We start from the raw sequence: 144,179 nt of genomic DNA, 5'->3' as shown, positions 1-144,179 counted from the left end.
CACTTGGGATCTGCCTGCGTGTAATGCAACATGGTGGTTTTAAACAGTACGACCAGGACTTTAGTAACCCCAACTATTTGGGAAGTAAGGAAAATGGGGAGCTGGAGACGCATGTGTGAGTCATTTGGGTTTAAAATAAGCATGTTCTGCTGGGCACAGAGGATGGGAGGAAGGGCTGGGCAGTTGGTTCCCATTAAGCTTGGTAGCCTGAGAATTCCCTGCGTGGGGATACGTGCTGGCCCCAGCCCCATTCTGGAAGCCTGGGAAGGTCCCTCCTCCTCCAGCCACTGACACAGGGACCCCAGCAACTCCACTGGGCCTCAGCAGATAGAACTAACAGAAGAAGAGCTCAGGATGCCAGGCCTCCGATCCACCCCATTCTCCAAGGCCTCTAATTAGGTATTTACATGACAGACCAATTATGTCCCCCAAAGAGTGGTTACAGGGTATTGGGTAATTAGTGACATTTTTAAAATACATTTTTGACCACACAAAACCATGTTTACACAGTATGAAGAAACTGGCTTCCAACCACAGTAGTGAAAAGAACTCAGCAAAGGCACAAAAAAAAAAAGAAAGAAAAAGAAGAAGAAGTCTGACCCTGGAGGGACAAGGGCAGTCATCTCCTCTTTGATGCTCAGGCTATGGGTCTGGTGATGTGTTCAAGGACATACAGTAGGTTTTCCTGCAGTCTGAGGTGCTACTATGTTCCTGCACTGCCTTGGGTGTTGAGGACACCGGCTGCATCATGAATATATCCCTTGACTTGAGGAGTCTACATTGGTCAGTCACACCATGGCAGTTTGGGCACTGCTTTCTTTATTCACGCATATACATATGAACTCATCCAGCAAACACTGAGGACCTACATGTGCCCAAGAAGGGAATAGAAGGAGAAGGAAAATCCTAGTCTGACAGGAGACCCACTTGCCTTTGGGAGTCTATTTGTACTAAGCATCTTTCCATAGCCACGTCTACATTCCACGGCATATGCCAAGCACCACTCTAAGCTCAGCAGACTCAAAGCCAGATACAGTCTAGATGGTTCCCAAATTCACTTCCTTGGGGGCATTTCTTAAATAGTATTCTCTTCAACTCATTTGTGCACGCTTTCATTCACTGATCCATAATTATGTAGAATTCCTATTCTGTAACAGAGACAAGGCTAACTACTGAGGATTATAACAAATGAAGTCAGGTCTCTGACCAAGTGACAAGTCCCACGCTGGGGCACCTCCAGAGGAAGGAATCACTGTGTGGGAGGCATCCATGACTGTAACTGAGTTCTAAAGGATGTCTCCTAGGTGGCCAGGTGAGGAAAGGAGCTATCCAAGCCCTTGGGAACAAATGAAAAAAGGTATAGAGGCAAAAAAAAGGGGGGGGGGCAGTACAATAGCTTACTAGTTAAAGTTCTCACCATGAATGTGCCAGGATCCTAAATGGGCTCCAGTTCTAATCCCAGCAGCTCCACTTCCCATCCAGCTCCCTGCTTGTGGCCTGGGAAAGCAGTCGAGGACGGCCCAAAGCCTTGAGACCCTGCACCCACATGGTGGGTGGAAGAGCTGGAAGAGCACCTGGCACCTGGCTCCTGGCTTTGAATCGGCTCAGCATCAGCTGTTGTGGCCACTTGGGGAGTGAATCATTGGACAGAAGATCTTCCTCTCTGTCTCTCCTCCTCTCTGTGTATCTGCCTTTCTAATAAAAATAAATATTATTTTTTTAAAAAATGGGGGAGATAACGGGATGGTAAGTGGCAGACAAGCTAAAAAGGCAAGCAGGGTCCAGGTGGGAATGGGGGAGGAGGTGGCAATGTCTTCACAGCTCCTGTGACCCACTGTCAGGTATTGGGTCAGAAAAAAAATGGCACAAAAAGAAACCAAAGTCAACCTTGAACTCTTCAAAAAGGAATGGGGGAAAGGGTGGGCCATGGTCAAGAGAGAAGACAAAGTCATTGTACAGCTTCCAAAGTGAGGAGGGCCGTGGTGAGATGGAATGGTCAACTGCTGACCGGAGGGAGAGTCATGAACTTTAACAAAATTGCATAAAGGGAGAAGATAGGCAGTCATGAAAAGGACAAGTCAGGATGGAGACAGGGAGAGGAGGAACTATAGGGACATCTGGTTCAAATTCTGCCTTGTCACAAAACCACCTGGACCCTTGATCAAACTCTTCCTTGCCTTAAGTCCTACTTTTCCACCTGTAAAATGGAGAGTTGACCATCTACTATACAGAACTGCAATGATGACATCAATATTTACAACATCCTATTAATTTACCTAGTGCTATTCATTACAATCACCAACACTTTGAAGCCACCAATTATCCAAGGCACCATCATTCTAAATTCTTCATAGGCATTGTTCCTTTAACCCTTCTGCAGCTCAAGTGCTGGTGCTACTACTTAGCCCAATTTTACAGATGAAGAAAGCAAGACCCAGAGAGATAAGCAGCTTGCCCAAAGACACAGAACCAATGAGCAGCTTCAAGATGCACATATTTGGTCTCTACGAAAGAAGATCACATCCAGGAAGTAGAAATCCTTGCTGATATGTGCAATGACTTATCAAAGATTAACAAACTCAACACTGGGAGGGAAGGTATAGAAATTACTTATACATGCAATGAGCACAGGATGACCACGGCTCCATCTGAATGAATACAAACCGAGCAGCTTGAGATGACCCTCACTAAAAAATCACATCATTTCCCAGGTCGGACAAGCGTCACTTAGTCCCAGGCTGCAGTAGGATTTCCATTTGGACTGTATTCCATTCTGGAGGTTCCAGATCCTCTTCCTAGTTCTCCTTGTTGGTAGATGTGGGTTTTAAGATTAGTGGACTAGGCAAAGAATGTGCCTGTTAACCCAAAGAGAATAACTTCCTAGGGTACCTAAGGATCTATCTCCTTTGGGGGTTTTCCTGGCCTCCCCAAGAATATTTCATTTTCTTTTTGCTATCCCAATGGGTCATTGTACTTGTGATAGCCTCAACACTAAGGTTATCTCATCCACAAAGTAAGGACCCTTGTAGAGAAAATGCAATGATATATGACGTGCATCTGGTTTATTGAGCATTGACTGAGGGCCAGGCTTAGTCCAAGGGCCAAATTTAGGCTATCCAGAAGCTGCTTTCAGACACATGAAGCTCCAGTTTTATCCAACTGAATTTATTGGCACAGGAGCTAAATAAACGGTTCCTGTTACAAGCACTAAGCTTTCACAGTGCTTCATGGTACTTCAGTAGCCAACTGGTATGGGATATGCAGCTACTCAATTATGCATTTACTCTCCAAGTTCCACCTAACTCCAGAGCTCTCTCGTTCTTCAAATATGCCTCTAACAAATCCTTACATAAGATTCAGCTCCCAAAGACTTGCCCAGCATGCACATGCTGCACTGTGCATTGTCAAGACTCAGCTTTCTTGACCAACATGATCACGGGCCAATCTTCAAAGCAAACTTCAGTCTTTCACCATACTTTTCATCAAACCCTAGGGCTGAAGCACTTTCCCTCTGAGCCATTCAAACCCTTTGTGCTCTTGAAGGTCCAGTTCAAACACTGTCGTCTACAGGACAACATCTCAGAGTCCACCAGCCCTCCCATCAGAACTGCTGTGGCATCTGTCTGTGGCGCCAGCATTGAATGCCATCTACATCTGCTTTCTTGGGACTGTTGTGTATATTTTATTTCCTGTTTTGATTACAGTCAGCCTTCCATATCCACGGGTTCTACATCTACTGACTCAACCAAGCATGGATGGAAAATATTTAGGGAAAATATTTCAACAAAGTTCCCAAAGGCTAACCTTGAACTTGCCACACACTAAGCACTACAATGAATCCATGCAAATGAAGTGACAAGTGGATGCACCCAACTGTAGCGCCTCCCACCTTGCACAGAGCCTCCATCTCCTTCCAACACCCATTGGAACATCCACCTTGGCTCTCGTGCATGTTCATGGGTGTAGTTGGGCCCACAATGGTGGGTGTCTGCCACACTTGCACAGACTTTTCTTTCTTGCTGTTATTTCATGAACCATGTAGTCAAACAAGTATTGATTGGACACTGACATTGAGTAATCTAGAGATGCCTATGCGTAGGACCATATGCAAATTCAAGAATGAACTAAGCACCCACAGATTTGGGGATCCACAGGGGTTGGGGGAATATCCAAGAACCAATCTTCCTCAGTACATACTGAATGACAACTATACATCCCTCGAGATCACTCATAGAGCAGTCCATCAACTAGTTCATTCCGTTAGCAAGTCGTTTTACACCCAGCACTGTTCTAGCCAGTGGAAATAAACATCTGAGCAAGATACGCAAGGTTTCCATCCCTAGTGCGCAGACCATTTGAGGAACTCATGAACACAGAAGAAAACCTCACAGAGAGTGAGTGGAAAATTCCACCTCCAGAGAAGTTAGAACAACAGAGAGGAACTAGGGTGAGTTGTTGTCAAGTTGTTGACAATAGTGGTTGTCAAGGAGGCCTCTCTCGGGCAGGCACATGTGAGTGGAGACCCTTGGCAAGCCAAGAGATGTTTCCACAGGACTCTTTCTATCTAGCAGGGTCCCAGGCAGTGGGAACAAGTGCAAGGGCCTGAGGTGGGAACACATCCTGCTCATGGAGGAACAAAAAGAAGGAATCCGTGAGTGAACACAGGGAGTATGAGGAGGAGAGGGGGAGAGAGAAAGGAGTCAAAGACACAGATGTGAGCCAGGCTGTCACGGCCCCAGTCGTTCTGAGGTTGATTTGGGTCAGCAAGTCATCTGCCTTTGAGGGGTTTGTGAACTGGACCACATACGGCTGCAGCGGCGTGCTGGTCCTCTCTTTTGAGCATCACCAGCCCCTTTCCATCCTGTATCAATTAGGCCACTGATTCCATCACTCCTGACTTCAAAAGGGGAAAAAATGATGGAGCCTTTACAAAGGACAATAAACTTCGTCCAGTGCAGGCTGCAAACCCATAAACTTTTACCAGCTTTTCGACTGCCCGGCACACTTCCTGACTTGCCACCAAAGCACTGCCTTTATCCACAGCCAGCACAATAAAAATGACTCTACAGAATCCCACACCACCTGGGAGGAAAATCTTGAACTTCACAGTGGTCTCCATGAATCAGTCTCATCGGGGATGATCAAGGCTTTTCCTGGGGAGGCCAGAACTGCATTTGCAAGTGGCTGCTGACCCACACTCGGCAGCTCAACGTGAACTTCTACTTACCATGAGACCTGGGGCAAATGCCTGGCCCGTACTGCCTCAGTTTTCCCAATAAGTCTGGATAATCAGTAAAGCCCTAGAAAGACCCAAGTACTTCTGAAGGAGTCCTTAGGAACTAATGCTAGTCAACAAATGGAAAGCTTTAGGACACAACATTTGTGGAAGACAACTTGGCTAGGGGTGTCGAGATTCTTTAAAAAGCACAGGACAAACTCATACATAGATACTGAAAGTGATGATACTAGATGACATTCACAAAAGGCTGATATTCCACAAGTTTCAAAAAGAGTTATGCATACAAGTTCACTGTGTGATCTTTTGGATGGAGTGGTCAACTTGTACCCAGCTTTAGTCTGCAAAGTTTGTCACCCTGGGAAATCCCTTAGTCCTAGACAAATTGGGATAGTGGATCACATTCTTCAGAAGGCAAAGGTAGAAATGAATGGTTCTCATCAGGGAGTAGTTTTGTCCCCTACCCTAAGCGGCACTGAGCAACGTCTACTGACACCCAAGGGGTACTACTGGTACCCTCTGTAAGTAGAGGCCAGGGATCCTGCTTGGCATCTTACGATGCACAGGACAGTCCCCACCACAAATGTTCATTTAGCCCCAAAAGCCAAGGGTGCTAAAGCTGAGAAACCCTAGTACAGATGAGAAGATATTCACTTTACTCTTATATCTAGAGACATAGAGAGAGGGAAAAAAAAAGTTCAATGGCACCAAATGAATATTACCTTAATGCAAATAAGAGTATGAGTTAAATAATGTGTGTCAAATAAAAGGATTCAATGTAGGCATAAAACTGGGACAGTTTTCAGACTCACAGCTGGGCCTGAGAGAGACTGCTACCTGGGTTCAACCACTTACAACATGAATGACTGAGTGACTTTGAGAAATTCTCTTTACCTTCCTGAGTCTCCATTTATGTATCTGTAAAATGGATATGGAAACCAACTGCTCCCTCCCAGAGTTGTTCAGATAGTCTAAACATCACAGAAAATGAGGGAGGAGGGATTTTGGCTCATGGCAGGTTAAGTACCTTCCATGCATCTGGGTGTGCCACCCTTGAGAAGAACAGAAACGTGACCGTTCTTGAGAAATGAGCTGGCAGCCAGATGGGCAGGCTGACTTAACATTCTGCCATCAACATCTAATAACAATTTATGTGTCTAGAGCTCTACCCAGGCGCTAAATTCCACATCTCCTTGTGCTCAATATCTCACACACATTATATCATTCCATTCTCATAACCACCATACTGAGACAGTCCGAAGCATCATCCCTGTGTTGTAGATGAGGGGACTGAGGCTCAGAGAGGTAGGTCACTTGCCAAGGAGGAAGTAGTACAGGTAGAACTGTACACCAAGAATAGTAGATGCTAAAGGCAGGGCCCCAAAGCCAACACGGGTTGACATTTGTAAAAGGTTCTTATTATACAGGTTTAAATAAAAGCTATTTCCTACAAGTTTACCAGTTCACCTTAAGAATGAGTAGCCAAGTCATCCCAGTTTCAGCCTTAAAAGTCAGTCATCCTGGGAAACCCCATAGTCCCAGGCAAACTGGGATGGTGGCTCCCACTCTCCATGGGGTCAGGAATGTCAACATTTCCTCTGGTTTCTGCAAGGCATCTGAGTCTGGTGGAGGAGACAGGAGAATTTAAGAATCTGATGTGCATCTCAGGGCTTTCGGTGCAGCCAAGCTCTTTTTAGGATTCAGAAGTTCCCAACCAAGAGAAAACAGAAATACTGAGAAACGGGCAAGAGCTCTGCCAGAAAAGCTGGCACCTCCATAATCTTTCTTCATAAACTTGGGGTCCTTCCAGATGTTCCTCTGAGCCACTACAAATAGATGTGATTAGGTTTCAATCCGCTGCATTCAGTTATCTATGACCCCAACATCAGGTCCTCCACCTACCCACCCACCCATCCATCCATCATACAGGATTGTGCTTGGCTGCCCAGGTGTGAATATCTGCTCTAACGTTCAGGCTGTGTGACCCTAGGAGACTCAATCATGTCTCTGGGCCTTAGTATCCTCTGTAAGCAGGGGCTTATCATGAGAATCCACTGATCAGTAGAGGGAAAACTACTTAAATGGGGCTTTGGCATACTGAAAGTGTTCTGTCAATATTGGTTAATATCCTATTAATGTTCATTTGTGAGTGCATTTATTTCATTTGGTAAATATTAACTGAACACCATATACTTGACACGAGAGACATAATGGCAAACAAATCCTCCCCAGTTCCTGCCTCTCGTACATGAAAAAGCCCAGATTCAAAACCCAAATGAATTAACGGCCAACTCCTTCCCTTCTGAAGTTGAGATTAAAGAGAGAGCTAGGCAAAGAAAAAGGGAGAGGCTGTTCTCTCTCAAATGCACAAGCCAAAACATACATCCCACTCCACACGGCCAACCATAAATCCATCGCTGGGCAAGGACTCTTCCCAGCTGGCGTGGCGACCATTTGCAAGATGCACTATTGCTCCACAACTGACTGTAATTACCAGCCAGATAATTATCCAGCCAACCCACTTCCCTCAAATACCTCTCTAGCTCAGCAAGCAAGAACAGCTTAAGCAAAATGTAAAATTTAAAAAAAAAAAAAAAACCCTTCCTTTCTCCATTCCCATGAGCCACCCCAGTCTCTGAGCGAGGCCAACCTCCAGCGGTTCCTGCCAACAGCACTCTTCCAGGACTAAGCTGGGTTAGCAGAGGCCATGGTGCCAATGTCTTAAACTGTTTCATGTTTTGTCTCTGTGAATCAGAAGCTGTTCAGAGAAGGCCACCCAAAGAAGCCCTGGACAAAATCTACGTGGTCACAGATCCATGGGGAGGTGTTGTTGCTGCTCTTGCGTTGCTCTTTTTTCCTACAATAGTGAGTATGAACTTTTATGATGATGATGATGATGATGATGTTGCTGTTCTCCTTTCAGTAGCTAATGTGTTTGGAGCCGGCTTCTTGGAACGCAAAGGGTGTAGGGCGCACATCCGCCTGGGTGTGGAGGAGGCGTCCCCTTTGTAAACATCCTTGCCAGGCAGCTGCACTTGGCTCTGGATCCCCTTCCCATGCACCAGGTCAAATGCAACTTTTGGAAACATGGATGCATTGGCCAAAAATCCTTGTGCCAGGGTTGGGGGGGCACACGACGCCAATGTGAGGGCTGTATTTCTGGGAAGCTGCCAGATACACAACCAGCATAATACCATCTCCACATGGCCAAGCCCTTGGTAGCACTCTAACTACGCTAAATGCTGGTTTAGCCAGGGGACTTCTGGAGCAATCATCCAAGTACAAATGCTGCATATTTTTCTCAGCCCTTGAATAAGTTATTTAACTTCTCTATGCCTCAACTTTCTCATCTGTGCAAAGGGGAAAATAAACACTATTTCCTGCGGTTGTGAAGATTAATTAAATAAGGTTACACTTTTCCCCGATACTTAGTACCTACAAATGTCCAATAAATGCCATCTGCTATTAAGAACCACTTCTCTGTGCCTGAGTTTGCACCGTTTTCAAATGGGAACCGTGGGGACAGTGGTAAGTATTAATTTAATTGCATTTTCCTGTATCAGATACCAATCACTGCATCCACATTTTTTTGTGCCCAGAACTGTGCTGAACAGTCTCGGGACATCATGTTATTACAAACCTATGTGAACTGCTGAGAAAAGGAGCAGAATACAGTCCAAGTATTTGAGCTCCTTCCATCCATATGGGAGACAGAACCAAGTTCATGACTCCTGGCTCCAACACAGGATGTTGTAGCCTTCTGGGGAGTGAACCAGCAGATGAAAGGGAAAATTAATTCTCTCTCTCTCTCTCTCTCTCTCTCTCTCTCTCTCTCTCTCTCTCTCTTTCTCTCCCTTCCACACACACCACAGATCTTTCAAATAAATAAATAAACCCCAAAAAAAGGAAGCTGTCTTGTAGCTTAGCTTCTATTTAACTTCTTTTTGTATTCCTTTGGGCATTTTTCTCTGTGTCGCAAAAAAGCTTGTGACTTGATCATGAGAGTAAACTGTTCATGTTCCTAAAAGGCTCCCGTGGAACAAGGAGTTTATTTGTCTATAATCAAGGCACTTGGATTGTTTACACATAATGGTCAGTGGTAGGAGCATTGCTCAAAAATGGAAAGAGAGAGCACAAAGTAGGATCCACTTTCTCTTTACCTCCAAGGGTTGCTCTACCACAACTTCAGTATATCTAGAAAAATAGGGGGAGAGAAATTCTGCCTGCAGGTTTATTCCCCAAATGCCTGCAAGGGCCAGCAGCCAGGAACTCGGCCCGTATCTCCCATGTGGGTGGCAGAGGCCCAAGTGCTTGAGTCACCACCTGCTACGTCACAGGCTCTGCATTTACCAGGAAGGTGGAATCGGGGGTGGAACCAGAACTAGCATTGGCATCTTAACTGCCAGGCCAAATCCCCATCCCTGTCCTTCCCACATTGTTTGTTAACAAAAAGTTTCTCTCTTGTGCAATGGAACTGAGCAATCTGAGCCCACCAGCCTTTGTTCCCCCTCCCCCTCCAGCTAAAAAAATCTGGGCTATTGCTGCAGTCATTTCTTTCGCTTTTCTGGGACAGCTCCATTTTCACATTGTGGATGGGGGCAGATGCCGGCTTTTCTGATGCTCAACCAGAGGAAGGAAGGAAAAGCCCACCAGCAACACCAGGAAAAAAGAACATCAAATGAAAAGAACTGAGTAAAAACAGAACAGGTGAGAGGCCAAATCAACTGGCAGGGCAAGTCACTGGAGCAGGGTGGGGGGAAAAAGAGAGAACAGAGATGGGGTGGTGGCGAAAACTCTGCAGATAGGGATTGGAGAAGCCTAGGAGAGCTGGCGTGTCAGAGATCTGGAAAGGTGAAAAGGAGAAGATGGGTTCCAGGCCTCAGGGTTTGGGTCTTCTGTCATTTGAGAAGATGAACAGAGTAGGGACTGGGCAGTGGGTATAGCTGCTAAGAAGCTACTTGGAGCACCCGTATCCAATTTCAGAGTGATGGGATTTAGGTCTCAGCTCTACTTCCAAGTCCAGCTTGTTGCTGACACACTCTGGGAAGCATCAGGTTCTCAAGGAAGCTCAAGTTCTTGGGTCTATGTCACCCACACGGGAGATTCAGACTAAGTTCCTGCTGGTCAGCCAGGGAGTGAACCAGTGAACGCAGGCTGACTCTCTGCCACTCAACCAACGCAATTTAATGTAAAAAAAGAAGAATGGGATGATGCAGGCAGCTAGGTTTCTTTCCAGGCTGTGTCATTTCAGCACTGGAACTTTTTTTTTTTTAAAGATTTATTTTTATTATTTTTTATTGGAAAGGCGGATATACAGAGAGGAGAGACAGAGAGGAAGATCTTCTGTCCGATGATTCACTCCCCAAGTGAGCCGCAACGGGCCGATACTATGCCGATCCGAAGCCAGGAGCCTCTTCCGGGTCTCCCACGCGGGTGCAGGTTCCCAAAGCTTTGGGCCGTCCTCGACTGCTTTCCCAGACCACAGGCAGGGAGCTGGAAGGGAAGCGGGGCTGCCGGGATTAGAACCGGCGCCCATATGGGATCCCGGGCGTGCAAGGCGAGGACTTAACCACTTGCGCCACCGCGCCGGGCCCTCAGCACTGGAACTTTTAAGCCACCATTTAAAATGAGCTTCACATTCATAAATATACAGCAATTACAGACAGCGATTTTCTTTTAAATTTTGCTTAACTTGACCAAAGAAGGCCTTGGCAGCTCTCTGTCAGTCTCCCCATGAGTTTTAGAATAGTTTCAACTGCGACATTCCGAAGTTTATAAAGCATTGCTTTGGCACATGAACTTGATTTTTCTCTGGGGGTGATTTCTTTTATTCTGGATATAATGGAGTTTCTTCCTGGAGGAAAAGGGGAGGATCAACTGCCTTCTGAGTTTAATTAAAATAAACAATCGCTAATAATTTTTTAAAAGCTGATTATTGGCTTATGAAAGGCTATGTGATCCCAGGATTGGGGGTAATGAAAATGGAAATTGACATTTAATGTTTGGGAGTAACTTGTGCAGGGCAGGTATTGGCTAAGGAACTCTGTAGGCAGGGAAGGAGGTTACAAGTCTTTCACAAAGGAGAAGCTATAGATAAGAAATACAGGGCAAAAGAGGAAGAGGAATTATTCAGGGATGGTTCCCAAATCTTTGGAATTGCTCAATTGATGGTGGGCATAGCTCAAGCCTCGAAAAGCTATAGAAAGAAGAAGACTGGGAGCAAGGGGCAAATAGTCTGCATTTTTAGACCTATAGATTTCCAAGTGTCTGAGAAAAAAAAAAACACAAGTGGCAATGTCCAAGAAACGTCAGGTTGGGAGGATTTGAAGTTCAGAAGAAATACATAAGAGGTGATTTACAATTACATGTCAATCCTGTAGGCAACCACATGCAAGTGTTGATCCATACCTGCCATCCTATCCTCTTTACATCTCATCCAAATGTGGAGGTTTACTCAACTTCAAGCATTACCTTTGCATGTCTTGACACCCAGCCATTATCGAACAATATTTAGAATAAAAACAGCTAAACTTGATATATGCCAAGGACACAACTTTACATTCTAGAGTCCAGTTCTCCAACAGGGTTCTTTAGGTTGCAGATGACAGTGAGTCCATCTGAATTCATTTAAGCAGAAATAGAATATATCAGCTGGTATGTCTGTTCAGTTAGGCCAAAACAAAATTAGTCTATGAAGAGCTTTCTAGCGAGAATGCCAGTGAAAGGTATAAAAAATATATGAATAAAAGCAGCAGCAGAGGATGGCAGAGAGAATCTTCAGACTCCGATATGGATGTAGTTCCTGGGAAAGGAGACGGGGAAGAAGACTGTGTACGGGGAGACTCTAAGGAAGTGACAGTGAAGCAAGGGGACAGGTGGTGGGGGACAGGAAAATAGGGTCCATTGAGGGAGAATCACTTTGGACATAAAGGACCTTGCTACAGAAGCACTGTGCGTGCTCAGCCATTGCCTGGCCTGCAAGCACCCTGGACAGAGTGTGGGGCTGCAGAGTGAACTAATCCAGAGTATACCCACAGTTCCAACGATACCACCACTCACAGCGGAAATCTGAGCAGATAACTGAGAGAAAAACTTTAGGTACTACTGCATGCAAAGTTCAGCTTTGAATATGCCTTTCATCTCTCTCTCTTGCTCACTCTCTCACATACACACACACACAAACGCACACACACACCTATCCACATGTATCTTCCTTCTTCTACACTGATTTCCTTCCTATTTCTTCGGGGATACATTGACATGAAACAAACAAACAAACAAACAAAAAACCTGACACCAGCACGTTTACAGTATCGCTAGTGAAGCTCATAATTTCTAAAGGAGGATTATAACTGTCTCCAGGATCCACTCTGATCTTAGCAAAAATTCACATGCCAACCACAAATCACTCCACTGCATTTAGGTAAGACAGGGTGCTCTAGGTAACTAGGCTGAGGAGAGAAGTCTGTGGTTTTTAAGGTCACACTGGAATGATCTGGGGTAGAAAAGAGAAATGCAAAAAACAAGGATAGTCTCCTAAAATTCACAAGTTCAGTAAAAATCACACTTGAAAATTATAAGATGCTAAATATAAAAATGAAAATAGTCACGAGACAGCTGAATAGTACCCTACAACCATTTAAGCTTTATAGCAGCAAGTTGTGTATATACTAAAATTGAGATGTCGATGAAGAAATTACAGGATGTGGTTAAGAACTTGCATTTTCTAACATATTGGTCACTCAATACCATGTTGATTAACTCCATTAATTTCCATGTTCCTTCCTGTTGAAGTTGTGTAGTGGCATCTCATTGCAAGGGATGATATTCTGCCAGCTCTGCTTTCAGAACAAGGATGGTCTCCCATTGAAACTGTTGAATTTGTCTGGACAATGAGATCCTGGACTCTCTGCATGGTTCAAGCTCGTGGTGAGGGAATCATGACTGGTTGTGGACCATACTGCTGTGACAATGTGGAGGAATTCAATATGAGGGGAGGGCTTGGGGATGGGTTGGGGGAATCCCAGTGCCTATGAAAGTGTGTGATAAAATGAAATTTTTAAAAAAAAGGATAGTAAAAAATCACACATACAAGCATCTTCAAAATTTCGTTACACACATATTATAAGGGAAAAAAGCCCTATGCATGAGTGTCAACAATTTTATGCACTAAAAAAAATATTTTTCCGTGCATTCCATTTGGTGTTTCATGCATTTGAGTCTGATATTATTAAACCTGAAAGATTTCACACACTTCAGCGACCGCTGGCTTCCTGCCCTCAAACACTGGCCAACCATGCCGGTGAGCCTGAGAATGCCTTTCCTTCATAATCCAATAACCCCACAGAGCCCAAAGAGGGGAAGGAAAGCGTTCCAAAAACAACAGGCTATTTTTGAAGATGAGACATCATGCTACTATTTGCGGAAGAAAAAGAGCATGGGCACAGTGGTTCTTGGTGTTACCCTATGCCTACAGCTGATTGTACCTGGGGGGAAGCTTCCATTGGACAGAGAGAGATGTTTCAACATTCTGGAACACAGAGTACCTTTACAGCTGTCCTTGATTTATTGCATCTGTAGCCTGTCTTCTAGCTCCAATCATAATCGTGTGGGTCTGCCCAAGCTTCTCTTTGGGTAGATTAAGGGCACGGCCATAGGCCTGCCGGGAAGGGGGACAGGAAGATGGTTCTGCAATTCTCCAATGACCTTTCCTTAACCTAGTCCTCTCTTCGGGCCATGGGGACATTGCAGATCTCTTCAAAGTGTTTCATACCAGGCTTTGTCCTCCAAATCTTTTACAAGTGCACTTGATTCATTTAAATAATATTTGGGGGGCAGAGAACTCAAATGAAAAGGCAGGTATTTGGTAGATCTTTTCTTTGGAAGATCTTTGCATTCTTCTTCAAACATAATGATTTTCAGGAATGCTCATGACCAGAGGGGTGGACATGGACTTCCTCTTGGCTCAGAAGCAACAAAACCAACCGCAAAGCATGAAATGCTCCCTGAGCAGACCCTGTTGGAAGGAACCTGAATTTGACTTTGGCCACTGGGTAGTGAGAGCTGTGCCTAAGCTTCCCAGGCAGAATCTGCACAGAGAAACAGCTAGCAGCTCAGTTCAATTTTGTCTTAGCCACACTGGATAAGATGAAAAGCTGACACAGTCTTTGAAATAAAGTTGGGCCAAGATACCATTTTTAAGCTCATGGGTTAAAGCACACAATTTAGAATAACTCGTACAACTATTTGAGACATTACTGTTTGTTAGCTAGTATACCTCATTTAACTCAAGTATCAGTGCCAACAGGGGAGGTAGTGTCATAACTTGAATTTCTAAAAGGAAATCGAGACTCTGAAAATGAAAGCAAGATGATCCATCCTCTCCACTCTTGACTGTATACCCAAGAGAAGCTACTGCACGAGTTGTACAAAGACAAATCCAAGAACATTCGCTGTATGCTTTTTCCATAATAGCTAAACACTGGGAATTGTACCAACACATACTAAAAGAAGAGTGCATTAATATGCTGTGCTATATGTCAGGCTGTAGGAACCACTGTGTCAAAAGACAAATGAAAACATTTTGCATGTTACAACATGAATGAATCTCACAGATCCTATGTGGAGTGAAAGAAAACAGACACCCAAGAAAAGTACCCTGTATAGTTCTATTTATGTGATTTTTCAAGGACATGGGAAATTGGCCAACAGATGACAGATGTCAAGATAGTGGTTAGCTCTCGGTGAAATAGATTGCAAAGTGACATGAGCCAACATTATTACAGGGTGATTGTTTGGATCTGTGTGGTGATCACACACAATCACTTAATGTTGCACTTTAACGCTTGACTTCTTGTGTGTTATACCTCCATGAATTTGCAAGAAACAAGAGAATAAAGGAATAAAAGCAGAGAAGGAGTAAGGGAAAGGGGAGGTTAAAAAGGAGTGGAGAGTCAGGACAAGGGCAGAGACGTGCACAAGCTAGTACATGGCAGAAAAGGGACGAAGCTCCAGATCTGCACAGATTGAAAGTAAACCGAGCCACACTGCCCCATCCCTTGGTATATGTTGACACTGCACAAACATTTGTTGATGGATGGGTGTCCGTTTATGGCAACATGGCCACATGAGCTCACCAGCATTCAAGATGTAGATCCCGGTCAATTCTCCATGACCTTTCCTGCCACCCCTTTCAATACCGCTCGTGGTTCTTGGGGAAGAAGATTCAGTGACAGTACGAATATAATGAGCTTCTGTTGCAAGCTGAAGTTTCGTGGTGAATCTGGCCTCTTGTTCTTAGGCCATCAAGGGAATGTGGACAAGAACAACAGAGACAGGTATTGATCCTTGTTCATTATTTAAGTGCATATGGCGGCAGGCAGCTCTGCTCAATAAAACCCTGACAGAGACGCCGGAGGCCTGAGTGATGACCTGAGCAACACCCAAGAGCTCATCGGGGGCCCGTGACTCGGTTTCCCCTACTGAATAAAGTGAGAGCAACAATAGGTTTTATCCTTCTGACGTCCAAAGGGGCTGTTTTGATGGTACCCATGAAGCATTCTCTTCTGATTTCGACAGTGATTATGGGAATAGTGACGACATAATGAGGATACCCAGTATTATATATTTGGGTGCTATTGTGTAGTTCTTCAGCTAGCCCAATCAACGAAAGAAGAATCTTTCATATTCATGCAACATTTAAATAAAAATCAGTCTAAGACTTTTTGACAAACCACTGAATTTTTCTGGTTCTCCATTTTCTCACCTAGTCTAAAGGAATGGATGATCTATAATGGCCCTTTTATCTCTAGCAGTTAGATTAGATATGAATGTCAGCAAGTCATTGTGTCTACTGTGACCTTAGTACTGGCTTATGCCTTCTAATGTAGACATTGGTGTGTGTGTGTATAAAAATGTTCATAACCTCACCTAACCCCGTAAGTTCTCTGCTTAGTCTTGTATCCCAGGATCTTTCAACCAACTTCCTTCCAAGGTCCCAGATCAGACAGGCAGGCCATTAGCCATTCTTCAGGAATAAATATATTTAGTACCACCTCTGGTCTTCCATACAAAGTAAATGAGGGCACCTCTCACAAGTTTTCCAACGCAGAATATTTTGTCTCTTCGCCTCTTTTTCAAAGACATCAGGTGAATGTGTCTACAGAGTGATGCCACGTAGTTTCTTTTTTTAAGATTTATGTTTTACTTTTATGAGAATGTTGGCTATACAGAGAGAAGGATAGACAGAGGGGAAGATCTTCGTCCAATGATTCACTCCCCCAAGTGGCTGCAGCTGCCAGAGCTGTGCCAATCTGAAGCCAGGGGCCTCTTCCAGCTCTCCCACGTGGGTGCAGGGTCCCAAGTCTTTGGGCCATCCTTGACTGCTCTTCCAGAGAGTCGAGCTGGATGAGAAGTAGGGCTGCCAGGATTAGAACCAGCATCCATATGGGATCCCAGTGCGTGCAAAATGAGGACTTTAGCCGCTACGCTACCATGCCAGGGCAGTACCATGTATTTCCAGGTCACACTCACACACTAAATTGATTCATCCATAGCTGAACTTGAGTTTTTCTTTCATTATCAGACTTAGCATGTTTGCAGCCAAGTAATACTAAGCTTTAAACCTAGTTGTTTTATATATATAATATGTATATAATTATTATTATTATTATATTTGGCAAACATGAGACAGGATGCGTGAAGCTTTGCCTGGAGTTCAGCTTGTGTCTGACAAGAGTATGTCACTGCCATTCATAGATCCTCCACAACATGACAAGCAGGTCTGGGTTTGACACTTCCCCATAGCTGGTGGACAAGATGAAATGAAGATTCTTGCTCTTCACAGTTTCCATCTTCATTTTTATTTTTGAAGGTGTTTTTGGGAGAATATGGTAGTTGCTAGGAGTGAGAGTGAGCTCTCTGCACATACTCCAGTATGGGAGAATCTGGGGCCACTTGTTAGAAGAAAATGGCCCTCTTCTTCCAGATCAAAGAGTGTCTAGAAGGAAGCAAAACCTTTAGAGGCATGCAGCTAACTGTCCCTATGCCGCATATCAGATTTCAAGACAGGGCCCATGACCAGGGCTCTGGTCCTATCCTAAGAGAAGCTGTGGCTGTGAATCTATGCTTTCTTAGAGCTCTGCGACCTAACCAGGTCCAAACTCTGCTTTTCCTCTAAGTTCACCTTCCCATATAGGAAACACGTTCCTCTTTGTAAGGTGCCAGAAAGAGAGCTTTGACCCTCACAACTTGGTCTTTAACTATTTATTAGCAGTGCTAAGATTTTTCTTATTCTTCTGTAAAGTATCAATAAAACTGAGCAATAACCAGGCGATCGATGGTCCTTAAAAGCATTGCTCACCATCCCATGTATTTTAAACTCTATCTGCAGGTCCACACTCCGCTCCATCAGGATGCTTGCCTGAACTTCCACTTTTCAGACTATGTACCACCTTGTGTCACAGATGATCAGTGACCTGCATCCTATTTGGGTTAGGGTCTTTTGGGCCTGTTGGGCTGGGAACAAGCCAGTTTTAAATCCACAAATTCTTCCCATCTGCTTTTTTGAATCGCTGTGGTACCATCTGCATTAGTTTGGGTGCTCCAAAAAAGCAACCATTAAGGCAGTTTTAGACCTTCAAGAGATTTACTGGGGGGAAATGCCTGTAAAAGATGAAGGGGAGGAAGCAGGGAATAAGCTGGGAGAGCCTTCAGACCATGGCAGAGTTTTATTAGCCTTGGAAGGAGACAGAAAAGGAAGATAGGGTAGGAAGAGTCTCAGACGAACACTGAGTACTAAAATGTTCAGCCAGGCCAATGAGAAGTCTTTGAACCAAAGTTCAGTGTTACAGGAGCCCCCACATCCTTCAGGAATAGACTTGAACCAGTATTCCTGAGGCTCTCAGTTACTGACCAGGGAAGTACTGGCACAGTGCTCACCTGATGGAGGATGTAATAGGAAAACATTAGGGGCTATGAGTCTACAACGTGTCCCTAGCATGCGCAACACATTCTCATGGCCGCCATCGGACATATCCCAACTGATCTCTGTTGCTGCCAAACTTACTAGATGTGAAGGATATGACCATCTTTAAAAGAGACATGATTTTTTATTCTCAAAGCCTAATGAGAAAAAAAAAAGGATCGTGAATGAAAATATATTAAAATGTATGCTATACATAAAAACTAATATCACATGAATTCATTAAGTATAGATGAGTTTATTATGCCAAACATGTTCAAATACAATTGTGATCCAAGATAAATGTCAAACGGGAAAGCAGCACAATTTTATTTGGATATAATCAGCAAAGTCACTTGACCTGTGTCATGGAGTCAAGAGTTACTTCCCTAAAGTGACCTAAAGCTAAGATTAGTCATGAATAGCTGTTACCTAGGCAACTGGGAGTGGAAGAGGAGAGATTCGGGACAGGTGGAACAATATATGCAAAGTCTTTATTGTGGGAGGAAAATGGTGTTTTCAAGGGAAGGAAATTGGAATGACTATAGTCCAGGATTCAAGGTAAGAGCTTTATGTAGGCTAAGAGGTAAGCAAGACTAGCCCTCTCCAAGGTACACACTACAAAGTATTTACATTTTTTATCCTAAGGGTAATAGAGTACCAATACAGCCAAGACTAGTATTTGTAAAGGCAGATATGACGACAATGCACAGAGAGAAGTGAGAATTGAACAGCATGGAGGTAAGAGTCCACTGAGGAGGCTGTTAAAGTGACCCAACAATATATGACGGTGGGCCTGGCACGGTGGCCTAGCGGCTAAAGTCCTTGCCTTGAACGCAAGGGGATCCCATATAGGAGCCAGTTCTAATCCTGGCAGTCCTGCTTCCCATCCAGCTCCCTGTTTGTGGCCTGGGACATCAGCAGAACACAGCCCAAAGCTTTGGAACCCTGTACCTGCATGGGAGACCCGGCTAAAGCTACTGGCTTCGGATCAGCGCAGCACCGGCTGATGTGGTAACTTGGGGAGTGACTCATCGGAGTGAAGATCTTCCTCCTTCCTCTCTCTCCTCTCTGTATATCTGACTTTGCAATAAAATAAATAATTCTTTTTTTAAAAAAAAATGTGATGGTAACCTGCACTTAAATGACAGAGTTCTTACATAGTATTCTTTCACTATGGTAGGAGTACCAAGCAGTAAATACACTGAGAGATGGAGATTAGAGTTGAGGACATAGGTTTCTAGTGCCCTCATTCGAAATGAGTAGAAAATAACGGGATAATATTCCCTGAAGCCCAAAGAAGTGGCCTGGGAGGTGCATATAAGCTGAGAACCATCTGTAGAAAGTAGATATTGAAACCATGGAGATGGATGAAGCCTCCTAGGAGAATGCGGAGAGCTAGTTCTCTAATATTCAATGGCTGAGTAGGTGAGTTGGATTAGGCAAGGCGGTGGAAAATCAGCAGTCACAAAGGTGAGATGATGTGACTATTAATGGAAGACTTTGACATTAATTAAGCCAGCTGGAGTTGTATCGAGAGGGGAACGCATCTGATTGTGTCAAATGTCACTGAAAAATCCTATCCATAGGATTATACAATACAAGCAGCCACTGAACAATCACGAATGATGAATACTGCAGCACATCCTTTGGATTTAGCAACTGAGGTTCTCGGAAACGGTCTGGAGATAGTGACAAGGTGGTGATACAAGCCAGATGGGAGAGAGTTAAGAGTGGAAGATAAGAAAATAATCCAAAAGTGTTATCTTTCAAAAAGTTCCCGTACCTTTGCTTGTATGGATATGAGCAACTACGCATTATGATTTTGTTACTCTGTGATTCTTTTTTTCCTTGTATCTAAACTTTGAGGCTTAAATCTCACTTTCTGGTGAATGCAAATTCAGAGGAATGTGGAGCTTTGAAGGGGTAAGGCCCAAGTGCTTGCATTCATATACACATTCACTCACAAGCACACACCCATTTTAACAGGCATCTATACAAGCTCATAATTCTTCCTGGACATCAAATGGCTCTTTGTAGGTTCAATTTTGATGACCGAAGTACACTGCAAATTAAACGGAAACATAAGGATTAAATTTCCCTCGAAGTACCAGGGCTTTGAGGAAAAAACAAGGGAAAGAAGGAAATGCTTGGATGGTCACGTTGTGGTTTCTCTCTCCTTTGGGATTCCAAAACTTTGCAGACACAGCCTTAGAGAGCCTGCCAAACCTCTGTGACATCAGCCGGCACATCCCACCAAAGCCCTGCCCCATGCCTGCCATTCTCCATGGGCGAGAAGGCAGTGGTATGATGGCTTTGTGTTTTCCAGTGTTAAGGGGTAGAAGAGCCTTACATGCTAGGTGGATTCTCAGTGGGAGGAAGGAACTCAGACACAGCATCCTTTGTTTTGGGTCAGAGAGCCACACAGTCATGACAACTGGGGAGTGACCAAACCTGGATAAGCACACGGTGCCATCTTGTGCTTCTCTGGCACTTCTGTGCTTTCTGAGAGCCTGGCTAAGAAAGAATTTTTCCTTCACTGGAGATGTGTTTGGGACTCATGGTTCCCACACTATAAACGCAAAAGCAGACCTCACCAATCAGCACGCAATTAGTAACTGACTCGGGGAGGGGCATAGGACAACTCTCAGCCAATCAGAGAAGTGAGACTTAATTCTAATCCTTTTATTGGCACTCTGGGGTGGGACAGAAACTCCTCTATTGCTATACTTCAAGGTAAGAGGGCAACATACAAATCTGTCACTGTTTACTATCATCATGCTACCATGAAGGACACATCCAGAGGGAAGCAGAACCCAAGGGTGAACTGAATGAAACTGAGTGTTGCACCCAAGTCCTTGGATCAATCCAATTCTAAAACACCACCGATGTGGTTCGCAATAACTTGAGCATAAAAATGCCCTTGCTCAGTCTTATTTGCTTGGAATCCTAAGACTTTCAACTAAGAGTCCTGATTGAACCAGCATCCCAGTATTGTGATCTAACTGCTGCTTGAGGAAATGATTTGCATCTTCATTTTACCCATGAGTGCACAGCCATAGAGTTCTTTGCTCCCAGGGAAGATTTCACTAGGGTGTATATTTACAGAGTTATCAACACTGCTGTAGTCAAAATCTGCCCAGTATCTGTGGTCCAAGGAGCTCATCCTAGTTTTACAGAGATTTGATATGCTGAATATCACTCAGCTTTTACCTACCTGATCACCTTTACATCACAAAGTCAGAGCTGCATTTACAGATGAGCAACATAAAATTCACAAGTGATGTTTCCAAGCCAACAGACAGTCAAAACCTGCTTCAGTGCTGAGATTTTGGTCCCAAGGCTCTTTTTCATTTCACAGTGCTTTACGCAGCACATAAAGCTATGCAAATTTTATATTGCTCTTGCTATATAACATAGACTGTGCTAACCTGTTGACATGCATTATTTCAGCACTTTCAACAAACTTCCAAAAGTAGGTTTTATTGACCTCTTCATTGTATATAAGGAACCTGACACTTGGAAAGGTTGAATCCACCTTTAAGAGACAAAAACAGGATTTGAACTCAGGTCAGCTTAATCTAAAAACCTACATAACTTATCTTCAAGAACCTAGTTAGAGAGATAGTATGTGCAAAAAACCTCTGTTGATCAGGGGATAAAAAAATATTGGCCATCATTATACGCAGATTAATATAAACATAAGATCGGCATGAGAGAAGGTTGACTGAGGGTTCATCTGATGATGGAAAAACTGTCTTCGCATTCAAGTTAGCTCAAGGAACACTGCTTGTAATTTTATGACACTGTGGCTAGTCACAGAAGCCTGATGAGATCCACTGAATCTCGAAGAATGAATGAGGTTTAGTTATATAGAGACAAGAGAACTCTAAGTAAAATGATCAGCGCTCAAAAGCATGCAAACAAGAGGACATTCTTAGAAGGTTCAGCAAAGAAAGCCAGTTCATTTAGCTCAGAAATGGGAAGTCAGCTTTCTTTTGCATACCAAGCCTCATCAATTGGGGGTGGCTGGTTTGAGTACTGTGTTGAAGACCACAACAAGATGGTGAACGGTCAGATGGAAGAGTGCTCCAATCTGTCATTCAGTGCCTGCCATGGCCATGGTACTGCCCAAGTGCCACAGAAGTGCCACCCTGAGAGGGCAAAACACAGGCACATGAAAGGAGGGGTCAGCAAGAAGGCTGACTGACACATCACCAGGTCGCATCCTGGGACTTAGAGATAAGGGGTGTTTAAGCGTTCTGAATGGAGGAGACTCCACATACAATTAGGACTAGAGTCAAAGGCATAAGTAGAAGCCAGCCATGTGAAATGTATCGACTGATCACTGACAGTGGCTTCTGAACTGACTGCATGGAGTTAGTCATCAGGAATCTAAGGGATATCTTCAAGAGAAGAAATGAATTCTTAACATGCTCATGACTGTCTCACAAGTCAAGTGGAGAACAAGCAAGCACTTGTTTCCAGCACAGCACCTAGATGGGTTGATAAAACCCTACATACCACCTGCACAACCTTCATGCAATCACCACGTGAAGTATACTGTGAAAAACACCCTCAATCCAATTTCATAGGGAAGAAAACTGAGATTCAGAAGATATCCCTTATATGACCACGGCCACAGTGGGCACAAAGCAGATCCCATATAGGTACCAGTTGCTGCATATCTGATTCATCTCTCTGCTAACAGCCCTGGGAAAGCAGCAAGGCACGGCCCAAGTGCTTGAGCTCCTTGTACTCATACGGGAAATCCTGGAAGAAGCTCTGGGCTCTTGACTTTGGACCAGCCCAACTTCAGCCACTGCAGCCAGTGGGGAGTGAACCAGCAGATGGAAGACCTTCATGTCCCCATGTCCATTTGGGTCATCTCAAATGGTACTCTTGGATATGGTGGGTCACAAAGAAATTGTGCCATCAAAAACTGAGAGGTCTGACCCCATTTCATCACAGAGGATCATCCTGTGACTTCATCGTCCCCTTCAACCTCATAATCACTCAGCTTTACTCACCACATATGATGTGTTAGATGAGACGTACTTTTCATTTTTTGGCTATTTGTCTTTACAAATGTCCCGAGAAGTGTCAATTTTACAGATGAACAAACTGAGTCTTGGAATGGTAATAGAAACTGCCTCAGGTAGAGCTGGAAGCATTCATGGACATCTGCCCATTACCAAGGCTGTGCTCATTCCCACCATTGTCATCTGGAGTATGGCTCTCTGCATGACGACTGCAGCAGGACACATTCCAGATGACAGCCACCCCCAGCCCAGCTTATGTGAGTACCTGGTGGTGGTCATTCGTCTCCCAAACACCTGGCAGTTACATCTGACATTGACCTAAAACACTCATAACCGAGGAAGAGGTTTGGGAGTACCTAACTCCCATAGCAATATGTCCCCACTTGAAGAGTAATTCTAAAATTGGGATGGGGGAACCTCATAGGCAGACAGCACGGGGGATGACTGTCCACAAGCCTCACTACCCTTGTGGGAATCCCGAGTATGGTCTCCATTTTCTGAGACATCTGAATCCCAATTTTTAGCTCTTCTGCCCTTACACTTAATGATTAGAGGATGACAAAACTAAAACAAAGTCCACATGCATCAAACACTATTTCTAAATACATCTCTGAACTTGGAAGAAGAGCAGAAATCCTCTTGTTCTGAAGAAACCCTTCTTTATTTAACTGATACAGAGTAAGTCAATTTTCTTGTACCTTTAACCTCCTAAAATGCTCTGTGGTTTTGATAGATTTCCTTTTCACATGTGCAACTACACCAGCTTCCATTTTTATTACATATAGAGGCTGTACTCATTCTATTAAGTCCATTTTCTTTTCCTAGTAAGAATCCCATTTGAATATAAAAGGAGAAAAAAATAAAATCTTTCGTTAACAGCAAAAGATGTTTTCTTTTTCCTTTGCCTTTATTCAAATCTGCACAATGGAACATTGTAAAATGTAATAGAAATGTGATTGCCTCAAATATCTGGTATTTAAAAACTAAACAGCCCAATGGCTCTGATTCTAATGCCTATTACTTTGTCAGCCACAATAGGTCAGGTTTCACTACATTAATCAAACTTCAGGTCTTAAAACAACAACAAAGCCCTATTTCTTATTTGTACCCCATTGCTATTACAGGGCAACTGAAGGGCCTCCCTTCTAATGGGCCTTTCTCTGGTACCACCAACATCCAGAACCTTCTTGGTCACCAAGGCAGAGAGAAAGACAAACATGGCTCGTTGCCTGCTGGCTTCTGAAATCCTGCATCCAGAAGTGACATGCCAGTTCTATTCAGTGTCAAAGGAAGCCATATGGCCATGACCACTCCTAACTCCAAGCTGCGGGAAAATGCCCTCCTTTGCACAAGATCAAAATAATGAACCATGTTGATGTTTTCATGAAGGCCATGTAACACGAGCCAAGAGGAAGGTGTGCAAACCTGAGAAGGATGAAAGCTCGCCTCTGCTGAGTGCCTGCTACGTCCCAGATGCGAGTTCTGTAAATGTTGTCCCTTTCTTGGTTATGACTGACACAGAGACACTCCATCCCGCTTTAAATGTGAGGAACAAGGGGAGGTGAAGTTACTTGTCCAAGATCACCCAGCTAGTAAAGGACTAGGCTGATCCTTGAATCCATGAAGCCTGGCTCTAGATCCGATACTCATTTAACATTTCCACAACAGTGCCTCCCACTATCACTACCAATGCTAGCATCCATCTCATGAGCTTCCTTCATCTATATGTTGAATATAATAAACTCTACATCTTATGACTCTTGCTCAAGCCGAAGGGAAAAAATGAAGCAAACAAATATAGGTTTTTTTTCTTGTATTATCCAGCTTGATTCATGCAATCACCACGTGAAGTATACTGTGAAAAACACCCTCAATCCAATTTCATAGGGAAGAAAACTGAGATTCAGAAGATATCCCTTATATGACCACGGCCACAGTGGGCACAAAGCAGATCCCATATAGGTACCAGTTGCTGCATATCTGATTCATCTCTCTGCTAACAGCCCTGGGAAAGCAGCAAGGCATGGCCCAAGTGCTTGAGCTCCTTGTACTCATACGGGAAATCCTGGAAGAAGCTCTGGGCTCTTGACTTTGGACCAGCCCAACTTCAGCCACTGCAGCCAGTGGGGAGTGAACCAGCAGATGGAAGACTGCTTCTCTCTCTCTCTCTCTCTCTCTCTCTCTCTCTCTGTCTCTTTCTCTCTCTCTCTCTTTCAAGTAAATAAATAAATCTTTCTGAAGAAAAAAATTGGCCTTGATGACCTTTAGATTACAAAACCAATGCTGTCCAGATTACAACCTATCATGTTGCCAGAACAACTCAACAGCAAATATTCTAGCACCCAGAACAGGTCAGTTTGGTCAATGATCCTCACAACCCATAGTGCTAAGGAAGTGCATAGATAAGCACAGCCCAAACCAATTTCTTGTATCTCTTCACCAAAAATCAGGAAGAGAAGACTACCACAATTTTTTTTTGGTGGGAAAAACATCAGAGAACCAACAACTATTAGAATAACTTTAGGCCTGGGTTCCACCACAGATTTCAAGGCATGACTACGTCATGCAATCCTGGACTCTGCTTCCAGACCATCCCCTGTTTAAATCATCGTTAACTAACACCTTTATCCCGTGTTCCCCACACGTGGTTTACATCCCTCTCCCCAAATTGCCTTTCAATAAACATTCTATCATTATTTAATTTAACTCTTGTAAGTCTGGAGCAGTTAAAATATTTAAGTGAAGGCTCAGCATGATAGCCTAGCGGCTAAAGCCCTCGTCTTGCACATACTAGGATCCTATACAGGCACCGGTTGTAATCCCAGCAGCCCCATTTCCCATCCAAATCCTTGCCTGTGGCCTGGGAACGCAGTCAAGGACAGCCCTAAGCTTTGGGACCCTGCATCCACGTGGGAGACCTAGAAGAGGCTCCTGGCTCCTGGCTTCAGATCGGCTCAGCTCTGGCCTTTCAGGCAGCTTAGGAAGTGAATCAACAGATGAAAGATCTTCCTCTTTGTCTCTCCTCCTCTCTGTGTATCTGACTTTCCAATAAAAAATTAAGTAAATTTTTTAAAAAATAGCAAGGGTATGGTAAATGATACACACCATCGGGGTGAGATTTAAATCTTTTTTTTTTCTTGCTTTTTTAAAAACTTTTTTTGATATTACATTTTTCATTCACACTACAGTCAAAGGCTGAATGAATGGCTCCACTAAATTAAGAAGTCAGCAAACAGAAAGTTAAAAAAAGGTTACTGTCCACCAGAAAATCAAGCAAGGGGTTGCAAATAATAATGAAATGAAAACACGTCCAACTTCACTCATACAAAGTACATTTCACAAGTCACAAAATCATTTGCACTACAGTAGCACAGCATGTCTATTCATTTTATACCCACAGAAGGACCATGACACACATTATATGTGGGAGTCAAAATTAAGAAAAATAATTGCCTGTGTAGAATAGTTTTGCTGCGTACTGTTTTGTCAAACTCTAAACATTTGCCAAATGTTGCTCTTTTTAATTCTTTCTAAAATGGGCAGCTATTCATTTCAAAGGCAGATTTTTAAAAGAGAAAGGAAGAGACAAAGAGAGTATAGTTTGCTCCCCCCATGTCTAAACAGCCAGGGCTGATTTAGGCTGATGAAGGAGCTATATCCGTCTCGCCCATGTGGGTGCAGAGGCCTAAGGACTTGGGTCATTTTCTGCTGCTTTCTCATGTGCATTATCTGGGAGACAGATCAGGATATGAATGGGCACCAATATATGATGCTGGTGTTGCAATCAGAGGCTTCACCTACTGTACCACAAAGCCATCCCCTCCTTTCATCTAAATTAAAAATGTGTGCTGCCGCAGGGTAAAAATAAAAATATGATGTCAGAATTCTATCTTGTAGAGCTAATGTCATGGGAATTTGATGGTTCTGAGGCATTTCCAACCATCCCCTCCAAAAATTAAAAAATTACGTGTGCTGGGAAGTGGTTGGGTAGGACTCTCCCCTACAGCAGGTGTTCTTAGCCCGAGTCCTTAACCCAAGAAGTTCAGAAATGAACCTCAGTGGCTCTGTGGACTCAAATGGAAAAAAAAAAAATACATATATGTATATATAGTTACATCTTTATTTCCATTCGTCTTTGAGCCCAAATTAGCATTTCCTTCAATAATGAAAGTCAGCAATCCACCACAATGGTCTTAGTGGTCCCTGAGAATGTGCTACCACTGGAACTCCTAAGTTGTTTTTACATGGCAAGTCAACGGTCGGGGAGTTCTCAACACAACATGCGTGCTCATCACTATTTTACAGCTATGGTAGTCATTTGATGAAGTCAAGCAGACCTAGTTATTTGATGAATGAATTAGAAAGCACACATTTTTCTATAACAGTTGTGGTTTCTTTTTTTTCAATCTTAATACAGAGTTTAAACATAATTGAGGCCCTTTGTAATTCGACGTGTTTTATATTATGTACTTAGGGATTTTTTTTTCCAGACTACAGAAGGGGTTCATCACACATCAAAGGTTAGGAGTCTTGCCTTATAGTCAAGATTTTCCTATGGCTCAGCCTCCCCGGTTACAAAAGACCCGTTGGCCTCACAGCTTGCTTGCTCTTTCTCGATTCTTTTCCAGGAAGGGAGTGGCCTAAAAAGCCCCTGATTTCTCCAGCCATGGGGACTGGTCAGCTCCATTTAGCTCTTCCTACTCAGCTATTAATTATGTTCCTGCTTTGTCCCAGGTGCTACATAAAAGTATGGGTACTCAGCACACTTGGGAAAAAAAAGGATTAAAAAAAAAGGCTTATTTGGGATCAAAAACAATTCTAAAATCCATATGGAACTTTTTTGCATAGATTTCCCTTGGGCATTTTGAAAACTTAAATTTTAAATAGTCTTACACCAAGATAAACTGATAGTTCAATTTTTTTTTCCCATGGACTTTCTGCATGTGTGTGTGTATGTGTGTGTGTGTCTGAAGTCTAAAATAATGTTAACAGAATGATAACTGTGACGCCCTTTTACAGAATCAGGAGTCACAAGTCCAGAGAGATTAAGACATGTATCTAAATATAGACAGCGAATACGTACGCAGCTGCCGCTCCTTAAATTTGTTCTTTCATAAGTGTTTGAAGTGATGTGTAAGCTAATGACCCAGATTAGATTATTATATAACTTATGCATGTACCAAAACATCACAAGCATATGCAATTATTAAGTCGCAATTATATAAGCAATGTCTTGTTGTTTTTCATTTTTGTAGAACTGACTGATACCTTAGCAGGAATTGGAAAGGCCAATGGCCACATTTTCCCATCTCCTGTTACCGGAACCTGTTTAAATACAAGCCAAAATTCTCACTTAGGAGGCTCACTTTGGCAGCCACAAAGGACAATGATTGCTTTAAACCATCTCAGTCAACCAGTCAGAGGTGAAAATCAGAAATTTGGAAATAACTTGTCATGATACCTCCCCCTCTTCCTCGCCCTGACATCCCGGTCTCTGTCGTCCACCTCATCTCTGTCTCTGACACCTGCTCAGTTCTCAGGGCTCTCACCTGCTCAGCTGAAGCCACTTGACTCAGCTGAACTCTCTCCACGGTCTTCCCCCTGAAACTGGCCTTCTGCTCTTGCCCAATCTGTTCTCCACCCCACAGTCCAACCGATCCACTCAATTGTAATTATATATATTTCAGAGCTCCTGGATCCAGCCATGCCTAAAGCCAGACATTTTTGTGCACTGAAAATTCTTGCTTGACTTAAACAAATGATCACTTCTGACCCTGGTAACCAGTACTCCCTAGCTAATGCTGCTTCCTTGGACACACCTTAATTATCTTTGCACCCAACAGGGCTTACTCAAACCCTGGTACATCAAGGACTCCCTGGAAAGGGTGATTTAAAGAGAGAACACACGTTCCAAGAACTCTGTGAAGATCCCTTGCATTAGGGACATGACAATTGTTCCCTAAAGTAAACCAATCCAGGTAGTGCGCCGAGAGACTCGGGGTCTTAGGAAGGCCTTGGCCATGTCCCTGAAAAACAAAGAAGCAAATACCCAAACTCGCTGCACAATGCTGTACCAGACAAACCCAACGGTCGACAGCACCGCTCTGCCACCCCAGCCGCTTCCCCTCCGCCACACGAATTTCAAGAGATGTGTGGGGAATTTTTGTCACTCCCTTAAATGTGGTTTTGCTTACTTCCCAACCGCTAGAAAAGTCTCTCATCTCCTGGGTCTCTTTTTCAAGTCCTGCCTGGAAAAAAAAAAAAAAAGAAGTGCATGTAGAAAAATCCTATAATTACCGGATCTGATTTTCATTTGAACTTTTCCTCTCTGACATCACTGCAAAGTTCTTTTGCAAACAGGCCCCAGTGTGTGCCTGCGGAGACTCTGCCAGCATGCAAGTGTGCAGGCAGGCAGGAGCCTGAGCAAGGGCGTGTGCGTGGGTGGGGGTGGGCACTGTGTGTGTGTGTGTGTGTGTGTGTACAACAATTATATGTCTGAGTGTGCAGATATTCATGAGCTCACGTGAGTGGGTAGGCATAGGGGCTACGCATGTGTGTGTATCAATGAAGGCAGAAAGATATGCATGAGCCCGTGTGAGGAGGTGTGTATGGGGGTATTTGTGTATGTGTGCACACATCAATATGTGTTCGAGAGTGTAAATGATTAGACATGTGTACGAACATGGCACATACATGAATGAATGGCGGAAGGATGCAATGTGTTGTGTGTACACATGTGTGTAAGTAGGAGGCTATAAATGAGTGGGGAGGTGTGTGTGTGTCTATAAGTTAGTAACAGCTTCACAAGCTGGAGTGGTATTTGAAGAGACATCATGGTGCCAGATTAGGAGGAAAAGAAGGCAGGACAGTAAGAGGGTGCTGTGTGGCTGGGACCATGAGCAAAAAGTCAAATGTAGAGACACAGAGAACAACAAGTTGTGGAGTTGCAGTGTGCAGTATACCTGGAGTCTTCCAAGAGAACAGCTCTTCTGGAACCATGGGAATTAAGTGGAGTGAGGGATCCACTAATTAGCTTGACAGTGGTGATCACTTAACAATGTGTATATCTATCGATACATCATTATAATGTTTTTAATCAACAATAAATGAAATTTTTCTTATAAAAATATAATTATTTGGGAGGGAGTGGCTGGCCTAGTGGTTAGAGGTCTCTCTGGCCCACCCCAGAGTCCCTGAATTTGATGAAAGACAACAGCTGAGCATCTGATCTCAGCCTCCCTCCAATGCAGACCCCAGGAGACAGTGTGATGGCTCAAGAAACTAGGTCCCTCACACCCAGCTAAGCGACCTCCATTAAGTTCCTTGCTCCTGGTTTCAATTCTGACCCAGATCTAGCCACTGTGGCAATTTGGGGACTGAACCAGTGGATGCAGGAGCACTCTCCCACTGTGCATAAAATTTAAATACATATCAATCAATACACATGATTGTTTTCTGTCGTACAAACATGACTGAACTTTTCACAGAAGGCAAAATTCACATACATTTTTTTTTTCTTAAGATACAGCCTGGGACTTGGAAGACAATACACAAAACTATTTCCCTGGCTCTTCTTTCAGTGGTTTTTGCTACCAAGTGTGTATGGAAGGTTAGAGTGCCACCATTTGTGCCTCAGTCTCCCCATCTCCATTCTGGTATAAACACAGGAGGAAGACAGGAACTGTACCAAGTAATGACTTATGGGGTCAGGGACACAATTCAAAGCTGTGCCCTGTCTCTAGCTACAAGGCCTTGGATGAGTCCTTCCAAGGCTGTGAGCCTCAACTTCTCTATGTGTAAAATAGGAGTCCTATTCGGGCTGATATCCATGAATTCCACAGGGAAATGGACACAACTGAGTGTGCCAGTCAGGAGATAGCAGCTACAATCCAGACCAGAAGAATTCTCTTTCAAGAAGCAGTTCAGTATCTGTGTACGGGTCCAGTCAGGTTCTCTTCTACAGTCTAAAATCAAGTGGAGCTGGGACCAAAAGACACTGTTTCAAGGAACAGCAAATAGGCCTGGTGCAATGGCTCAGTGGCTAAATCCTTACTTGGCAAGTGCCAGGGATCCCGTATGGGTGCCAGTTTATGTCCTGGCTGCTCCACTTCCCGTCTCCCTGCTTATGGCCTGGGAAAGCAGTAAAGAATAGCCCAAAGCCTTAGGATCCTGGACCTGTATGGGAGAGCAGGAAAAAGCTCCTGGTTTCAAATCAGCTCAGCCCTTGCCATTGCAGCCATTTGGCAATGAACTGGCAGGTGGAAGATATTTCTCTCTGTCTCTCCTTCTTTTTATAAATGTGATCTGCCTTTTCAGTAAAAATTAATAAATCTTTTTTAAAAATAGGAAGGAAGCAAGCAAGCAAACAAACAAGCAATGCCAATAAAACTCGCTCACTCTCTGGCTTATTTTGTCCGGGTTCAACCTCATGACCCACCTGAAAGGTCATGTCCTATTACATGTTCTTTCCATGGGAGAATACTCAGGTCCAGAAAAGAGAAGAATACGATACAGACTGTATTAGGTTTTCTGTTTTGGAGAAGTCGATAAACATACGCTCGGTGACTTCAAGCAAGCTGCGTCTGTGATCCGGCAGCGTCTGTTCAGAGCTGTCACCCGGGCCCCCGCCAGGCTGTGTTCTCATCTAGAGTGTTCACTTGGGAAGAAACTACTTCCCGTGCCACTTGGGTTTCTAGAAAGCTCCCTTTGCTTGCAGCTAGAGAATGGTGTTCCCAGCTGGAGATTTCCCTCAGCTGGCAGAGACTTCCAGAAGCTTCCTAAAGTTCCTTGCCATCAGGGTTTTCCCACCACAGCTACTTATTTCATTGAGCCAGCAGCAAAGCCAGGAGTAAAGCTAGTGTGTGTGTGTGTGTGTGTGTGTGTTTAAAGAAATCTTGTGAAATGCAATGCAGTCATGAAAGAGCATGCTATCAACTCTCTGTTCCCATAGTTACAGGGTTACAGGTTCCCCTCACACTGGCAGGATACCTGCAAGCCCTAAGCTCTTTGTGACAACCTAAGATGCCATCTCTAAATAGCCAAGCCCAGGCCTATGTCTCAAACCGTGTGCATGGTTTAGATACACTTGACTCCACCTCTCTTCCCTAGCCCCAGCAATGGACATATGACAAATGCCAGGCCAACGAGAGCGTGGCATCCCTGAAACTGTCCAGGTCGGGTACGTGATGCAAACCAACCAATCGGACTCTATTCTAAGCCTTGTCTAGAACAGTAAGAGCCCTCTTTCCTGTGCACAAAGGTGAGAATGGATGTGCCTATGACCAACTAATCCTAGACTGCCTGAGGAGAACCATGTGTGGGAGGAACAGGGATCAGAAGGGAAGCAGACACTGTGGTCTCGCCTGAAGCCTTAGACACAGCTCTGCGTGAAGACAGCTCTACCCTGCTAGGTCAACAGACGCCTCTTCCACACTAAAGCCCCATGGAGCCGGCAGTCACTTGCAACCTTTGTTGACACAGCGGTGGGTGGGGAGGGCAGGAGGATTTCCACCGCTGGTTTCGGAGGCTTCTGTTCTGGTTGAAATTTTCTTCCTTTTGTACAGTGAGCACAAATTGACTTTTTGGGGAAAAAAAATGCTCCGATATCCTTGGACTTGTTAGTAAGCATAATTCACATGTGTTTAAGCTCTGGTTGAGGATCAAATGCTGGTCTACACATGCACCATGCATTATCTCATTAAATACTCTTATCCTGCAAGACAGATACTGTAATCATGTCCGTTTTATAGATACGGACACTGGGGCTGGAAAGGCTAGGCCATTGTCTAAAGTCACGCAGCATAGAGGAGACTGCCGTGGAACTCAACCATGTGATTCTTGAAACGCCCAGTTTTGTTTTCTTTATCCATGTTTGCTACCTAAGAAGAATGCTTGAGGGTAGGCCTTTGGCCTCGCAGCTAAGCCAGGGTGCCCGGCTCCTCTATCAGAATGCCTGGATTTTAGTTCAGGCTGCAGCTCCCCACTCGAGCTTCCTGCTGACACAGCCCCTGGCGTGCAGAGGCGGTGGCTGAGGTCACTGGGCTCCTGGAACATGGGAGACCTGCACTGAGTGGACAATGTCTAGAAGGCTGTGGCCCAAACCAGCCACGGCCATTTTGTGCATTGTGGGGATGCACCACATATGGGATTATTCTCTCTCTCTCTTTCTTCCTCTCCCTCTCAAATGAAACTAAATGCATGCGTGCCTGAGAAGAACACTCAACGCTAAAAGTCCCGTCTTGTTCATAAGAACTCAGAGGCTCCTAAGAGCAGGTCGCTCTGCTGCCTTGCTCACTGCTAAATACCCAGAGTCTGTCATGGCGTCTGGTCCAGAAGGGCTCCACCAGCCTTTGGTGGAGCAAGAAATGCGTGAGAAGCGATCTCTGCGCCTTGAAGAGCTCAAGATCCACGGAGAGCTCATGGCAACACCCGTTGGAGACCCACATCTGAAGCATTCTTTCCAGCTTCACCAGGGATGTATCTTAACAGCTCAGACATGCTTTCCAGTTGAAAACATTCATTTAATTAGCAGGCATTTTCCAAAACGGATGTGCCCTTCTCAATCACTGTGTCTGCCTTGGACATTTGCTGAGAAAGCATCCCCTCCCCCCAAACATCAAAGCAAAGACTCCCAGACCTTTCTCCCCCAATTACTTCCACTGGGGACGGACAGCCAGGCAGACAAGAACTTGGTCACAACATGCAAGATGTTTTCCCTCTGTGAAAGAGTTCCTTGTGGCATAAGGTCCCCCTTTGGTGGTGAGTGGAGTGGTAGGGATGAAATCTGTGTCTTTAAATTTTTTGCTGTTGTTCCGTTTTTTATTTTTGCCAATATAGGCCACTCAGTATGAACTGCCAATCCTTCCCGCCGCCCCCCCCCCAAACAGATCTGGCCTCCCTTCCCCAAAATGGAACCAAGAGCAAACTCTAGGATCCAGTTTCATTGGGTCTGCTTGATTTCTTCCTGATTTCTGCGGCCTCCGGGTGGCATGCGGGCTCTGGGTTCTGCTGTGGTTTGAGTATCAACTCACCATTTTCTCTTGTGTGTCTGCATCTCAGAACCTGGGACAGCAGAAGCTATGGGTGCGGACGGCAGGAGGGTTTTTGTGTTTTTTGTTTTGTTGTTTTGTTTTCAGGGAGATGAGGCTCCTTAAGGAATCAGCATCCTTCAACCCCTCCAACCTTTTCCGCTAACCCCTTCAACGGCTGCCCCTTGCCATCTACAGAATGAAACAATGCCATCACAAGGCTGCCAGACCCTTGTCTGTTCCTTAGATCCCAAGCCTGGTCCTTCACTGTTGCCAGCATCCTGATCACCCCCTGTCCTTTTGTCTCCGCTCCCACTACCTTCACAGGCTTAATTTCCATGCAATGTCACCTCCTCCAGGAAGCCTTTCTTGCTCCTTCCCCCTGCCACCCATGGGGGAAAAAATTAATTCAAGGTCTTTGCCTGTGCCATCACAGTCTGCCCACCCCACACCCCAGCCCTAAGGCCCACTTACTGGCTCATCACTCCCAGCAGCCATGAGTTCCCTAAGTACTGAGTCTTAGAGTCTGTTCTCTAATGGGCCCATTGAATCATGGTTGAATGAACAGACTAAACAAACACATGGGAGCAGGGTGGGGGATGACCGAGTGTCCGAACACCAGGAAGTTAAATCTTCCTTGTTGGAACAGTTGGGTTGTGGGAGCAATTCCGGCCCAGTGATGGACACACATCCCATAGCGGTGTCTGTGTCTGATACTAGCTCCCAGCTCCCGAAACTAGCTTCCTGCCGGAGCACAGCCCCGGAGTCAGCAGGTAATGGCTTCAGTGGGCTGGGGCTCCCGTCATTCACACAGGAGACCTAGATTGGCTTTCTGGCTGCAGCCTGGCGCAGCCCTGACTGTTGCAGACATCCGGGGGAGGGAACTAGCAAACCAATGCTCTTTCTCCCTCTGTCTGTGCCTCTCGAATAAACAGGAAACAAGGATTGTTAAACGGCTGTCTTTAAAGTGTTGAACGTAACAGTGGAGGCACTCATTCCCCAAATCCAGGGTGCATGGAAGACTGAATCTTCCCTACTGCTGTTCCAACAAGGAAGTCAGCTTGTACCTGCAAAGTAATCCCAGCCAGGCTGGTCTGTTGGTGGCTCAGGCAGGCTAATTTTGCCCCAGAGCCTTAACCAGCAAACTTGGCTTCCAAGGCAAGCCAGCTGGAATGAAAGTCACGGAAAAGGTTGCGGTGAGGCTAGAAGACAAAGATCGCAGGAAGACAGAAGTTCATGGACAAAGGGGTTCTCTGACCTTGGCCTCCAGTTGTATTCCTGTGCAGCCAACGAGACAGGGCTGAGTAATAAGACACAGGCTGGAAGAAGTGGCAGACAGCCTTAGAAGCAGAGACAGTCTTTCTCCTCAAAGGTCAGGTCTCAGGGGGAAAAAATTCCATTTTGTCTCAGGCTTCCTTGGTCCTACACAGCACCTTATCGGGTGACCAGAAACGAAGGTTCCCCGTGGGCCAAGCTCACGGGAAGTTCTGGCTTCCCTCCGTTCTCCGCTTAAGCCGCCTGACCCCACAATGCCAAGTCACACCTCCGTCTCTCACGGTCTGCTCGCTTGTCCCTGGCACACTACTCGAAGGGAAGTTAACAGGGGATGTTTCTCGGCTGCAGTGAGTTTGTCCCTGGGAACAAGAACCCTCTCTGGCCTAGAGCACAGGTCTGAAAGCTGTGCTTCAGTAGGCCTGATGTTTGAACTGTGGCGTTGCATGGTTCAGGCTGTGTGATCAGCACAAGAGACGGGGGACCTCTCTCTCTGAGCCTTACTCTTGACTCATCTGTAAAATGGGACAAAAATGGACCTTACCCTCATGAGCGTTCAGCAAGATTAAATTAGGCAATTGATGTATGTAAAACCTGGAACAAAACTTCTGGTTCCAACAAAGGGCCTATCGGCAGTAGCATTACAATTCCTGAGAAAGAGGAAATTCATTTATTGAATAGGCCACTGGGAACATCATGTTGAATAAACAAAAATAGATCTTTTTTGCCTTGTATAAATTGAGAGTAACAGCAACAACAACAACAACAAAGGGCCTAAGAGACAAGGAACCAGTTTCTGCTGACGCCAGGATGGATCATGAAGAAGTTTTGCTACTTCTGCTGTTGATACATTCTTTTTTTTTTTAAAGATTTATTTTTATTATTTTTTTTATTGGAAAGGCAGATATACAGAGAGGAGAGACAGAGAAGATCTTCCGTCCGATGATTCACTCCCCAAGTGAGCACAACGGCCGATGCTATGCTGATCCGAAGCCAGGAGCCTCTTCCGGGGTCTCCCACGCAGGCACAGGTTCCCAAAGCTTTGGGCCGTCCTTGACTGCTTTCCCGGGGCAACAGGCAGGGAGCTGGAAGGGAAGCGGGGCTGCCGGGATTAGAACCGGCGCCCATTTGGAATCCCGGGCGTGCAAGGCGAGGACCTTAACCACTGCGCTACCGCGCCGGGCCCTGTTGATACATTCTTGATCGCTTCTGATTTCCTGGTTATTTGCCTCTTTGGCTCTGATTGGCCGGGTTCCAGGTCATTGAGGTTTTTACTGCACTTGGATGCGATGTTATGAAGGCCTTGAAGTCTCCACAAAAGTGAAAACTTCCTTTTGTTGCCCCTACTCCCCAGACTGTGGTGGTCAAATACCCTCATTCTCAGATTGGAGGATGGTGTCCACTTGAGAAGGCTGCAGCTACGATCCCTGTTGTCGTAGAAAGTGGACCATCTTGGCAACCAAAGGAGGATCCTCTCCCTTGCTTCTCACATGTAGAAGCAAGAAAAAAAAAAAAATCCTTTGTGGGCTCCTATAATCGCAGTCTCGATTAAAGTTACTTGACTCTGTATTCCTGATTGCTTTCACATTTGCCTCCTTCGAGTCCTGCTCCCTTATCATTGCCTCCCCAACTTCACTTCTAGCCACGTCCCGCGCACGCACGCACACGCGCACACGCACGCACGCACGCACACACGCACGCACACGCACGCATGCGCAGTCCTGGTCATCTCCCTTTTCTCCCTCCAACAAGGGCACTCCTGCATTTATGATTTATACTCCAATGAAATTTTGTTTAAAAGCCTTGAGAAAAATACAAGAAGCCAAGTGTCATCACCACAGGGCATAAGAAGGTGTGGTCATGACACCACTAACCAGAGAACTCGCTATCTTCCTGAACGCCTGAAAGGATTTGGGGTAATCCTCGGGGGTCACAACCATGTTCTTTGCTCCATGGTGCAAGACCAAGATACACCCACACCAAGATCAATGGCTCCTTTCTGGTTTTAGCAAAGTTCTCCACTGTGCACCGGGGCCACAGCCACAGAGTAGGGCAGCTCCTTGGCTGGATGACGCGCGCTCCCCTGAATCTGTGGATGATATTGTTGAACATCCAAAATTGGTCCCCAAAGGTCCCACTTGTACTCCACTCTGAATGAAAGGCCAAGGAACACCACCAAAAATCAGGGCCCAGAGGAGGAATCAGGGGCTGGAGTGCCATCTGCTGGCCATTTTCATAGCACAGCTTCCTGCCTCTGTCGACATGGCTGATTGTTTCCCGTTTCAAAGCTGCGGAGAGAATTTGATAGTATAGCTTCAGGCGTGAGAACCTGTGATTTTTATTGTATTTATATACTATTATTCTATTATTTAGAGTGGATATTTAGGAACAAAACCACTCTCTCACCTTTTTGGGGGGTGTATTTAAAGCTAAGATCAGACATCAGGGAGAGACTGACTGCTTATAGTTGCTTTTTATTACTGTTATTATTTCTATTATTATTATTATTACAGTGTTCTATTAATCAATAATAATAATAATAATAAAATCTTTGGAACTTGAGTTTTACACACCCTTAAGCACGACCACTAAATCCACATATCACGGTTTACAAAACTATTTATGACCCTCGGCCAGTTTACGAGAACCGTGACACAGCAGAGGCAAAAAAATATAAATGATAGAAGAAAATTCAGCCCTGAACGAGTCTGTTTCCAAAGGAACAAGACCTTAGCTCTTGCGAATCTATTTCAGGATTAGATGGGCTGGCATTTCATGGGAAAAAGAAGCATTTTTTTTACTTAAGGTCAAATGGACTCATTTCTTTTCTTTTTTTTTTTTTTTCTCCCCAGGCTGGAACACTTCGCAGTTCCTTAGAAACCTGCGGAAATATTGGAGGGTCTCCCTTTTATGATTTTGCCCTTTCTAAGAGGGAAAAAGAAATTAAAATAACAGAAATAGTGTTCCTAGGATCATTCCGGTTTCAGATCAGGCAGTAAATTGACCAAACTGTCAGAAGGGAGCCAGCCACCTCCCTTCAAGAGAAGACACATCTTTCTTCATAACGTTCCCCTCCTGCAAATGCTTCGGGACACACAGCGGTCTCCTGCGGGCCTCCCAAGTTCACGTGAAGTTAGAGCAACGCACGCACACTCCCGCGTGGCCCCTGGGGAGGGCTTGTCCACTGCCCGGGCAGGGGTGGGTGAGGCTTCTCCCCGGCCAAGTCCTGAGTCTAATGGCTACTTCTGCTCATGTTTTGCTCAGGCGCTCAGAGCCACCACACGCTCCCAGTTTCTCTGTGAGGGCAGGACTTGGTTAATATTTCCTAGTATTTTCAGCCCCTTCACTGAGTTCCTTCCTTTTAGTATTTTTAGTTCTTGAGATAAAACCTCATTTATAACAAGGTCAAATTCCCTGGAAAACATTTCGTCAATGAAACATCCAGCTTTGCTGTTCCTTATTTATTGAATGAATGTTGTTTTTTTTTTTTTCCTTGAAATCTGGCAGCCCAGATCTGACTATTTAAAGCCAGACATATTTTTTTAAATATAGATATTTAATATGTAAAATCTTTCATTAAAAAGGGTTTGATGCTTTTAACTAAGACAGCCTTTCTGAGGACAGAAATTTGTGTCGGCACCGACCCGGCTGTGAGAGATCCCCATTTGCTCGCTGCTGGCTTGCACGGTCTCACCCTGTCACTACTCACCGACTCGGGGGTAAAATGCTAAAATCTTGAGGCATGACAATGATATTTCCCATGGAAAGTAGTTCACATCAGAAGTTCTACTACTTTCAGCAGGGTCATTCTTTTTTCTTTTTCCTCCCAGAAATGGAGGGAGGCTCTTAGGAGAACTGTCCCTTCAAAACACCAGCTGTTCATTTCTGTGCAGTTTTCTGCTCCGTTTGAAAATGATTTGGGGGTGTGGGGGGTGGATTTAGCAGGGTTAAAAGTGTGTGTGTGTGAGAGAGAGAGAGAGAGAGAGAGAAGACAACTAGTTTTGCTTTGAAGTTCCTGCGTGATTACCGTTCCGACCTATCCAAACGCACTGTGAGACAGCCCTGCTTACTCCAACCTGATGAATGAAAACGGCAAGATCCAGGAAGATTTTTTTGTAAAAGAATGGATCGAATTAAGAGAACAAGAACAAATGCAACCCAAGGTAGACCGAACCATGTTGTGGTTTCCTGTTGTTGTTGATTTGTAGGGAGGCACTGCAAGGAGGAATGAGGAAGAAGGGAAAGGAAGGAGAGAAGCTGGTGGAAAAGAAAGAAGACAAGATTCACGGGGAAGTGGGGGCGGGTGTGCTGAAAAAGAGGGAAGGAAGGGAGAGAGAGAGAGAGGGGCCCGGCAGCAGAGCCCCTTGGTGCAGTTTCCTATTCAAAGCTGGACGTCCTTGGTGTAGGAATCCAACGTTCCATGTGGAACTGTACAGCAAGGCGAGGAGGAGGGGAAAGAGTTGGTTTCCCTTTTTCATTTCCTTTGTTGGAATACTGGTTTGGAACATCTGAAGAGAAAATGGTCGCGAAGTTGGGAGGAACGCTTCTTGCCGTGGGGATGCGGGCGGCCGCCCCCAGCCCGGGTTCCTGGTGTCGCAGCGCCCTCTGCAGTCGGCCGGCCCCAGGCGAGCCGCGGCTTCGCTGCGCCCGCGGCGCTCAGCAAACCGTGCAAACCACCTTGGAACCTTCTCCAGCGCTGCCGCTGGCCAGGGCAAAGCAGGATTTTCAGAAGTAACTTCCGATTTATTTCAGATAATCAGCAGTAACGGGGGGAGAGGGGGGGTAGGAATGAAAACCTTTCTAAGGTTTTTGGGTTTTTTTCTTCTTTTCTTTTTTTTTTTTTTTCTTCTCCTTCTCCCATTATACCCCCCTTAATCCTATTTCAGTTGAGGTCTGACCTTGGAAATTTCCAAAAGACTTTAATCTCCTGTACTCCAAATTGCTAAAAGGAGCTGAAGAGAAAAGAGTGTGCACATGCGGTGAAGGTGGTTTATTTAGGAATGGGTTGGAGTTTCCCGATAAGAAGAATGTCCACTAGCGCACTAGGCACCCCTTGTCAAAATTAAAGTGTTGTTGTTGTTTTAATTTATTTCCTTGTACTTTTTCTCTGTGGACAAAATGCATCCAAACATTGAAACCCAGCTGGAGGCTCCGGGCAGGTCCGAGGGCGCTCGCCCGTGCTCAGATTCACAGAGAGCCTGGGATGCCATTTGGTGTTTTTCTATGGCCACCTTGGGACCCTCCACCACCAGCCCCCCTCCACAGCAAACACGGGGACGCCCCTGTGGAGACAAAGAGGGGCACATTCAAGGCAAAGGACGGTTTCCGTAAATATTGCCGAGCTGGGAAAGAACCCCGGGCATGGAGCTTGGCCAGGGAGAGCCCCAGTTCGGTGAGGCACAAGCTCCATGGTTCATGTGTTCAACCACAGTCTCCCGCTCCGCAGGACCGTGTGGACCTGATGTAATTTGAAGTGTCATTTCGGAGGGTTTTGGTGATTAAGTCGGTTTTTTTTTTGGTTCTCTCATTAAAGGGCCGATTCTCCTGGTGTGGGTTATGACTTCGCTGCAATCTGAAATTTCACTCGCCCCCCTTCTCCCCCACCCCCTGCAAGAAGGTCTATATTTATGATTGATTTTGAAAGAATAACAAATCCAGTTGTATACTTGTTTTTTTAACTGCTTTTGATTTCACTGAACTATGAAAGGCAGAAACCACATTACTGTCATCCTCAGAGGTCTATTTTAAATCACAAGATACGTCAAGGTATAATTACTCATATTTAAAACATTCTGTAATTATAGGAATAAAGAATAGAAAAATGGCTTTTTTTTAAAAAAAAGGGGGGGGGGACTATTGGAAGCAATTGACTCTCGAGAAATGTCTGTCTTCTATAAAGTTCATAATTTCCCAGTAAATTCTTTTAAGTTAATAAACATCTTAAACATAAAAAGCTTTAAAAGCCCTTCCCTCATCTGCCGCCATTCATAAACACACAGCAAAAAAAAAAAATCTTAGAGTCTTTTCGAAAATGCATTTTTTAAAAGACCTCAGAGACGGAAATATTTCTCAGGAAATGTCAAACACAAATGTCTACATAATATCTACGTGAAATAATAAATCAAATTCAGTTTTTTTTCCCCCATCTGACAAAACACAATATATGGGTTTAGGACATTGTTTGGGGCATTTTTTTTAAGCTCTCAAGAAAAACCAATAATAAATGATGCCCTATTGGGAAAGATAATGCGTGTTTTCTTGTAACTTGGTGGGAAAACTATTTTTTGTTCTGGGTGAAGGAAATCAGATATATATTTTGGGAACAGGAATATAATGTTTTGCTGTGCTAAGACCGAACAAACCACCGCCACCCCCAAATGCCCCACTCCCCTACCAGTTCCGTTGGTGCTGGCTAAAAATTCACACCATTGTGCCCTGGTTTCAACAACGGATTGAGGTGTGGGTGGGAGTCTGAAATCTAACTTGGACCCTGTGTGTCCGAGCGCCAAGTTGTTCTTCCAGCAGAGGCCAGCCGGCCGCAGGCTGGCGTCCTCCTCATCTTTTGTCTCCCACTTTGTACCTTGTGTCCCTGATGGCCCTTGTTTGTTCATCGCCTGAAGGTACACACTGCCCTGCGATCTTCCCGACCCAGGGACCCTCTGCAGAAACCCAACTCGGTTTTCGGTGAGAAGGAACATTGAAGGAGAGAGGAAGAACTTGATAGAATTGTGGGGTTCCAGAGCCGGTAGAGGCAGGGGAGGGCACACAAGGACACCGCAAGCTGAAGCAGGGTGGGAAGAGACGGGGTGAAAAGATGCAAGAGTTGGGGTTGCAGGGGGGGGTATCAGAAGTTGGGGGTGTTATTTGGGACCGTGCGTAAAGATACAGGAACTGTCAGGGAGTCACGCCTTTGAGAATGTTTCGGTTACAAAATCAAATTACAGGACCCAACGCACAACGGGTAGGAACCCTTTCTAAACACGTAAGCCTGCTAGTCTCACAGCACTGGTGAATCTGAGCGCATTAATTTACCACCGGACTGTTAATTACAGCAAAGGAATGGAAAATTGGGCCGGTTGAGTTTTATGGATGCCACTTCCATGCAAGTAATGGTAAGGACTTCTGGGGAATCAGATGCCCACGCCTGACCTGTATTTTTAAGCATTTGGGGCTGTGGGGAAGGCAGAAGCCATGAGTAAATGTCATGTGCCAGCTCAGTAATTACTTGCTGAAATGGCCTCTGAAGCGCTCACACCATGTATTTCTGTATATTTTAAGGACCCATGGTGTGGGAAGGAGAATTTTTTTTTAAATGCACCTAATTTGGATTTCATTACATTTTTCTGCATGTACTGATGTTCAGATATTTGAGAGAATTTAAATCTCCAATCCCTCCATCGGAAAGAAAAGCAACTCTTGCTTGCAGAGATTTAGAAAGAACAAGAAGAAAAATCCTTTTAAAAAGGCTTAGGGGCAACGGGGAGTGGGCGGAGTGAGTGGTAAAGGAGGCTTGAGTTTCTAAAGCTCAGATTCCAAGGAAGAACGGTCTGGGAAGGACTGAAACTAATTTACCTGAGTTCCTTTGTTAGTGCCTGCTCCTGACTGGTAAATGATTCTTAGCAGCAGCCAATAAAACCAAATCAAAAAAGCACATTTGGGGGTCGGGAGGGGGGGAGTGCCAGGCAGCTTTCCCCAAACCCCCTCGAAAAGCCAACTATCTATGTGGTGTTTGCTTTGTTCTCTGGGAGGATTTGCAGAGAGGCAACCAAGGTCTGGGCCAGTCCCCCAGTCCTCTCTGCTTTGGTCGCAGCCAAAGAGCTAGGCTGTCCCTCCAGCCCGACTCAAAAGGGAAAGAGAAAGTGCCTGCCCGCAGCCAGGTTGACGCACCCACAGAGGTTTTCTCTTCTTCTCTCCAAAGCCCTTCTGAAGATCCCTGCTGGTAAAAAAAAAAAAAAAAAAAAAAAAAAAGGGCAGTGGAACTGCTTGCCATCTTCGAAGACGAAAATAATAACTTTCAAGAAAATAAGCTCGGATCTTCCGCATCCTGATAGCAGCTACACTAGGCGCTGCCTCCCGTGCCTGGAAGCCGTCAGGCAAGTTTGCCAAAGCCGTGGGGATGGCTCGGAGCGCAGCAACATAAAAATAAAGAGGTGTAAGGAAAAAAGGATGAGGGTACACCTCAGCCCACTCCTGAGGGCCTGCTGCCTTGAATCTGTGAGAACTGCATTCAGTTTTGAATATCCCAGCCTGTCAACTTCTTTATACTCATCGTTGAACTGGGGAAGAAGGGCTTTTACATTTATTATTATTATTATTATGACAGGAGGACATAAAGCTGAGACCACTACTATCGCTGCACTTTCCAGGCTTGAGCAAGGTTCCCTGGCCTTTTTTTTTTTTTTCAAGAACAATGAAATGCACTCAATTGAGAAATGGACAAACTAAAGCTTTTTGCTGTTCATCCATCCAAATTGGATTGGTTACTCAATTTGATGGAGTGCTTAGAAATTAGTCAATAAGAGAACTAATTAATAATTTGACTCAGGGAAAAAAGTCGATTTCTCAGCTGCACAGAGACACAAGTGCGCAGACTTTTGCAGGCACTTCCATGGGATTCGAGCAAGACCCTGCTGCCTTGAAAAACTGCAGGCCGCGTGAATAAGAGTGCCGGCATCAGTTCACTAGGCATCAGGCCTTTTACTACTATACTGACTCAGGCCTTGAGTCAGTATAGTAGAGGGATGAGATGGACAGAGAACAAAGCAGTGAGAAGTGGTAAGTCTAAGATACAGCAATCATTTCTAAGAGTGTTTAAGACATATGGCATAATAATATGAGGATCTTCAAAAAGTTCTTGGGAAATGATTATGACAAAAAAAATCATGCACAGACTTCAACAAATGCTATCGCAAGATCTACTTATGTTTTAATTCCATTTTTCAGAGTGCCTTTCTGTGGTCTTGACAATCACAACGCAGCAATATTTACTGTCTGTAGATACTACAGCAAGGATGTGTTTTGAATACATCGTCTTATTTAACCAATTGTCACACGGTGAGGTGGGAAGGTACTACAATACCCACATACACAGACAGGGAAACAGATTCTCCAAGTTGAGCCACTTAGCAACCAAAATGATAGAGAGAATAGAGTTTAGAATCTAGACCCATGGATGCCCATCTGTCCACTCCTCTGGAATCCGGGGGGAAACTAGCCAGAGGCAGATTGCCAATTCTCTGCTGGCGTAGAGAAAATTGGGTGTCCCCAACTGACAGTCCCTTGTTGGGAGGCCATGGGCTAACCACTCCTCTCTGACAACACTCCACCCATAGCCTACTCACACATCCACCAAAACCAGGTCGGTTAGAAAGCACCTGAAAGCACATTGCCTACCGAGGACAAAACGTAGCGTGGTACCAGGATTGTTTAAAGATTGGGAAGAGACCTCATGAGAGCTAGAAAGCCATGTGGTTGAGCTGTTAAAGACCAAAACCAAGCTCTCCTCTCTCCCTGAGCTTCAAGCTCTTTGAACTTGAGTTTCCTCACCTGTAACGTTGGCAGAACATTACTGAAGACACCTGCATCATCAACAAGAAAATGCTTATCCCGTGAACAGCAGAGGCCACAGAGCAATTGCTCAGCAAGTGGTACCCAGAATCAGGATGCTGGTGATGATGATCAGAGGGTTGATGCTGAGAATGACAGCAATGATGACGGTGGTGGTCATGTAAAAACGGTGGCCGTGATGTTGATGGCCACAGGGATGCTGCTACAGTGCGGATGATGACAGTGACTATTAAGAATAGTGAAGAGAGAGTGATGGTGTTGATGTTAACTTGCTGGGTTTACCAAAAGAGAAAAACTGGAGGCCCCAAAGTCACTTGCTAATCAGCAGCCTAGTGAGACAGAAACCTGTCTCCTAGAGTTGGCCCTGTTGTGTTTTCCACTGGCCTAGGCTAAAAATAAGTGGAGCAGGATTTGGCCGCTGAAGACTCAGAACTGCAGCTCAATGCTAAGAAGCGGGAGTCGAGCCTTCCCTCCACCCGCGGCTCATTTTACAAGGCCGCAGCACTCACACTGTCCTCACCAGACCCCATCTCCTGCCTAATACGGGGAAGGCCACCTTCAGATGCTTCACTGAGAGGTAAAGGAAGGAGGTGAGGTGAGGAAAGCTGCTTTTAACCAGCAAGGAGCTCTGACTTGAGTCTCATCCTAGTCTGCACTTAAGAGAAATTCTCCCTATAGGAGGACTGAGTTACTTTCTGGCTTTGACCCAACATGTAGGATAATATAATGAATCTGTCAATTTCATTGTCCAGATGAGGCTCAGTGGTCCCTCAAGGGGCTTGTGATCCAACTTGGAGGAAACCAGAGCTGGAAGAAGAGAATGAGAGGAAGAAAAATGGGACAGGCGCTTTGTGCCAAGGGGTGGCAACATACAAGACATCTTAGGTCAGCACCGAGTCACAAAGGGTATTGCATTTTCCTAACAATGAGATGGGAGTTGGTCTTAGCATTCAAAAGGTAACTCACTATGAGCTACCCAAGAGCTCAAGAGTAACGACTAGGAAGAACAGGCAGCACCACTTCTCTTCAAATATCCATGGCAGACACTGCTAACAGACAGCAGCATTCTCCACCTAGTCCAAAGTAACCTCCCAGCAAGTCTCAACCATAGACACACAAGCAGCCATAAGCAATCAATCAGCATGGATACAGGGTTAACGTGACTTTCACTGGGAAACAAGATGAGTACGTGACTCACGAGGTCCTGTAGTCTGTTGGACAAGCCATGAAATGACTGTCAGAGGAGGGTTTACCATGTCATGTAAAATCCAGGTAGCGGTGGCAGGGGGCTGTTTATTTAGGCGTCCAGATCCTGTGGGTGACACTGCATGCGTGCATTCATTCATTGATCTATCTGTTCCATCACTCACTCCCTCTCTCATCCTCCCTTTCAAGCATTCGCCCGTTCACACCCTCCATCACTCACGTTTTAATTCAGCAAATGTTTATGCCCTGCACATTCTAGGTGGCTCTCGGCCTGAGATGCCAGAGATGTACAAATGAGCAAGAGAGATCCAAAGAGCTGATAGTCTCAAAGAGAAAAAAAAAAAGAAGAGGAAGAAATCCAGGAATTATACAATACATTGCTTCTTTGGTGATCACTGCAGAAGTGGAAAGCGGGCACTGTCTCCGCCCCAGAAGAACACAGATGAGGGTTTAAGCTTCCTCTGTTGTGGAAAAATCTCTTAACCCTGGGTTAAGAATAGAGGAAATGACCTGAAAGACAGTTGAGCTGGATGCTGAAGGAGCAGGAGTCCGGGGTGGGAGGAAGTAGGTGGAAGGTACGGCTCTGCATAGGCCTGGAGGTGGCAGAACAAAGCAGATTACCAAGCAAAAAGGAAGCCCCCAGAGTCCCACAGCGCACTGCTGGTTACAAGGGCAGGCACAAGATGCTGGAGGATGGCACAGTGATGGGCGTAACCCCTGCCTGCTGAAACCCCTTCAGTGGCCATTCCCCTACTCTCAAAATAAGCTCAAGTCTGCTCACCCCTCCAGCCTTAACCAAAGTCGGCCCTTCTGCCTGAAGACACTGCTCCCCGACGTCAAAGTCCAGCTTCTCCAAGGGCCAACACACAGGCCACGAAAGGACAGAAATGAGGCCTGCTGTGGTAGCCCTGCTGTGTCTCTGCTGCCCAGGATCCTCGGCACAATGCCAGGCCTAGCGGACGGACGAACTTGAGCAATCTTGTAACTGTACAAGATTGACCCCACCCTTGGCACAGAACCAAACACCAGGCGCTATAGGTTTAAATGTTGAGGCAGGCAAGGGGAGGGGATGAATGAAAGACGGGGAAGAGGGAGAGGAAAGAGATGAAGGGATGAGGGAGAGAGGAAGTGTTAGGAGAGACAGTAAGGGGGGGAAGGAATAAGAACACCCCGGGTAACTATTGGGGAAAGGTCACACCATAAACCAAGGTTTGCAAAGCACCATTCTTTTACCAAAAAAGAAAACCCAGCCCATCCTAAATTATTTCCAGAGCAGAGTATTCTTTTGAAAAAATTGGGTTCAGACTCAGCAGCCTGGCAAGGCAGGGTCCAGTAGGCAGAAGAAGGAAGTCTGACTCGATGCAAGGCGGGCGGGGCCCATTGGAATGCGTCAAGCCAGAAAGCATTTTTGTGGCCTCGTAATTTCTGAAAGCTTTTGGCAAGGCGAACTGGCACTAGGCTCGTTCTCCTGTATAGACCCATCATTGCAACTACCTCACTCAGTCTCAGACTGTCTTTTGGGCCTCAGTTTCCCTGTCTGCAATGGAAAGAGATCTTCGAAATGTAACATCATGAGTCTGTCCTTGGCTGTCTCTGAGGACTGTCTTATCAGCCCATGTTGGTATTAAAATGGTAGGAATTACTAGGATGGTAATGGTAGTAATTAACCCTTCTAGGAGGTAGCTGCCACTTTTGGTTTCACCTCTTCTACTACTGTATGAAGAGAAGACCTCTATTTGGCACTTGAGGAAACTGAAGTTTGAAGAGGTTGTACACTTTGCCCAGGTGTCAGCAGAGCCAGTGTTTACAGAACACAAACTCCAGCACAAATTTCCTAATGATAAAAGGAGGAAGAAGAGCGTTGGGATAAAGACACCATTCCTGTGGCCTGCCCAGGTTTTTTTTTTTTTTTCCACAGCTTCTTTCTGGTGAAGGAGCTCTTCGGCCATATCTTCCGAGTTTTAAAGGGGATGGTCTTGGTGTTCCTCTCGACTCAAGGTACTTCTGAAGGAATCACCCATCCCAGGGGCCCCTTGATGGCAACTTTCACATGTGCTCTGGATCACATGACCTAAACCTGCACAATCATAGCACACCACTCCATCTCCTGGCCACCATGATGGGTATATGTCCCAAGATAAGCCAGAGTCTCCCAAAGTCTGAAGTGGCAAGAAAGAGATTTCCCATTTCTTCTGTGGTTGTTAAGTTGAAGCCGAGGACAGACGCTGGGAGTTCTCATGGCCTTGCCCTGACCCATCATGCAATGGAAAGGGGGGAGTCCAACAGGAGAGAATGTGGCTGAGAGAGCGAAGCTGAGATGAATGAGGGGGAGGGGAATGGACCATCACTCCATGGATGGGCTACTGACACCAACAGCCTGCCAGTCCTTCCCAGTTACTGGCCCAGAAATGGTTTGCACTAGGGTTCTACAAGGTGCAATCCAATGAGTTCTGATTTGCAATCATTGCAATCAATAAACTTTAGGCCAGTACTGCTACTGGACACTTGTGATCTCTCTCTCTCTCTCACACACACACACACACACACACACATATGATCTACTACTACTTACAATTTTGAAGTAGACCTGGAGAAGGGCATCAAGAGAAAAGGAGTCAAGGAAGAAGAAACATGGAGGGAGGAGAAAAGATCCCAAATTGCCTCTTCCCTCCCCTCCCTTGCTTGGTCTCTGACCCATGCACACAGTGGCTCGTGCCTTGGTGCTCTAAGAGAATGGTTTTCCTCCACAAATCAGGGAAACTCTTCATGGAAGAGCTAGAATTTGTCCACTTGCACTCATCCAGTCCTCCTAAAAACTTATAAAGTGGAATCAATATACCTATGACACAGGAAACTGAGGCACAGAGCAATTAAGCTGAAAATGGCAAAGCTTGGTGTTTTTAACCTTTAAAGTCTTGGAACTACACCAGACTGTCTCCCACTACTTGCATATCGGTAGCATTTTCTCTCTTTCCTTTCTGCTCTGGAATGTCAAGGGGATTGCCTGAGGCCCCAAAGTCTGGGATTAACCCCATCGACTCTGTTACAAGAGGATGCTGCCTTTCAGGCTTGTAGTTTGAGGGTTCCAGGCTTGGAACCTAAAGGGAAGTTTGTCCCGAGTACCAGCTGTCATGGCCCTGCCGGCCACTGTCATTTGCATGGTCAGTTAATCACATTTAGCCACTTACTCTTACAAAAGCGAGGATATATAAAAGAGGTTGGCTGATGGAGCTGGAATATAGCAAGGGAGAAGCCTTTCAAAGCAGAGAGGAGGAGGAAAATGACAAATAATATGCTTGCGACTAACGCTGCTCTGAACCCCCAATCGGAAAGCCCTTGTAAGCACGCACAGAGCGCGACTTTTCATCCCGGCAGAGACAAACAGAGGCTTGGTTGACCTTGGATTCTCCATCGCCTCCAGGTTGGTTACTGGATTGCAGACTAAAGAGCACAACAGATTCTAGGAGCTGGCAGGCACTTCTGTTATTCTTCTGGCCATCTGCAGTTGGACTGCCTCTCCTACCAACACGTTCTGAGCACCTACTATCTGTGAACAACACAGGCTTTCCCAAGGCCTTCTTTCTGGGGCACAGGAACACTGCTCATCATGCTTCCTGTCGGAACACTCCCATGACGCCCACGGCCCGGAGGATCAAGTTCAAAGAACCTAACATGATGGACAAGACCATGTATTGTCTAGCCTCTTCAGTGTCGTCTCTTTGATGTGGTTCCTGTTTCATTGCTTCCAATCCGTGCTGCAGTGACACCAAACTCCATTCCACTTCCTGTGGCACCCAGGCATCGGAGCCTGTTGTTCATCTCTCTTGGAACACCCTACCACCGTCCCTTTGTCTGCTCATTGGCTGGCTGCCTGACTCCCATGTCAGTATGCATGTCACTTCTCAGGGAAACTTCCATGACTTCCACCTTCCCCAACAGTGGTAATCATTAAATGATACTGTCATTCTATCAGACTCATATCTCTTATTTTAATAACTATTTATCTGAAAGCTCCTATCACTCATGTGAGAGACCCGGACAGAATTCCTTGCTCCCAGCTCTGGCCATAACAGCCAACTGAGGAGTGAACTAGATGATGGAAGATCTCTCTCCTCACTGTGTCTTCCCTTCTCTATATAACTCTTGCATATAAAAATAAAATAAATATTTTAAAAATAGTTTTTTAAAAAATTACAATTATTAGTATTTTGATGCACAAAGGCCCAGATTTCCATTTTGAGAGAACTGGGTTCAAGTGCTGGCTTTGCCATCTAAGACCTTGGTGGTCTTGAGCAAGAGGTCCAGATGAGGTCAGACATCCTCATAGCAGCGGCTGCTACTTGTGCAGAATCCGTAAACATACTGCCTGCTGGGGTCTATGTGAAGGCAGCAACGTGGGTGGCCAATAGTGCACTGTACCAGGAAAGCAGAGACATTGAGATGAATGCTAATCCCCTGGTGGACCAGCAGCACACGCCTGGGCAGGCCACTCATCCTCGGAGCCTCCATTTCCTCCTGCAGACAATATACATGATGACCTTGGCTGAACCTGCCTCATGGATCACGCAGCTGAGAGCTAGGATTTGAGAACTGCAAATTACTGAATCAGTGAGACTCTCACATCTGTAGTTACCATTATTCTGATGGCCATCTCAGTCCAGAGTCTCGTATTTGACTCCCCAATGGTAGCTCTGCGTCTTCTAGACAAATGAGTATTGACGATGTTGCTGCTATACCCAATGAGTATAGTGGCTAAGTGACTTGACATGATACAAGTGTACCTGTCACACCAGGGTATGCTCCAGGGGAAGGGACTCTGGGGCCCGCTGCTCCTCAGAGATGGAGATGGCTTCGTATTCCTACTGCCTCCATCTGTAGCACATGACCTCAGCCATGTGTGACAGTCCCTTCCAAAATCAGGTGGAAATGTGATCACCATTTACCAGTATGAAGGGGTGACCAGCATCCCAGGGCTCTGTCCTCATGAATGCAGTGGTGCTGCTACCATAGAAATGGCTTAGTTATCACATGAGTGGGTTTGGGGTCTGGTCCGGATCCCTCTCTCCTGCTCTGTCTTGTGCAGGTTCGCTTGCCCTTCTCAGCATGTGACAGTGCAGCATAAAGACCCTTGCCAGAGGCCAGACCACTGCCCTTGGATTTCTCAGCCTCTGAAATGACAAGAGATGTGTTTCCTTTCTCCATAAATCACTCAGGTAATGCTATTTGATTAACCGAGCAAACCTCCAAGGTAAGCCCAGAAACTAGAACAGAGGTCAGCAAATCACACGCTCACCAGCCAAACCCGCTGGCCATCTCTTTATGTCAGAGATTGAGAACCTCTTGTCTGCCAAGGGCCAAATGGACATTTATAGCATTGTTCACTAATCATGCAAAATTATCAACTTAAAAATTAGCCTGCTGTAGGCCTCTTCAATTTTGCACCCTGTCAGTGCTTGCCTTGACAGGACCAGGGCAAATGATTTCATGAGCCTTACCCAGCCCACAAGCCAGATTTCCCCTACCTCTGATTGTATAGATTAAGTTTTATTGGAACACAGCCATGTTTATTCACTTATATGTCATTATTGGTAGTATGGTAACAGGGTTAAGTGACTGGGTCAGAACTCTCACAGCCCAAAAGCCAAAAATATTTTTAAGCACTACCAAAAACTGTTTGCTGACCCTTGAACTTACAAGACACACTGAGGCCTCATGGCCCTGCTTGGAGGGAACACACACCACATGTATCTACGTGTGCAGACTGACCTCAATTGCATGGCTTCAGCTGCAAAGGAGGCTGGGAAATGTAGTCTTCCTTGCACCAAGAAAAAAAAAAAAGCAGAGTTTTGTAGTCAGATGTTACTGTCTCTGTCATCATCTTTCCTTATATTAAACAGATACATTCTCAGCACCTGTTGACGGAAAGCACCTTGGGGACCTTCGGAGCTAAAAGGATGAATCAGACAGGTACACATTGTCAGAAAGATAAGAGAAGTAAAAAAAATAGTAATAATCAAGCAACGATTATAGCAGTAACCAAAGCAGCCAGAAATCATCGAGCCATTACCGTGCAGTGAGCAATTGCTAAGCTTAATGAGCATCATCACATTTTACTGGCACAAAAGTCCTTAGAGTTCAGGACCAGAACTGCACTTTAAAATGGAGGAACCATGGCACCTGATGGGTAATCAGTAAGATACCAGTGTCTCCGACTCCAGACACAGGTGTGTCTGACTCCAGTGTCAGAACTCTTCCGTGCCTTGTGACACAGCCGCTCCAGCTGGGACTCTGGCCAGGGGAATGCACAGGATGCTTGTGAAGAGCCCCTGTGCTGGCATGATGTCAACAGGAAACAAGTGGCAGTGCCCGGAGGACTGCCCTGAGGAGGCTTTAATGAAGGGACTCCTGGCAGAGGTGCAGGCATGGTTACAGACACCAAGACGTTTTGGCGATGTACCATGACTAGTTCCTGTAGGTGTGTACTGATTCCTAATACTTCCAGGGACAAGGTCCAGGAGGGGGTTATTGGGTCTTTAGAACGGAGGCCTCTTGATAGGCAGTGACTTCATGAATCCCAGGAAAGCATGAAGTGAGAAGGGGAGATGAACCTCTCCCACTCTCTCCCTCTTTCTTCAGCTTTCTGATGCTGCTTCATGTTGGCCAAATTCAGCAGGGGGTAGGCACTGAGCAGGGCAGCCAGTGGGTTTGGGAGGAAGACACAGTCTCTGGTCTTGAGAATAGGTTTAGAAGTAGTCCCAGAGAAATTTAATATGTCTATGGCTATTCATGAGTGCAAGTATCACACCACGAAGTGTTTTTCTTAAAGCAGCCTCATCAGTCTCACTAATGTACAAGGCATCCTCCCTGACACGGTAGCAGGGATATCCATGGACTGCACGGCAAGGGTACCTAAGCAGGGCCAGAGCTTACTTGTCCGCCTTCTTTCATCTATTTCCTTTTACAGAAAGCTGGAAAGGGGAACAGAAGTGGGTTTGGGGAAGAGTCCATCCCCCACATACAACTTCAGCCTCAGATTGAGAAAGCCTTAAGAGGGACCATTCCTACTGCATCTTTTTCTAATATTTATTTATTTTTATTGGAAAGGCAGGTACAGAGAGAAGAAGAGACAGAAAGAAAAATCTTCCATCTGCTGGTTCACTCCTCAAATGGCTGTAAAAGCCAGAACTGAGCCAATCTGAAGTCAGGAACCATGAGCCTCTCCTGGGTCTCCCATGTGGGTTCAGGATCCCAAGGCTTTGGGCCATCCTCTACTGCTTTCACAGGCCATAAGCAGAGAACTAGACAGGACGTGGAATGGCCAGGACACAAACCGGCACCCATATGGGATCCCTGGTGCTTGTACGTGAGGATTTATTTAGCCATTTAGCCATCTTGCTGGGCTCCTGAATTTTTTATTCAAGTCCCACCAATTGCCACCCATCAGGGTCTATCCAGATCAGAATGAAAAGAGCTTCAGACTATGGCTTTTCCATGACAGCCACCTCCACAACCCTAACCTCCTCATCCTCTCCAAGAGTTAGTACCGGAGCCCAGTGCAATAGCACAGAAGCTAAAGGCCTTGCCTTGCACACCCAGGATCCCATACGGGACCAGTTTGTGTCCTAGTGGCCCAACTTCCCATTCAGCTCCCTGCTTGTGGCCTGGGAAAGCAACTGAAGTCAGCCCAAAGCCTTGGGACCTTGTACCTTGGGAAACCCGGAGGAAGCTCCTGGCTCCTGGTTTCAGATCAGCTCACCCCACTTAGGGACTGAATCAGGGAACAGGCGGTCTTGTGTCTCTCTCTTTCTCTATAAATCTGCCTTTCCAATAAGAGAAAACAAATTTTTACAAATAAAGAAAGAGTTGGCACCTGGGCACCTGCTGACCACGGGAAGGGGACTCGGTCAGGCTGGTTTTCCCCATGATGTCGTAGAGAGCATCACTTTGCCACATCCTTCCTCTTCTGTGGATCAGCCTCGGCTGAAACTGCTGGAAGACAGAGAGATGCCTGCGAACCAGCTCCGCTTTGCAAAGCTCGATAAAGCTGCTCTTTGCCATAATCTTCTCACGGGATTTAATTTTAGCAGAAACCTTTCATCACCAAGGAACTCTGAAACACTGGCTGCGTTTCCTCACCTGAGCATGAGTAATCCTAAATAGGATGGCGGAAAATGAGGCCATGTGAAGGCAAGAAAGCTGAGCCTCTTCCTCCGTGTCAGATCCAATCAGCTCCCCCCATCGAGCACAGCCTAACAGGCACTGCCGCTTGGTGCCTGCCTGTGATCTGACAGCCTGTGGCCAGAGCAGGACTGCTTGTTGGCCTTGAGTATGAACTTCAGACTCAGAAAGGTCAGCTGTGTGACCTGGATTCTGAGAGTTGGGTTTCTAATAGGGAAAACGAGAGACCCTTCATGCCCTCTCTGGTGCCCTTAGTTGTTCTTCTGCAAGCAGAATCCTAGTGATGAACCCGTGTGCGGGTAATTTACAAAGAAGGAAAGGCATGAGAAGAAAAAGCTGTTTTTATGACTGTGTCACCAAGGTCAATGCCACAATCAGGTCTTAATTTGGCAGGGACCTTGTGAGAAGGGTTCAGAATCCCAAGACCACAGCCCTGGAGGATAGGAAGCCAGAGTGTTTATTCTGCGTGCAAGCCCCTGTCATCCATTGCTTAAGTCTCCCCACTTTTACATCAAGCTCTGGTGCCATGTAGAAGATTCCTGGGACACAAGAGACGGCTCTGGAAAAGATACCGAAATATGAGGAGCAAGCCCTGGCTGCTGTGGTCGTATAGTAGGTCTCAGTTCCCTGGGGTCCATCCACCACTGTTGAGGCTGAAGCCAGAGCTGTCTGGAGGAGATGTGAAATGAGGCACCATGGCACCTACGATGCCTACCTAGAATTCTCAGAAAAAGAGGAGATGATCACAGCTCCCGGAAGACAGTAAGAATTCATCAAATAACAGCTGTTAGTGGCAGCTTTAAGCAGCCTGGTAATTACACCTATACCACACAGTCAAATCGAAACACCTGATTGATGCCCCCTCATGTGCCAACTCTATGTGATCAGGAGTGGCAGCTGTGTGATGGCAGGATTCTGAGGTACCATCCGGATTCAGTAGTGCAGTGCAGTATAGTGGCATAGTCCAGTGGTGAGTTACTAATGTCTGTCTGGAGGGTGCTAACGTCTGCCAAGAGAACGGGATGGAAATAGCACAGGTGGGCAGCTATGTTTCCATGGGTGGCATTTAGAATACACTGTGTCTCCAGATCCCCCACGTCACACCTAGAGGTGAAGCATCCTTGTGTGTAAACTGAGGAAATTCTGCGTTTGATCCTCTCGCTTCATACGAGACTGAAATCATAAACTTGAAAATCTCTGGAAAGACATAAATATTTCCCCAACCCGCTGCTCCTCCTTTCACGGCATCCTCCTGAAATCACCTCGTGAGCTTAGTGGTTCTCTAGGCAGACAACCCTGATTCAACTCCTGTCATTCAGAGGGAGACAGACTGCTGGCTTGAGGGCTTTATGTGTCAGGGATAGTCATAGTTACTAAGTCGCTTTGCATTGTCCACCAAACTCTCACTGTTTTCAAGGTACAGCAGCACCATGACCCTCCTCACGGGCGTTCCCCAGCTGCTGGCAGAAGAGCTGGACACCCCACTCTTGCTGTATGGTGGGATTCTTTAATTGGGCTACGTCAGGAGCCAGCAAACTGCAGCTCATGGGCTGGTCAGTTGTATTGTAAGGAAGATTCTGTTCAGACACGGTCGTGCTGACGTATTTACACTTTTTCTAGGACTTTTCTTATACTCTAACAACAGAGGTGAACAGTATCAAGGGATCATTTGGTTCTAATGATAAAACATTTATTATCTGGCCCTCTTAGAAAAAGTCTGCCAATACCTGGTCCAAGCTAACCATACCACCCCTCCCTGGGTACCACGATACGTATATAGAATCTAACCTGAATCACGTGTTTGGCTATGAAGCTGAGAGGATATAAGGTCTGGAGCTATGGCAGCCATTTTGAAGGCATTAGGACAGACCAATCTCTCTTCCCTCAAGGATCAAGTGGAGAAGACATATGTAACTGAAACCTTAAAACAGTAGACATGCAAATATTTGGAGAAGCAAATAAAATATGCAGAGGGGCTTCCTGGAGGTGGTGTGATTGAAGCCGGACCTAGGGATTAGTAGAATCTGAAGTTCAGGAGAAGAAAAGTTGGAGTTCTTGGCACCAGGAGAGGCACAGGGAGGAGTGAGGATAGAACAGTGGGGGTACAGGGTGGGGGAACCCCATGCCAGGGGGCCTGCAGCCGCATTCAACCACCATGGAGATGCCACCATGGTGGCTTAGGTGACAGAAAGGAGAGCTGCTCTAATCTGGGACCTGTTTCAGCTCCTTTCCTGGCAGTCCCCACAGGCACTCCCTGCTTGCACACCCACATCACAGAGGCAGAAACGGAGGTCTGTGCTTCAGCTCAAGCCCGTGTCTGCAGGCACCAGCGGTGGGCACCAGTATGCAGACACATGGCAACCCTGTGAGCTGTGCTCTTGAGCCACACCAACTCTGTTGGCACCGGCAGCCTGACTGTGGGCCCAGCCTTCCCAAGGTGTGGACAGGAAGCGGTGGAAATCCCCCATTGGCTCTGCACAGCTTCTCCGACCTCCTTCTCCATGCCGCTGTGGCAAACTGGGGGAGGACACTCAGCTTCCTGGCCACGGTTTGGACCCAGAGTGGGAATTTCCAGGTGTCAGCCCTTTCTCTGATAAGGAGGGAGAAGAGCTGGAGTCATCACCAGCAATGTCTGAGAGTAGAAGGCACCAGATACCTTCCAGTACCCTCCTGAGGAGATCACTTCCCAGGCTGGAGATGGAGGAACCATAAGAAGGTGACAGTGGTGACACACCAAAATGATGCCCTTAGCATGAGGGCGGTAGAGCCCAGCAAGAACAATGGGCCCATTGGGGACACTGGGACAAGTGCTTCTCTCTGGGGGCTTCCATCTGACCAACCTCAGCTTCTGGAGCCAACTCCTGATCACCCTCCAGATCTTGTCTTTGGCCATGAACCCTCACTGCCACCTGTAGTGCCAGTCTCCCCCAGGAGGGCCATGAGCCACGCTTTGTGCACACCACTCAGCCTGGTACCAGGCAAGGAAGATCTTTGATACAGTCTGGCAAATGGACACACAACTCCAGGAAAATCGCGATTACAGAGCAGGGCCAACACCGTATGAAGATTTCTCTGTACACCGCTCCTAAAACTGTTCTGCGCCTCAACTGTTGACATATGCCTTGTCAGAGTTATAAGCCAGTTTGGACTATCCTAAAATCTGCCAAGTTCAGTAAAAATTATGCTTCAACACTATAAACTGCTCAATACAAAAATGAAAATAGACACAAGACAGCTGAATAGTACCCTATAGCCATTTTAAGGTGTATAGCAGCTGGTTATGTATAAACTAAAATTGAAATGTCAATGAAGTAGTCACAGGATGTGATTAAGAACTTGCATTTTCTAACATATTGGTCACTCAATACCATGTCAATTAACTCCATAATGTTGTAAATTGTTGTTGATGTTACGTAGTGGTTTTTCATTGGACAGGATGATATTCTGCCAGCTCCACTTTCAGACGAGAGATGATCTCCCCAAGAAACTGTTGAATTTTTCTGGACAATAAGATGCTGATAAGGTACATTTTTGCAATGAAAGAATCATGACTGGATTTGAACTGTAATACTGCAACAAAGTGGAGGAATCCACCATGAGGGGAGGGTATGGGGAAGGGTTAAGGGAATCCCAGAACCTATGAAACTGTGTCATAAAAATGAAATGAAATGAAATTGCTGTTTTCACACATAAAAAAATCTGGAGCACTTCCCCATGCCAGGTACCAGCCACTTTACCTGTGTGATGCAATCTACATCACTCCAGTCACATTCTGGGGCCACACTAGGCAGGTAAAGCACCTGAGGCTGAGAGAGATGGCGTGGCTTCCCCCAAGTACCCAGGGGAAGCTCAGCTCCACAATGCTCTCCCAGTACCCTCTCTTGCCCTGTGGTGCAGCTGTGGTCGATAGCTTCAACACTTCCCCCCTTTCAGGTCATCTTTCCCTCCTGTAGTACCCATTCATCATGTCCCAGTGGGCCACAGATGCAAGGATTCAGTCTCATGAGAAGGGCTCCACACACTCCCTCTGGGATGCCCCATCCTCCTGATCCCCATTCCCGAGTCCCCAGAGAGCTTCATCAGGGATGTCCCAGGATCAATAGTCTTTGCTCCCATGAGCCTCACCCCAGTGGGCCAGACGCTTCCTGCCTGGAGATGATCCAGCAGAGACTCACACCTTACCCTTTGCTCCAAGTTCATGGTCAGCAGAAAGCACCTGCCATTCTGAGCTTCTCTTACAGGCCCACGCTCTGGCTTGGCTCCCTGCTCTCCTCCAACAGACAGAAACAGATAAGGGACTTGATACGTGAGGAGGCAGACATGGAAAGCCCCACTGGACCAGGAGAACAGAGGGAGAGGCTGATGCCATTTGTTCCCAGCAGTACTCTGTGCCAATGTTTCTCAAAAAAAAAAAAAAAAATGTGTATCTTCACTTTTCCCAAACAGTATATGACTTGAAATTCAGGTATAGAAAAAACACAAATATCTCCTTACCTCCATACTCAAGTTACCAGTACAATATGTTCTTCCATCCTTCCAAACGCATCTTACATTTTTTGTTCATTTATTTTCATTTTATTTGAAAAGCAGAGAGACTGGGAGAGGGAGAGAGAGAAGCAGGTACAGAGAGAGAGCCAGATGGAGAGAGAGCTACCATCCACTGGTTCACTTCTCAAATGCCCACAAAGCCAGAACTGTGCCAAGCCAAAGTCAGGAACCAAGAACTCCATCCGGGTCCCCCACGTGACTGGCAGGGACCCAAGGACTCGAGTCATCACTGCTGTCTCCCAGGGTGAACATTAACGGACAACTGGATAAGGAGAGTAGCTGGCATCTGACCCATGAACTCAAGCATTTAATCACTGAATCACACATCTCCTTAAGATAATTAAGACTATCCCACACACAGCATGTCGTTACCTATGTTTTTTACTGAATACAAGCAAGTGTCTACAGCAATATAAATATCACAATCTCATTATTCTCATTAGCTTTTTAAGAAGACTATTTCTAATGGAAAGTCAGATTTACAAAGAAAAGCAGAACTAGAGAGAAAGATTTTCCATTTGCTGGTTCACTCCCTAAGTGGCCACAACAGCTGGAGCTGAGCTGATCCAAAGCCAGGAGTCAGGAGCCTCTTCAGGGTCTCCTACATGTATGCAGGGTCCCAAGGCCTTGGGCCATCCTCGATTATTTTCACAGGCCACAGCAGGTTGCTGGGTGAGAAGTGGAGCATCCAGGACAAAAACCAGCACATGCAAGGCAAGAATTTTAGCCACTAGGCTATAGCATTGGACCCTATTATCATTAACTGTGCACTTGTTCCATTGTTTGGATTATCATAATGTATTTACTTCATTCCCAGTAATAGACATTAAGGCTGCTTTCAAGTTTCAATATTATAAGCAACACAGCAATGAAAACCTTGTTATAGCTTTGCCTTCCTGTCCTGTTTCTGCTGCTCTTTATTTGCTGCTGAGCTAAGGGGCTCACACATTTCAGGTTCCTGAGCTGTAAGTGCTCTGCTCGTCTTCCACGGCTCAGTGAGCCGCCGGACTAGCAGTCATGACCTGACAGTCACGTTTAAAAACTATTTATGAGAAAGAGACAGAGACAGCCAGAGACAGCGCTCCTACCTTCTGCTTCGCTTCCAAACACCGCCCCCCAGCCAGGGGCAAGGTCAAAGTCAGAAGCTCCAACCTGAAGCCAAGCTCCTCCTCGTGGGTAGTGGGAATCCAGCTATTTGAGGCGGATTCTGTGTTCCAGAGGCTGCGTTAGCAGGGAGCTGGAACTGGGGGCAGAGCTGGAACATGAATCCAGGTCCTCTCCTACGGGAAGTGGATGCCTCATCCGCTCTCAAATGCCCGCTCTCATCCTTGGTCTTCAAACAAATGGAGGGGTTTGTTGCAGCTGTATATCCCTAAATCATTTTTGGAATATAGAAAAACACTCAAAATAGTACCCAGGGTTCTTCCTAGATTCTTTCCTATATAAGCATAGTGCAATTACCCAAACCAGAAGATGAACATTGACACAAGGCTATCAATGGAGCAACAGGTCTCATCTGGATTTTACCAATTTGTCTCTCGGTCCTTCTATCCTAACATCGCATTTGGAACCCCGCCTACACCGAGTCAACAGCCTCTGAGGCCTTGACACTCAGTAACTAAACTTCTATTCACTTTTGTCCTCCTGCAGCTGTTTTAAGGGAGATCTGCCAGTTGCACACATTTGGTAAAATTTTTCTCAATTTTTGATTTCCTGATTTTTCTCATGACCGGACTGAACTTCTGCACAAGGTTACCACAGAAATGATGTTGAGTCTCCCCGGGTACAATATCAGGGTGTTCAACATGTTGCAGTGTCTGACTACTGGTGAAGCCGACTTTGGCTACTTGCAGGCACCTGCCAGGATTTCCACTGGAAAGCAGCTGCTAACCCTTTGTAGTTAATACATATCTTGAGGGAAATTCTGCAGTTGAGTCATACAACTATCCCTTTTCTCCTCCAACCTCGGCCGTTGTTATCTCAATATCCAACTGCAGATCTTGTCAGTTGCTGTATTTTAAAAATCTAGAGCAGTAAAATTTAAGATATGGATGAAACATGTACCTACATCCTTCCTAGTGTTATGTTCAGTGCTCCATTATCTTGCAGATATAGTTTCTAAGTCATAGTGCTATGGTTGCCAAGCTCTGAGCACCAAAATCACAAAGCACCAGCTGCCAACTTTAAGTTCATGAACAGCTGAGAAAATACTCAAAGATGTAGCCTAGCAGATAGATGCCCCTGTTAGGATACTCAGGCTTGTTGCCTGGCTCCAGCCCTTCACTCTAGCATCCTGCTAACACAGACCCTGCCAGGCAGCAGTGACAGCTCGAATAACAGAGACCTAGAGTGAGGTCCTGGTTCCCAGCTCTAGCCCTAGCTCAGCCTCGGTCACTATGGGCACTGGAGGAATAAACCAGCAGACAGAAAAAGTCAGGAGTGTTCTTATTACTTTATTCTTTATCTTTCCCAAATAAATACTATTTAAAAATAATAAAAGAGCATGTTTGAAAGTAAGACAGGAATGACATATTTTCCTACCTCCTTCCTGTGTCAAGTAATTAGAGTTTACAAGGAGCTGACCCAGCAGGCCTGTGTTCAAATCCTGGCTCCACCATCTGTTTCCATGAAATGACTATATTTCTCTGTGCCGTCATCTCTCTACCAGTTAGATCAACGTGACAGGGCTGTTGGTGGCACTCCCTGAGACAGCATCCACAGCACCTGACACAGTGCGTGGGCTCATGGTCACTATTGCTGTTGCTTCCGACTACTCCTGAGGGGTTCCTTCTCTGCACTGAGCATCTTCCTCCTAAGGTACCAGGCAGGTGCATGAAGCGCCTGAAGCATGACTGAAGAGGAAACCAGAGTCAAGAGATGGCAGAAGAGGGAGCTTGATGACTCCAAGGTTCCTCCCTGCTGGTGAGCTTTGACTATCAGCGCAACTGACGCAGGCTGCTTCACAGAGCCCATTCTCCAACAATCAAGCACAGGCATTCTTGGAAGAGACCAGCGTCCAATTCAAACTGGCTCACGGGGAAATAATGAGTTTCTAGATTCCATTAACTGAAAAATCTAGGAGTTCAAGTTTTAAGGCATGGCTGAATTCAGGGACTCCAGAGAAATCATCATTGAGGCGTATCTGCTGTACCCATCTTGCAATTCTCTTTTTATTTATCCTTAGGTGAAGTTTCCATAACTTTATACTGTCTTTACATGCTACCATGTCCAACTTCAGCAGAAAGAGAGAGAGAGAGAAAATGGCATGCAATGATGTCTGAGTGAGCGAGGGTGACAAGGCCTGCTTGCTCCTGACCCCAAGCAGAATGCCCCCAGTCCTTATAGCAGGGATGAAGATAAGCAGTACTTCCCAGTACTGAGTTCAAGGCCCAGAACTTCAGATCCTGGTGATGTGGCTGCTGAGTCACAAAATTATTGCCTTATGTGTAATAGATATTGTTCCTGGCATGCTGATGTGGTGGAATTTCAGTCTACTGCTCTGCCCACCTCTGACATGAGATGTATCTCACTCCACTCAGACCACCAAATGGCCACACGTGCCTTCAGGAAATGCAGGAAAGGAGGCTTGTCTCCACTACAACTTTGATATTACTGATCCCCAAGAAGCAGAAAAGAAAAAGGAAAAATAAACGCCACCAAGTCCAAAGAGCTTCCTTTTTAAAAACAAATCTATTTGCTGATTTATTTGAAAGGCAGAATTACAGAGAAACAGGCAAAGACACACACAGAGTAAGAGAGAAATGTTTCGTCTTCTTTTTTCATTACCCAAAAGGCTAAAAGACCTTGCAGTCAAAGCCAGAAGCCCCACCGTGAAGACGACTTGTCACTTGGCCAGCTCCCACTGCTTTCTCAAGCTATTAGCAGGGAGCTGTATTAAAAGTGGAGAAGCTGGGACATGAACGTTAGCCCATATAGAATAATGATGTCACAGTGGGTGGATTAATGCCCTAAACCACATCACCAGCACCCAAAGAACTTATTCTTATCTACCTTTAAATCTCGACAAACCCAGGTCTAACACACCTGGCTTGGGTCGCGTGCCTGCTCTAAACCAATCATTAAGATCAGATGGATGTAGTGCTTTAATTGGGTATATATTTGCATACGTGGGGTGTTTTGATTGGCTGTGTGCTCACTGTTGAACCAATCATTAGACCCACAAGGATGGGTCTAAGTTTGCTCTGATTGGCAAACTGCTAGCCAACCATTAGCAGCTGCAATCTCTCTTACCTGAACCATCATATCTAAGAGAGGGGTTTTTCCCAAAGAAAAATTATCAAAATGGATGCTGGAATAAAATGACAGTAAAAAAAAAATAAGATTTCAATATTCCATCTCTGCTTAAAATCATTGATTTGTGCAAGCATCATCTCTGTCTTGTAATTTCACATCCAAGCAATGTTTGCTGTCTCAAAAGGAACAAAGTAATTAGTCCGCTGCAAGTCCCCCCCCCCATTGCCAACGTTTAGTTTGCAGTTGTATTCAGCTAAGTTACTCTGGAAAATGCTCACTGGACAGTATCTCAGTCACTCAGGACATCTGGACTGAGACCAGCTGTGCCCACTCAGATCTAATCAATTCTGACCACTTGGTGATAGTCTGTAGAGCTGTATCCAGATCTGATGTCAGTAATTGATTAGTGATGTCTGCCTGAGACACAGACAAGGGTAATAGGGACATGTTTGCAAGGTATTTATTATCAGTGATTATCTCCACGACACCTTCCTGCTCTGATACAGGAAAATCCAGGTCAAGGCAATAAATAAGTGTATACACACTGCAAATCCCTCTGGGGAAGGGGATAAGGAGGCAGACAGAATGAAACAGAATGCACGCTTTGTTCTGTCAAATGGCTCGCTTTTAGCTGGGAAAACCAGACTTTCCAGAAAGCATCTGGATGTGGGACTCTCGGCCTCAAATATTCACACAGACGCCTGTTCATTTCCAGGTTGAATCATCTTGGGCTCTGCAGAAAGTCACTGGCCATTTCTTGGGCAGCTTTCTTGGCTCCTGTTGGTGAGTTTAAGCCCTCTTTGTGAGATGTTCAGGACAGACAAGCTCCCTCCAGAAAAAAAAAAAAAATGAACAGGGCACTGACAAAGGCCACTGTGTTCAGAGCACAGTTCCAACTGCGTCTGTGTCTTTAGGGTCAGCACATCTCTCGCCTCCTTTTATTCACAGGGAAACCCACAACAGAGGCCAGTCCAGGGGAGAGTGTCCTGGACATTATGAACACAGGTGCACACGCAGAGAAGGGTCAGCTGCGCAGGCACTTGGGGCTTTGCATGCACACAACCAACGTGAGGATCTTATCCAAACACAGAGGATCTAATTCAGCGCACCCAGGCCAGGGCCTGAGACTCTGCATTTCCACTGAGCATCCAACAGCACCAGTGGTACAGGTGCACACACCACCCCTGGGATCAAGGGGCTCAGCAACCAATGACCAGGGAAGGGGACCAAGGAGGACATACTCAGGAAGAGGGGGAGTGGGGGTGCTACAGGAAAGGGAAGGGAAGGGAAGGGAAATGAGTAACTTTCTGAGCACCTGTTTGAAAGTGCCAGCCTAAAAACCTGACGCACGTCATGAAATAAACTTTCAAAAGTCCCTTTCTTCCTTCCCTCCTTAACCCTTATGGGCCTAAAAGGTAATTGAAAATGCTATTTTCACCTCCCCTAAACACACACACACACACACACACACACACACACACACACACACACACACACACACACTTCACATCCCTGTCTCTCACACACTTGCTCTCACACACACGCAAACCATCTCTCTCTCTCTCCCTCTCCCTCCCTCTCTCTCTCTCTCTCTCACATACACACACACACACTCTCTCTCTCTCTCTCTCTCTCTCTCTCTCTCTCTCTGGTGGCTCAGGCCTGCACATTCCCCTCTTAGCAATGTAGGAACTTAGAAAGGGTCTCCAAGGGCCTGGTGGTGTCTACAAAGCCAGAACGTGGACTTTTGTCCCACGGTGTCCACTTTCTCCAATAATGAGGCCTGTTGGAAGTTGTTAAAGCAGATGGGAACCAGCCAGCAGCAGGTGAATGGCTGCCTGCCCTATCAGCACTGCTTTGAGCAATCACCTGCTCTTGGTTTCCTTGCCCTCATTTCAGGGGCCCAAGCCCCAGGCGCACCTGCCAGCAAATGAATGGCATTCAGGCAAGGGACTTGGGTCTCCTCAAGTCTGAAGTGGTTTCTATGCTCTCCCATTTCCTGCAGTCCCTTGGGAGAACGGTTTGCCTGAGTTAATATATGGTGCTAATGAGGGATAGCCAGCGGGGAGAGGCAGGTCTGCTTGATCCAGGGCTTGGAAGGAAGCCAGGATTTCAATGACCATAGATTCTCTCTCTTCCCAGGTTAGTAGGCTATGTGAGGAGATTAAGATGTATAGTCTGCAAATGGACTAACCGGTTGCAGGCCCGTTTAATGAGGTTTCCTATAATAGGGCCATTTCTCTTTCTTATGCATGTGTGCGCACATGCACACATACACACACTCCTTAACATAATCCATATGGAAATAAATACATCTCCCTTGCTCTTGCTTTAAGTGACTGTAACGCGTAACACTTTTTGCCTTCAAATGAAAATCCATGGCTCAACAGCTTGCATTTCCACTGAGTGACTGAAGAGAGTTTGAGCAACTGGCCCCAGCACCCCTTCAAACTCAAGTGCAACAAATGGCCCTTCTTGGGAGCGGGGATGGGGCCCAGCACGAGTCAGGGGCAGACCTCCTCTCCCCCAAACCCTCTGCTCTGGGACTCTTCCGTGGATGCAGGAATGGGAGCAGTCGGGGCTACTGCAACCCTGGAGAGAGGGAATACTATGATCTATGAGGGGAATGCTTGAAAAGTTCCTGGAGAGGGCTGGCACCATGGCATAGTGAGTTAAGGTTGTGGTGCTGATGGGCATTTCATATGGGCAAGGTTTTAATCCGGCTAACTCACCTCCAGTCCGGATCCCTGCCAGTGTGCCAATGGGAAAAGAGCAAAAGATGGCCCAAGCGTTTGGACCCTGGCCAACCATGTGGGAGACCCAGAGAAAGCTCCAGGCTCCTGGCTTCAGATCAGCTCTACTCTGGCCTTTGCAGCCATGTGAGGATTGAAATAGCAGATGGATGATCTCTTTCTGTCTGTCCTTCTCTTTCTTTTAATCTGCCTTTCAAATAAAAATAAATATTTTTTTAAAAAGTGAAAGAAAAGACCATGGGAAATAGAATGAGAAGAGAGATTTATCTAAGTGCATGAAAAATGTTTTCATTTATGAACAGTTTTTTAATAATATGCATTTTCCATCTACTTTTAAGGACTTCTGTTATTATTCAGACTGCAACTACCTAACAGTGGAAAATTCTAACTTCTGTTAACACCAGGCAACCTTCTAGCTCCAAAATGCTAAGGGGTAGATGGACCAGTGTTGTGAGGTAATGCAGGACCACTCCTTTTGATCCTGGCATTCCAAACTGGAACATCAGTTCAAGTTCTGAGTGCCCCACTTCCGGTCTGACTCCCTGCCCCTGCCCATGCCCATGAGAAGGCAGCAGAAGACGGTCCCAGTGCTTGGGTTCCCGCCATCCAGGTGAATGGAGTCCCGGGCTCCTGGCTCCTGCCTGGCCGCTGCGACCACTGGAAAAGTGAACCAGAGGATGGACTCTCTTCTTCTCACTTTCAGTTTCTCTCCCTTTCAAGAAAATAAGAAAATCTCTTCCCAGAATGGCAAGGCAGGCCGGGGCGAGGGGGCCAAGTGGGCACTGAAGCTGCCCATCATTCTGTGATGCCTCGAGAGCCAGCCTCGTAATCCATGTGGGGTCTCAGAGAGGAACCCTTCGGGGTGTGGACTGTGTCTGCCCCATCCCTCACTGGCCTCTAGTAGAGACACTGTCGGTTGCAGACAGCGCGGCACCGGAAGGCAAGCCGTCAAAGAGCCAGCAGCTGCTGAAAATGAAGTTTTCTGACCACGAGGCGGTGACACCAGAAGTTACTGCTTTAAACATGCTTTTAAAAACTTTGATCACTTAGAAACACAGAGGCACTCTCCCAAATAACTCAAGACAAGGCGGAAATCGAAACCAGTAATTACAACAAAGAAAATAACAATAATGAGAATACTGCATATTTTGAAAATCTCATGGGGAGGGCCCAAAGCTATAATCAGAAGCAAAAGTTGTATTATTATAATGAAATATTTTACATTATGCTATTATTATAGTTGAAAAGATACTGAATAAGTGTGCTGCGTACCAACTCAGGAAGTTAAAAAAGCACAACAAAACTACGTACAAAGACCTATTAACAAAGGGAAAAGGAGAAATCAAGAATGGAGATTTTTTAAAATCCCAAACAAAGACACAGACAAGGTTTCAAGGAAGTTAATCATGAAAAAAAAAATAACTAAGCAAGTCATCCATAATTAAGAGGCAAAGAGCTAGTGGAATAACCACCAGGATGGAAAACAATTAAAAATAGAAAACTTCTTGAGCATGTGAAAAAAATCTATGCTCTAACATGTACATCCTCCAGAAAGCTAACACTTTAATTAGGGAAAAAAACTGTTCTTTCTTCTCCTGCATAAAGCATACTTACTAATGAATAAGAAAAATAAAAGACATATTATAGAAAAAAAATGAATCAAGGACATGAATAGGCCAATCAGAACAGAAGTAAATACATATAAGTAATTAACATCTGAGGTTACTTTTGGAGCCCATGCAGTGTTATAGTAGGCTAAGTTTCAGCCTACGGTGCCGACATGCCATATGGGCACCAGTTCATGTCCCAGCTGCTCCAATTCTGATCCAGCTACCTGCTTATGGTCTGGGAAGGCAAGGGAGGGTGGATCAAGTAATTGGGCCCCTATGCCCATTTGGGAGACCCAGAAGAAGCTCCTAGCTCCTGTTCGGCTCAGTTTTTGGCCATTGTGGACAACTGAAGAGTGAACCAGTAAATGGAAGATCTCTGTGGTTGTGTGTGTGTGTGTGTGTGTGTGTGTGTGTGTGTGTGTGTGTCCTTCTCTCTGTAACTCTTTTAAATTAAAGAAAAAATCTTCAAAAATATTCTGAGGGTACTTCAAAAGGTCATGGAAAATTCAATTAAAAACCAGTTTCATGCAAAAAAAAAAATTTGAAGCTGTATGTACAAAAAAATCTTCCAAAAGCTCCTGAAAATTGGATGTCATTTTTTTAAAAAAAAAAGTATTGTGGATTTCAAAGGGGTTTTTGGCACCAAAATATTCTTATCTTCTAATTCTGTTTTGTGCACATTTAAAAAAAAATTTCATCATAAGAAAATGCCAAACACACTTAAAGCTGGAGAAGTAAAATAATGAAAACCATGATACTATTTTTTTTAGCAGCCTCACAGCTGTGGCTGTCCAGCTGTGGATGGCACACGCCGTTTGAATGAGAGGAGGAGGAGCTGGCCTCCAGCACAGTAGGGATAATCCTTTCAGGGATAGCTGCATCCATTATCGGCATGCCTGGGTCTGAGACCTAGCTCTGCTCCTGACTCCTGCTTCCTGCCGATGTCCTCCCTGGGAGGCAGCAGGTGATGGTTGGCTGGCTTCCTGCTGTCCACACTGAAAAGTACAGAGGAAAGACTTCCAGAAGGCAGCCATGTGCAACCCAGGGAGACAGGCCTCAAATGAAACATGTCACTTGGACCTGGAACCTCCATAATCACAACAAGAGAAATCATTGCTTTTTAGGCCATGTCTAAATTTTTTGGTCCCAAATATATATACACACACGGCAGACTTATAGGGAGGAGAGACCTTCTTACAGGGAGAATGAGAGATTTTCCATTCATGGATTCACTTCCCAAAAGGCCGCAGTGGCCAGAGAGCCTCCTCCAGATCTCCCAAGTGGGTACAGGACCCAAAGACTTGAGCCATGTTCTGGTGCTTTCCCAGGCACATTAAGTAGGGAGCTGGATCAGAAGTGAAACAGCCAGGACTCAAACTGGCATCCATATGAGATGATGGCACCATAGGCACCTACTATGCATGGCACTGACCCCTTTCTCAAAGCAACCTTTGCAAACTAGCAGAGTATGCTGATTAAATAATCAATTTATAAAAGAGTACAGGGGTAGGTGTGGTGCAGTGGTTAAATTTCTGCTTGGAACACTTGAGTTGCACACTGGAATGGTCAGTTCAAGTTCTGACTGCTCTGCTTCCAAAACAGTTCCCTGCAAATGCCCTTGGCAAGCAGTAGGTGATGGCTCCCTGCCGTCCACCTGTGCAACTTGGACTGAGTTCTGGGCTCCTGTCCCAGTTCTTAGGCTCAGCCCAGCCCTAGCTGCTGCGGGCATTCAGCAAGTGAACCAGAAGAGGAGATTCTCTCTCTCTTCTCTCTCTCTCTCTCTCTCCTCTCTTTCTCTCAATACATTTTTAATACAAAAAGAGAAATTATATCATCAAAGTGTACGTAAGTTGGACTGTCTGTGTCAGTGAATCATGCATCCACAGTGAATGCATGAGTGTGTGTGCAGGACACAAAGTGTATATCCACAGAGAAAAATCCCTCAACGCGTTTGCAGTTGCTCCCAGGATGGAGAAATTGAAGGTGACTGGAAGCAGCATGAGGATGAATTGTTACTCTTCCTGATCAACGCTGCTTTTACAGGGACCGTGCATTAACTGTGACTTTTTAAAAGGTTTAAAATAATGTGTACATGTCAAATATTAACAGCTAATCCACATCTGATACACATGCCAGGCACCTGCTGTATCATCTGTTTGAACTAATTTAATCCCCATAAAAATCCATGAAGTGGGGATTGCTATTCTTGTCTTTCAGATGAAAAAAAAAAAAAAAAAACAAGACAGAGTGGGTAGGCAACTCTCCCAAGATTACAAGAAGCAGACAAAATGGCTCCAAGCTAAGTAACCTGGCTTCCTGACTGTCACCTTAACCACAAATCCATCCTGCCTCTCTACTCATCAATTCTCTAAGACTCTGTCTGAGCAAATTTTGGCTAACTATGGGATTTAATGCAAACATACCTTAACACACACACACATATACCACATACACACAAACACACACATATACACTGGAGCCACATGTAGGCATCCTTCACAATTCAACAAATTACTGGAGTCCTTTCCACTTGAAGTTCACAGTTTAACTGGATGCACAGACCCTGCACCTGACAGGGTGACCCCCTTCTCGTAAATCTATCAAGGACGATCTCAGCTGCTCTTTTTTTCTGACGTTCTGAGGAGCTGACCTGTGTATTCTCGGGCAGGGGCAGGGTAAGCAACCCATGCATATTTTATAAGTTTGTTTAATGGAGCCTTATTTTTTGGGGTTATGTATTTTTAAAGACTGCACTGATCAGATTGATGGAGACATGGCACTGATCCTCCTCTTCCCAGCCCGGGAGCTGGAGGATACCCAGCCCTTCTGGGGCCCAGGAGGTATGGAGAGGGTGGGAGGTTGCAAATGGACCAAGCTACCTAAATGTCCATCAGTGAGCAACTGGTAAAATACATTATGTTCATGCCTATAATGGAATCTCTGCAGCTGTTAAAATAATAAATGAGAGCAAGAGGCACTATCGAGGGAGGGTGTTTGTGATACATCATTAAGACAAAAAGGCAAGAGATAGAGAGGGATAATATGATTTTAATTGGTGACATAGAATTGCGCGCATGTAATGTATTTGTAGTGATGACAAAGGTTACAGGCACTGGTAAAAGAAGCATAAGTTCACAACTGAGTCACCTAAAGCCCCTGAACCCCAACAGTGTCATCTTGAAAAATCAGGGGAGAGGAGGAGAGACCGGGAGCCACTCTGAACACCACGTGGTGTGGGAGTGAAGAGACAGAACACATAAAATCATTTGCATTTGGCTAGGCACAAATTGAACACTCAAAAAAATGTGTTGGGGTGTGGGGGTGTTACACACACGAGCTTTCCAGGCACACCTGTCAAACTTTGTCCAGCGCTCCTCCCTGAGAGTGAACCTGACGGTAGAAGGACTTGTCCATGACATTCACAAGTCATGCGGTCTGACTTTCTGCAGTATGCCTGTGTGACACCTGCCACTAACATACAAGACATGGGAGCTACACACATCCCACATGCTAACCTACCTCCTAAAGGTCCACAATAGCCAGGGCTGAGTCAGGCCAGTTCTGAGAACTCAACCCGGTTCTCTAGGACAGGGACCTAATCACTACAGCCTCGCCTACTTCCTCCCACAGGCACACACTGGCAGAACACTGTAATCGAAAAGCAAACCAGGACTCAAACTTACCTACTCCAGCACTCAGGGGTCCCCACTGGTTGTTTAACCACTGGACAAAATGCCCACTCATGGTGGGAACTGTTTAATTCATGAAGCTGACACCTTACATGCTCTCAGATATGGGCAATTTTAGTTCCTGGAATCAGGCTAAAGTCTATAATTCATACAGATGAAGCCTACAAGTCTCCAGAGAATATTGAGGCCATCCCCAGCGAGAACCACTGATGTAAGTCACATAATTGCTGGAGTGTCATGTCATGTGGTCAGGAAGAAGACTCGGGCACCTGTGTCACAGCCACTCCTTTTCTCCTGCAGGACAGCTATGAAGCAGGGACTCACACCTCATCTCTCAGAGAATGCTGTGCCCGGGCAGCAGGGAAGGGGTTAACCCATGCTACGCCCTCAAGCTCAGGAACGAAGCAGAACTGATGTGATGTGGGCCTCTTTTGGTCCAGGACTGAAGAGGAAAGGCAGGAAAGGAAAAATTATTGACTTCAGGAAAACACTCAATCACAAGCTCATGAGCAAATGGGCCATTTATCCCCCAGTCCAGAGCTCCTTGCAAAGGTGACCGTCCATCATCTCCTCCTCAGAGCTGCTCCTTGATGAGCTGCTCTATCAATGGGCTAATTTAGCTGATTACTGAGGAATTTGAGAGGAATGGGCCGCCAGGCCTGGGAGCGGGCCAGCGATGCATTAACTCCACCAGTGTCTCCATCACCCTCCATTTGGGACCGATAGGAGCATCTTACTCCTGAGAACGTGTCCCATCTGACAGGCTTCTGTTAAACTCAGCTCCAACTTATCAGGTGCGAGACGGAGGCCCAGCTACCCCCAGAGCCTGGGCCGTTCTGTCCTCTGGGTCCCCAGCGGGGGAGGACAACCTCTGGGAGTCACGCCAGGCTATTCTCGGCTCCTGGTCAGCAGCATGTGGAAGCCCAGCCCTGTAGGGAGATAGTGCAGGAAGAGATGTGGAGACCCAGGCCAACGGGCCTTGCTCCTCTTCTCTGCTGACTTTAAACAGCACTCCAGGCCTGGGGTGGGGGGAACCCATTCTCTCCAAAATCTAAGCTCATAAGCAGTGGGTGCAATGAATAAATAGCCATGCCAAGAATCTCTTACATTTCAAATTGTTCCCCCCAGAGGGCTTAAGCAGGACCTGCGATTCCCGTCTTTGAATTAAAATGCTGTCCAGATATCCAACTGAAACCATTGAGTTGTTGGCCATGCACGTGTTAGTGTTAGTCCATTCACACTAAGGCTCTGGGAATAGGATGAGAAGGACATGCTTAGAGGACTGATGCAGATGAAAGGAAGGTCAAAGGACACTACACTGGAAAACACCAAAGCCTGCCCTTATCAACGCAGCAGGGGAGCAGCAGGTCTCAGCAAGGAAAAGAAAGAGGCCCCAAGACACACCTTTTTCTCACTTCTGTTGATAGGGATCCCAGGTTTGAAGGGGGAAAAAAAAAAGGAAGGAAGGAAGGAAGGAAAGAAAGGAGGGAGAGAGGAGAGAAGAGAGGAGAAGAGAGAGGAGAAGGGAGGGGAGGGGAGGGGAGGGGAAGGGAGGGGAGGGGAGGGAAGAGAAGAGAAGAGAAGAGAAGAGAAGAGAAGAGAAGAGAAGAGAAGAGAAGAGAAGAGAAGAGAAGAGAAGAGAAGAGAAGAGAAGTAAACCTTCAGCTCAACCTCCTATTAAAAATAAAATAATAGGTTCATAGAGGGGGATGCCAAGTGACCTGGCATACTTAATTGTTTCTCTTATGGAGGGTCTAAAATCACTCCACTCCTTTTCCTCTTATGATTGTGATAACAGATAAGTCATTCAGTACCCAAGTTCACAAGTATTAAAAAATCTTTTAAGTGGCAGAAATCAAATTGAAACCTACTTGAGCACGAGAGCATTTATCAGCTTCCATAACTTTACATCCGCACAGAGGCTCTCGTTTCAGACCTGGATGGACTCAGTGCCTCAAATGATGCTACCGGCAGCATCCAGTGTGTTCCCTACCTTATTGACCTCCTTCCCAGACTAGTTCTCCTTCTGTGGTTCCCACTGACGCCAACAGGCGCTCCAGACTCCCATTCCGCCAGCTTGGAAACCTAGTGGCAGAAGGAGGACTTGGGCTGGAGCCAGAGTCCCGGGGTTGACTCTCGCTGGACCCATTGGTCTCACACCCAACCCTCAGTCAAACATTGTACTAAGGAAGGCACAGCACACTTTGTACAACTCAACTCTCACATGAGATCTGGATTAGATTGGAGGTCTTCCTCCACAAGGCAGTATGGCCTCTGGGAAAAATCAGAAGGCTTCTGCAAGATGAAGGATGAAATTCTGGGCAAGAGAAACAATAGAACTCCTCTAAGGCTCATAGATAGGAAAAGTGGGAGTAAGTGTTCTAGATTCCTTCACGGAAAATTCTAGAATCCAGTGGGAGAAAACACAGAGGCAAGACTGATTTCAGTAACCCCCACAGACCTCCTCAGGAAAAGGTAATCTCCCTCTGGAGTCCTGGCTTGTTTCCTGACGCCTTGGAATCTCATTGGTCCTTTGGGATTTCCAATTCTGCCAGACCCTGTGTTAGGCACCGAGGAATGCCACAGGATACAAGCCTGGTCTTGTATCCCAAGGTTTCTCTTCCAGTAGGGGAGGCAATGGATATTAAGAAAGAAGTACATTCTTTTGAGTGTTTCATGGTAAGGGCTCAGGCTGGTGTTTGGTGCAGTGGGTACATCACCACTGGAGACAACTGCGATTCATATCTGAGTGCCTGGTTCAAGCCCCGGGCCCTCTGCTTCTGACTCAGCTTCCTGTCCATGTGCACTGTGGTAGGCAGTGGGTGATGGCCACTGGGTTAACGCCTGCCTTTGGCCTTACCTCATCCCAGCTATCGCATTTGTGAGGCATTTGTGAGTTTACTAGCAGATGGAAACATAATCTTTCTCTCACACACGTGTTCAAATAAAGCTAAGTTTGAAAAAAGAAATACATTCTCTCAGCTACAAGTAGAACAAAATAGTAGAAATAGTAGAAAGGGGCAAAAGGGAAAGAAAAATTTCAGTGTTAAATAAATAGTACGGTCAGGGTAAACCTCACCAAGACAGCAACATCCAAGACGAAAAAGGTTGAGTGAAGTTGTGAACAGAGCCAAGAGCTCCAAGGACATTACTGCAGCTGGACAAGAATGAGCAAGGAAGTGGAGGAGAAGGTGGCAGAAAGGATTCAGATTGCACAGGGCCTTAGCTAGGAAGTAGTTAGCACAGCCTGGTCCACAGATGACTCCAAGAAATACACAGGGTGGCGATGAAGATCTTGCTGCTGTTGCTGCTGCTGAAAACAAGGTGATGTGCTCTCTAGTGTTCCAGCAATAACGCCCCTGCTAACCCCTCCACACACACACACATGCACATACCTTCCTGAGAGGCTCTGAGGACCGCCATGTTAACACAAGCAATTTGCACTTTGAACCCCTGCTGAGAGAATGACTCTGTAAACACGGGGTGTTTCCTGCCGTGGCAGGTCTGTATCATGTGTCTGACACCATTATCACCAAAAGGTCACCAGGTGGCACCCATTAGCAGGGCTAACACTTGTTCTGCTTACACATCCCTGTTCTGTGCTTCCTCCTGCTATCAACAGAAATATCCTGAGCCTGGCTGATCTGCTCCACGGATATTGGGTGTTCCTTACACGTGGCCCTTTGCCCAAATCAAGTGGCCCATTGCCTGGGCAGTGTGTGGTCGATGGGTCCAGATTTCCTGGATGTTGTTAACACCGAGTGACAAGGCTCCAGGCTATCAGTCCTGACATCGTCAAGCCGGCCGCCTGCCTCCCTTGGGCCCTGGACTCCAAAGTGGAACTAATTCTTCTCAGATGGAAACTGCCCCTGCTGAGTGGTCCAGTAACACTGTTTCTCCAAAGAGAGGTTTCCTGAGCCTTCCCAGGGCACAGGCAAACACATGTGCCAGTGCAGGCCGACATCCTTCGAGGGGTCCCCTTTCATTAACTCTGACCTGGTTAAATGGGCTCCTTGCTTCACCCAAACTCATTTTCTAAAGCAACTGTAATGGGAAGACCCTGAAAATCAAGTCTGTGCCACCAACTTATTCAGTGTCTTCCTAACACACTCAGGGAGACTCAAATTCCACAGAACACTGACAGCCTTCATGGTTTGGCTTCTTTCTGCTTCCCTGGCTTGGATGAAGCCACCATCCACCATCCATCACCTCCCCCAAGCCAGGCTAATAACCACAGAGCCACTGTGCATGCGCTGCCTTTGGCCTGGCCAGCTCCCACACACCCTTCAACTTCACCTCCTCCCCCTGCTCTGTCAATCCTTTTTAGAGCCCCCCAAGTCTAGATGAGTCCCTGGGCATCCTTTCTGCCACCCCACTGCCACTCTTACAACACACACTATGTCATGTCTCAGTAGTGTCTCTCTCATCCATGGACCCCCAACTCTCAGCCTCCAGATGGAGTGATCTCATAGAAGACAATAACTGTGACTTGAAGAAAATAACCTATCACGTGTTGAAGTATGTGCTACTTTAATCCACTTTCTGTTTCTCTGACGCAACATCTGAGACTCTGTCACTTTTAAAGAAGTGTATTGGGCTCACAATTCTGAAGACTTGCATGTCCAAGCACAGGGTGTTGACCTCTGGTGGGCATCAGGTGAGGGCTTTTTTGCCACATCCTGACATGACAGAGGGCACCACTTGGACAGACAGAGACAGCGGGCTGGAGAGTCTGCTTTTGTAATAATGTCAGTCCCATGATAATCACCTTCCAAATGCTTCTCAGTATTGCTACAGCAGGGACCACTTCTCCAACACAAGAAATTCAGGGGATATATTCAAACCATAGCTGGTGCCATCCTTCCCTTTCCCCAAAGCAGATTTCAACAAAAAGTTTTCATTTAACTGTAACCAACCGGTCCAGCACACCTATGTTTGGATCACAGCTAATGGGAAGAAGAGCAAGGACCTTAAGTAACTCAACTTTTTTCATCCCATTGTTTCCCATATCTAAGAGGGAGACAGCATACACCTCTTCTTATAGTGATGCTAAGAATGAAATGGGACATGTTAGTGCATCTTCACCAATGGTTAGGGATCACCATCACCATATTCTCAATAATCCATGAAATGATCACCCGAGCCACAAGATCATGGATTCTTTGTATTTGTTCATTGAGGTATACCAGGTGCCTACCAGAATGCCCAGTACTCAACAGACAACTGTTGAAGGAACAAGCTCATCTTACAGAAGGAGGGACACGCAACCTGTATGATTAAAGCTTTAGACATCATTTCCCCATTCCCAGAGGCATGGACTTGGCAGGGTGTGGGTGGGAGCCAGAGAACGGCATTTAAACAAGCCCTAGTAACTGCTTGGTCCTCCATCATCTCAGAATCTCAACACCTGATGATTCAAGTCTCATTTCCACCCCCTTCTTTTCTCAGCTCGTGCCCTATCCCTTTTCAATTGCACTCATCTAAAAGCCCTATCTTAGTACCAGTAATGTTCATTGTGCGGGGCTAATACTATTTTTGTGAGGCACAAAAACCTAGCAAAGGCTTTTAAGTGAATACTTGGTAACAGAACAATCAAGTTAAAAGACTAGTGTGACACAGAGCATGAAATAGGAAAGTATCATGGCCAATTGATTTGGACCACACTTATGGGTTTGTGAAGTGAATTTCATTTTCTAGACTGAATAGAAATCTTGCTTATAAATCACTGCCGTTCCTGGAGATTAATAAAGGAAACAGGCTTGATTAAGAATTCAGAGTGTTCGTCCTGCTGCAGATTTATAGGCCCAGGGGGTCTTGCCACAGGGGTTTCAAGATGTCCCACCTGCTAACTGTCATTTAGGAAGATTAACCCCAGGTCTTCTGGCTAGGATATGAGGGAGGAACCCAAGCCCTGCTTGAGAAGAAGGTAGATTCTAAAAGGCACACTTCTCCATGCATTCCTGACCCTCCCTGGACACCAACCAGTCATGAGGCCTTTGACATCACCTCCTGCACGAGACTTCCTTGATTCTGGACCCTTTCTTAAGTTCTGGAGAATTTGATTTGAAAACGCTTCAGCATCTCTACGAAAACTTGGCAGGATTGAGTGAAAATTTACAAAAATAAAAACAAAAGCAACCAGGACAGGGAAGATGTTGAATTAAATCAGCTAATTGCAGTCTTCATCTGCCCTCTGATTCTTGCATAGACCTGGATGTGGAGAAATTTGCAAGTAGGGCTGAGCATGTGGCCTTCCAGAAGGGCTCTGGAATCCCCTATGTGTCACATAGGCTGTCTGGTAATGGCCAAGAAGACTGAGCAGAGCATGGGATACTGGTGCTAGCAGAGGGGACTGGATGTTTTTAACAAGTTGCTTGGGACACAGCCAACTCATGTGTTTTGGTGAAATGTCACGGTTTGGGATCCAGTATTTGCAAAAGTGTGCTACACAAGCAGGGAGTCATGATATTTTAACATTCCACTGCATATTATTATTGGCCCTGATGGTTTAAAATCTTACAGATGTCAGAAGTCAAGACAGTGTTAATAACTACCAGAAGGGAACATGATTCTGTTGGTTGATTGGGATGCGTTCAGTTTGTGAAATTTTATCAAGCTTTATACTTTGGATTTTCACTTGTCCGATATTTATATTTAAATAAAAAACTGTTTTTAAAAGCAGTGGGCATGTTTGATTATTCTGCAGCACTCTGACAGATGGCTCAGAAGAACAACCCCCTGCTAGGCAGCACTGTGTGGATTCTGTGTCCTCTTACTCATTTGTTCGTTCATTCACTCCGCCGAGAACTTCTTGGCACTGGAGAACTTCAGCAAACTGGAAGAACCCACTCCAAAGTTTAGCTTTTTGCCCGTGATCTGAACGGAAAGCTGCCATTCTCGTAACCCAGGTGCTCCCGGACAGACTGGATTTCCTCAGGGTTTAGCGACTCACACTGCAGCTCTTTCACTTCCGTAAGACTGGAGAGTCAGGGCTGAACACAGTCTAGATGCTGCCTTCAGTTTGCCATTGTCGACTCCAGCTCCTTCAGGAACAGGCATCCCCCAGGCCGAAGGATCCGGGCCATCTCGGCCAAAACCTCAGCAGTGTGCAGCGTCCCGATGCCCAGGGCCACCCCCAACAGAATCACATCAAAGCTGGATTCCTTGTGGGCAGACTGCAACAGCTGGTTGATGTTCTCCACGGACACCTGCCCCTCGCTGCCAGTTAACACATGAAGCTTGCCCACCAACTCTTTCAGAGTCTCCACCGGAGACGTCTAACCCACACCATGGCCATAAACTGGTCAGCCAAGATCCCAAAGTCTGCCAATGCTGCAGTGCTAATGGCTTGCTCCTTATCCAGCAGGGAGATGGATAAGACATGGAACAGCCAGGACATGAACCAGCGCCTATATGGGATCCCAGCAGATGCAAGGCTAGGATTTAACCACTAGGCTGTTGCACCAGGCCCAAATCCCAGCACTTTAATAGATTCATGTGAACACATATGGCTGAAACTCACTGTCCCAGGAAAACCCAGAAATTCGTGATTTTATTTCACCCTTGCAAGAAACACATTCAAAGACACAGATTTAATGTACAAGCTCTGCCTGTGACACTACTCTTTCCCTTATCTTCAGTGCCCACCAACTTCACCTAAGACATGCAATGGCCATGAGGGCTACTGAGATAAGATTCAGGAGGAACACTTAGATCTAAAAAGGACTGACCAGTCAGGCCAGTGGGCCTGGAAAGAAGGAATTCAGAAATGTTTGGTCTTCATTTTTGTTGTTGTTGTTCAACTCATCCCAAAAGTCAGAGTCAACTGGGGACAGATTTGCCCCCAAGGAAAACCGAGACCAAGCAGCCCGCACTGAGTCATGATTTGTGTGTTTGAATAAGCTTCTGTAGTGTTCCAGTAAGACAGGCAGTGAGCAGCTTGAGCTGCACACTGCTTCTTCTCCAGGCCTCCAGGTCCAAATCCGACATCTTCCGAGAGGATGCTTCAGCCCATGGGTGGTTCTCATTCCTATTACCTCTTCTGGAGATCTTGGATTTGATCAGACCTAGCTGTCCAGGAAGCTAGGGCTGCCTTATCCAGAGAGCCCTAAGGGACTACAGTGCCCAGTCACAGGAGATGTGTCAGGCTGCATCAGAGCCCAGCAAGAGAATGATACCAAGCGAGAAGCACACACATGCAGAGTGGGTTCCAGCTCCCGGACACCTTCGGGAAAACCATTAGGATGATTCTGCACAGGAAGGTAAAAATGTTTCCCAGAATCGATGAAGAAGATGACTCAGAAACATCCATAGCTACCATAAGAGACAGGACAGGAAGGGCCTGAGTATCTATTTTACAGATGCTTTAGAGGTGCTGACGGAGCAATCAATGACACGGGCAATTTTCTAACTTTAGAGCATCTTCAAAGTGGATTGATCCACTCCACCCCTCAAATGCCTCCTCTCAGCTCTGCCCTTTCTGCCCACTCTCCACCAGCTCAGAGGGAGGATGAGGCGCCAAACAACGTACTCGGACAGCTCACGGAAGCTCAGACTGCCCCCTTTCTGCCTCCTCCCCATCTTCAAAGTTGCAAGCTTGGTAGATCAAGTCCTACAGTACTCCTATTCGCCTGAGAGTCATCCTATCTCAGGGAATCAGCAAGCCTTTTCTATAAAGGGTCAGATATTAACAAGTTTAGTTTGTGCACGTCTTACGGTCTCCATTGTGATGACCGGCTCAGCTCTGAACTGGGGCACGAAGATGAAAGGCAAATGAATGAGCATGGACAGCATCAAGAAAACTTTATTGACCCAAGCAAACAGGATGCCAGGTTTAGTCTACAGCCCAGAGTCGATCACTCCCTGATCTACAGTTATTTAGTCTGACCTTCCCACTACCCAGATGGGAAAACCAAGAATACAGTAGGAAATAATTTGTCTGAGGTCACACACTATGGCAATCTGAGCTCTTAGTTAGAAGTCTAAGATGTTGTGGCTGTGTCATCTAAAGCTCTCTCTGCTACACCGTATGATACTGTACCCCCCTCGTCAGCATTTGCTGGACACCAGAAATACAGCAACCAGCCAAACCCAGCCCCTGCATTCCTGTATCTTCCAGCACAGAGAACACCAACAGACCATTCTAAAGCTTCAGGAATCAGCATTGTTTGTATTGGGAAATGCTAATTTCCTACAGCCACTGTGATTATATTACCAGGCAATACCCCTGAAAATACAGTTTCCATTTTCACAAGTACGGAATTATTTGTGTGTTAATTATACAATTAATCAAGCTCACAGAAGAGAAAAATTCTTTTCCTGTGAATAAGAGATAGAAAGAGAAATTGCCCATTATCCCATTATTAAAAGATATAAACAGCTGCAACTCTATTTTCTTCACATAGGTAGCATATACATGTATATTTAATATGTATTTTTACATACATCCGATACTTCATATGTTTATACTCTACTTTGTATATAAACATATATCTATATAGTCAGGGATATTTTGTCCCTGGGGAGAGTGACCAAAAAATGGAGCACTTCTATACACACCACTCTGCTAAAATGTAACGATGCTTCTAGGGTGGAATGCCTCTTCATTCCTATCAATGAACTTACAACTTCTCTCTGGACACAGCCTGTCTGTGAGTTGACTCTGAGCTGGATTTCTCAAGATCCCACATATGAAATGGTGTCAGTGACAGCATGAGTTGGGAGAAATCAGGGTGAGGTCTCCTATAAGTTTTTCATCCTTGGAGAATAAAGGTAGTAGTCCACTCCCTGAGTTTTGAATTTTTCAACAGTTTTGCTTAACAGTCTCCCTTTTTTAGATGACTTTGATGATCCAGAAATAGGTGTCCTGTCGTTAGCAGAGGGGAACCTTTATGGAGACACAGACTGACAAGCAGCTGAAGACAAATAGCCCATCACAGGAGACACTTGGCAACAGCCTCCGTGGAGTAGACAGCGATTTTTTTTTTTCAACCTTCTCCATCTCTTTGTGAATCTGATGAGCATAAGACTCTCTCTGGCTGGGGAGCTCAGGGTTGTGACATCTGAAGCTCCATGAGCTCAGAGGTCCCCTCCTGTTTGAGTGCTGTCTCATGTTGTATAAATCACCCTTGTCTTAATCCAGTTCAAACAGGACCATTCTCTGAAACTAACAAGGGGAGGGCTTTATGATCCACATTGATTAATTCCACCCATTCATGTCTGGGCCCCAACTATTCAAAGGGTATTCATTAGGATTTTCTCAGCTCTAGCAGATGCCAGCTCTGGATTACATAAGCAAAGCAGGACATTCCTTAAGATTACTGGGTATCTCACACACCAGGAAGTGTGCATTCTGAGAAGGCAGGAAGCACCGTGGCCGGGGAGCAGGGACTAATGGTAACGTCCTTCAGGGCGTTATGCTTTGGATGAGTCAGCTCCAGCCACTCTGAGCCCTCACATTGTTCAGCCGAGCCTCCTGTGTTCCATGGAGAGTCTGGTCTGCCTGGCTCTCAGGTTCCCTCCTTGATTGGCACCTCAGGGGAAGGGTTGCTCTCCCAAAGTGAAACTGGGATAATGCCAACGGGAGAAGGAGAAATGATGCTTAACAGGTGGAAATCAAACATCCAATACTTCAGACAATGTGCAGGCCTCGGAACTGAGGTGGACACAGCCATATGAGATTATAATGCTCAGACACATGGCCTGGCAGCCCCTCTGTAACTCCTGTGCTCGTGAGGGACATGGCGCTGGCTGTGTAGGAATCGGGGAGCCACACCTCTCAACTTGCCTGCAGCTAGAGTTGATCACTGAGTTCTGAGTTCCACCAAAGTAGTGTAAACCTAAAAGTTACTTTGCTTTTTGAGCTGGCTGGAGGGTAGGTACAACGGCTTGAGCCAAAGCAGCCACACTGGGCCATCAGATAACTTCACAGGTACAGGTCATGCACGGCAGAGCAGCAAGTTCACTCCTGACTGCTCACTTTTTGATTTAATTTTAAGATAGGGGAAAATCAATATCCAGTTTGTTTATGCAAGAAAAATATTAGGTTTTCTATTGCAATACATCTAGTCCCAGATAGCAGGGTCCACAGGCAATAACCAACATGAACGAGATTTAAACAGCCATGGGTGATCCAAAACTCCTAACCACATGGAAACATGGAGGCAAGGAAGGCATGACAGAGTACATAGTCCTGAGATGTGAAGTGTACAGGACAGAAAAATGGATCCATCGGTGTCGCCAATGAGGATGGCTACGGAAAGGCCAAGAGTGGAAGAGTTTCGCTGTTTTGGGGGTAAAGTTGATTTTTCACATATAGGAAACAGAATGACAACACTGAAACAGTACATCGGGCCGGATCAGATTCAGAGAATTTTGAAACCCGAGAGAAAAAGTTAAAACAGTTCTCTAGGCCAAAGGTCAGCCAACTTCTAGGAAGCTACAGGTATTCAACATTTTAAGGCTTTGGGAGCCACGGTAGATCTCAACAACAATCTGTTCACTCGGTCGCTGTCACAGATGAAATCAATGAACAGACATAATACCATAGGTTCAGAGTCCCCAAAGCGTATGCCCTTGACCACTTGGCCCCAGAAACACGGTTCTGTTAGCCAGCAAGGTTAGAAAACAGAGTGAAGGCTCTGCAAAGGCCTGCAGGGGGAAACCCCTGGGCTCTCGTTTGATCTCAGCACTTCCCTAACGTATTTTCTAAGGCATCTTTATTTCCAAAGAGGAGGCTTAGGAAATCTCTGTAAGTTTACAGGGAACCAGTGACCAGACCCTATAAACGAGGGGGTTTTCACATGCCGACTGCCATGACGCTTTCACCAGCTCTCTGTGGACTGATCAAAGGAACATCACCAGTCCAGTACACTTTTCAAAATGAGAAATTTGTTTGATTTATAGAGCTGTTCTTCATTTGAAAATGACGTTGCTTCCACTTTGATGTTTCTTTTATGAAATGATGGTTATAGAGGAAGATAACTTATTATGCAAAGTGAAAAAGCTAACAACTCTACGACAGAAACTGGTTGAGTTCGTTTTGGGTTGTGAAATGCAGCTCACATGCAGGATACAGCGCCAAGTGTAGCTGAACAACTGCACTGTCGTGAAATGAACACCTGTGCCAGCACAAGTTAGGTAAGAAGTAAAATCCTGTCCTCGCCCTAGACAGCTCTCCAGGATCCTTCTCACACATCATCAGCTCTCTTCCTCCCAGAGGAAACACCCTCCTATTTTCCAACACAATAGTCTTGTTTTCAGGGCTGGTATTGTGTTATAGCAGGTTAAAGCTATATAAAAACAATCACTACAAAATGCCACATCCCGTATGGGTACCGGTTCAGGTCTCAGCTATTCCACTCCCAAGCCAGCTCCCTGCTAACGTGCCTGGGAGAGCTGCAGAGGCTAGCCCAAGTGCTTGGGCCCCTGCACCCCTCGTGGGAGACCTGGATGAAGCTCTTGATCTCTGGCTTTGGCCTACCCTGCCCTGGGTGTTGCAGCCATCTGTGAATCAGCAGACAGAAGATCTCTGTCTCTAATTCCTTTTCAAACTAAAAAAAAAATTTTTTAATTAGTCTTGTTTTCAGTTTCTTCATGGAATCACAAGTTTCATATTCTTTTGTTCTGGGGTTTTTTTTTCCAATATGTTTTTGACATTCATCTGCATTTTATCTAGCATGATCTTAATCATTCAAAGCCATTCCCGATATTCCATTGTCCATTCTAGATACCAGTTTGGAACTATTAGAAATGATGTTGCATGTATTTTGTTACCTGGATTATTTAGTTGTATACATACGCACACACACATATATACCTGGCTGTAGAATTGCTGGATCTCAACTATGAATACCAATGTTGGTTAAACTAACCACAATGTCCCAGCACAGCCCCAATTAATGCCTTTAATCCTGTGAATAATGTCCCTACCCCACTCCTTTACTTCCCATAAGTGAACTGGTTTGGACAATAAATGAGATGGTCAAACCCACCTCTAGTGTTGCTTTCTAAAGAGGTTGTGACAGCTGTCCTTCACCAACAGCCGCAAGGATTTTCATTGTTCCACACCTTCAGCGACAGTTGCTGCTGGTCTTCTCAGTCCTGGCCACTAGGGGGGGTATGACTAGAAGGGTACTATCTCTCATTTCAACCATTTTTGTATGAGTGGTATCTTCCAGCGGATGTAATTTCTTTGTTCAAATCCTTTGTGTACTGCTCCAATGTCCTCTCATTTCTTTATTGATTTGTGGGATTCTTTATGTATTTTTCTTACATCCTCTTGTCAATCATATAGATAGATATTACAAATATATTCTCTAGCTGTGTGAATTCGCTTTTTCATTCTCTCAATGAAATCCAAATGTGGGAGAGGCTTTTTACCAACCTCTTCCTGATCTAAAGCACTGTAGGGATGACCAAGCTTTTCTTCATTCCAACAGCGCTGTCCAGTACAACTTCCTGAGTGTGGTAGGGCTGTGGGTCCCACAGGCACATGTCCATCAGATGGAGCAATTGAGTGACTTTATTTTATTTTCATTTAGAAGAGACACATGTGACTGGCGACTTTCACACTGGATTGTGTCATTTCAGAATCAGACTGTGAGGAGTGAACAACTCTACATGGAGACATGACTTGGCGAAAACAGCCTTTTAAAAAGTTTATTTGATTTACTTCTTTGAGAGACAAATGGCTCTCATCTGCTGGCTCATGCTCCAGGTGCCTGCAACGGTCAGGGCTGGACTGTGGGAATGAGGCCAGGAGACAGAAACTCAATCCAGGTATCACATGTGGATGGCAGGATCCCAATTACTTGAGACATCACCACTGCCTCCCAGAGGCTACATTAACAGGAGGTTGGAGTCAGGATCTGAAGCCAAAATCAAAACCTAAGGCACTCTGATGTGGTTCACGGGCACCTTAACCAGCCTCTTAACCACTAGGCCAAATGCCAACTCCAGAAAAATGGCCTTTTAAGAAGACTCATCAAGCTGAGACTCCTGGCATGGTCACGGCAGTTCCCTGCTCTTTTGCAATCATTCCTGCCTTCTACCACCAAGCTTCACTTCCCACTCAGCAGCAGGGCAGTGTCCCTAACACTCATGCACTCGCCCTTGGTATAAATATCACATCCTATAGCGGAGAGCCCAGCATCCACGGGCTTCCTCTTCTGTCCACGATCTCTCCCACTTCAGTCCTGGCTGCCCAGGTACGTCGACCTCTTTCCTTCCTCAAATCTTTTGCAAATGGTCTTTCTTCTTCCTGGTTTCTCCTGCCCTACCCTCCTTCCCGATCTCCACTCTCTTCATCACCTGGTAGTCACAGACCCATCTGTATTAGTCCTAGCCTGCTGGTACAGAAAGAGCTGGGCCTCTGTATCTCTGGTTCAACCAACCACAGATGAATAATCATTTTAAAAATGAGTCAGCACTAAATATGTATAGACCAACTTTCTTGTCAAAATTCCCTAAACAGGATATTGTGAAAATTATTTATATAGCATTTACATTGTATCATGGGATTCTAAGTAGTCCAGCAAAGATTTTAAGTAGGATACAGGTTCTATGAAAATACATAAGGGACTTGGGCACCCCTGGCTTTTGGCATCCATGAAGGTGTCTTAGAACCAATCTCCCCAAAATATCAAGGGTGTTAGTTAGCTCTCCTTATGAAAGACAAGCTACTTAGGAAGAAAGGATACTTTCTTATGCTAGCCTATGTCCAGGATTATGGTATCCAACTGGTTCAGGAGTTGGCACAATCCAAGGCAACACAGAACATCCCACAGCCAAGAGCTAGGGAGCACAACTGTGTGTTTTTATTTCTCCCTATAGAACCACAATCATTCAGTCTTAGGCTCTGCTCCACAACTTCCCAAAGGTTCCACATCTGAACATCATCACTGGATTACCTTTCACCCTCTTGGTCCAACTGACATAAAACTTAGGGGAGCAATGCTTTAACACATGGGCCTTGGCGGTGGGACCCACAAACCATATCCAAACCATAGTACTGAGCAATGATTGCACCACAAACAAGTGGCTAAAACACCATTCAACAGGTTGGAAGGTCCAAGATGTTTTCAGGGCCAGGCTCCTTGTGAAGGTGCTGGATGAGGATGGGTTCCTTGCCCATCCCCCGGTTTCGGGTAACTTACAGGCACATTCTCTTGCTTGAAGACATATCACCCCAATTTTGGCCTTCATGTTCATGTGCCATCCTCCCTGCATGTGGTCCTTTATAATCTTACGGGATTAGGAGTACACTCTATTCCAGTACGGCCTCATTTTTATTACTTCCTGCTGTAATGACCTTCCTGGGGTTAGGTCACCACTATGAGTGGTGAACACAATTCAATCCCTAGCACCATCTTTCAATGTCACTTAAGGGAGTGGGCATCTCAGATGCCAGTGATCCACTTTTAAGTGCCTCATTTGGTTCCTGGCTCCAGCTTCCAATCGCAGCTTCCTGTTGGGCAAAGACTGAGAGGCAGTAGCAATGGCTCAAGTAATTGGGTTCCTAATAATCCTGTGGGACACCTGGATTAAGTTTCTGGCTCAGGCCCCAACCCAGCCTCAGCTGCTGAAGGTATCAGAGAACCTGTTCACACGGATATCTCTGTCTCTCTCTCTCCCTCTAACTCTCTCTCCATCTCCTGGTGCTCCTCAAATACATTTTTCAAAATAACTGAACAGTTGTTAACACACGTCACTGATACAAAAGTCTTGCCCACCCTCCCAGACCAAGTGGTGCCCTCTTCTCTACTGTACCTGGACTGTCCCAGGCACATTCTGGGGCAGTTCTCAGAACTCAAATCAATGACTCACTTTATTTCTGGTTTCTACGGCTAGATGGGGTAAATAATTACACTGCCTCCTGTATATAGCATCTACAGGGACAGACGCAGAGGACTTCTACCCATGGTTATTCAGCCAAGAAGTCAATCACAAACTAACCACAATCATGTCATGTGCTGTTCTCCAGTCCAGGTATCTGAGGCAGACCAACCAGGTAGACGTATGAGGTTCACTGACTTCCTGGATGTGGTAGCATGATCTTGTCATTCAACTTCCCTGTGACTCAGATACAGATGACAATGGCACCTCCTTCATCAGAGCGTCAAGTGAATTGAAACACACGGAAAATAGGGGTATCAGCAGCTGGCGAGCGTCAAAAACCCACCTCCCAAGGAAGAAGATGGCAGCATGGATGCTGTTCCTGAGTCTGCTCACTTCTGGGGACCCTTCTCCCCACCCCGTGTCCTGGGACCATCATTGCCCACAGCCTCCCTCCAGCCCCTCTACTCTGTGCTCTGGTTGGTTTGGCTCCACTTCTGGCTGGATGCAATTTCATGCGGTTTGGGAAGAGGAGATGCTACTCGGAACTTCCGCCCGCGGCCCCCTTGGGGTCCCCGGGAGATAGGAAGGCAGACCTGGCTCTGCTCAGGACCTGTTTGAACATTCGCTGCACAAACTTCAGAACCCGCGCCCCTTGGACTTCTCACCCATTTACTCTTGGCAAGAGGCAGCTTCCTGCTTCTGCGAAGTTAAGCTTTCAAGCTTAGGCGAAAAGGCTTTTTGGAAAACAAACAGCCCTTTAAAAACAATATTTTGATGAGTTAAGTGTAAACGAATCAGAAACACATGGATTAGGCTCCTCTTGATGTACACATGGGTTTAATAATTACTAGCGGTGGAGGGGAAGGGAAACAGGGCTGGGAAAGCCGTGTCTTGGGTTTTATCAAATCTAAAATGTTTGAGAAGTAATTCAAGACATTCCACACACCCCTGAATGTAGCCAGATTTTCCGATTCCACTTCCAAGGAGCCACGCAGGATGTTTCGAGTAACGGACTGAGTGCCCCAGTGAGCCAGGTCTGCATGCTGCTGATTGGCCAGGCATGGAGCTATGATTTATGATACCATCCAGAGATTTATATATTTGCCATTATAACAAATTCCTTCCCAACTGAACAGTGCCCAAACACAGCTTTATAAATATCTTTCCTGTTTGAGGCCACTTTTCTAGTCACAAAACTCTCCTTCTCTTTTTCCCCAGCTACCACCACCACTAACCCCCACCTACTCGTTTAAGCCCAGATTCCCCCAATGAGGTTGCAGACCCATGAAGAATTGGGGGAATTAATTTTACCATGACTGAAATGTGTTTCACCTCGGATTGAGTTTTAAATGACTTGAGTCTCTATAAGCTGTGGGTCACAAGAAGGTTACCACTAAAGGGCTCATAAGTTAGGAGAAAGGTAGAAGGGGCAGAATTTTATAAATGCTGATTGCTTTCATAAAAGGAAAAGCTAAGTTGTGTTCATGCCGAACGCAGTCAAACACTCAATACATCAAGGCACGCTGCTTCCTAGAGGAAATGTCCCATGCTGATTGGGCCAGCTTCCGTCTTCCTCCACTGCAGTGACATCATCAGAGTGGGACGTCTGATTAGGATAAGTAACCTCTTCCACATGTCCACATCCCTGGTTCCTTCCCTTAGATAAATTTCAAGCCTTTCAAATGTTCCAAGATGTCCTAAATCACTTGGTCTAAAGAGGCAGCAGAAAAGTGGGGTGAAAGGCGATGGGGAGAAGCACTTGCAGCTGTTCTAATTCTTTGTCCCACAGCCCCATCCAGCTTGGAGGATAGAAGTGATCAGCAAAAGGAATAATGGAGTGAAGTCTGCATGAGGCTCCTGGCCCATTCCTGCAGAGCTGTAATGGAACAGCTGACTGTTTCACAAGGAGACTGAACCAAGCCAACTGTGAGTGCCATTTTGCAAGGGACACTAGGCACCTGTATTTGTTAGCTGCCCCTCCAAAATGCTGCATAATAAGCTATCTTGAAATTGATCAGAAGGACAACCCTTATTTTCATGCTCACCAATCTGACTGTGTAAATTGGACTTGGATCTGTTTCACATATCTTTCATCTCGGTCTGCTCCACATAACACAGTATGGCACTCAGGTCCACAATTCCTTCTTGAATATGAATGCTGTCACTACACAAGCATGTTTCTTGCCCTTCACAGCTCACACCTTAAGCACTGAAGTGCTGAATTCATGCTCACTCCAAATATTCTTGTGTCTAACACGTCATCTCAATGCCGCTGACCCAAGAATGCATGACTGTTATAGTGAGAGCTGTGCTCAGCAAACAGCACCTATTCTTCACCCAGTTCACCAGATCTAGGCCACTTGCACACACATTCCAAGCCTCTGCCTACATCGCATCTCAAGGTGCACGGGCCAAAGCAAGGCATATGGCCAAGGCCGGAGTAAAGGGACAGAGAGACATGGCCTGCTGGGAGGCCATGGTAGTTGCTGTGGGCAACAAATCCTCCCCCATGCAGCCCACCACAGGGTGTAGATTTGTGATGGGCCAGTGTAGTGACGATGGTTTGGAGATTGCTGGGATCCAAAACACAAAGTTAGGGGGCAGTTTGTGATTCGGCATTGGATGAGCTGTGCCCATCCATGTTGTGCTTCTTTTTCTTCACTGTGATATCCTAAACTCCAACCCTCAAACTATGCGTGCATGCACTACACTCATAAGGACTGTCCTATTTACTAGCAAGATCATCTGCGCCCTTCACTTAGCAGGTGCTTAGCATTGCTCTCTGGACAGACAGGCAGAAAGAATCCAGCCTGAGACCTAAAAGGACAGCCTCCCGTGGTAATCAGTACCTATGAGCAGGACTTGGCCAGTCTCTTCACTCCACTCACAAGAGATCTGTAAACCTCCATGTGTTTTAAGTGAGGCATCAACAAGATTGCCCGCAGGAAACCATGCACTCAGACCAGAATGATTCACAAAGACTTCCGAGGGTTAGCCTAACAAATCCATAAATGGCTTAAAGCCACACAAACTTATCTGACGTAGACATGGAGACCAGAGGCCCAAGACTAAGGTATCAACAAAGTCATACTCTTTTTCCAAGATTTATTTACTTGTATTGGAAAGGCAGATATACAAAGAGAAGGAGAGACAGAAAGATCTTCCGTCCATTGATTCACTCCCCAAGGGGCCACAATGGCCAGAGCTGATCAGATCTGAAGCAAGAAGCGTTTCCTGGGTCTCCTACATGAATGTAGGGTCCCAAGGCTTTGGGCCATCCTCTAGTGCTTTCCCAGGCCACAATCAGGGAGCTGGATGGGAAGCAGAGCAGCTAAGACACAAGCCGGTACCCATATGGGATCCTGGAGCATGCAAGGCAAAGATTTACCCACTAGGCTATCATGCCAGGCCCGACAAGGTCACACTCTTCCCAGAGGCTATAAGGGAGAAACTGGCCTCTCCCAGTTCCTGGTGACTCCAGGCATCCCCTGACTTGTTGCGGCTACCTCTCTCCCGTCTCTGCTCCTCCCCCCACGTGGCTTTCTCCCTCTTCTCCTTGTCCTTTTCTCCTCTGAACATTTTTATTTATTTCATCTATTAGAAACCAGAGACTCTGAATTCTTTATCTCATATCCATTGGTTTACTCCTTAAATACTTGTAACAGGCCAGGGCTGAGTCAGGCCAAAACCAAGAATAGGGAACTCAACCTGGCTCTCCTACGTAAGTGGTTGGAACCCAAGCACATCAGCCATCCCTGCTGCCTCCCAGAGTACCAATTTCACAAGCCCCACTGGGACTCAAACCCAGGCCCTCCAATACCGAATTCAGGCATCGCAGGCGGCATTTTAACTGCTAGGCTGAAAAAAACACTCTTACATGTGTCTTGGAATAGGATCCAAGGTCCATCTAGATATTCTAAATCCTCAACTCCAGAATATTTTTCAAGGCCTCTTTTTTCAAACCAACTGGGTTCCAAGAGATAGGCATCTTTTTGAAACTATCGTTCAACTCTCTATGCAGGATTAGTTAAAGGACTATTTTCAAATTGTGGGGAGAGAGGAAAGAACTATTGTGAAGAAGTGCCCAGCAGTGCCCACCTCAGCAGAGCTGCTGCCAGTCTGGGGCTGAGAGGAGGATTGCAGCAGTGGGGCTCCCAGATCTAGTGAAGGGTTTGCAGCAGGAGCTTCCCACAGGGCAGCAGTGACTTTTCTCTCAAGGACAGGGCCACACCAAGGCACCCCAGGAGGGAGGGAGCCCTAGGCACCAACATAGCAATGTCCTTTCCTCCCCTGTCATGTAGAAGAACTTTTGTTCTCCTTTAGGACCCAACTCAAAGACCTTTTCCTTCACACAGAACTAACCAATCGTCTCTGGGCTCACACCACCACCCTCCTTCTGATCTCATCATTGTGAATCAAATGACTTGTCTTCACATTTCACCCAAATGACCACCTGTTTCGTCCACTGTTATGTTCCCAGTGTCAGGCAGAAACTATTCCAAAAATAATTTTCAAATAAACAATTTTAAAAAGCAGCAAGCTTATGCTTGATACACACTGTGTTCCAAAACTGTGTTATGTGCTCACTCCAGCAGCACACATACTAAAATTAGAATTATATAGTCACTGTGCTATACTCTGGACTTCCTGGCTGGGGTCAAGCCATTGTCGTTGACCTCAACCATTTTCAATTGTGTGATAAATAAACAAAATAGGGACCCAATCTAGTCATCCTTACGTCCTTCCCACCTAGCACTCAGCATGTGCTAATATCTGTTTGTGGGAAGAGTGGTTGTCTAAACCCTCTCACGGCGATTCAGGTCAGTGGAAGTGCCTTCCTGACTCAGTTGTCATTTGTAATACACCATCACCACTGAATACGATTAAGCATCCGCGTGGTACAAACACAAAGCAAGTCACAAAGACGCCGACCCTGATGTCAGGAACCTGCATTAAACTAATGACATCAACTCTCAGCAAACAGGAAAGAACAAACAAGCAGAGAAAGAAGCTCAATGCTACGCATGCCAGGAGATGGGACAGGCAGACAAGCTTGTGACAGGATCAGAGCTCAGGGACATTGAGTACCAGGAACTCGGGCCAGCTGCCCTATTTGAGTAGCAGAAAGAGCATGAATCACGACCTGAGGAGAAACGAGGTGAGGATGCCTTGGCTAAGATGTGCATACAGCAGAGACATCATAAAAACAGTTATGGCGAACATTTTGGGGTTGGCCAGCCACCAAGCATTGAACTGGGCACTCTCTACCAGACCATTGGGTCCCCACGCTAAACCTGAGGGCAGCATTCACTTTGTACATATTAAAATCTGAGACTCAGTGGTGATGTTTCATTTAGCGGTCAAGACACTACTTGTGTCACCCACATCCTCCATTGCGGTACTTGGGTTGGAGTCCTGGCTCTGCTCTCAGTTCTGACTTCCTGCTAACGCGCACTCTGGCAGGTAGCAGATGGTGGCTCAAGTCCATGAGTTCCTGCCACCCAAGCAGTAGACATGGGTGGAGTTCCTGGTTCCTGATTTTAGCCAGGTCCAATCTCAGCTGTTGAAGGAATGCAGAAAATGAAAGCATAATGGAAATTCTGCTCTTTCTCCTAAATACAATCATTAAGGCTCTGAAGAGTTAAGTCATTTGTCTGGGATTGCACAGTACTTAATAAGCAAACTGGAGTTTTCGCTTAAGTCCAATCCCTGAGGCTAATTTTCAACCACAGCATCACACTAACTTTGAAAAGAGTATAAGACAAGCTTGACCCCTCTTTTCCAGGAGGGAAAGCATCAGGACAAGTGGCCATGAGAATCTGAGAAGCGAGCATCATGTGTAACAATTCCTTACCAAAAAGAAATGCTCTCCATGGTCAGCATCTTCCCAGCTCACTGGTCTAGCCACATCAGCCAGGCTGGCATCAATCTCACCCTGTTTCTGATCCTCTCATTTCCTTTTGTGCTTTCTTGCAAGTGCAGCTGGACAACTGGACATGTTCAAAAGAAGCAACCTTAGGGGTTTCCCTTTCCTGTGCCCCCCAAGTCTAAAAAGGACTGTCTAGGAAGTCTAGGAAGGACTCGGTGGAATGCATGGAGTCTTCCAGGCCTCAGAAGAACAGAGCTAACGCTTTGTGAGCACCCAGATGTTCCACTCGGCAACTGCAGGGAGCACTCACAACAGGTTCATGAGAGATGTGAGCTCCACTGCAGAGCTAAGCAGTTGGGTCCAGTGGAGGCTCTGTCTACTCCAGCAGCCTAGGCAATCTGCAGAGGGTTTGAAGCTAGCTAGGGTTTTGAGGTTTGGTTTTGGCTTCTTTCAGTTTGGGGACAGCTGGCTAGAATGAGACAGGAAAGGGCGCCGCAAGCATGACTTGAACAGGGGCCAGACCGACATTGGCATTTGAGCAGCACATCCCCTAGTGAGTCGGTCTTGTGGACGTGGAATAATTATTCCGAGATAATTATTACTATAACCATTTTCCTGAAGGAATCCAAGGCAAAGCCAACACCATCGGCTTGTTCTGAAGCACAGGGCTCACACAGTCTAAACCAGGAGGCCAACCACACCCTGGTGCCCTCTAAAGCCATGGCACCCCTCTGTGTCCCCACATCCTCGCAGGGCTCACTCAGAGCGGGCAGCTTCGGAAGGAGCTGTTACAGGCTCTGCCCTGGCTCACACAGCAGAGGCTAAAACAGTCAGCTGCCAGGAAGATCATTTTGGTAGAAGATGACGTACAGGTGCGTGTCTTCTTCCTCGACACACACGTCTCGGTTATCACAGCCAAGGTTGCCTCTCCCTGCCTGAGCCTCAATTCCCTTGTTCCAAGAAAGGGGTTAATGGCAAATCCATCCACTAACACTGAGTCGATAATTATTAAAAAGAATAATCCACACGAAGTGCTTTCTCCAGCACCAGAGGCTCAGGGCCAGCTGGGTAAAGTTGGCCCTCACAAATGCAACCACTGTGAGTACTCCTCGTGTTAGCATTTCTCATCACACCTTGTTGGGCAATGGCCATGGATTCAGAAGGTGCTGTTCTCAGTACCACCTGTGGTCCCAGGGCAAGGCACAGGGCCACTATGGGAAGACCTTACACCAGCAAGCTTGGAACTACCTCCACAAATGAACTCCTTAATGATCGCTGGTTCATTGAGAGAAATGGCAAATGGAAGCAATCTGCTCCCTGGGACTATAAACCAGCAGGTGAGCAGACTTCTGCTAGGATGTTCTCTGCACGGCTCAGCTGCCTCAGCACCGGAAGTAAAACTGGGGGGCTCTGCCACCTTCTTTTCCCAGACACTGTGCTGAACCATCCCACTGAGCCACCCAATCAACTCTGCAGGATGCATTTTCATCACCCCCTCCTCACAGATGAGAACACCCAGGCTTGTGAACCCACTTGTGAATATCAGGGCCAAGTGTTTCACTCTAGACCGCCTGATCCCATGCTCTTACATCCCTTCACATAGCAGCCACAACCACTGGTGTTCCGGGCCTCTTGGCTTCTTGGAATACATGTCCTGAAATCCTCTTTGCTCTGCTTCTTGGAAATCTTATAAATGTTCTCCTTCCAGGCAGGGTCAGAGGACAGCCAGGCCCAAGAGGCTGAGTCCCATCAGCCATAAATCCTGTGTCTCCAACACGACCCTTAACTACTTTTCTGTGGAAAACATGACCCGGGGTAATTGAGGGATGGCAGGCCAAGCTGTAAAGCCAGCAGCCAGGGCACACGGGCGTTCAGCGCTCTGCTGCTGACATTCTGCCTTGGTGAGGTCAGCAGCCTAGCCCTCTCGCCCTTATCCTGCAGAGCAGCCTGATTCAGAAAGCCATCCTGCGAAAGCCATGCGATGTCCTGGCTCAGCTGCCTCCACTCCCAGGGCAAGGGCATCCACTCTTGCCACATCCTCTTCTGGTCACTCCCAGGTCTCTTGATGATGTGTGAACATGATAGGAAAGCTCCAATTTCAATATCCCTGTGGGCCAAGTCGTCTGCATTAAGGGGCCTTTCCCAAGGATGTACAAGTCTCAACGGCCTTCCAGACAGAAGGGCTCTGGAACCATCACAAGATGAGATATCCTACCCTGGAGGAGAAGGTGGAGACAGTAGGATCTCATCCTGGAGTGTGTGCCCAGAAGCTCAGAGGGCTTCAAGTTGGGGTGCAGGAGTGGCCCATAAATATGCCATCACTGGAGACTGCTTTCTAGGAGCAAATCCTTGGTGGGGGCCCCCTCAAACCCAGCCAGCTGCATGTCAGCATCACAGAGTAAAGCTTGGGTCATCCCTAGAGATTCAGATGGATGGGCCACAAGCTAGGCTTGGGGGTCCCTGTGTCTGGACAATCTCCCTGGGTGGTTCAAGTCATTTTCTATTGCACAATGAAGCATTACAAATACAAGGGTTTAAGGCAACACAGAGCTACTATGGTCTTTATGGTTAGGCACAGGGAGAGAGGGAGTGAAAGGGGGAGGGCAAAGAGAAAGAGATCTTTACTTACAAAAAGGCCACAACCTTAGCTGAAGCCAAGAGCCTGGAACTCAATCCATGCCTCCCAAACACATGGGTGGCAAGGTCCCAAGGACTTGGGCCATCTTCTGCTGTTTTCCCAGTTGTGTTATCAGAGACCTGGGTCAGAAGTGAAGCAGTGGGTCAGTGCAGTGACCTAGTGGGATCCTATGTGGGCGCCAGTTCTAATCCCGGCAGCTCCACTTCCCATCCAGCTCCCTGCGGGTGGCCTGGGAAAGCAGTCGAGGATAGCCTAAAGCCTTGGGATCCTGCACCCACGTGGGAGGCCTGGAGGAAGTTCCTGGCTCCTGGTTTTGAATTGGTACAGCTCCAGCCATTGCAGTCACTTGGAGATTGAATCATCGGATGGAAGATCTTCCTCTCTGTCTCTCTTCCTCTCTGTATATCTGACTTTGCAATAAAAATAAATAAATCTTAAAAAAAAAAAAAAAAAAAAGAAGTGAAGCACCAGGAACTCGAACCCAGAACTCATGTGGGAGGCTGATGTTCCATGTGCTATGCTGCAACAACAGCCCCGAGGAGCTACAATCTTATGTAACTGTCACAAAAGAGTCATCCCATCCCCTTGGCCATGTTCCAGTGAACGGAGCAAACTACAGGTCTTGAACATTCATTCAAGAGGTGGGAACTACAGCTCCACCTTGGGGTCTGTGTACCCGAGGAATACCAATGTGCAGCCAGCCTTGGGAAACACTCACCCCTGCAGTTGGCCATGTGCTCCCCCTGCCTTGGGATCCCCACTTAGCTGCAGGTTCTGGCTGGCACCTGAGAGCCTGCATTCCACGGCAGGTTGGGGCAATGCCCAGGCCTCTGGCTGTCACATGGTACTTGCAGCAGCAAGGATCTGGGAGATGTGTTAGGTCTAGAGCAATTTTGTAAAGTTCCACTCCCATTTCATCTCCAGAACCAGCAGGTAGGTGTCATCTCCAGACAGGGTCCCAAGGTGGAAACCAGCACTGCTGCTGTGTAAGCTCCTCCAGAGAAAGGAGTGGAGGAGCCATTCGCCTCTCCCATAACCTTGGACAGAGCACTCATCTCTGAGTGTGTCTCCCCATCCCCAACAGGCACACAGTAGTTCTTACACTGCTTTACAGAGGTCCATCCAATCTGACCTGGGTTATACCACAAGCCACTGTCCCACCATACAAAGACTAAATAGAGAAAATAAGTATCGCCTGCCCAAACCTCTGGACTCAGCTGCCACTGAGACACACACCAGCTTCGGCAAGGAGCCACGAGGAGAATACAGAGACCTGGGTTCAAACCTTGTCTCCTGTGTGCACTGCTATGGGATCTTAAGTAACAACTTCTCTGCAGCTTACCTGCAAAATGGGGTCAATTCGAATCTCATAGGAATGTTGGGAGGGGTCACCAAGATAGCCTGTGCAACATGCGTGGTGCATATCGAACAAGACATTGGCTTTTTGGGTGTGTGTATGTGTGTGTTTAATCCATGGAGTTTACCATCTTTAACTTAGAAGTCATCCATGAGTGATAGTGTGCTATCTTTTGCTGGTGTTACCTCATTCCAGGCTCACAGCCGCTCATACTGCCTGCTTCCACAGAGGGCTTTTAGTCCCAAGCCATGTCGACCTGGAGTGGGTCTCCTCCAGACAATAAACAGATGGGTTTTGTGTTTTAATCCAGTCTACTAATCTATGATGTTTGATTGAGTTTAAGCAATTTGCATTTAGAGTTAAATATACATAGGTGGTACTTTGGTCCTGTCATTTTAGGAATGGGTTGTTCATTGATTTAGTCTTCTGATGTCATTTTACTGGGATGTTCTTCCCGTTTGCCTTTAGTTTTGGTAGGTGCTATTCCTCTTTTCTGTCAAGAGAACATCTTGAAGTATCATTTGTAGAGCAGGTTTGAAAGAGGCAAATTCTTTTAGCTTTTCTTTACTCTGGAAGAATTTTATTTCATTTTCAAAGACAAAAGAAAGCTTTGCAGGGTATGTTATCCTAGGCCGACAATTTTTTTTCTTTTAGAATCTGGAATATGTCACTCCATTCTCTTCTTGCCTGTAGAGTTTCCTGTGAGAGATCTCCTGTGAACTTAATTGGCCTTCCTTTATATGTCAATTGATGTTTTTCACATGCACATTTAAGGATCTTTTCCTTATGTTCAATGGAAGAGAGCTTGATAATCATATGTCTTGGTGAAGATCGCTTTTGATCAAGCCTGTTGGGAGTTCTGTGTCCCTTCTGGATCTTGTTTCCCTCTTCTTTCTCCAGATTAGGGAAATTTTCCTTGATTATTTCATTAAATACATTTGCAAACTCAGCTTCTCTTTCTGCACCTTCCGGGACTCCCACAACTCTTATATTTGGCCTCTTAATAGTGTCTTTCAATTCTTGAATACTTTTTTTGGCCTGATCCAGCTCTGCTTCCAGCTTTTTGTTGGCTTCCCCCTGGTGACAGGAGATATCTGCCAATTCTGATATTTTTTCTTCTGCTTGCTTCATTCTATTTTGGAGACTCTCCACTGTACTTGTAATTTGTTCTACTGTGTTCTTAATTTCTAATATTCCAGTCTTGATTTGCTTTACTGCTTCCTTAAATTCTTTGAACTCTTGCATTAACTTCTCATTTTTGACCAGAATCTTTAAAATGAGTCTTATGGATTCTGTGTGTCCCATTTTCTCAATGTCTTCCTCAGTTAACTCTGAGGTTGGCATAGGGTTTTGCTCCTTTGCAGGGGAGTTTTCAGTAATATTCATTGTGCCTTTGTCTCTTCTTTTGCTCTTGATCATTGTACTTCTGGTTAGCAGAGTCTTCTTCTTGGGGCAGGTTTCTAAGCTGTGCGACCCACAGGTATATAATGCGATTTTACTTATTGCAGTTGGTACACAACTTTTTGCTTGCAGCCACTTGTGCCACAACCTCCAGCGAGTTCCAGGTCTAGCTTCTTATGTCAGATATCCACCATGGTCTCCATACCCCAGCTCTTGGCTCACCACTCTCCACCTCCTGTGATACCGTGTTGAGGCTGCACTGTTGTCTCTGCAACCTTTCTCCCTCTTCTGGTTGGAGTGGGTTCCAGGATTAAAGAGACACCAGGTGTACTATCTAGTTAGGTTGTTGTTGGTGCTGATCTTGTCGGAACTTGTTGGATATTAGGTCTGGGTGCCATACGGACTTGTTTTGACCGGTATGATGCCACAGTCGGTATTATTTTCCTGCAGGACCTCAGCGAGTTCTCGCAAGCTCAGCACATGCGCAGTTCACTCTTGTCCCCTGCAGTCACAAAGCTATTGCCACAGTGCACAAAATGGCGCCCGACGTGCTACCACCACATTTCTTGATCTGCTGGCTGTCAGATCCGAGGGCTACCCAGACCTGCCCCGGATGGAACCCGTAGAATGCCATGTGGTTGCAGTTCACCGTGTCAGAAATGAGCTCACTCCCCGCTCAGAGCATGCTCAGTCCTTTCCCTTGCCCTTTCCTCCTTAGGCAAAATGGTGAACAATTCAGCTCTAGGGGGCTGATGGGGCTGTGAAATCCTCACTGTTCTTGCACTGCCCGCCTGGGATCTGCTGCTCTGTCTCTGTTCCTGGGCAAATCAAATGGACCAGCAAGACAGACAGCTCCCTGTCTGGGTGCACCTCCCAAGCTCCCAATGAAAGTTCCTTCCCACCTGGTTGCTGGTGGAGTTCCGGCTGCTGGTGGAGTTTAGATCGCCATGCTGGAATATCACACTGCTGCGCCCACTGCTTTTCTGTGTCTGTCAGTCTCCAGGTACCCCTCTGCTGTTGTTCTGTCCTTTTGTATTTCCTGAAATATGTCCTCTCTGCTTCATTCTGGTTAAATGCTTCTCCGTCCGCTTAAACGTGTCCTTACCCTATTCCGCCATCTTGATTCCTCTCTCTCCTCTTCTCTTCACTTCTCTTCTCTTCTCTTCTCTTCTCTTCTCTTCTCTTCTCTTCTCTTCTCTCCTCTTCTCTTCTCTTCTCTCTCATCCTATCCATATTTCAATACCTATCTCTATCTATTTCTATCATTCTGCCTTTCAAATAGATAAATATTTAAAAACAAAACCAAAAAAAAAATCCATGCAAGCACATGAGAAATAAATTGCCGAGGTATCTTACATTTTGACACTTGCAAGCCTCCCAGATCCTATATGTATATCTTGCACCTCGAACACATCTCGGCTTTCACTGCCCACATTCCAAGTGCTCAACAGCCACATGGGTTGACAACCTGAGCAGTGCAGATTGTCCTGGGTGACTGATCGGCACCTGCATGCAGCATTCCTTCTCCCTCCAGCAAGTCCTTCCCGGCACCTCTACGTCTACAAAGCCAGCAGCTCCCTGTGACTTCGGAGAACCACAGAGGGTCTACCTATGACTGGCCTGGCTGAGGCCAACCCAAGACACTGCCCTCCAGTGAGCAAGGACATTGGGTGTCAGGGCATCTGTCCACTCTGCCTGTGATGCCCACAGCAATCCTACCCTGATCTGCATGCTGTGCCCTTTCTAGTGCATCATGTCCCTCGGACTCAACACTGAGTGGGGAACATACACCTGGGGACATGCGTCTCTTCCTCTTGCTTCCTTCACTGCCCGTCAGACATGGGCCCACTGTGGCTATTTCTGCCTACCATTTTTTCAACTTGAGAAACAGGTGTTGTTGTGTGAAACTATCTGGTATTTTTAATGTGGGATCAGTGGATTTTTTTAATACACGGTACTTTTCGGAGACATTTTGGGTTCACAAAATTGAGAGGACGATACAGAGACTTCTTACATACCCCAGAGTAAGCCTCTCCCATTTAGCGCATCCTTCACAGCCAAGGACCCTATGTTGTCACACCATTATCACCCAATGCCCGCAGGTGGCGTTAGAGCTCACTCTTGGAGTTTGTGCTTCTCAGGATTTGGACACACACACATCACTGGAATACCCTGCAGAGTAGTTTCACTGCCTTGAAAGCCTACTTATCCTCCTCTTTCTGCTAAGCCTAGGCAAACTCTGGCCTTTTTACTGTCTCCATAGTTTTCTTCTTCCAAATGCAGCAGACGGAAGCACCAGCAGACGAAGACCCTGTCCTCTAGCCCAGATCAAGCCCCGTGTCCACAGTGCCGATCCACTCACCATCGTTGTAGTACGTTGCTTCTATCCCAGCTCCCTCTTCCAAATCCCCTCTTCTCCTGCTGCCTGGAGTGTCTTCCAACTAAACCACCTGAACCCAAGCTCTTGCTTGAAATAAATAACCTCGTATGTGGACACAGTTAAATAGATATATATGCCTGGAAAAACAAAGATGTGCAAAAATGATTTTACCCATCATAATGCAGAATCAAAAACATGTGTACACCAAGCAGCCAGAGCATGCAAGGAGTAGCTATTAAGCAGACTCCTGGGTGGGAGGATGTCGTTACGGTTGCTATTTTGCCGTTATGCTATAGTTGGTCACAGAAGCAGCCCACTTGTGGCTGGCAACATTTTTAAAGGGTATATTCTTGCCTTTTCTTTCATTTTATGATAGATTTTTTAGAGTAGTTTTAAGCTTATAGAGAAATTATGTAAAAAGTACACAGAGTTTCCATAACCCCCCACTCCCCTGACACATCTTTCCTTGCCTTTCTCAAACTACCTGACACATCTTTCCCATTATTAACACCTTGCAATGCTGTGGTATATTCATTTTAACGAAAGAATCAATGGTGATAAGATTATACATTAGGACCCACTTCTTCAAATTTTTAAAAAGTTTGAGATGGAGAAAGATTAAAAGAGTGAGGCAGAGAGAGAGCGCATCTACATGCTAGTTCATTGCCCAAATGTCAACAGTTGCTGATACTGGGTCAGGGAAAAACTGAGAGCTGGAACTCACTCAACATCTCTATCAGTGATATGAACCTAATCACTTGAGCTAATACTGGTGGGGTCTTCCAGGGTGTGCGTTAGCAGGAAGCTGGGACCAGGAGCTCAGCCCTGAGCTGGAATGAGGCACTAGCTTAAGTGCCTCAAGCACCACCTCTTGGTGGTGTGGAGTTCTACAAATCTGACAAATGAACAACAGGTGTCTGCCATGACGTTATTAAACATTAGAGTTTCACCGCCCAGAAATGTTCTGGAATTTGCCTGCTCATCCCTGTACCACTCGCCCCCACACCCTTCTAGCAACCACTGATCTTTTTACTGGCTTCATCATTTGACTTTTCTGGAATGTCTCCCAATTACAGTCACTGAGCTTATTTCCTTTTCATCTTGGCTTCTTTGATTCTGCAATATGCATATGAATTTTCTGCACAACTTTCCATGGCTCAATGGCTCACTTTTCTTCACTGTGGGATTCATATTTCCCATAGTCTACCAATCCATTCATCTCTGCTAGAGGAGATCCCAGTGGCTTGGCCATTGCTTAATAGAGGTTTGTGGTTGCCTTGATCAGCTTGGGTTGCTGCAGCAAAATGCCATAGACAGTGTGGCTGAAATAAGAGACATTTCTGGGGCCAGTGTTGTGGTGTACTGGGTAAGGCATACTGTGACACCAGCATCCCATATGGGCACTCAAGTCCCAGCTGCTCTGCTTTCAATCCAGCTCCCTGTCAATGGTCTGGAAAAAAACAATAGAAGATAGCTAAGCCAGACCCTTCCACCTGCTGCTGCTGCTGCCTCTCGGGGTCTGCACGAGCAGGAGGCAGGTAACAGCCATGTTCTCTGATGTAGCACACAGCTTGAATGGCCTTTTCGCCACTCTGCCAAACGCCGAACCCACAAAATCTCTTAAAGAGATGACTAGTGCTTTCAGAACATGCATTTTCCAGGAACTTTCTGAAAACCCGGCATTCCAAAATTGTTTATACCAAAATAAACTTCTCTTTGATTCAATTATCCACAAGCTTGTTCAAAAGATAAGTTTGTTTGGGAGTCAGAGATGGAGAGAGAGAGAGAGAGACCGCTTTCATCCACTAGCTCCTTCCCCAAATAGCTGCAACAGCCAGGCCAGGCCAAAGGCTGATGCTGACAACTCTATTAAGGTCTCCCATGTGGAAGTGGGACATCTTTTGAATTGGGGCATCTTTTGCTGCCTTCCCAGTCACATTAGTAGTGATCTAGATGCAGATGGAGTAGTGAAGGCTCCAATATGGGATGTCAGCATCCCAAATGACAACTTAACTCAATGCAGCATCCTATCAGCCTGTCACAGACTGCTTGAAGCCCCCTGTTATGACAACTGTTGACAGAGCACCGACATCAGGCTACATATTATCAGCAATGTGGGAAGTCACCATCTGTGGGAGGGCTGCTCAGGTACCATGCAAACCCTGCACTGCTTTACAAGAAGCACTTGAACATTAAGGATGTGTCTGGAGCACTCCTGGGACCACCACCACCACTGCTCCCATCCAGTTCCGTGGACATTCAGGACCAAGGGATATTAGGTCTATTTAGAGCTGAACTCAACAGGTAAGCTGGCCACAGCCAGCAGGGGTACTTCCCTGTGAAAAGGGCTGTTGTGACGGGGAGAGCCAGAAACGACCTGCTCGCACTAGGGCTGTCCCTGACACTTCCAAATACCAGGGGCTGCCGTCAGCTTTAATCCGTGGAATTAGCTTCTGGTCCCACCAGTGCTGTCCCCTGAATTGCTGGAGGGCGAAGGTCAATGCATTAAGTGGGGTAGATTAATACTGGGCTGTAAATCCCAGAAGCTCCGTTTAAGCAGCAGCCATATTTCACATGGGATCTCTGCGCCATTGATCAGACCATCTCTGGGAGGGGGCGTATGTGTCCCAAGCCTTGTTTACGAGCCTTGTCAAGCCCTCCCTGGCAGCCCCCACATGCTGCCCTTTGATCAGCGAAATCCAATACCTGAGGTCTGAGCTTTATGGGCAAGCAGGTCTAGATTAAGAGAATTAACCACGGTGGATCACAACCAATAAAATGCGGCCTGGGCTCCACCGCAGTGCAGCCCTGGGAGACAGGTAGGGGATGGGAGAGAAGGGGGCTGGGGCAGAATAAGTGGCCAGGGTCACACAGGTCCCTCGCATCCAATTCAGAGCTGTGCAGAAGACTTCCTGTGTGCCTGCGTGTGTGCATGTGAGACAGTGAGTGAGTGTGTGTACGTGTGAGAGTATGTGTTTTAACCTAAATTCTGGTCCCAAATCCCAAAGATGATGGGAACTGGCTAAGCAAAGGACGAAGGGGGCACAATACCCAAGGCAGAGGGACCAGCCAAGGACACCAGCAAGGAATGAGAAGGGAAAAACAAACTAACTAACTAACTAACTAACAAAAAAACAAAAAACAGTCCATGTGGGGCCAGCATTGTGGTGTAGCGGATAAAGCCACACTTCCTGGAAGGTGGTCTTCCCATGTGGACACCAGCTCAAATCCCAGCTGCTCAACTTTCAGTCCAGCTCTCTGCTGATGGCCTGGGAAAAGCAGTGGAAGATGGACCAAGTGCCTGGACCCCTGCCACCCATGTGGGACATCCAGATGAAGCTCCTGGTTCCTGATTTCCACATGGCCCAATCCTGGCTGTTGTGGCCATCTGGGAAGCGAATCAGACAGAAGAACGAGCTCTCTCTCTCTCTCTCTCTCTCTCTCTCTCTCTCTCTCTCTGCATTTTAAATGCACAAATCTTTTAAAGGGGAAGAAAAAATGGTCCAATTAGGAAGACAGCAAAATCCTGGCTACTGGAAGTGGAAAAGGAAAGGGAGAAAGGAGAACCCAGAGGGATTTTCTGTTCTTGGCTGAGCTGCAGTAACACAAACCAGAAGTTTTCTTTCTCAAGTTCTGGATTCTGGAAAGACCAAGATCAATACAGATACAGGTGTCTACTGAGAATCCACTTTCTGGATCGCAGACGACAACTTCCTGCAGTGTCCGGGATGCTGGGGGCTGCTGGACCCCCAGACAGCACAAGAGGCCAAGAAGAAGCCTCTCTGGAGACGGAGGACACTGTGGAACCCCTTCTCAGGCTCTGCATTGCCTGAAGTCTGAAGACATGGGATGGGAAATTACAGAGATCAACAGGTCACATATTTTACAGAGTGCACCATTCTGAGCAGTGCAGTGAAACTTTGCTGGATCCTACCTATCGGCAGCCAGCTAGGGCAACAGATCGACTGTCATGGTTTCACAGTGCCCAAGTAACCTTCTCATCACTTCATCTCACCACACAGGCATTGCATCACCTCACATCCTCACAAGAAGGCAGGACAATAAGATAATTTGAGAGAGAGGTCATGCTCATTTGATTTTTTGCTACAGTACATGTCATAATCATTCTATTTTATTGCTGGTTGTTATTGTTAACCTTTTTTCATACTTAATTTATAAATTAAGGCTTGCCATAGATATCCAGGTACAGAAATAAATCATGGTATTACAGATTGGTTGTTCTCTGCAATTGCAGGGGGCTCGGGAGGCAGCCGAACACACACTCTCCTCTTTTCTCAACACCTGCACTACTTTTTTGAAGCAAGTCCCAAGTGACAAATCCATTATCAATTAATGCATTCCTAAAATATAACATCCTTGTGTCTCCTTAATCACAAGACCATCCTCACTCCCCATAATTTAACAACACCTTTTAACTATTAGCAAACAACTAATCCAGTGTTCAGATTTTCAGTCAACATTCATAACTGTCAAATCTTATTCAGAATATTTTTCCTTTGCTCAAGTTCCAATTATGATGCAATGAGTTTGATATGTGCATCACTGGAGTTTTTATTTTAATTTTTTGGCTTCTTTATAGGTTTAAAATCTTCCCAAAGCAGACTGGAAGATAAGAGTGTGGGTACAAAGAGTTGCTTTTAGAGTTGACCCCAAGACACCTTGTAGGGAGGTCACATGAACCAAAAGAATACGGCAGCCATGTGGAACACCTGAACTAAGATGCATTTTCTTTGATAAACAGGTGAACTTTTTTTTGTTTCCTATTTCTGCTGTAATAAATCAACACAAACCAACTGGCTTAAATCGAACATGAATTTGAGGATGGGGAAGGAGAACCATGGCTAAGACAACACTTGAGATGCTCGCACCCCATATTGGAGGACTTGGAACAAGTCGAAGCTCCACTCTTAATTCTAGCTCCCTGCTAACGTGCGTCGGGAGAAGCAGCAGCTGATGGATCAGGTATCTAGGTCTGCACCCTCCCCACTGGGGGGAATCAGAATTGCGTTCCTTGTTCCTGCCGTCAACCTGGCCCATCCCCAACTGATGCAGACCTTTATGGAAAGAACTAGCAGATGAAAAATCAATGTCCCTCCCTCCCTCCAACCTATGATTTTTTTTTTCCAAGTCAGCAATGACCCTCAAGCCTTTATCCCATGACACCACGCTGACACTGATCCTCTGTGAGGTCATGCAAGCCCACCCAGACGGCCCCTGCAGAAACCACTCTCCTCTCCACGATCAGCAGCTTCTCAGTCTTGATTCTAACTACAACTCCATTCTGCCTGCCACAGGCTACTGCTTCTATAAACGTCTCCAGGCTGGGACTTGCGGCTGCATCCTTCGTGGTGACATTTTTGCATGTTCCTCCATGCTCTGTTATTTCCTGTTCATTGAAGTGGGATTTACAGTTTTGGTTCAGGGTCAATTTCTTTTTGACAAGACTATGTCACAGGTGGTGCGGTTTGAGTATCCAAGTTGCAAAGAATTCGTTTGTGTCACAAAAACGGCTCACGGGACACCCACTCTTGGCCAGAGAATTTATAGTTCTTACAACCAACCCTCCTGATATAATCCTCAGGATGTCAAAAAACTGGGCCAGGAGAGATTTTCAAAGATAGATAGCATCAAGAAATCAAAGTCATGCATTTGTTTTGTTCTTTATGCAGAATAAAAAGGAGTCTTTCTGCTGAAACTTTCAGGCAAAAAAAGGAAAAGGAAGGAAGAAAGACCAAAAGAGAGAGAGAGAGAGAGAGAGAGAGAGAGAGAGAGAGAGAAGCTTTCCAAATATTGGTATGCTTTAAAGAAAAAAAGAATTTTCAAGAAGATGAGAAATGTGGGGATAGCCAGCAAACCCTCAAAGCTCTAAAAAGGAGTTTGAAAAGCATATTTTTTTCTATACCTCAATTTTTCTCAGCATCAGACTGAGAAATGAGGCTCTCCATAAGGTGCTCAACATGGGCCATATGAGAAAAGGCCCCAGAATGCAGCAGGCAAACCAAAACAGAGCATGCTGCATTTGGCTCCCTACCTCAGCCACTAGAACAGTCTTCACTCCTTAAAATAAGTCACGAGGAAAGCCAATTGTTACAGGGCAACTAAAGACAAGACAAGAAAGAATAACCCCCTAGACCAAGTCCTGGTCGTATTTTCATTGTCTTCTATTGTTGTCACTCATGTCTTCAATTTTTCCAAACTTGCTGCATCTCTGGGTTTCCTAGTGTCAGCAACAGAAGGTCTCTCACCATACAGAACCTCCCAGAAGCCTGTCATCATGTCACAGACTGGCCAGCCACACTGCTGACTTTCTCTGTGTCACAGACGAACATGGTGTTTCTTAGTAATTTTGTCTTTATTAAAGAGAGAGAGAGCGCAGTGTGAGATCACAGGACATAGCCTTGGCCAAGCGAGTGGAAAAAGTAGCCAGCAGGAAGGAAAAAGATGTTTTTCACAGAGCTTTTAAGAAAGGGAACAGGAGCCACGGGTGATAAAATGTGGGTTGTGTGGGGTGAAAGTGATGTATTTAAAGGAGAGTGGATTCAGCTACAGGAATGAACCGAGGCAAGAAGATAATAAAACTATAGGAGCACAAGTATGGCTCTAATAAGTGACACAGGAACTACATTAGAATGCCTAACGGGGAACACAGGGACTGTATGCCCACAAGAATGGCTCTAACAACTGGCACGGGAGCTAGACAAGAACGAAGCAAGTTTATCTTTGTTCCTGCTTCAGGAGATTCCAAGTCCGAGACAGGGCAGCCCCATAACCCAGCCATGTGATAAGGTTGGAGGATGACGGAAGCGATATGGAGGAGGGAACATACGCAGAGCCAGGAACTAGAGACTGCACGGCCAGGCTCCACTCAGGCTTGACAGGCAGAAAGGGAAAAGAGAGACGGATCTCTGTCTACCGATTTGCTCCCCCGAATGCACACAGCAGCCTAGGCCTGGCCAGGCCAAACACCAGCCAGGAACTCAATCCACATCTCCCACATGGGAGGCAATGAGCCAAGTACCTAAACCATCACCTGCTGCCTCCATGGATACCCATTAGTTGAAGCTGGACCAGCAGCAGAGTAGCCAGGACATGAACCAGGCACTCCGATAAGAGATTCAGACATCCAAAGCTGTGACTTCACTGCTGTGTCAAATATCCACCAGATTCCAGCTATTGTAATAATGCTTCCCCCAGGGGCTGCCTTCCCGGAACAAACACCCCCATATTGTAATACCCTGTCCAAGAGCTCCCTTCCCAAGACACACAGACCCGTATTGTAACACCCTGTCCAAGAGCTCCCTTCCCGGGACACACACCCCCATATTGTAATACCCTGCCCCAGAGCTCCCTTCCCGGAACAAACACCCCCATATTGTAACACCCTGCCCAAGAGCTCCCTTCCCGGAACAAACACCCCCATATTGTAACACCCTGCCCAAGAGCTCCCTTCCCGGGACACATACCCCCGTATTGTAACACCCCCCTTCAAGAGTTCCCTTCCCGGGACACATACCCCCGTATTGTAACACCCCCCTTCAAGAGCTCCCTTCCCAGGACACACACCCCCAGGGACCTGAGGACTCTCCCGAGTGCTCCTCTTGAACACCATCACTGCATCAAGTTCCCATCCACGGTCCCATCAACTTGGGATTTGAAGGTCCACTGTCTGGCAGAGGTGGGAAGGTCAAATCATGTTCAAACCACAGCATCAATCCCACACTGCGTTTGCCTTCATCATAACCAACCATACTTAATACATGTAGATATGTATAACTTAGCCTATGGAAAACATTCATAATTCTATCCCATAGGAAATATGTGCTACCATACCAACTAATTATTTCAGTTTTTTCTATGAAGAAAAGCATATCATAATATAGTCATGTATATATTGAAAGCCTACTTATACATAACTGCATGTCAGCTCTTGTCACACATTTTTATGTGACAAAAACTAAATTTGAAATATGATAACAGTTCTCTTTCAGCCTGTGTCCTTAACTTCACAACGAATCACGCGTATCTTTGCTTAATAATACAGCTGTTTTATTTGATCACTTGAGTGGCTGCATCACAGGAGGTGCAGAGTGCTACCCACCCGGTTGACTATCTGTTAAGAGGGCCTTGGGGTTAGGGCTTTCTGTGGAAGAGAGAACGAGTGTATTGAATTCCTTCTCAAGTAAAAGCAACATAAACTGCACTTCTGAAAACCCTTTCTCCAGTCTACCACATGAAACTCATAAAATTTAAGCACCAATCCCACTGGTGTCAGTTTGCTTTGCTTATTCGCGCAAAATTAGATTCACTGTCATCCTTGGTATGACACATTCTTACCCATGCTTTTTATTTAATCATTTTATTAGTCTTTTTTTTTTTTTTAACAATGTCATTTGCAGGAGCTTATTATCAAGAATAAGACCTAGGGCCTGCCAGTGGCCCACGCCCAGCCCATAGCTGGCCCAGCCCATCTTCCTGCTCCTCTTCGCCTAAGCAACCACTTGAATCTCAGGGTCCATGAGCCTTTACCGACAGATCTTGCACTGTCTTTCATACATAACATGTATTTCTACAGACCATTTTACTTAATTTCAGGTTTGTAAATTCAACACAGAATACCAAGTTGCAGAATATCAAGTTTTTGAGATCACCACTTTGGCCACACCCAAAAGCTGTTTGGGACAAGGATTCTCATGCAAATAGTGATTGGAGGAGAACCAAAACGGCAAAGAAGAAGACTATGGCAAAAGCTCATTGTCTGGGAAGTGACAGTTTCATGGATTTTGGCTCCCTTTGGGGATAATGAAAATGTTTTTTGGAAGAAAAAAGAAGTGGTTGCACAACAGTGTGAATGCACTAAATGCCACTGAATCATTTGCTTTACAATGGCTGATTTATACGATGTGGATTTTGTCTCCTTTTTAAATAAAAGTGTGTTACTAAACCAAGCACCACTAGTGGACAGCTAGGCCAGCGTCCTATCTCTGCGCTGGGCCAGGGTGCATGGTCTATGCCCTAAAGAGTGGTGGTTCTCAAGCAGGAGATGGTGGGGCACAGATTCAGCCCTGCTCCCCAAGGCTGAGAACTCTGCCCCACAGCACTGTCTGCTGCCGGAAAGGCTGTAAAGTGGGCCCCAGCTGGTGAACTGAAGATGTAGCCAGGGGGCCATGGGGAGTGCAGGTGCCAAGGACACCAGCCACATGGAGGTCACCACCTTCACCTCCTTTCCTTTGCAGTTGCAGTATCACACTCCATTATTTGACAATACCACACTCTTCAGACCCACTTTCTCACTAATGGACATTCCATTTATTTCCCATGGCTATTATGAAAAGAGGCAGTAAGAAAAATTATTAGGTCATAGGAGTATGGATTCTCAACATGACGAGGTAACATGAAACCATTTTTCCAAATGAGACACACCGATTGACACACTCTGCAGCTCTACGTCCTTCAAGCCCTTGGTTTCTTAGATTTTTAAATTTTTTACTCAAAAGTGTGAAATAATATCTCATCCTGATCTTCATTAGCCTCACTATTAATAGTGTTGTCCTCTCTTCCTAGTTCCATAGGCAGCCATACACCTCAGGCTAGTGTGTAGCAATAAAGCACGTGTGTCTAGGTGGCTTGTAAGGGGTCACTCACAGTTCCGTGGTTCAGGAGCACAGCAGCAGCACCTGCTCAGCTCTGGTGAGGGCTTCGTGGCAGACGCAATCCCGGTCGCAGAGCACACCCTGGAGAAGAGATCCCATAATGAGGCAGGAAACGGCAGAGAGGCATGCTGGCTACCTCACAACCCCTTCTGCAGAGAGCTAACCCATTCCCAGACAACAGCACGAACTAACCCCTGACCTAGTTAGTTCCCATGAAGCCCACCTCCTAAAGGTTCCACCAGCTCAACATGGCCACACCTCAACACGGCAGGCTTCCCTGGGGAACACCAAGATTCCATCTGAACCACAGCAGCACAAACAGCCCCACATCTGAACACCTGCTCATGTCAACTGTCCATTTTTCTACAAGGACATTGAAATTATTTATTTCTAATATTCATGGAATAAATTCTCTATATAAAGCATTGTGAATATTTTCTCCCAGTTCATAATCTGTCTTTTAGCTTCTGTTTCATTCTTTAACAAATGCATTTTATTCCTTTTTGGGTAGTTCAAATGTACAACATCTGAAATTCAGGAAGAATTAGACTGTCTATAACCTTCTTAGGGAATTATTAAATGAGCACAAATCTTACATTAACAAATTCTTCCATTCTTTTCTTATAGTTTTGTTTTAAAAACTATTCAACATGAGGAATCAATCAACTAGACTATGAGATAGCTATGACAAGGCATATTGTGTAGCTATGACAAATTATTTTGTTGAAAAATAATACTCTAAACAAAAAAAATTGCAATTTCCTGGTAAATCCCCCAAACCAAAGCCAGTGCAAGATATTACACCATGAATGTTTTTAAGATCAATTCGTTTTTATTGGAAAGCTAGATACACAGAGAGAAGGAGAGACAGAAAAATCTTCCATCTGCTGATTCACTCCCCAAGTAGCCATAACAGCCAGAGCTAAGTTGATCCGAAGCCAGGAGCCTCTTCCAGGTCTCCCATGAGGGTTCCAGGTCCCAAGGCTTTGGATCATCCTCTACTGCTTTCCCAGACTACAATCAGGGAGCTGGATGGGAAGTTGAGCAGCCAGGACACAAATCACATATGGGATCCCACTATACGCAAGATGAGGGTTTAGCCACTAGGCTATAGCGCTGGACATGATTTTTTAAAAATGTTTGATAATACACTGTGCTGAAGAACTTCAGCACAACAAAGAATCCTGGTTTACCATCAAGCCTACTGGAGCAGGTAAACTGGCATGACCTCTACAGAATGCAAACTATCACAGCTTATCAAACTTTAAATGTGTTTGGAGCCTGACCCAGCAAGACTTCTTCAATATATTTATCTAACCAAAATCATCATATGTATGTTAGGAGACATACATACGACAATACTCATTGCAGCTTTGGTTAGCAGTAAAAGATAAAGTTATGAACCAGTCATGCAATAGAATAACACGTAACTATTTTTGAAAGAACAAACTAGGGGTAAGCGTTTGGTGCAAGAGTGAAGACGACACTGAGAACACCTGAATCCCATTACTGGGTTGGAGTGCAGGTTCCGTTTCCAGTCCCAGCTCGTGGATAGTGCACACCCTAGGAGACAGCAGGGGATAGTTCGAGTCATTGGGTTCCTGCCACCCGTGTGGGAGACTGGAGTCAAATTCGGGGTTCCTGGCTTCAGCCTGGCCCTCACATAAACCAGTGGGAGCTGCAGCCTAGTCAGAGCGACCCGCAATAACCCCCACCGGGCCTGCTCCCTGCCCTCGCTTGCCAGTATGTCCAGCAGACTAGTCCAGTCTGTCCCACATCCCATTCAGCTCTCATACATGTCAATGGGCATTGAAGCCTAGTTCCATCTAACCAGCTCCACTATCCAGCCCTCACAGATGTTGTTGGGTGTCTTTCTGTCTCGCCACCACAGCCCATGTCCTGGTTTTTTGTGCCCTCTAGTGGGAATGGTAACCCAAGAGCGAGGAGCCCACTATTTCCCTTCTAGGCCACTCCCACGCCTGGATTATGCGCTCTCCAGGTGGTTCTGCGACTTAACTTGTCAGAATTAGCTGCCAGTGCCAGCTTCTGCCAGCTGATGCTGCGACTAAGCCCAATCAACCCTCACCCACTCTAATTTTGATTTGCACCAGTAGGAACAATCAGCCCAGCCTGGCTTTTCCCTGATCTAGTCCACCTGAGGCACACAGGTGTTGTAGCCCTGCCTAGTCTAGTCTGCCCTCATCCCAGCTCACACTCTCCAGTGCAAACAGCTGTCCAGCAGGAAAGCCATCCCTTATTCCCCCTGCCGGCTCTGCCCCCTCACACGTGTGCTGATTGGGCACTGAGGTCACATCTGGTACAGGTAACCTCACCTTGGCATTCCGTAATGTGCATTGGTTTCTGTTGCAACCGAACCTGCCAAGCCAGCATCTTAACTGCCTTCACACCGTAGGAGTATTTCCGGCATTGGCTCTGGGTGTTGAGACCTCCGAAAGCAGAAGTGCAGACACAGGGAGCAGGTGCAGTCCTTCTGACGGCCTCAGCTCAGCCCCAGGACCTCAAAGGTGCACAGGGTCTTTAGCAGCACAGGTAAGATGCTGGGGGCTGACTTCAGTCGCTGCCCCTTCTGCCCCATCCTGGGGGTGCTGCTGCCAGTCCTCTAGTCGAGGGGTACAGACCCTGCAGCCTCAGCCAACAGCTTTGCGGGTGACTTCAGAGGACCCACGACTCACAGAAGGAGGAAAAAAGGTGTTGCAGGAGGACGAGGAATGCAGAGAGCTTTGCAGCTCACAGCAAGCACTTAGGAGAAGGAGCTGCACCTGTTGGGCCCTTTAAGATGCTTCAGGATCCTGGCTGAAGGCTGCAATAGGAGAGCAAGAAGGCAGCTGCTTTCTGAGGCAGGAAAGGCAGCCTGGGAAGGTGCAACCAGGGAAGCATTTTAACTGGCAGACTCCAGACAGAATCTACAAAACCTAGGCCCCCAGCCCCATACACACTTCCCAGGAAAAGAAATAGCCACAATTTGCTTTCTAGAACCCTCTGCGGATTGAAAGAAAGATGAGGCATTAAAAGGCTTTCTCCAGGCTACCACACTGGCTTTCCCCAAATGCCTGCCCATGGGAACTTCTCCCTCCAGGTTAAAGTAAGAGCCCAACAACTTCCCTTCTACCAGATGTCCTGCTTTACACGGAGACAAGCACGGGTCTCTGCAGGATTTCTGGACACGGCCCAGGACAGAGCACCTATAAGCGCCTTCCCCAGAAACCACACTTCTTTCTTGAAAACTCTGCACCCAGCACAGCACTGGGGTATAGTAAGCTCAGCCTCTACCCAGGGCGTCAGCATCCCATACTGAAGACCATCTCCAGTTCCAGCTACTCCGCTGCTGATCTAGCTCCTTGCTAACATGCCTAGGAGGGCAACAGAAGGTGGCCCAAGTGTTTAGACCCCTGTTCCTATGTGCAGAAGTCCAGAGAGAATTCCTGGCTCCTGACTTCAGCCTGGTCCAGCCCCGGCCATTGCAGCCATATGGGGAGCGAACCAGCAGCTGAAAATCTCTGTTCTTCTCTCTTTCCGTATCGAAAACAAATCTTAATTAAAAAAAAAAAAAGTCTACTTACACTCTCCTTCCAGGGAACACAGGTATGATTTCCACCTTGGCCTGTCACACTCTCTCCCCACTATGCCCTCTTCCTCCATCCCACCTGTCCCCAAGCCTGGCAATGCCTCCTCCACTTGCAGATCCTATTCAGTCAGGGAAGCTTCCTGTGACAAAACAGCCAGCAAGAGCTGGTGTAGACTCTGGGTGCTCATGCCCACCCCTGACGTGTGCATCCCCCTCGTGCTTAGCAGTGACGTCTGCATCCTCTTGTCTCCACTGTTCCTGTCTTGGCCTCCATGATGGCCACAGTACATGGCATGTGATAGGCCCTCCATTAGCACGTTGATGAATGTAGCGGTAAATAAAGAGGCCCTCAGGGAAAGATAGAGACAGCAAACCTGGGATAAACCCCTGCAATATAACGAGCGCTGCAATAGAGAGCCATGGACTCTCCTTGGACTCCGAGTGCACGGGAGCCATGTTTACCCTGCATAGCCATCTCTCCCTTGTGCAGCAGTGTTAGAACCCAAAGACATGGGTAGCCCTCCACTTAAAATACTCTGTAGCTGACCAATGCTAACATTCGAGCCTCTGGGTAAATGGCATGGAGAGAGCTGCCCCAAGCAGGCAGCTACATCTGAGAAAAAAAAAAAAAAAAAGGAAGGAAACCCAAGGAAGCCAGGCATGGCCGCATTCCCCAGGGTCCTGTAAGCATCCCGCTCTTGAATACACTCTCCAGTGAAAACATGAGTGGATTCCCAATGAGTGAATGAATGAGTGTTGACAGACCTATGAGCGATTGGGGCCAGGTTCAGCCTCCATCTGCACTGACAGCACCCCATGTGGAATGCCAGTTTGAATCAACTCTTCTCTGCTTCTGACCCAGTCACCTGCCTGAGAAGTAGTGGATCATGGCCAAACCACTTGGGCTGCCACTACCTATATGAAAGATAATAGGACTTCCTGGCTCCCATATTCAGCCTGGTCCAGCCACGATCACTACAGCCAAATGGGAAACAAGCCAGCAAATGGAAGATATTTATCTCTAATATCTCTCTCTCTCTCTCTCTCTCTCTCTCTCTATTCCCCTTTTCTTGCTCGCTCTCTGTTACTCTTTGGAATAAATGTACATTTTAAAACTAGTGATTGAATGAGTTAATGAGTATGTCAACAGCAATGGCTCCCTCGGGGTGGTGCTAGGATTAACACGTTTCCTGCCTTTCCCCTGCACTGTGGGCAGCTGGAGAGGAAAGGTGGGAGACTGGCACTTACGTGACCTAAACACATGGTGAGAGAAGCGGGGTGTTTCCCGCAGGGGCACCTGGACGGGGAGAGAGGAGGGACTTCCAGGCAGAAGCTGACCCCCAAGGGGCAGCTCTGGCCCTGACCCCTTTCACCTCCTCTTGTTCTGATCTTTATGGAGCTGTCTGCCTTTTAGCATCAAAGGAGACAGCAGGGCCGTGATTTGTCCCACAACAGCTCTATAAAAATGTAATTACCCAATAACCTGCTGTCTGCAAAACAAACCATCTCCCTGTTTCTTCTCCCATAAAGCGCATTTGACAGCCCTGCTCCATCAGTTTGTAAAACCTGGCAAGGGTGGCCTCGGCCTCTTCGGAAATGAGAGCCCTGGCAGGGCTGGGGGTGAGTGGCCTGAGTGGACAGAAGCACTCCCCATCTTTCCACAGGTTTCCAAGTGACCACAGAGGCTGAGAGAAGGCCAAGTAGCCAAGGTCCACAGCAACCTACAGAGGTCAGGAGACCTGGAAAAGCCAAGAGTTCAGGCATGAGCCTGAATCAGCTCCAGGCAAGGCACAACTCACCCAAGACCCATATTTTCACTGAATCGCTTCTTCTGGGACAGGCATAAGTCCATGTTCGGGGGCTCGAGTAAACAATAGCATGCGCCAGTCTCTCTGAAACGTCACGTCTATTCAATGTGTTCATTCTACTGGGATGAAGCAATCCACATGCCAAAAGTACACTGAATCAGCACATGATAAGGCCGACTGCAGAACACCAAGGGCGTTGTGACTCCAATCTGACTTGTTTTTTCCATTGGGAGATGACATGACGGGGCAGAGGGGGAGGTGCACTGATGGAGGAGTTAACGCCTGCTACCTGGGACCACAACCTGACTTGGAAAGAGGGTATTTACAGATGTCATCAGACGAGGAACCAGGACAAGATCACCCTTGGGTGCTAGCCCTGTGGTACAGCTGGTTAGCCCATTCGGGACCCTAGCATGCTATACCTAGTCCAGTCACTTGCTATCCAGCTTCTAGCTAATGTGCCTGGGAAGAGAGTGGAAGAAGAAATGGCCTGCCCCAATCTTTGCAATCATTTTGGAAATAAACCAACACACAGAAGCTGTCTTGGTTTATCTCTTCCTCTCTTGGCAACTCTGCCTTTCAAGTAAACAAACCTTAAGAGAGAAAGAGAGAGAGAGATAACCACAGATGAGTTGGTCCTGAATTCAACCTGTGTCTTTATAGGAAAAGGAGCCGGAGATTTTGATGCCCACAGTGAAGGCTTCCTCATAAGACGGGGCAGAAATCCATGAAGCCACGCAGTGCAGGTGCCACCAGAAGCCAGAAGAGGCAGGAAGGTGATCCCGCTGACACCTGGGCTGCTGACAGCCAGGGCTACCCTACAGGGAACCTCCTATTGCTTGACCTCCCATTGATGGACACTGTCAGAGCACTCATAGGAAATGCACCCAGGTTGTTCTAGAATTGTGCCCTAACATAGGTAAGTTTGCTGTATCCAGTTTATACTCCAGAACTGGCTTTTGGTCTGGTGGCTGAAACAGCACTTGGGATGCCTACATCCCACATCAGAATCCCAGAGTTTGACTCTGAACTCCAGACTCCCAACTCTATGGCTTCTTGCTCATACACACCTTGGGCAATAGCAGTGACAGTTCAGGTAACTGGATCCCTGCCATCCACATGAGAGACCTTGATGGAGTTCCAGGCTCCAGAGCCGGGCCTGGTCCAGGTCTGGCAGTTGTAGGCACTTGGGAAGGAAGCCAGCATATGGCAGCACACTCGTGCCTTCTTTTTCCCTCAAGCCCTTTCTTTCACACAAATAAAATCTAAATAATTTTTTCAATAGGGGTTACATAGACGTGTCTGCATGTTTTTTTCTTCTCCTATTGCAATAGCAGAAACACAAAGAAAAGTTCTTGGCATCTCTAGGCATTACAGAATAGCAAATCAGACCACGGTGAGATGCCACCTCATCCGTACCACCACCTCATGAGGATGGCTACATGCAAAAAGTCAGATGTTGTTGAGTATTGGGGAGGGCAAGGAGGAAGCCAAACCCTCTGCAGAATGGCGCAGCCACTGCAGAAGACAGTGCTGGAGTCCTAAAAGGCTAATCCTGGAACCACCGCATGACTCAGCAACTCCGCTGTGAGGGAGACGCCCACAAAAACTGAATGTCGACACTCTAAGATCCTGCACACCCACGTGCATCCCAGCATCATTCACAAGAGCCAAGAGGTGAAAAGATCCCCAAGGCTCTTAATAAAGCTAACAAAGTCACCCATTAGGATTGGGACTCAGCTTTAAAAAAGAATGTGGCTCTGATCCATACAATGACATGATCAGGACACAAAGAAAAGACAAAAAAAGGGTTTAAGATTTCACTGAAGTACCCAGAGCAGACAGTCACAGAGAGCTGAGTCACCACGCTGAGCGGTGGGGAGCTGAAGCTACTGCTGAATGAGTGTGGGGTCTCTGGGATGCAGCCCCCAAGTCCTGGAGGTGAATAGAGATGATGGTTACAGAGCATTATAACTGAATGTAATGGCACTGAGTTGGACATTCACATGGTGAGCTGTGGCATTCATGATCTACAATATACAGATAGATGATGAGTAGGTGGGAGGTGGATAGTGGATGAGCAGATGAACTAAACATGTATGGAAGAATGGATGGGTGGAGGATGGGTAGATGCATGGAGCAGATGAACAATAGGTGGATGGGTGAGTGGACAGATGGGAGAGTAGATGGATGATGTGTGAGTGGACAGATAATGGATGAGCAGACAGGTGGATGAATAAACAATAGGGAGAGATGCCTTGATGCTATCAAGAATGTAGGATGGTTTGGGGTTTCTTATTTTGTAGTTTTCAACACTTTTAATACTTCTTCCACTAGGTACACAGAGTAAGGAGGAGATGAAAGGAAATCGGCTATCGTAATACACAGCTACAAGTTTCACACATAGCTGGGGGTATCCACATCAGACTGGGGGCCGGGGTGCCACGGCAGAGGCTCTGAGAGGGAACGCAGAGTAGAAACGGGCCAAGCCACAAGGTGGGCTGTGGGAGAGAGAGAGAGAGCATCTCAGGAGAGCGGGCAAGGAAGGGCCTGCGTTTCACTGACCAAGCTGCCTGGGTGATGGTGCTCAGTAACACATCTTCAGAAAGAAGGCAGGACTCGGCCACAGCCTGTAACTGAAGGGCTGATTGCAGGCACAATGTGCTGGGTCCTGAGTGTTCCCAGCATCACTGCAAGTGGCTGCAGCCAGACTCTTGGGGTCCAATCTCGACCCAGCCATGGGGTCACTATGCATCCTAAGATGACTTAGTATGTGCTGGGCAGAACCAGGCTGGACTGCAACACCCATTGGTTCCAGTGGAAGTCCGGAGTGAAAACAGAACCAACCCAGCAATTACAACCACCAGCTGATTGGAGCGATGGACGGTGCCAGGCCCTGTACTTGTTAGCACATACAAGAAGTTTCTTTGGAGATCTTCCTAATCTAAATGCAGGACTCAGAACCCTAACGAAGAAAAGAGAGAAGACAGAACAGGTCAACCAACCATCTCAGCTATGATGGACTATGTCAATCAGTGGATTTTTCAAAGACCTCATAGTGCCTGGAGTGGCAAGATTGACAGGGATTCATAACTGTTGCAATATCAAAACCACTTGAGCAAGAACCTCAGAGCATGCCCTACACCCGGGACTTGGGGAGGGTGGGAAATTGGGTGGGCCTTCTCCCTTAATACCCCCCTTTTAAACATGAAGGTAACAATATGGAAAACATACTAGTATTATCCACTTTCCTGTAGCCCTTGAACCTTCTTACTCTAACTAAGTATGTAAAGAATGTCAAAATAAATTTTATTAATAAAAAAAAATATATGACTTAGTGACCCTCTCTGAGAGTCTGTTTCTTACTCTATGCGATGGAGGTAAATACAGGATGCTTCAGAAAGTACATGGGGGGCGGGAAGGAAGCAGAATTTCAAAAACAAGTTCATTTGGGTGCAAGAAAAGATCTTTGAAAATTATGCAATTTTTTTCATAATAAATACACATTTTCCATAAATTTTGTGACATGCCTCTCACAATAACACATATTTCCATATGGGTATCACGGGGCTTACATGGATTAATAGATCAATCTGTCACAGCAATGCTCAGCAGGAGTTAAAGACTATGTAAGAATGAACCGTTATTTTGTTAATGTCTCTCAAGGATAGGAAACTTCTGGAAATAGTACAGAAGAGAGTGGTAAGACGTGTCTAGGGAAAGAGCCCTGTAAGGATCCTCTTCATTGAGAAAAAAATACAACAGGCAAGCAAGGCCGCTGGGAGCAGGCAGAAGGATTTCACAGATCTCAGAACAGTGTCCCGTGATGACCGGATTACAATCTGGACCAAGATATTTTGAGTCAGCGAAATTGAGTTAAAATGGGTTTTCACTAAGCAAAAAGATGCTGAAAACCCTTCAAGGAGTCAGGCTTGAAAGACTGCACACCAGTCAGCCTGTTTGTTAGAGAAAGCTCCACTGGATTTCCCATCTGGAATGGATGACTTGGTGGCTTCCTGAGGGAGGGGGTAGAAAAGTATCAAGACATTCCCCGCTGTGTCCTCTTCCCTTGCTCCAAGTGACATTCTGTGTCGGCTTAAAGTCCCTTCTCCATGGTGTGCATGGGCCAAAGTCACCTCCGTGGAGATGCAGACACACCCACTGCCCAGGCACCTCTTCCATACACAGTCACAAATCACTGCTCAATGAATTCCAGAGCTTCGGAGCCGTGGAGTACATCTCCCAGGCCGAAGAGCAGCCTGGGCGCTCTCAGTGCTGGGGTTCAGCCCCACAGACTCCCTGCATGGGCTGGGGTCCTGGCAGCACTGCCTCGGCCTTCCTCCTCCTCAGGGACACAGATGGTAGGAGGAGCTAAAGCGAGGCAGCCTGCGATCTCCGCACCAAAGCCACAGAGCTCTACAAGGCTCAGGGGGTGGGTTGGCTTTCCAAGCTGTAGCTCTGCTTTCCCCACCGCCCCGTGTTTTTATCTTGCAAATGCTGGGACGGGGTGGCAACAACACTTAAATCCAGCAAAGAGTAAAGGCTCTTAAAGTCTGGAGGAACAGGGACACAGGACACACTGTATTTTGCCTTTCAGAGGTAGGTTGGGAACCATCTTTTTACCCACAAGGCACTTGTCTTCAACTAGTAGAACGGCTCACGACAAGGCCCTCCTCTAACAAGGGCTACTTTTTCTTATTTAACAAGAGTCCTGGGAGTGATCAGTTAGTTACAGGCTCCAGTTCAGAACACTCAACCCTGTCTCTACCACGGCTTCAACAGAATGCTGCTGTCCAAATTCAACAACGGGAACAGCAGTGAGAGGGGAATGTGCCATCTGCCCCCTTTAAAGCAGAAAGAACTCCCTCTCTCCCCTGGGCCTCTTCTAATACAATCTGTGTCAGAACCACGTCACTCACTGTCCCAGCACCAGGAAAGCCAGAAATCTGGCAACAGGACTTAAACCAACCAGGTCTGTGAGCAAGGGTGACCCGTTGGACAGTGGCAAATGCTGGGCGAGTAAAAGGACAGAACAAGAACATGGGAACAGCAAGCACTGGGCACCTGGGGTAGGTCAAGCCCTGGCCACACAGGCCCTGGCCACACAGGCCCTGGCCACACAGGCCCTGGCCACACAGGCCCTGCCCTTCTGCGTGTGAGTCAAATGGAGAACATACACAGTCAGTGGCCACGTCGCAAGGACAGAGAACACCGCAAGGGAAATCCTGGGGCTCACGGCGAGAGGTATCCTTGCAGGGGAAGGAAGGACGTGAGTAAAGGCACCAGGGGTAGGACTCAGGTGGCAGGGGTCAGGAAGGAGGGAGTGTGAACATGATTCTCAGCAGCAGGTAAAGCTGGTTCAAGCCCCGGCTACTCCACTTTCAATCCAACCTCTTGCTAACACATCTGGGAAGGCAGTAAAAGATGGCCCAAGTCCTGGACCCCTTCCAGCCATGTGGGAGACCTGGAAGAAACTCCTGACTCCTGTTTTTCAGTTTGTCCAAGCCACAGCTGTACTGGGGAGTGAACAGGCTAAATAAGTAAATCTTTTTTAACAACAAGAGCGATAGAGAGAGAGAGAGAGAAAATGCGCGAAAGCTGCTCTGGCTGTTGGGCAGTCTTGGAGCAGTAAGAGATGAGGTCAGAAGGTAGTCTGGGGCCAGGTCACTGAGGCCCTCTTTGACCATGGATGTGAACTTGGGACAAGGGCCTGGGAGAAGTTTTCAGCAGGTAGGTGATGCTGTCTCCAGATCTGGTATGTTCTCCATGCCCTGCGTATGACATTCCACACATGGCAGGGAAGGTGGGGAGGCGAGAGAGGGATTAAGCAAGGCCATGTGTGTGCTGGGAAGGGCTGGGTCAACAGGAGAGCGGCTCTGCCTGCGTCCCAGGGCCGGGGTGGGAGGACGCCTGGCATCTGGTTTCTGCTGGCCTGAGTAGCGGCAGAAGCACATGTGTGACCTGGCCTGAGAGGAGGTCAAAGTGACCCACAAACAGCTGAGCATTCCTGCGCTCGCTCTATTGCCAACACAGAGACCGTCTCCAGGGCTCAGCAGCTTCTCTCCCACGAGCACCCCGCCCAAGCTGGAATCCCCCTCCGACAAGTTCCTCCATCTCCCCTTCCCAGGCTGCCAGCAGCTCTGGGGTCTCCCACCACGTCTGAGCTTAAATGGTGACTGGGGCTTGAGCCCATCTCGGGACTCGGAAGCCAAAGAAGGCCGCTTACTGAGAAGACAGAAACGTGATCTTCCCTGCTGAGGGCACCCTGACGATGAGGGCAATGAGTTGCCAGGTATAATTAGACTAAGCCCCAGCAACAGGCGCTCTGCCCCATTCATGTCAGCACCCGGCTCCTGGCAGCCCTTCATGGTGCCTAAGCAGCCTGGCTTTGTCCAGCCACTGACCTGGAAGAGCCCCAGGGCAGAGAGCGGCCCTGTGGTTTGCTCCTCATATGGGCATGGCCAGGGTCGTTACCCCGGGAAGATTAACAACAAGAGCCAATAATAGCGATTCCTGAGAGTATCAGAAATAACAGTGACGCAAGCCTGGGGCACATACTGTGTGGCAGGTACTTGGCCAGGCACCTTATGCACATGACTGCCTCCGCACTGCCCAACGGCACCCAGGGGGAGGTGGCAGGATCCCCCACTTTCCTCCACAGGACGGTAGTGAGGTTCAGAGAAGGCTGGATTAGAACTCGGGTTGCCCGGGCCTCCAAGCACAGATCTCTAACTGCGAGTGTCCCCTAGTTCCCCTTTCTTGCCAGGTGCCAGGCCCTTAGCGTGCTTCTGTCATCTCATCCCCTATGCCTGTGCCCCCTCGTGAGCAAGCTGCCAGGTCCAATCTAGAATCCCCCGCCCCCAGACCTGGGGGGGGGTGTCACTGAATTGTGGCCCTGCAGTCTTCCAGCTGGACGCAACCTTGCGTACATGTGGGTCAGAAACCTAAAGAGGAAAATGCCCATGAGCTTCGCAGGAAGTGGTCTGATGAAGGACGAGCAGAACCTGCTTCCGAGCTGCCTCCTCCAGGCCCCACATGTAGCCGGCCCCAAGTGTCAGCACTCAGACCCAAAGGCATTGTCCGACACCCTGCTGGACACCACGGGTTACTGGGAACAGGACACGGCTGATGGAGAGGACACCAGCAGTTCCCACTCTTTAAAACATTTAAAAAAAAGGTTTATTTGTGGGCCTGGCGGCGTGGCCTAGCAGCTAAAGTCCTCACCTTGAACGCGCCCGGGATCCCATATGGGCGCTGGTTCTAATCCCAGCAGCTCCACTTCCCATCTAGCTCCATGCTTGTGGCCTGGGAAAGCAGTCGAGGATGGCCTAAAGCCTTGGGACCCTGCACCCGTGTGGGAGACCTGGAAGAAGTTCCTGGTTCCTGGCTTTGGATTGGCACAGCACCGGCTGTTGCGCTCACTTGCGGAGTGAATCATCAGACAGAAGATCTTCCTCTCTGTCTCTCTTCCTCTCTGTATATCTGATTCGTAATGAAAATAAAATAAATCTTTTTAAAAAAAAAAAAGGTTTATTTGTAATCAGAATTACACACAGACAAGGAATGACAGAGACAGAGAAATCTTCCACCCTCTAGCTTACTCCCCAGAGGGAATGGCCAAGCCTAAGACAGAAGCCAGGAGCTTCTTCTGGGTCTCTCACATGGTACCGGAGCCCAAGCACTTGGGCTGGCCTCTGCTGCTTTCTCAGGCGCATTTGCAGGGAGCTGGATTTGAAGAGAAGCAGTCGGGGCTGGGACCAGCACCCATATAAAATTCTACCATGGCAAGTGGTGGTTTCACACAACCCTCGACACCCAGCAGCTCCCTCTTGCCAAAGATGCCAGTGACTGCCCGCACCCCTGGCTGCAAGCTGCCAGCCTGGGGCAGGTCAGATGAAGGAAGGAGGCGTTCTCTGCCTGCAGCTTTCAGAGCCCATGCTGCTGCCGTGCCCCACACACAGCTCAGAGCTCATCCGCCTCCGGCCTAGTCCCAGCTCCTCTCCAGGTGGGAGCTGAATGGGCCCCCTCATTCCTTCAGAACATCAGTGGCTTCTGGGGCAGACAGGCACGCAGCCGCCGACCGCGGTCTTTTCAGCCCAGTCCCTCTGCTGGAGAAGGCCTTGTTTACTCATTAGCAGCGTTGTGGACCCGGGCAGCAGACAGGCTGGCTCCAGGGCATTTAAAAGGTCAAGAACGGGGGGCCCAGGAAGGCAGATCCACTGGGATTCTGATCAACAGAGCAGTCAAGGATGAGGGTGGTTTGCTAAACGGGCCAACGGCAAGCTCCGTCCTGGGGGGACATGAGCCAGCAGCAACAGGCAAGAATCTCTAGAAAATGCTTTCTCTCTAGAACGAGACAGCCAGTGGCACTGCGGTCCCTGCCGGTGGCCAGAAGCTTTGGACCAGATCCTTGGACCAGAAGGCTCATCCTTGGAAAAAAAGAAACACTGCCTTGCAGGGGGGTGGGGGAGGGGGTGGAACTGAGGCAATAGCAAAAGGGAATTCTCCAATCTTCTTGGAGTTCCTGGGGCCCTTACAGGAATTGCTCACTGGGATCAGCAGGGAATGGCCAGGGCTTAAACCGAACTGCCAGAGACTGTGAGTTCTCAGGCATCAGACGCGACCAGCAAACGTTCCACGTGCGTGATCTCATTTAACACAACACCAAGAGGAATCCCCTCACCCTGGTCACTGCTGAGACACAGGGCCATCAGCCACTGGCTAGGCGAGTGGCGGAGTGGGGAGTGGAACCCAGCTACCCCTAAATTCTCTAATGCATGAAGCTGGGCGCCAAGGGCTAGGATCGGCTGAGAGCTGCGGGGAGGGGGAAAGCGGAGGGGGAGCAGAGACTTTCCTGTTTGTTGTCTGTCTTTACCGGCAGCAGAGGAGACAGCAGGCTGAACTGGTCAGACTGGGAAGCGTCCTGCGTGGACTTGGAGGAGAGGCGGATGACTCACCACCTGGATGTTTTATGACTGGTGCAGAAGGCAAACATGCTCCCTGTTTTATGGGCGCAGCAGACACGGAAACACACATGCACAGAGTCCTGCCCAAATACGGACTGGGATGACCGGTTTTCCCTGATTTCTAGAACATGGTGTTTCCAAACAACCACAATGACAACGAAAGGAGTTGTCATACAGCACCCGCGGTTGCCAGGTGTCAAGCTCTGTCCGGAGGATTCTGACATGCATCGCCTGGCTCAGGCAGCACCGAAGCCTCCTGGGTCATTCCTGGCTCAGAGGGCTTGGGGCGACTGTCTCAGCCACACAGCTAGTAAGCGCCAGGGCCGCGATTGTAAAATGCAGACGGCCAACTGCAGAAGCTGAGCTTCAGGCCTCTAGGCCCCGGGCATCCTGTCTGAATGGCACTCACTCGACACGTGGGGGATTAAGCACCCGTGGCATTCAGGATGACCTAGACCCTACCTAGATCTAGATGCTACGGTGTGCGTCAAAGAGGATGGCATGCCCGCGGATGCCTCCTGAGGACACAAAATGGAAAAGCAGAAGCAGCAAGTCACCACCTGAGTGAGCAGGGCTCCTGGGGACGAGGTGGCCCTTGTCGGATGCAGGAACACAAGGGCAGAGCTGTGGATGACAATGCTTGCGGTGGACATCTGGCCCTGTGGTTGAAACTCCAGCTTCCTGCTCCTCACACAGACATTGCCCCTCTAGAGCAGTGGGGACAGCTCCAGCGATGAGACTCCGGCCACCAGTAGAGTTCTCAGCCATTTGACTGACATTTGGGGAACGAACCAGCACGTGCCATCTCTGTCTCTCAAATCATTTTTTTTTTTCAATTTTTAAAAACATGCTTACTTATTTTAAAAATTAAGAGCTGCAGAAAGAGAGGGAGAGACAGACAGAGAGATCTTCCATCTACTAGGTGACTCTCCAGATGGCTCCGATGACCAAAGCCAGGGGCCAGCCACTACATCCAGGTCGGCCACGTGGGTGCGGGGGCCCAAGCACGTGGGCCACCCTCTGCTGCTTTCCCAGGCACATCAGCATAGAGTAGAACCACCTGCATTCAAGCAGCAACCACGTGGGATGCTGGCATCTCAGGGTTGTGCCACATTGCTGCACCTCAACTTCGTTTAAAAACACACGGTCTGCTCCCAGATATGAGAATCACTTTTTAAAGGTTATTGGCAATTCCAGTCATCACAGACTCAACACATTTCTCTAAACTAAAATTAATTTAGTAAAAATGAAGAGATTGCATTCATCACGATTCACTGAAACATTTAGAATATGTACATTTTGTCATGTGTAAATTATCTATATCATAAATAAAACCGGAAGAACAAAAATTAATCTCAGGAGCAAGAAGAAAAAAATCCCTACCCCAGAAGCAACATGTCTGAGAACAAAAAAGAAAAAGCTTTCCAACTTGGCATTATCACAGACAGATCACAAATTATCTGAAAATATCGATTCTAACTGTGTAGTTAGTCATCGTGCTGAAATGAAATCAAGAAGACAGATTCTGACATCACAGATATACAACGGTTTGTGTTTTATATATGCCTTTGCTTTTCTGCTCACTCAAACCTCACCCACAGCCATCAGCCGAACGTCAACCCTTGTGCAATAATTAAATTCAGGCACCTCTACTTTGCTGAACTTTAGTGATGGAAAGACTGTATTATTGCATGCAAAAGAATTATCTCGTTGTGATAAGACGTGGCCATCAGGGCCCGGGCTGCCTGACCTGATGGTGTGCCTGTGTGCACTGTAGCATTTACGTCTTAGACACGGAGCACCTGTGCCACCCTGGATACCCAGACCTGGTCCCACGGGAGGCCAGGACAGGCTGAAAGCAAAGCTCCGAGCATCACTTGGTTCAACCCAGTCTGCCCTGCTCAGAACGGTGGGAGTTTGGAGAAGGCTCCGTGCTCTGAGCCTCGGTCCCCTCACCTGGAGCACAGGGTCGATGACAGCCCCTGCTTCATCCATCGAGATCCAAGGGTGCCAGGGACAGGGAATGAGACTGGCAGTCACCCAACAGGAAATGAACCCGATGGACAGGCGATTCTTGGTGTGGGGTAGGAAGAAGAAACCTTTCCTTTTACAGAACGAAATCTCTTCGGGTGCTGCTGGCAGGGCAAGTGTGGCAGGTGAGCAACTTAGAGAACCAGGGACGACCAGGGGATGCCCCAAGAGAAGGAGAGAGGATGCAGAGGTAAGAGCTGAGGCTGGGAGGGCAGATCAGCCCCACCGCCACCGGGGGGCGCTTGAACACAATTGCAAAACGCACTGGGGACAGGAGCTTGTCCAAATGCAGATTCCCGGGACCCAACCCCAGACATTCTGACTCCTGTGTCAGGGCCTGAGACTCTGCATTTTTGAGAGGAGAGACAGGGAGACAACATCTGCTTTCAGGGCAACTCCAGAGATTGCTGCCTTTCTAGGTAAGCCAAGCTTCTCTACGTAGCTCACGTTTTAGAACATGCACGACCTGGAACGGTCAGAGTCACCGAGATCCCAGAATTCCAGGAGATGGAGGGGGGGAGGCTGTGCTCCGGCCTCAGATGCACCCACAGAAGCAGACCAGGCGTGCTCAGGCATTGGCAGGAGCATGAGAGGGAAGCTCTGAGGGCAGCAGTCTGCAGCATGCCTGAGCAGTCTCTAGTGGAGGACTAACCAGCATTGACCCCAGTCTCCTTGGCCTAGGAATCACTGTGCCCACCGCAGAGCTCTGACCCTGTGCCAGCAAAGCAGTCACAGGAGACACACCAATTAAAGGAGGGGAAAGGGTGAAGGCGACTGTGTTCTAATAAAACTTTGTTTACAGGAACACTGATAAAGGGCCCCAAGTCTGTCACCATCTAGAAGAGTGGTCAAATGCCAGCTCTGTCTTCCTTGGTCATCTACCTTCCCTGGGTCTTCAGCCTCCTCCCATGCAGACTCAGAACTAGGACAGGGACCAGCTTCATGGTGCTGCGGTTGCTGCTGTGAGCATCAATAAATCAGGCAGTCCCTGGACCTCAGCGGGCTGTGCCCTGAGTCTGCTCTTGTTAGTGTCTGGTCCTGGCAGCTGCCCACCATTGATGCTATGGAGTGGAACACCTGCATCCCCCAAAACTGCACATTGTGGGGTGGGGCTTCGGGAGGTGGGCTTGCCAGGAGGATGTCGTCCTCAGGATGCAATGAGAAGGTCCCTGCAGTACTGAAGGCAGGCAGGCCCTTGCCAGACACCAAGCCAGCTGAGGCCTTGACCATGGCCCTCCCCAGACTCAAGAACGGTGGGGAATGAGTTTCTAGTGTTCACAAACCTCCCAGGCTGTGGCCCTCTGTGACGGCAGACAGAGCAGATGCAAACACACGAGCCATGCCTGCCACACAGGATGACCATGTGCCTAGGACCTAAGACTTGTGCCACATTTCCCCAACTAAAGTAGGGGTGACAACAGCTGTGAGCAGCCATTGACAACGGTAAGTTCTTGCTTTGTTATTAACTTACCACATGGGAGAGAAGGTAACATGTAACATGAAAGTTACTTCATGGAGCAGGTGTCTGGCACGGTCATTGAAACAGCCTTTGGAGTGCCCATATCCGGTACCCAAGTGCTTGGTTCTGGTTCCTATTCTACTCCCGGCTGCAGCTTCCTGTCAGTGTGTACCCTGAGACCCTACCCTCTCCCCGGTGACACTACAAGGACCTGGGAAGCACTTGGGGCCCGCGATCCATGAACAAGAGCTGGGTGGAGCTCTGGACTCCTGGATCTGTCCTGGCCCAGCTGTGGCTGTCCTGAACCTTTGGGAGTGAAGCAGTCGGGGGCTGGAAGGACTAGTCTCTCTCTCTCATAGATAGCTAGCTAGCTAGATAGATAGATAGATAAAAATAGAAACAAAAATAAATGCAAGGTAAACAAAATAATGTTGTAAAAGAAAAGAATCCTTTCTCACGGAGCAAGGACTTCCCCGAAGCCTCTTGTCCAAGAGCGGACCGTGCCATGCCCACCAGCCAGCTGGGGATGCCCAGGTGGGAGCTGCCTGTCTGAGTCCACCAGGTCCAGCTTCACTTCTCAGCTACTACTGAAAACACCACATCTACGGCCTTTGGGGACCTAGGGACCATGCTTTTCAAGAGAGGGAAAAATAAACTGGCCTGTTACAACAAACAGACGCGTCTTATCCACCTTTCTTCCCAGTCCTGCCTGGGTCCAGCCATTACTTCTCCAGAATTTGCCATCTTGCCCAGTTCTGCATGGATGGCTATGCAATGCCCACCCTCCCAGCCATCCATGGGCACCAGCACAATCACCTTTCCTGGAAGCAAACTTGGTCAGCAGCATAAAGAAAGCGTCCCGGGCCCCTTCTCCAAGCCGATGCAGCAAAAATAAATAAATAAATAAATAAATAAATGCAGGAGTCTGAGCAGCACTAAAGTAATTAATGCAGCAGGGATGGATTGGGCCTCCAAGTGGCCTTTGGGTAACTTACCTACGCCTGTCATTCAGAGAAAGAATAATTTATGATGCAAGTCAGAGTGCAGAAAACCCCAGGCAGACAGACAGAGGAGGATTCTGCTCAGTCTAAGAGGGCAAGCTGGCAGGAAAGGCCCCAGCACCTGCCGGGAGAACAGGGAACAAAAGCACCCAGCTTCCCCTGGTTGTGGACGCCTGTGGTTCCTGGAAGGCGTCTGCTCGGCGGGTTTGTATGGGAGAACCAGATGGGGTTCTCCTGGCTGCAGCCTGCTCCAGCCCCAGCTGTTGTGGGCACTTTGGGAGTAACCCAGCAGATGGAAGACCTCATGTACTCTCTCTGCCTTTCAAATAATGAGAAAATAAAGTTTTCTAGAAAGTACACACAGATGTGAGAGAAGAGGGGGAAAAAGCAACATAAGGATGCTCACCATGGTGAGTCCAGGCAGAGCACAGACTTCTCTGGAGCTTGCACCGTTGCATAGCAAGCTAAACCTACGGTTGCCGGTTCATATTCTAACTGCTCCATTTCCAATCCAGCTCCCTGCTGACAGCCTGGGAAAGCAGCAGAGGAAGGTCTAAAGCCCTTGAGCCCCTGCATCCACAAGAGGAATTCTTTCTCAGTAAACCAGACACGAGTACCGGTTTCGACACAAGTACAAAATCCTTAACACAATCACTACCTATCAGAGTTGAACCTCTCGTGAAAATTACCATAAAAGAGACTCTTCTGTTCCACTTGGGGACACATGGAGAATCAAAGCCCAACACGGGCATCTCTGCCCATGAGAGCATCAGTGAGGACAGTCTTAAAAGGACACCTGAGGGCCCAACGCGGTAACCTAGCGGCTAAAGTCCTCGCCTTGCATGTGTTGGGATCCCCTGTGGGAGCCAGTTCTAATCCTAGCGGCCCCACTTCCCATCCAGCTCCCTGCTTGTGGCCTGGGAAAGCAGTCGAGGACGCCCCAAAGCCTTGGGACCCTGCACACGCATGGGAGACCCGGGAAAAGCTCCAGGCTCCTGGCTTCGGATTGGGTCAGCTCTAGCCATTGCTTGGGGAGTGAATCAATGGATGGAAGATCTTCCTCTGTGTCTCTCCTGCTCTCTGTATAACTGACTTTCCAATAAAAATAAAGTATATCTTTACGAAAAAGACACCTGAAAGTTCTCTCTGGTTCTCTGCCCCTGTCCTGCTTGGACTGGAGGGGAGGGGGACAAGCCTGGTGGTCAGGGGTCTCGAGCCCTATCGCTGCACTGCCCATCCCAGCCCGGGGACCTCCCTTGGCCTCTGACTGCCCACCTAGGAAACGAAAGGGGGCCCATGAAACATCTTGTGCCCTTCCCAGACAAAATGTACGATTGCGGGGTAGTGTTTATCATATCACGCTGCTCATCACCTTCCTCCCTTTCACTTCTTCACAATCAGCCAGCCCTGCTGCTCTGTCCAGCAGGGACAACGCCCGCGCCCAAAGCATTTCCACTTTGGGTTTTTTTTTTTTTTTTTCCTACAGCCCACAGGACTCTCCTGCCTCGGACCTGAATCATGCTGCAGCTTTGAGAGAGCAGTTACGTGTCCATTTCCTCCGGTTATCAGCAGAAGGTTAAGTGCCCCGGCACTCAGCCCCAGATGCCACCCAGCCCCGGGCCCATCTACGGTTTCCATTAGGAGCTGAGGCAGAGGAGTCGGAGCTGCGGGTTCATTCTCTGGCCCTGGCCCCTCTTGCTAATAGAACCTCAGCCACTCTCCCTAACGTAAAGCTCTCTCTCTCTCCAGGCCAAGCCAGGCAATTTAAATGGCACTCATGGCTCCCGCCCATACGGCCCTGGGCCCCTGGGCGCTGTGAGGAGCCTAAGCAATAGAATCTATTAGGTCTGTCTCCTTTGTCCCATCTTGTCATGAACTTCTAAGAAAAAGGCAGTAAGAGGATCAGTACCCAGAAAACCTCCGTAATTGTGGCTTCTCCACAGTGCACGGGGACAATTACCAAGGCAACCGGCCCATCGCTCACCCAAGGGCCTGGGGAGCCGAGCGAGGAAGCGGCTGCTGAGCCCTCTGAGGCACTGCAATCAGATAGTAACCAACATTTTAAAAGGTCCTTGTGTAAAAAAAAAACGGGAGGGGAGGGCCAGGCAGGAGAACAGGGGACGGAGGGTGGGGACGGGGGGGGGAGGAAATTAATTTCCTCTCATTTCCTGCCTGCTGCATCGATTGCGGTCCACGGGGGAGGTGGTGCCTGGTCGCCCTGCACCTGGGACCTCGGCGCTGGCAGCCCAGCCGGCGATGCGATCCTGTTGATGTACTTGTTTATTTATCTCCCTGTCTGGACCTGCAGGGTGGTGGGGTCCTGGGACAGACGGGACAGAGGCTGGAGTAGCAACCTCCCCGGGACAGCACAGTGCCCTTTTCACTGTCTTCTCACCCTGCGAGGGTGAGAAGCATCACCATAGTCGCTGGACTCCCCCATATTCTGTTAGTCATTTTGCTTGTTAGAGACTGCCCTGTGAGCTTGGAAAGGGGAGCAGTGCTGGCAGTGATGGGACTGGGAGAAGACTGACAAGTCCAGAAGTGTCTTGAAGACTCTGGGGATCCTGCCTCTAGCCAGAGGACCCCGGAACTGTCCCAGCTCACTGGGGAGGGTCATTTGGGCGAGCATCTGTCTTGGGTTTACGCCTCTGATGATTCTTAACCCTGCTTCCTGTGGCCTTGCCATGGGGCCCACTGCCATGAGCAGCAGGCACTTGCCAGTCAGTCTTAGGCTCCCTAATGTCAATCTTCCTCTTAGAATCATCCAAACCTGGGATGAGCGGTGTGGCAGAGCAAGGGAAGTTGCCACCTATAACATCAGCATCCCATATGGGCACCCGACCCATGCCGCCCAGCCGTTCCACGTCTCGTCCATCTCCCTGCTAATGGCCTGAGAAAAGCAGCTGAGAACGGCCCGAGTGCTGGGACACCGCCGCCCTCCTGGGAGACCCAGAGGAAGCTGCAGGCTTCCTGACTTCCTCCTAGCTCAAACCTGGCCACTGTGGCCATCTGGGAAGGAAACCAACAGATGGGAGATTATCTCCCTTTCTCTCTCTCTCATTCCCTCTTGCTAACTCTGATTTTCAAATGTATAAATGACTCTCTAAAAGAAAGACCGAGACCTTCCAGTGACTAGGATGCTATCCTATGCCTCCACGAGCGCCCACAGAAGGAGGTTCGGAGCAGAGGGACCAGGAGCATTTGAAGCGTTCCTAAGAGCAAGGATGAAGTTTGTGAGGCCTTGAGGAGCCCGGGCTCCACCAGAGAGAAAAGCGTTATCCCAAGCCATGGGTATCATTGAAGAGAGCTAAGCAAGGGAACTCCTAACGCAGGTGTGGACAGCAGTAAGGGACTAAACAAGGGGTATGAACTTCCTGGGGGCCAGCAACGTGGGAGCCGTTCCCGACAGGAAGGACTCGAGCGTCCCTGATCCTAGGTGGGCTGCACACGCAGGAAGAGGGACCTCACAGCAGCAGCTGTATGTAGCCAGGGAGGGGACGGCATGCCTGCTCACCGCACCACCCGTGAGCACCGTGGCCAGTGTCCACAGGAAGCCAGAGGCAGGGGACCTGCGGCACAGCCCCTGAGAGCTAGCTGCCAAAGGCACAGAGCAGGGCAAAAGCAGTAGCAAAAGTGCACGTGGGTGCCAGGGAGGAGCAAATGGAGACCGGCCAGATCAGATGAAGATATTACATCTCTGAGGAGAAAAGCTGGCAAGTTGTGGCGTGAGCTTCTGAACTGGATGGCAGGGCTGTGTGCCCCCCAGGGCTGCAGCCTTCCAAGTGAGCCACGGCAAAGGGAGGCTCAGGGAAGAAGGGAGCGTTGTGAAAACGAAGCTGCCAGCTGGCAGCTGGAGGGAGGGAGGCTGGAGACCTCTGAGTGACTCCCGTGTAAGGGGTCCGAACGGCACCTGCCCGAGAACGCGGCCATGAACAGCAGCGCTAACCAGGCACCATCGCAGCACCGCTGCCCCTGAGGTGCTTACATCCTTCTCCACCTCCCACGTCTGCACCAAGTCAGAGAAGCAATCCTGGTCAAGGCTCCACGTTATTCGCTGTTTTCCTGATGTGTTAAATACCCCCTGCGGGGGCCCAGCACAATAGCACAATAGCCTCCTCCTGGCTAAAGACCTCCCTTCGCACGTGGGCGCCAGTTCCTAATCTAGCTGCTCCAGTTCCCTTACAGCTCCCTAACTTTGGCCTGGGAAAGCAGTCAAGGATGGCACAAAGCCTTGGGACCCTGCATCCATATGGTAGGCCCGGAAGAAACTCCTGGCTCCTGGCTTCGAATGGGCTCAGCTCCAGCCGTTGTGGCCACTTTGGGAGTGAACCAATGGATAGAAGATCCTTGTCTCTCCTTCTCTCTGTAAATTTGGCTTTCCAATAAAAATAAACGACATTGTGAATGAGATTTCTATAAATCTAACTCCTCCAGAATGACAATCGGATGTAGGGCGAGAGAATCTAGGTTCTCTTTGTTGTTCACCCGACAGAATAATGTTTGTTTCGTCCAAGCCGGGCAGCTGTCTGGTCAGTGGTCTGGTGAGATGGCTTACAGCTCCAGCCACTCAGAGACGAGAGGTTGCACACTCAGATGACAGCAGGAGCCGGGGAGGTGCCTTGTACAGGATGGACGGGAGTAGGAGGGTCTCGACAAGACAGCAAGGGCTGCCCTGCACCTGTTCTTCCTGGAGAGCTCAAGTCCCATCTCACAGAGACAATGGGAACAGGCATTTGGGATGCCACTCGGGATCTTGGGTCTGGTCCTGGCTCTGCTCCTGACTCCGGCTTCCTGCCGATGCGTACCCCAGGAGGAAGTAGTGGTGCCTCCAGCGGGGTCCCCGCCACCCCCACGGGATTCTCAGACTGAGTTTCCAGCTCTTGGCCTCGACTTGGGCCAGCACTGGCTGTTGCTAGTATTTAGGGGTGGGGGTCTCTCGTCTTCTTTATTCCTTTGCCTTTCAAATAAATTCATTTTTAAATAAAAGAATTTTTTTTTCAAATTAAAAAAGTAAGTTTTTTTAAATGCCAAAGGGAGACAACTCCTTCTCAGCCCCACCCAGCTGAGACAACTCCAACCTCTAGCTCCCTTCATTTTCCAGGAGACTTCGAACGTCCAGATCTTTAGGTGGAATCTGTCTCTTTGTAAAAAGGAGACACAAAACTCTAAGCACCATCCAAACAGAGCCAAACAAAAGCAGCCGTGTGAGAGCCAAACCTAGTACAGGTGACCCGCTTGCCACCTCCACACAGCCAAAGCAGGGCTGCAGGTACCAGGGCAGCTGTCCTGGCCAAGAAGGCCAAAAACCAACAAAATAAAACGTCCGGGGCTGGCCCCCAATCTGAAGATGACCGCCAGTCCATCCAGCCTGTTTGTCAGCCTTCCCCAGGGCTGGAGGATGATCTGTCCTGCTTTTGCCTCGATTCGAAAGCTCTTCAACGGCATGGTAATTTCCAAGAAATGTGCTTCGTTACCTGTAAGAGCTGCTTTTCTCAGCTCCCTGCTACTGACATTTGCAGCATCTTCTAATTTCTTAATTTTCTGAGAAGCGAACAGATGACCCAAACATTATGGAATGGCTATCCATTAAAACTTTTCAGGACAATACAGAGTTTCTCACAGTACCTTCTGGTACCGTAAGAAGAGAAATAATGGTGCCATCTTCTCAGTCCAGTCTTTACTGCGCTGGCTGATGGAACATTTACTACCTAGGTCACTACGCTCATCAAGTGGCTCCCATGAATTTATAAGAAGCCTGTTTGGGAACAGAAAAGGCATACAATGAAGACAGTCAAGTCAACAATGCATCCCATGGTGAATGGAAGAAAGACTTCTTTAGACAGGAGGAATCAGATGGAGAACTCTACAGCACAATGTGGCGAGAACAGCCAACAACGACGCCTTGTAACGTTAAAAGCCACTAACTTTTTAGTGTTCGAAATGCCCAAAGTAATGCATATGCTAACTTATTTAGCTATCATACAATGTACACATTGTTCAATCATAATGTACACTATAAATACATAAAGCTTAAGTCCACTTAAAAATAATTATAAACACAATCATGTGAATAATGGACTAGTACTAGATAGTGCTATGACCGCAGGACTCACGAATATTGGAATTGTGACCCACTCTACAGATGCTTCCTGAAGAATCATCATGCAAGGACCAGAGATGCAGAAGCTGATCAGTAATTCCTACGCCAGGGTCAAGTGGACAGCACTGAGTCATGGAGAAAGAGCTTCAGGCCAGGGGCAGACTTCAGGTCTCCCCCACTGACCTCAACCCCAAGGCTCATGGCCACCCTGTCCTCCTCTCCACAAACCCTCACCTAAGACCACATGGTGTCCCACCTGGAAGACTCCAACAGCCTTCTGGCCAGACCTGCAGCTTCCCTCTCCGGAGTCTTGAACAGCACAGGAGAGAGAAAGAAAGAGAAGGAGGTGTGTTGGACGAGCCCCAAGGGCAGGGAGGGGCTTGGTCATCTACTGAAGAGAAACCAGCCAACCTGCCAAACAGCTACCCATCACCCCTGCCGACGGGCCCTCATCTCAGCCTCCCCATCCTCATGATGGCTCCAGGATCTACACCAAACTCATCCTTTACCATGGACCCTTCCAGAGCCCCCCGCACCGGGCACCGTGCCTCGTCTCTTTCTCAGAATCCCCCCGCCCGGTGGCCAGTTTAGAAAAGTACGATGCTGTTTTAACACCCACTGTCTCCAAGAACAGAATCAAAACAAAACTCTCCAAATCAATTGCAGGGGGAAAAAAATAAAAGGATATTTCTGATGTTTTCCTAAGCTTTTCATCCTTTTTCAAACGGGGGAGGGGGGTTCAAGTGGCAACTGAGGAATAAAAGCAAGCGTTCGGACGCATCCCCGACCACAAGTCCACAGAAAATGAAAACAAGCCCGCTCTCAGCGTGCGTAATTACAGGGACAATCAAGTAATGAAAGGTTCATTAGTTTAATGTGATTCCATCAAGTACCAAAAAGCGGGAAGGAGTGGGAGAAAGGAAGAAAATGGATATGAAAGAGGAGAGGGAGGGGACCCAGGACATGAAAGAGGCAGGGCAGCCCGGGATGGAGATGTGTCTTTGATTAGGCTGCCCGGTCAGGGCCCTGCGACGGAGGCCACGGGAAGGGGCTGCTGATGAGCAGAGCCCCCGGTGGAAAACCGCTGGACATGCGTCTCCCTTGGCCACTCCATGGGCCTCATCTGTGGCCATGGGAACCCAGCAAAGAGCCAAACAGACAAGGCTCCATCCCCTTAAATCCTCACCTGCCCATAGAGGAACAAAGCTAGGAAATGTCGGGGTAGGGAAAGTGCTGGCATTTTACAGCAGCTGGCCAAGGAAGGAATGAGGCTCAGGTATTAAGACTGGGAGGGAGGGCCCAGTGCGATGGCTCAGTAGCTAAATCCTTGCCTTGCATGTGCCAGGATCTCACATGGGCACCTGTTTGTGTCCTGGTTGCTCCACTTCCCATCCAGCCCCCTGCCTGTGGCCCGGGAAAGCAGTGAAGGACGACCCAAAGCCCTAGGACCCCAGAAACCCAGAAGCAACTCCTGATTCCTGGCTTTGGATCAGCTCAGCTCCAGCTGTTGTGGCCACCTGGGGAGTGAACAAGCAGATGGAAGATCTTTTTCTTTCTGTTTCTCCTTCTCTCTGTAAATCTGCCTTTCCAATCAAAATAAGAAAATCCTTAAAAAAAAAAAAAAAAAAAAAAGAAGAATTTGGACAGTCCCAAGCGCAGACAAGGAGCAGTCGGGCTCCAGGCCCTCAATGTCATGACCGGGTTGCTGGATACAGAGTCAGCTGTGCTCACCTAAACCCAAGGGAGCCAACATCAGAGGCGACTGTCCAGTCACCTGCGAGGCTCCCGGGAACGACAAGCACCAGGCAAGCTCCCCTGGCCTCCACTCTGCCACCCCAGCGCCTTGGCCAGCTCAGTTTCCTCCGCCAAAGCAGCAGGCCCCAGCACGGTTGAGCAGCAGCAGCCTCTGCTTTGAGCTCAGGCCCCGCACAGACGGCGGAGGACGGACGGACGCCGGGTCTCAGATGTCGCTGCCCCCACGCGAATCCTGAGTCGGGGCACCTGGCGGATAGGAACCATCGCACTCTGACACATTCCAACGTCACCTCGGGGTCCGGGGTGTTCACTGGCATCCCAAGGGGCCTCTTCCCCAGATAAAAGCCATCTAAGAGGGTGCAGCCACAGACACTGAAACCCAAACCCCTAAAAGCCTCTGCCCACAGTGCGCCAGGTGTGGCGCGGACACGCCTGCTCCTCCTTTTAATCTAAATCATGTCCCAGACAGCACGGAAGACTGCTCTAAATTCTCTGCTGCACTAATCTTTTCTATACTTTTATGCTTGTCTGAGATGATTGAACATGACTCATTCATAGCTCTGTTTTCAGCCGCCACGGGCCTCTTCCAGTTGGCAACATCTGGTTTGTTGCAGCGAAAGGCCCGTGTTGTCGATCGCATACCTCTGCGGCGTTCTCCGGAGAGACGGAGTCCACGCTGAGGGCTGGTCACACGCCAGCAACTGTCACACACGATCGCACACCGCAGACTACCTGCTCTGTTGATTGAGGGTGATACGGAACTGGATGTCAGTTGCATGCAAACTGCCAACCCCAAAGTGTGGACTGGCGGTGATCAACCTTTCTTTATTGTTTTCCTTGCAGTCCTTTTCTTTCAAACAAAATTTGAATAAAGCTTTGGAAACGATTCCTGCCCCAGGAAGGGTAACCGCTCCCACGCCCCAGACGCCCCACGCCCTTCAGAGGGCTCCTACGGTGCCTGCTGATCTTCCTAGGTGCCCGAGCCTGCCAGCGGGGCCCAGCTCGCCGGGGTGATCTCGGACGACCTCCAGATGACTCTCATTTTCTTCTGCTTTTGCGGTAATGCTCTGTGATGAACATTAACTCTGTGATCATAAAATAAATCGAACATCTTAAGGGATACTGATCTTAAGCCCAGGCTGGGCTCGAGCCAGCTGCCGGAGAGCAGTCGGTGAGGATGTGTCAGGGGCTCAGCGTGGGCTGCGCTACGTGCTCGGCACAGCGGGAGACGGGCGGCTGACCTCGGAGGGCAGGGTGCCTTGTTCACCATCACGGAGCCCAGTCTGTGGGTGAGCCTTGTGCCCTGGGGCTCTGCCACCTGGAGCTCTGTGTGTCATGACCCGAGGACCCAGAAAGGTGTGCGTCCTCCACAGGGCACGGGAATGGCTCACTACCAGCCAGGGCACTGGATGACGCTACGTCCCCGGCCAAAAGGCAGTTGGCATCCCCTCCAATGGACACAGCAAGGGCCAGTGGCGGACCCTCCTCCAGAAATTGTGACTGACTGGCATCTTGGAAGGATGAAGCCTGGTGCTCCCGTGTGCACGAGGGGCAGACTGGTACAGAGGTCGGGCCCCTGACCAGGTGCACTGCTGGTGGCCAACTGCCGTGCACAGCTGATCCCTTCTCCAAATCACTGCTCTTGGCTGAATTTGAGATGCTCCTTCCAGTACACTACATTCCAGGGGGGAATGGACTGAATGACACCTCACCTCAAAGGGGCACCCACTCCATGGTGCAACAGATGTCCCCAGGGTCCCCATTAGATCCGATTCATGTTATCCCCAGCAATGACTTTTTTTTTTTTGATAATTTGTATTTGTCAGATTGACATAAAACATACATACAGTAAAATACCTTAGTTCTAAATGTTGCATAATTCCATGCATTTTGACATCTCCCATCACCTCTCCTTCCAGTCCACCTGAAACAGCCACTCTCCTGTTAACTGTCAGCTCCATTCTGTCTGTCCTTAACCTCCACACACGTGGAATCCCACCACATGAACTGCTTGTATAGATCTTCTCTCACTCAACATACTATCTTTGAGATTAAGCTGTGTTGTACGCATCAGTAATACACCTGCCATTGCTGAGCAGTACTCAACTGCGGGCAACATACAAACCCATACCTATTATTTCTTCCGCTGATAGGAATTTGGGCTGCCTCGGTACACAGCTATAAGCGATCAAGTGGTGATAAAAACTGTTGCCCAGGATTTGTTTGGGAGCGCATGTTTTATTTTCTCTTGGACGGCTGGTTCAGAGGCCGGAGGCGGAAGGAGGCTCCGGTTCACACTAATGGTGATCGAGAGTTCTAGACTACTGCGGCCACCCCACCGCTTGTGGTTGGCTTCCAACGGCCTACCACGTGAGACGCGCTGCCCGGCTGCTCCTGGGTCACCCCCCCCCCCCCACGGTGCCTCTTCCAACCTTTTACCATTGACTTGCGTTTTAATATAGTTAGGACCCAAGTTGGACACAAACATGTGTATTGCAAATATTTTTTCCTCCTAACCTGTAGCTTGCTTTTTCACATTCTTGAGGGGATTTGGGGGGAGGAAGCAGGGATTTTTAGCTTTTCTGATCAATTCCCTTTTTTCCTCCTCTTCTGGTTAGTACATTTTGCTTCTTTTCTAAGAAAGCGTTTGTGCACCCTCAAGGTTGCTAAGATATCCTCCAACGTTTTCTTCTAGGAATTTTATCTTTTGGCTTTCACTTTGTTTAAGCCCACGGTCCTTCGCAAATTAAAAGTTGCCAGTGCAATGCCAAGGTAAGGGTGGAGGCTAGTGTTTTAACTCATGACTCAGCTGTTCCAGCGCTATGGGTTCCAAAGGTTTGGCTTTCCCTACAGAGTGGGGAGCCCTTGTTGAAAACGACGGGTGTATGACGGGACTTGGGCCCACCCCGCCGTGCCGCGCCTGCCCCTGGGATCGCTCTCTTAGCTCTGTCCTGGACTATCCATTTTCTTCACCACTGCCTTCCGCCAGGAGCCTTCCATGCAGGTACCAGGTCCAGGATGACACACAGACACGCCAAAGCGGGGGAGGGTCAGTGCCAGGAACAAGGTGAAATGTGGTAGCATTTAATGGGAAAATGCCAGGTCAGAGCGTGGTAGCCATGGGTAGAAAAGGCTTCCCGGAAGGGCTGACACTGCGTCCTGAGTGATGGCAACATGCAACGGCACTTCAAAAGGCCCATGGGAAACGGAATTGGAAGAGAAGTTTGCTCTGAGAACACCTTCCAGGTCTCCTAAGCCCTCAGCCCGGCCCCATTCCTTCTTGCTGGAGCATTTATGAATCTGAGCTCCCGTCTAAGATGGATGTCTTCATCTCTCCGTATTTCAGTGCTACTTCTGGGACTCCCCCTGACTTTTTCTTCTAACCCTTTTACTGCGTTGTTTGTTCTCTGTGCCCAGATCTCCGTGTAAGTTGCTCTGAGCTCAAGCTTTAGAAAGGAGCCAGGACGCCCGCGGACGCCCAGATGAGAGAAACCCTGGGATCAACACCACGCTTGGCCCATCACAGTCCTGCCTGTCCTGGCAAAGCCCGAGACCCCTGAGGAACCTGCAGCAGCTTGCGCCCCGGGCTACTCCCCGCCCCACTCCTGCAGGACCGGGAAAACAGAGCTGTGACTCCAGGCTCCAGCCACCAAGTGTCACACAGGACTTACGGTACCTGAAAAGTAGTGAAAAAACAAACCACTCCTGAACGCCCTCTGACTTTCCAAGACACCTGTGCTGTAAGAATCCCACAGCATCCACTCAACAAGGGAGAAGCCAGAGTTGCTAAGTGACCGGTTCCTGCAGACACGGAGCCCAAGGAGCAAAAACACAACTCAAGCCGAGCTCAGCCGGGACGCAGCGGCCAGCATCGACCCCTTGGAGCCCGGCACACATTGGCCCCGGTGCGGTTCACACCATGTGGGCCCCCGCCCAGAGCGTGCTGGCTGAGACAAGCGAACCAACCAAGAGGGTCCAGCAGGAACTTGTCCACATTTGGGATGGGGAGGCGGCGCAGGCACCAGCCAGTCCTCAGCCTCGGGGCTACAGCAGCAGATACGGGGATCCAGATCAGGGCCTACCCCTGCCTCCCAGGCCTGCTGTCAGTGGACGAGGGAAACCGCCTGGCAGCCGGGCACAGTGTTTTCAATCTGTAACGACTGCTGCCCCGCCACCGCGACTGTGAAATCTGCGGATACCCAAGGCCGACCAGACAGGCCCTCCCCAGCTCCTGGAAACGCCACCGGCCTCAGGGTCACGACCTGGGACGTACAAAGGTCACCTTGCAGTCCTGAAGTCCACACACACACACACACACACACACACACACGTCAGTCACTGCAGTGCCCCCTGACCCCGACTCCCAGGCTCGGCCATGACACCTGCCGCCCAGGAACGGGGGGCGTCCTTCCCAGCCTCCCCCAGCACAGCAGCCGGCCTGGCTCCCCAAGGACTCATCCGAATTCACTGCACAGCCGGGGCAGCGAGAGAGCCGGCTGTGAGCTGCGCCCCCCAGCACCTTCCTCCCAGAGAGACACACACAGGGGTGCGGGGGAGCCCTCCTCTCCCTGCGCCCCCCGCCCCGCCGCCTTTTCTGGGAGGCAAGCAGGGCCCCAGGTGCAAAGCGACGCACACCCGCTCTCCGCAGGCTGGAAGCCACCCCAGCCTCGGGGTGGACCAGATGTCCGAATCTCTACACCCCCCGCCCCCCAGGCTGAAAAGGTGGGAAGCCGGGGTGGTCGAGGTCTGAGCTTAGAGCTGGGGCCCGGGCACGACTCCAGCGGGAGCCTGCCGTGCACACCCCGAACCGCCATGTGCAAGGCCAAGTAAGAGACCCCCAGGCCCAAGGAAGGCGGCGACACCTCCGGGAGGACCGCCGGGAGGGAGGACCGCCGGGAGGGAGGCCCACCGGGAGGGAGGACCACCGGGAGGGAGGACCGCCGGGAGGGAGGCCCACCGGGAGGGAGGACCACCGGGAGGGAGGACCACCGGGAGAGAGGACCGCCGGCTCGCGCAAGGCCCAGCGAAGGGCGGCTCACCGTGCTGGCTGGCGCTCCGCCGTCCACACTGAGGGAAGCCGCGGTGACCCCCGCCTCAGCCCGCACGCCCCCTCTGTGCGGGGAGGACGCGGCCCTTCCGGCCACGCCCCTGGCGCCCGCGGGTCTCCACACCGAGGTGAGGGCCGGGTCGTGTCTGCCCGCCATGGGGACACCGGCCTCCGTGAGGGGAGACCAGCCTCCCTGAGGGCCCGCCGCAGCAGCGGTCAGCACCGAGAGCCACGTCCCCCAGCGGGGCTTGGCCACATTCTGTGTGGGACCGGACGGCCCCGTGGGCTTCCCGACGGGGTCACGGGGTCACGGGGTCACGGCCAGCTCCCACGCGGTGGGCAGCGCGGCTTGGGCCTTGCGAGGTTCTAGAACACGCCAGCATGGGGGCCGGGAGTTTGGAAAGCCGAGTCCCCGCGGCGTGTCCGAGGGCGGGAGGGCCGGAGGAGGCCCCCCTCACAGCCACCGCGCGCCCCGGACCGCGTGCTGCGCCCCGAGCGGCGTCCTCCGCCTCAGCTGGACGACGGCCGAGGCCTTGAGGGCCGGAGCCGGGCGCGTCTCCCTTCCCGCCCTCGGCCCCGCGGCCGCCGCGCGTCGGCCCGGTCTGTGGCGCCCCCTGCCGGCCGGCTGCCGAAGGACGCGGCCTCGGCCCCAGCGCTGCTGCGGCAACAGGTGACCTGCACCCGCTGCGCATCGGGGCCAGCCGGGACACGGACCCGGAGCGCCAGGCTGCGTGGAGCAGGTGACGGGGGCCGGGGAAGTCAGAAGGCAGGGCTCGGTGGCGCCCCTCCGTGGACACGCTCCCTAAGGACGGGCTTCCCGCCCACCAGCCAGCGGGTGTAAGGAGGAGTAGACCTTCCCCAGCCCCGCGCGCGGGAAGAGCTCTGTGTCCCTGTCGTTGGATTCGCTCTCTGTTCCAATGGGATCCTTCTTACCTGCCCTGGGACGAGTGTTCCCGGCCTTTGTCCCGAACTCATCGGGCAGCGCCATGCTAAATGTTTCCAGGAGAGGGCGCTGAAGAAACGCTGGTGGCTCCATCGCGCCCCCCGGTGGCTAGCTGCTGCCTTGCAGGGGGCTTCTCCAAAACTCAGCAAGGACACTGGCTTTATAAATGTTTTTATTTTTTAAATATATAGTTTTAAATATGTTTTGGAGAAAGGTAGACTTAAAGAGAGAGAGAGGGAAGAGACAGATCCTCTGTCCACTGGTTCACTCCCCCAAATGACCACAACAATCCAAAGCTTGGAGGCAGGCACTTCTTCCTGTTCTCCCATGTGGGTGCAGGGTCCCAAGGGCCTGGACTGTTCTCCTCTGCTTTCTCATCCCAGAAGTAGGGAAGTGTTGAAAATGGAGCAGCTGGGACACAAACTGGTGACCATATGGGATACGGGCCATTTCAGCTGTCATGCCAGGGGCTTTTCAGGGTGCGGGGTCTGCACCCGGGGCCTTGTAGATGGCAGCAGTTTCTTCTGCAGCCCTACTCCCAGCGATGTGTCTGGAGTTGCTTTCTGATAAGTTCCTCCCATGCAGCACCTAGGAACGCCGGGCTTGTCCCTGCGGTGCTGTGCATGGGGGACTTCTCCACGCTCTTGTCTCAGCCCAGTGTGGGGTGATCCTGGGCCAGAGGCCCCTTGACTTTGCAGTGTTGGGTCCCCATCACAACATGAGTCCCATATACTGCACTAAACTGGCCTAACCCAGTAAGCAGGTGGAGAGGAAGCCCCGGGGCTGCCCTGCTGGACAGAGGGGTGACCAGCCAATGGTCAGTTCTCACTGACTTCATGTGGCATTGGCATCAGCGGGAAGCTGGGAAGCCGGCCTTACACCTGAGTTGCCACCTGGCCCACAAGGGACAAAGCAATCCCCTGAGCAGCCTGGCCCAGGACCCCAGTGTCACCAGAGTCCCCACTCACAGCCTTCTAGCCTGTGGGA

At 47.6% G+C, this 144,179-nt stretch overlaps 1 pseudogene; it reads right to left on the bottom strand.

Annotated features, from left to right (window-relative positions):
- Positions 1-78,135: 78,135 nt before the first annotated feature.
- Positions 78,136-142,406, bottom strand: LOC121160776 (annotated as a pseudogene).
- Positions 142,407-144,179: the final 1,773 nt, after the last annotated feature.

The sequence above is a fragment of the Ochotona curzoniae genome, unplaced genomic scaffold (assembly GCF_017591425.1).
Source record: "Ochotona curzoniae isolate NIBS_2020 unplaced genomic scaffold, NIBS_Ocur_1.0 contig_46, whole genome shotgun sequence".
Taxonomy (NCBI): domain Eukaryota; kingdom Metazoa; phylum Chordata; class Mammalia; order Lagomorpha; family Ochotonidae; genus Ochotona; species Ochotona curzoniae.
Note: the sequence above shows the minus strand (reverse complement) of the source record. Positions and strands in the feature narration are given on the sequence as shown.